Source organism: Dryobates pubescens, chromosome 19 (assembly GCF_014839835.1).
Source record: "Dryobates pubescens isolate bDryPub1 chromosome 19, bDryPub1.pri, whole genome shotgun sequence".
NCBI classification, from domain to species: Eukaryota; Metazoa; Chordata; class Aves; order Piciformes; family Picidae; genus Dryobates; species Dryobates pubescens.
This window is the reverse complement of record NC_071630.1, coordinates 22119181-22238543: the sequence shown is the minus strand read 5'-3', so window position 1 is coordinate 22238543 and position 119363 is coordinate 22119181. Positions and strand designations below refer to the sequence as shown.

General features: G+C 40.6%; 2 protein-coding genes across 3 annotated transcripts in view; both read right to left on the bottom strand.

The window, feature by feature from the left end:
- Positions 1-12823: 12823 nt before the first annotated feature.
- Positions 12824-80090, bottom strand: NFATC3 (nuclear factor of activated T cells 3). Of its 2 annotated transcripts, XM_054169897.1 has the most exons (11): positions 79793-80090; positions 60143-61274; positions 49211-49373; positions 36221-36420; positions 34949-35121; positions 34078-34218; positions 33206-33261; positions 32489-32615; positions 30800-31849; positions 22547-22648; positions 12824-14381 (listed from the first exon to the last, which is right to left on the bottom strand). In XM_054169897.1, the coding sequence occupies exons 1-11, from the start codon at positions 79890-79892 to the stop codon at positions 14254-14256; spliced, it is 3372 nt and encodes a 1123-aa protein (XP_054025872.1). In that variant the 5' UTR covers positions 79893-80090; the 3' UTR covers positions 12824-14253. The 2 variants fall into 2 exon arrangements, with proteins under 2 accessions (XP_054025872.1, XP_054025873.1); XM_054169898.1 differs by lacking the exon at positions 22547-22648.
- Positions 80091-110544: 30454 nt separating this feature from the next.
- Positions 110545-119363, bottom strand: part of DUS2 (dihydrouridine synthase 2) — a 17768-nt gene continuing 8949 nt past the window's right edge. Inside the window, exons 9-15 of the mRNA XM_009899137.2 lie at positions 117910-117996; positions 116055-116223; positions 115012-115133; positions 113920-114063; positions 112678-112765; positions 112026-112099; positions 110545-110787 (exon numbers count right to left, since the gene is read on the bottom strand). Of these exons, the coding sequence (XP_009897439.2) occupies positions 110550-110787; positions 112026-112099; positions 112678-112765; positions 113920-114063; positions 115012-115133; positions 116055-116223; positions 117910-117996 (922 nt within the window). The 3' untranslated portion in view covers positions 110545-110549. The remainder of the gene's footprint in view (positions 110788-112025; positions 112100-112677; positions 112766-113919; positions 114064-115011; positions 115134-116054; positions 116224-117909; positions 117997-119363) is intronic.

The window sequence follows — 119363 nt, the reverse complement described above, 5'->3', positions numbered from 1 at the left end:
TTATTTTTCTTATTTTCATGTGTGTATTTATTCCTCGTGATTGCTTTTTATTTTTTGACCATGCTGTTTTGCAGAAGTCTAAATAAAGTGGTTGCTGTCTTTACATGCAATTGGTTTAGTGGTAGAAGAAAACTAAATACCAAAGATGCTGAGCACTAACTTTTACATAAAAGAAATGAAATTTTGGAAAGAGCTGTGATTTGATTGTTGTTAGGGAAGGGTCTTCAGACTATTATCAGCTACAAACTTTGTTCCTCAAGAAGCTTATTCTGTGCTGACAGTCAGCAATGTACCTTACCTGCACTCATATTGTTTATTGTGTAACTGAAGAACAGACTTGGTGTCATCTGTATTGTGTTTCCTAGTTTTGTGCTTCTGATACACTTAATTTGGAGATGATACCTTTACTCATGTATTGCTGTTCTCATTGTCTTGATACTAATAACTTTATCTAAGAATTAGTCATATTGTGGTTTATGCTACATGGGGTATTTCCTGTTTAGAGACAAGAGCTTCTTACTTTTGAGATGGAGTGTGGTGGGAGAGTTTGAAAAGGTCCTTGTCTGGTTTAATAGCTACAGCTGTGCTTCCAGATCAGGTGTTTTGGGTTGGAATTTAATCTGCTGAGCGGACTTGCCCTAGAAGGGCTTGAAGTTTTGCTTGTTTGTGAGCTAAGACATTTTCAAGAAACTCCTATTAGTGAAGCTCAATCTCTGAGGTGTTTTGGGTTTGTTGGTGTTTTTTTGTTTTTTTTTTTTTTTTTTTTTTAAAAATAAAGCATTTCAACATCTTTATCTTTTAAAGAATGTTTATTTAGTTTCAGTCAGTTGATCTTGCTGTTTTAACTGCTTGCATCCTGTTTTGTATAGATCTGTATTGAGCAAAGTCCATGGTAATGAATTTTGAGTCTACCACTTACAGTATCTTTGAGATTCTGACTGCATCTGAAGATAACCTGAGATACCATACTCCTGCTATCTGCCACTGTAATCAGTTCAAAACGCTGCCTTTTTAGATTTACTGGATATATGGGTTTTTAAAAAGCAAACTCAAAAGAAATGTGAGGCCTGGAGGGCTGGCTTCTTTCCTTTTTTTATTTTTGGTTGCTGTTCTTATACAATCAGGTGAGAGCCACTATGTTAATTATTTGAACATACAAATGTTGAAATAAAGATGATGGGATGTCAGTCTGGATACCCATTTCTTACCATATCCTAGAGTGGTTTGGAAGATCATCTAATTCTAAGTCTCTGCTATAGGCAGGAACACTATCCACCAGACCAGGTTGCTCAGGGCCCATTCAGCTTGACCTTGAACAATTCCAGAGTCAGAGCCTCCACAACATCTCTGCACAACCTGTTCCAGTGTCTCACTACCCTCATGGTGAAGAATTTCCCTCTGATGTCTGTTCTTATTTTGGTGTCTTGTTACATACCTTTTTCATTTTACTTTTTCATGTGATCATTTAAAAAAAATAAAAATCTGGCTTGCTGATGTTGGTTTCTGTGTGCTTGCTGAAAAAGAGCAGAGCTGAAAGAGTTCTTTGTGTAAGCACTGTTACAATTTAATGTTAGTTGGGTCTTTGAGATAATGTCGTTTGCTACGGGGTGTGTTTTTTCTGTGGGCTTTGCTTTGGTTAAAGTAATCTTTATTTAGAGGTGGGAGTAGGAGTTGTAGATTTATTAGAAGCATCGGTGGCTTTTTAGTTCAGCGTTGTAATTTTGTTTGGAGTTTCCTGCCTGCACTAATCTGTGCTAACGGCAGATGTCCCCTTTCGATCAGGATTTACAGGTAGCATACTTGAAATACAACTGCTTAGGGACCTGTGGGTTTCGTTGTTAGCAGCGGCAGTAGGAGCTTCTGCTTACAAATGTCAGTAAATAGTCTGGTGCCTGTTAGTCTTAACGTGGGAGGTCATTATGTTTGCAGTTGATTTAATTTATTTTTACTTTGTTCTTGCTTTTCTGTTTTGAATGTTTTCCATGTGAAGTGGTATAGTCATTGATACTGGCTAAAGTTGCTTTGAAATGTAAAAATGTATTTGAAATTGTGAGCATTACAGTAATGTGATTCTAGTTGGAAAACCAAACTTCTTAAAAATGCACTACAAAAAGAAGTCTTTAACATCTCTAACAGAAATTCAGTAGAAATGGTTGGACCACAAGAGCCCTTTAAATGTGACCCAGTTGTGAGCCTAAGATGTTTGAACATCAGAAACTAAGGGACCGAGAAATGAAAGCAAAATGACTCTTTAATCTCCTGGCTTGAGGAAAGTAAAAATAAGTTATACCAATAGCATAAGAATTTAAGACAGACTGAATTTGGTGGAAAAATACATGGCTGCAGCCTAAGCTGGACATGTGTGTGATTGTGCTGGCCCTACAGCTGGTAGAGCTGTGTGGTGTTTATTCTTTGCTGACTGATTTACTTGCCGTTGGCCTTGTGGCTGGTTCTTGGTTTCCTTGTGCGGTGTGATGGCCTCAGTATTGGCAGGATTTCTCTCAAAGAAGTGGTGACTTTCTCAAGCTGCTCGTTCAGCTTTTCATTGCTGGGTGTTGTAAACCACTGTTGGCAAATTTGCTGTGCTTGTTTTCAATCCTGTTTCCAGCCAACTGCAGATCCACAGCTGCTGGGTATCCTAGCACGGTGGTCAGATACACAGGGATACCGTACTTTCCCTCCTCCTGATGCTGCCTTTGCAGAGCAGGCTGTGCATGTGGCTCAAGAGATGTTTGAGCTAGGCATCAGAGGAACCACACTTGACCTTTTGTTTCCATCTGACCACTCTGTTATGAATCACCCTGTGTGTGTTAATTTCCCTTTGTAAAGCAAAAGCTAAATTGATGATGTGGGCTTGGTTTTTTGGTCTTGGACTTAGTGCCATCTCTCAGGTAACTTTTCTTTGCTCATGGTGAGCACCATGAACTTAAGAAATTGCCTTCGTAGAGGATGTCTTTCATGTTAAATGCTTGAGCTATAGTGTGTACGTAGTACAGAATGAAGTTCCCTAAAAATGGGATTTTTAATGTTTGTTATTTGATAGTCTTGTGTTGTAGTACTTGCCACATTTTGCTACTGCCTCATTTGTTCGAGAGAGAGTTCTGTGACATTAGGTGTGATTGGGAGGGTGGAGTTGTGTATCTGTACTTCAGCTATTAAATTAACCAAATTCTCTCTTCTACAACCCTTAATCTTCAAACACTTTGTAGACTTTTTTTGTTGCTTTGAAGCATTCCCTTGTATTGAGTTTCATGATGATTTCCACACAGGTCATGTGTAAATGGAGTATTTTTAAGTAATTTAAAATGTAAATGTAACAATAGAAAAATCATTAGCTCTTGAAGTGAGGTATTTGAGATGTGTTTCGTTAGAGAAGAGTCTACAAGACTGCAGGAAGCTCATTTGCAAGGTATATTTTTAAGTCAAAATAGATAAATCCAAGTTACTAATTTTTTTGACATGACAAATTCTGGTATTAAAATCCTGCAGTATTTCTGATTTTCTCTTTTGTCTTCCCCTCCCCATAAGCACAGTGAGTATTTTAGTCAGACTTCTGACCCTGTACTAAGAATGTCAAGGTAGCAGAAAGTGCTAAGAAATTATTAGAAACAAGGGGGATTATAGAGAAAAGCTAACAAGACTGAGCTAATACCAATAGAATAAAAGATCTACTCTTATGAGAATGCAACCCACATTGTGTCAGAAACTTAGGAATTTCCTCAGATGTTTTCTGGTGTTTTGCTGTTGGGAGGATCTGCCTTTGATATGGATGGCAGATACACGAAGACCTGCTGTGGGAGCAAAGGGAAGGTGTGCTGTAGCTGAAGAGCAGAAAGACAGGTGACCAATAGATGCTGCCTTGACTCTAGTTAGGACAGGAGAGGTGAAGTGATGCAAGGACAATCTGAATCTCCTTGAGTTTAACATGCATTGCTACAACAAAACCATATTTGAGCTGGGGAGTTCCATGCTGCCAGGAACGCATCCATGGCATCATGGAGTGTAGTTACAGCAAAAAGCTGGACAGTGCAGTTAACAACACAGAGGTCTTTCCGCTTATGTTGTTAATCCCATGAACTGTAGTCACAAATGATTATAAAATGGACTGTAGATTTTTGGAGACAATTAAGATAAACCGAAGTGGGGGAAAGGTTGCATGCCTGTCACTTAGCATAAATGAAAGTTTAGCCTCAAGATATAGAGTAGGAAATTGGATTTGAAATGAGAAGGAAGAGCCAAGGAACAGCTTTTCTTGTGCCAGCAGTCTTCATCCCTGTAAAACAAGGCTGACTTAGGAAGAAGCAACGTGTACTGTTTGTGTTGATACCACTGTAAAAAGCACATAACTTTGAGGTATAATTATGTAGCTGGTAGCGAACCCTTGAATTTGTAACTCTAGCGTTTGAGACGGAAGTTTGTCAGAAAAGGTCTTACTGAATTAACTTCTGAATTGTATTTAGCAGGCACACTATCTCGTGTGTTGTTATTGATTTCAGGAATAGTTTCATGTTAGCTATAGATGCAAAATTTTTGAGGTATACAAGAAAAATATGGTTGCTGTTTAACAGGCTCTGCCACTCAAACTTGAACTCTCTAAACTCCTTGTGTAAGAGGACTCACATTTTTTCCTGAATGCACAAAACCACTGCCCTCCCCACCCCCACTTGAATGTTTTTCTCTATTGTTCAGTGTACCCTGGAAAAATAAGAATCTGTGGTTTATAAGTTTTATTTTTTTTTTACCCACATAAACCACAGGGTGTTTTTTGAGTTTCCTTATTGAAAACACTCCATCCTTTGTTCTTTAAATCAACAGTGTTCCACTGATACCTAAGAGAGTAGTTGTCCAGTATTTTTCTTGATGCAAGAAACGGTGCTTTGCAGATACACGTTGGTTATGTGGCATTGTGAGTGAATAGCTGTGCTGTGCAGAGTGGTAACTGGTGCTTCACTGGAAGACAAAATGTTGCAGAGAATACCACCTAGCCCCTCTTCTCTCTTACAAGAGTTCTGCTGATGTGCTTTTGGAATTTCATAGTACAGTTTCGTGCTTGCTGCTCTTCGCTCCGAATTTCACAGATTTGTAACACGTTGGGGGTGTGTTTGTGTGTGTGTTGGGGTTTTTTGCCTTTTTTGTGTGTGTGAATGACTATTAAGTATCTAAGATCTGACTCTCAACCACTTCTTCACCAATAGCAGGGTTTGCAAACAGGTAACTATGGGTAATAAGGAAAATAATCCAAAGTGCTCCCTGTCACTCCAGTGGCTTTGCAGTTCTAGGAAATATGAAAGTGGTAATTTACACCAAGGGTTGTATAATAAAATTAGTGTGACAGGAAAGCTTTTGTCCAAAGTTTTGATGCTCATGAGTAGCTCCTCTGATTGTGCTTTCAGAACATCTAGATGGTTTCACATTTAAGAGTTTGGCATTCCTGTGGCCTGTTTTTTGTATAGTCCCCCCTCAGAACATACCCTGCTTCTGTATGATGGGCAGATTGTAACCTCTGCTTCATGAACCTTTTATATGTGATTTTTCTTGAACCTTTTTCAGAATGAATTGCACAAGTAGCATATGCAAGCAGTCTGCCCAAAGCAGCAGCCACCCCTGTCCAGGCTCTCTGATGATTGCTAGTTCTAGACTTCATTTCTGAAAGGAGCTTATCTAATGTTGGTTATATTTGGGTACATTTAAAGCATGATGGGAATGTCTAGCTTAAATTTGCTTTTGTTTCCCACATAGTATCTCAACAGTGAATATGATCAGTAACTTAGGATATGTATACCCCCAAAGTGTTCAGACTGTCATTTAGAAGCACAAAGAGCTTTTTAAAGAAATGTGATTTTGTAGGTGGATACAGTAAATGCAGTCCATTTTAGACCAGTAGTCAAACCACACATACAGCCTTTTGACTCCTGTACTGAAGGTAATGTTCTCTTGATAGTGCTTTGTGATGGGAAAGCATTCTTCGCTTTCAAAATCTGCCTTTGCATTTCTCCTGCTGCAGCATTCCCTGAAAGATTGCTAATGTAGAGCTTTATAGAAAATCCTTTCTGCACTGCTGCAACAGTAATTTAATGGATGTTTCTGGGAGGACATGCTGGTGGGGAGATATTTATAGGAAGTTTCAAGGGGAGCCTGACAAACTGAGGTGCATGATTTGGCTTTTGAGTCAGAGCTCAGAGCAGTGAGGAGGCTAGTGGTGAGCAGTTGGCTGCTGTGCAGTGTGAGCACACTTTGTGCCTACTGTTCCCAGCCCACCCATCATGTTCTGAGAAGAGCTCAGCTCTTCAACTGTTGTAAACATTGCTCCAGCTGTGTGAAGCCAGTGGAGTGGCTGCAGTAGTTGCTAGAAGGCCAACCAAGGCCAGCCTTAAGGATGCAGAATTTTTAGAGAAAATAATTTAAATGTCTCCAAAGCTGAGCAAACAAAGACTTTCTCTTAACCCTACTCTAGCAGGAAGCTCTCTTTCGAGAGAACAAGCTTTTTCCTTGCAGAATAGCTTCTCTTCATGTGAGCTGTCACCTATTCATTAATCGATTCTGGCTGTGTCTCTGAATCCATTTCCCTTTGCCAAGTTTCCTCTTTCTTGGAAAGGGAGATTTCTCCATGCAAAATTCTGCACTACTCTGGAGACACATAAGGCTGTAGAGGGTGGGGGTTTAATCTCCCTTTTTTTTGTGTGTGTGTGTGACATGCACTGCAATAGATTTTTTTGGGATAGCAAGAATGTGCTGTGCAAGGTCTAATGCCATCTTTCATAAATACACCTTCCTGTGTCCTCTTCTTGAGCTGTGCAATTTTTTGTGTGGAAAAAAGACAGTTGTGAAACACTGTATTTCAGGTAGTATCTTCTGTGGCAGGGGGAGAGTGAAGACTTTTGAGCAGTTGTTTAGCATGACTAGTGTCTGAGGTAATTTTCATGTGGTTTGGGTTGTTCTGTATTGTTGTAGGAATGAGGGATGTTGGATTGTTTATCTATAAATTATTTATTTCTCAGTTTTAATAATTCAAAAGCAGAAAATACATGTTGAAGATTTCTAGGCTTCATCAAATGCCATCTGTTACTTCAGTGAATTTGATGTTGGGGCATAAATAAGACATTAGGTGAGCCTGAATATCTTTTAGTAATGGAGTTTTAGAGTTGAAAAGCAGGGTTGTAAATATGAAATAATAGCAACAGAATGGAGTGAGATAAGCCTTTGTAACCAAAGAGCTGACAGGAGGCCCTGGTGCCATTGCAGAAGTAGGTTGTAGATACAAGTACTTGAGTAGCATTGTCCTAGCCACCCCTTCACACATTTGCTGCTTAGCAGCTTGGTTCCTTCCCAAGGATGGCAAGAACTGGGGAGCTATCGTGAGTGCACCATCTGTGTAGCTCTGGCTTCTGAATTAGGGTTCCTAAATAGGAGGATCTGTCTCACTGGTACTTTTGTTCTACCAAGCAGAATCTGATATGGATTTGCTGAGTAGTATGTAGGGGGAAAGAAGCCATTGTCCTTCCAATAACACTTGAAATTTCCTCTGGTTTGGAACTGTCTGTAAAGGGTAAATGTGTGGGGGTAGGGAGGGAAATTGATAAAGCTGTGAATAGTTGAATTGTTTGAGTTACAGGAAAGATAAGTGAGGGAATAACTCATGATCAATATGTGGTATGCTGACACATAGACTAAAAGGTACACGTAAGTGGTAATATAAGGACTCTAAAATGCTATACATACATGACCCTGAAACATCAACTAAAATGTATATTGAGGTCTGGAAATCACAGTACTTAATAGTGCTTTGATGTGAACTCTGCGGAAGAGTGAAAAAACTTTCTGGAATTCAAATTCAAACATTTATCTACTGGTCTGCTTGAACACTGATAATTATACAACATCAGCTTGAAACTCATTTGTAGTACAACTTCCTGTGATGTTTCTTAATGTAGTTATATGTAGCTTACTACTGGCTCCTGAGGGAGACTAGGCACTATCCTGCACTCAAGTATTTGAGTTTTCAATATGCAGTCAAGCTAAGAGGGGCATGAACAAAATCTCTACTCTGGACTTCCAGGGGGCAGACTTCAGGTTACTTAAGGAACTAACATAGAAGGTACCTTGGGAAACAGCCCTTAAAAACAAAAGGGTCCAGGAGGGATGGACCTACTTCAAGAAAGAATTCTCGAAGGTGCAGGAACAGGCTGTGCCAATGTGCTGGAAGATGAGCTGCCAGGGCAGATGGCCAGCTTGGCTGAGCAAATTAAGGGGAAAAAAGAGGGTGTATCGTCTTTGGAAGGAAGGAGAGGTAACCCATAAAATGTTTAAGCAAGTTGCTAGGTCATGCAGGAAAAAAATTAGAGAGGCAAAAGCCCATTCAGAGCTTAGACTGGCCACTGCTGGGAAGGACAACAAAAATGCTTTTACAAACATATTAATGGCAAAAGGAGGGGCAAGGACAACCTCCCCTCCTTAGTGGACATGGAGGGGAATAGTGTAACTACAGATGAGGAAAAGGCAGGGGTACTTAACACCTTCTTTGCCTCAAATTTTAATAGCAGGATAGGCTGTCTTCCAGATGACTGGCCTCCTGAGCTGGCAGATGGAGCCAGGGAGCAGTATAGTTCCCCTGTAGTCCAGGAGGAAGCAGAGACCTGCTTAGCCACTTGGATCCCTACAAGTCCATGGGATCCATCCTAGGGAGCTGGCAGATGAGCTGGCCAAGCTGCTCTCCATCATTTTTCAACAGTCCTGGCTCACCAGAGAGGTCCCAGAGGACTGCAAGATGGCCAACGTGATGCCCATCCACAAGAAGGGACAGGAGGAACCAGGGAATTACAGGCCTGTCAGCCTGACCTCAGTGCCAGGCAAGATTATGGAACAGGTCATCTTGAGTGCAGTCACACAGCACTTACAGGATGGCCAAGGGATCAGGCTTAGCCAGCAGGGATTTAGGAAGGGCAGATCCTGCCTGACCAATCTGATCTGCTTCTATGATCAGGTGACCCACCTGGTGGATGTGAGGAAGGCTGTGGATGTAGTCTACCTGGACTTCAGCAAGGCCTTTGACACCATCCCCCACAGCAACCTCCTGGCCAAGCTGTCAGCCCATGGCTTGGACCCCAGCATTCTGCGCTTGGTTAGGAACTGGCTGGAGGGCTGAGCGCAGAGAGTGGTGGTGAATGGTGCCACATCCAGCTGGCAGCAGGCACTAGTGGTGGCCCCCAGGGATCAGTGCTGGGCCCCATCCTGTTCAATATCTTTACTGATGATCTGGACGAGGGGATTGAGTCCATCATCAGTAAATGTGCAGATGACACCAAGCTGGGGGCAGGAGTTGATCTGTTAGCAGGTAGGGGAGCTCTGCAGAGGGAACTGGGCAGAGCCCAAGGGCATGAGATTTAACACCTCTATGTGCTGGGTTCTACACTGGCCACAACAACCCCTTGCAGTGCTACAGGCTAGGATCAGTGGCTGGTGAGCGGCCAGGCAGAGAGGGACCTGGGGGTACTGGTTGACAGCAGCTGAACATGAGCCAGCAGTGTGCCCAGGTGGCCAAGAAGGCTAATGGTATCCTGGCCTGTGTCAGGAAGACTGTGGCCAGCAGGAGCAGGGAAGTCATTACGCCCCTGTACTCAGCCCTGCTTAGGTCCCACCTTGAGTCCTGTGTCCAGTTTGGGGCCCCTCAGTTTAGGAAAGATGTTGAGATGCTGGAAGGTGTCCAGAGAAGGGCAAGAAAGCTGGGGAGGGGTCTGGAGCACAGCCCTGGGAGGAGAGGCTGAGGGAGCTGGGGTTGCTTAGCCTGCAGAAGAGGAGGCTCAGGGGAGACCACCTTGCTGTCTACAACTATCTGAAGGGAGGTTGTAGCCAGGTGGGGGTTGGTCTCTTCTCCCAGGCAACCACCAACAGAACAAGAGGACAGAGTCTCAAGCTGTGCTAGGGGAAGTTTAGGCTGGATGTTAGGACGAAGTTCTTCACAGAAAGAATGATTTGCCATTGGAATGGGCTGCCTAGGGAGGTTGTGGAGTCCCCATCCCTGGAGGTGTTTAGGAAGAGGCTGCATGGGGCATTTGGTGCCATGGTTTAGTCGATTAGATGGTGTTGGGTGATAGGTTGGACTCAATCATCTCGAAGGTCTTTTCCAAGCTGGTTAAGTCAATTCAAATCTATTATATTCAAGGGTAGTAGATTTCCTACATTTTTCCCTTCATAGGCTTCCTAGCATTTTGTCTGTCACAAAGCCAGTCTCAACTAGATCCTTGTGCATTCTGCTCAGCCCTGAGGTGAAGTATCTGTGTGACTGCTGTATTAGCAGTGGTAGCAGAAATAGGGACTTCAGCTTCTGCTGGCGGCAGTCTGTCTTGGTTGTCTGTCATTTTGTTAGTGGCTTCTGGGCCAGGCTATTTTCTATCGGTGTTTATGGTTAGGAAAATACATAAGCTAGTCCACTCCTTAGTTAGAAATAGAAGCAGCACTGGCTTCACTGCAGCTTGATGCAGAGGAAGTGTAGAAGTTGTGAATCTTCTTACCACCTGTTTTGTTCAGTGCAGGTAGGACAAAACTCTCTTCCTCTGACCTGTCTGCATGTGAGATTTCATGTATTATTCTTGCTTGCTGATGTTTATTTTGTGGGTGTTGTAGTGAGAATAAAGTAACTCGAGTATATAAAGGGGAAGAAGTAATTTCAAACTCTGTCATCCTAAACCTCCCTGTTGGTTGGAAATAATGAGTAAAAGTGAAGTATCATGAATTTCTCAGTTTATGGCAAATGTCTGCATCTTTGGGAGGCTCTCAAAGTCTCAGCTGTATGCCTTTCAAGGAAGAAACAGGAAAAGAAAAGGGAAGATCCAGGCTGCGAAGTCAGATACAGCTTCAGCATTACATTGTGAGTGGCGCCATCTCCCAACTCTGCAGTATGAGCACATAGTAATGCATTTCCGTTCCTCTCCTTTATTTGAACACTAAGATTTCTGAGCCTAAATGCAAGTTTTTCCCTTTATTTCTGCAAGTAGCACTGCAATCATAACTTACAAAACTGTTTAAAATACAAAATGTACATGAAATTACAATACAAGGCTCTGTAAACATCTAGAACTTATTCTTTATTGTCCCACATTTTTAAATATAAAACTTCAATTTGAACAGTTTCCAAAGCTCAAGGAATGACATCCATTATGAGTATCAAAAATAGAGTTTCAAAGCTCTGTTTTTCTATCAGAACAAATCTGTCGGGTTCTTTTCATTCTTTGGTTTCAAAAGGATGGCAGTTCCCCTGATAACAGAACAGGTTTTCTACAGAAATTCTGATTGCCATGTTCTAGTACTTTCAGAAATCACCCCACCCCACCTCCCCCTTGCATTAATACACTGCCACTTAATTTCTTGCTTTTACCCTTGATCTTTGTCTCTCCTTATAGTAAGTTACATCATCGTTAAGGCTTTCCTTCAGGATAATATACATTATTACACAGTTTTGGAAAACTACTTCAGGGAGAAGAAAGGACTTAAGGGCAAGGAAGTGGATGCCAACAAAATATCACATATCTGTTGTAGAATTCAATTTGCATAGTCCAATAGAGATTGTGTGCTTTTTATATCACTAATGTTACACAAGATTAACAGTCTTTACCTACATTATCACACAAGCTACAATAAAATTAAGACCCTTGTATTAAAGCTTTTACAAGGCAAATACAAAACTGCTTTAGTATCCAAAGCTATATTTTTAAATTTTATTTTTAAATAGGAAAGCATCTCTATCTCTACAGGCATCAAGGTATTTAAAGGCATCAGAAAATTTAGTGCATAGCAATTCTGGATTGTTTGGGCTCCTATACTTTAGGTACAGTGTAAATTCCAGCTACTTGGAGAACTTGCCAGGAGAAGTCTGTACCGGTAGGATAAAGGAGCAGAAATCCCATAGAGTATGAAAAGCTTTTCAGTTCGAATCCTTCTATGAACAATGGTTAATGCAAAAGACCCAATACATGAATGAAAACTGGAACATGCCTGGCCAACACCACTCACTCAAGACAATTGCATGTTTTACAGAGTGCTGTCTGGTTTGGGGGTTTTGTTTGTAGTTTTTAAAGAAGTGTTAAAAGATTTACTATTTCTGAGCACGTGAATCCTTTTCTTGGATCTTTAATGTCAGTGAGTAGAGGACAAAGTAAAGCACCATTGCTATGGGGCAACTACAGTATCACGCTTTTTACCACGTGCATTTAAAGATCTGCACCACTGACCAATACATTCACAAAAAATGATGCTTCAGATTCCCAGCATGCACGTGGTGGCCTTGCATTCACTTGTTTGCAGTAGTTGTGAAATATCAAGATGATGATACTCTCAGGTTCCACTCACAAAAGGAGAAGTACATGATACAGAGTTCTCACTGCAACTGTTTCATTTAGAGCATCTTTCAAAGTCCATGATTCAGCTGTTGCTAACATGTGATTGTGGCTACTGTAATGGTATGGCTTGGATGCTGACTTCCATTTACCTACGAAAGGCTCAATGGAAAATTTCCCCCATAACTGTCTGCAAAAACACATCAGCACAATCTGTGTTCAGTCCTACAGGTATTAATGCAATAAGCCATGGTGAGCCTCTTTAAGACCACTTTGCTGGACTTTTCAGAGTCTGTAGTAATTGCCTACAGAAAGAGGCCTGTGCTCCTATCTTGGTTTCACAGTCTACCTTCCACGTGAAGCCTTAGACCACTGAAATGCCTAAAATTGACTGAATTAATTCCAGTGAAAAGACACTGTGTATTTCACAATTTGAGCGTATTTGCTCTTAATTTTCATTGGAGCATCACAGCTCACCCAAATGAGGAAACTAAAAGTAACATCTTCAGTGTTTGGAGTGAACTTCTGATCCTCCTCTGCCGTTACTGTTGTACTCTGTGTGCTCCACACCAGGTGGCTTTATAAATGACCGTGTCTTCTCAGGGAGGAACATGTTTCTGGCCCAAGCAAGCAGTTTCAGATCCTCTCCTAGGTTTCTAATTATAGAGGCCTGACATTATAGCCCTGTATAGAGGCTGTTTCAAATGTATCAGATTATGTGGGTAAGAGAAATGCATCCTTTGAGTACATCTTGTGTGTTTCTTTGGTAGCTTCTGCTTTGCACCTTTACAGTTAAACATGAGCACCATATTCCACCCTCACCACTAATTCACAGCCAATTCCTTTTTAGCCAACTGATGTTTATGAAAAGCTTAAGTTTCAGGAACTGTAATTGTCTTCTCCTCAGGACCTCCAAGTGGCATGGTCAGGCATACAGCATATAAAAGAGAAGTGATCAAATGAGTTATTGCATGGAAAACTTGATTGCCACTGAACTGATGATTTCAGAAGTGTATTCTGCAGGGATAACAGGAACATTTAGATCCTTAGCAAATACCGCAATTTCTCCTGTATCTAACATGGCTTTGATGTTGCTGTTCTTTAATCTAAAAGCCTATGGCTCAAATTGGATTACAAATGTAACTTCCTAAGAAAAAGCTATTTCAAGAAGGAGCCTGTGCTAAGAAAGTACAGGAAGATTATCCACAAAGTTATAAAAGTTAAATTTTTGGAATGTCATTTCTATCCCAACACTTTCATGATGGAATGGTCTTTTTGCAGCCTATCAAGTAACATTTTTCAGTTTATAAACGAGTGCAGCTCTACATTTGGCTTTGCTTCCTATGAATCTAAGAAAACACTACAGTATTTGTATACACAACAGCTTCCATGGCATTGGCTTCAGATGACAAGCATGATTTGCCACTGGAAGATCATATTAAAAAAGGATTAAACAACAGAAGCTTTAAAGGCTTTCCAAAATGACCAAAAGGTGTTACAAACTATCTCTAAGGGAAAACAGGACACTGAAGTTGTGTATTAAATCTTTTCCCACATTCAGTACTGTGAATATTATAAGAGCAAACTAACATCTCCACACATCTGAAGCACTTACAATATAAAAGGATTCTATTTAAATGCAAAAAAGCAAAGCTTGTTTGTAACTTCAAAACAGTTAAAATATCTGGTGTAGATTCTGTGTCCATTTCAAGAAGTCTCTTTACAGCATCTGAGGAACTAGAATTAAAATGCTCTGTCTCTACATCAAAAATGTAACCCACTAAAAGGGCTTTGCAAGGATCCACTGTTCCAGTTCATAAAGGCCACAGAGTTGGAAGCACAGGAAGTCTAAAGAGGAAGAGGATGAAGAAATACTCAGAGAAACTGTTACATGTACATGGATGTTCAGTTGTAAGCTTATCCCTTACTGGATTCCACCATCAGATATTCTTGTTTCCAGAGATCCAGGACATGTATGTGCAGACTGGCTGGCCACTGCCATTCCATGTGACACTGAGATCTGTGACATATCTCTTCCTATGATCTCATTCACTGCAAGAAAGAGGAAAAAAAAACCACAAACACACAAAATTACAAAAAAAATCTAAAAGTGACTCTGCTTTCCAAAAGGCAGAACTCAGTAGTGTATCCCTTTTAAAAAGAACTATTTCTATGCTAAGACTTGAAACAGTGACGTTTCAGAGGATGAATGAGGAGCCTAATTTCAGTAACACTTGAGCAAGGCAACTAAAATATAATCCTAATTTCTCTTAATGTTGCATTTTGTACTTACCATAATCCATGCTGGAGAATCCCAAACACACTTGAAGAAAATAAGGCACATACATATTCCTGACAATCAGGTAACTGAAAAGCACAGCATAGGTCAGATTCCTCCACAGAACTCTTTCTCATAAGAGTGTTATTGGCACAACAATTCAAACAACTCTTTAAATCTACTTGAAGAAGAACTTGGATTTGGGGTAATAGAATATTCTTTTTAATAGTATGTATCTATTTAATTGGCCAGTTCTCTGGATACTTGCATTGCTAAAAATTCACTAGCAAGAGCTTCCTTTAACTTTTCTAGAGTGAAGAATGAAGATCACATCAGTTTGTGTCTGTCACATTCAGCAAAAAATAGTTAACTGTGGAGATGAAAAATACCACATTGAATAGCAATGGTAAATGCTAGAGAAATATTCTAACTAAACTATAAATTATTTAATAGAGGTGGCAGGCAGGCATGTTGTTGTCCATGACTGCCTGGCAGGAGGTATACAGCATCTTTTTCATCAAGACTTTGAATATGCTGAATTACAGTAACAAAAGAAAAGCCTCTGGCATGAATTTATTTAGACCTTCTATAAACAGGCATTTAATGGGGTACTTTTGTTGAGTGAGGACCATTCCTAGACTCTTTTGTTTTGCTGGTAAGCTGCCTCTACTGAAAATCTTAACAGATTTGGAACCTAGGCTTTCACTCTTGTTCTCCATTGGGTAACTTCACAGAACAATACTGATGTACTTCACCACTTTTCTTAATGCTTTCTTAATTTTCCATAGCAGGATTTAGCTTCCTATGAACCATTTCTGTCTAATAGAAGCATAACAAAATCAGTCTACAGGTAGCATAATTTGCTGTCTGTTTATGGAGTGCCTGCAGCAGAGCATAAGTGAGTTTGAAAGACAACGCAGTACTACTGTGAATGTATACAAAATTCAAACAAGTTTTGTCTCTTTGTTTACTTTGGAAATCTTTAAATTGCTCTTCTGTCATACACTCACATGTAACCATGGAGGACACCTGTCTTATCTAACAGTCCATCACTGGCAATGCGTCTGTCTTGCATGAATGCAAGGACAGCCTGTTAAGAATACATATTAATAAAGCCCAGAGGGTCAAACTGTTCAGATGAGCTATGTCACAACCAACTCCCTCCGGCATCACAAGACTTGCAATTTACTGGGCTTCAAAAACCTCTTTACTGCAATGAACTTAACTGGCACTATGACACTGAAAGTGGCATGACTGCAGGTAGGATACTTTTTCAAGTATGTTTACTCTCCCAACACAATGCAAAAGTAAACAGCTGTTCAAAAGCAAGACCTTTTTTTAAAACCAAAACCAACCACAATTTAGCTAGTGAAGAACTTTGTTCTGTCAGGGCACTTACTAGCTTGCTATAACCCCAGGACCTCTGTTATCTATTGTATGCTACCCAGCAGTTGCTTCATGCAAATCAAGTATTGCTGATCTTCAGTACTACTGACACTTTGCTGAGAGGTATAATAAAAAGTAACACAGCTAAATACCTTCTGTATTTCAGAATTGTTATTACTTCAAGTTCTGACACATCTATGTCTGTACTGGCAACATCAGAACAAACTGCTCTGCACTGCTGCAATGTTTTGCAGGTCCCACAGGCAAAGGTGCTTAACTGACAGCATGTACCCATGTGGCATTACATGTCACGCTGCACTGTGAACACAACAGCTGGTCATGGCAGGGTTATTTGCTGAAGTTATGCATCATTTATTACATAAAATATTGAAGTTATAGGTAAGTATGTGGTGTGCTTGTTTATATTTCCCCAGTAATGACTGATTAGTTTACAGGGAGTTGTTTCATAGCTAAGTGCAACAGCTCTGTCACACCTTTCATTTTGCTGTTGAAGAACTCTTTTGGCAGTACTGTTCACATGTGTCTAATACACATCTACCGTGTTTAAAGGAAATGCAAACTTTACTGGAGTCATTTTACTTGCCACAGTGACTTTGTTAGGATTGCTAATTCTTAAAATCCAACCACTCTTCAAGTGTACCCTTTTAAAAAATTATTATTGTCAGCCTCCACCCTACCCCCCAGTATCTATAGCAGTGTTTTGTTAGAGCGCCAAGCAGGCCTATATAATAGTCCATAATCCTTGTTCCTACTGTGTCTGGCAAAAGTGGTGTCACTTCTTTGCATACCACAGCTTTGTGACTAACTCATCTTCCTATCTGGTATTTGCCAAGAGTGCCCATTTCAGCTGTCTGGAAATCTTTAAGCAACCGAGGGAGGGGGGAAGCCTGCAGACTCCAGAAAACATACATTGGTTTAGATTACGTAGAGATAGTGATAAAAACACTTCAAAGAAAGCAGGGGCTGCAGAAACCTGCAGCTGAGATCAGTGTTCTATCCTGTGGTGCAACAGTCAGGCTGCCAGGTTTGAGACCACGGGGTAGGGTGGTACTTGGAATGACTGGGTAACAGGCTCAGTGAGGCATGGGCCTGCTGACTGCCCAGCACGCTTACGAGCCATGTAAGGGACGAATGGGGATAGTACCCTTCTAGGATGCAAGCTAGAAGGAACAAATGAGCACATTTAAACCGGGAAAACAACTTTTCTACAGAAGGCTGGTCTCTTAAAACCTGGGAAAAAAAAAGGTAAAAGAACCATGTTGAGTATTTCCCGAAGTTAGGCTGTGCAGAAGTCCCTTGGAACAGCTCACTGCAGCTACATACAGCTTGGTTTTAAGGCATCAAATAGTGAGATGCCTACATATATCTAAATTGACATTTATCAGCATTATTGCATCTTTTTGACAGTGGAGTTGTATAAGATAAAGTCTAAAGGGTAAATCATAAAGTAATTTTTAAAAGTGTTTAAAATCCTGTATAGAAATGTACAGGGCTGAAGGTGAAATCATATGGGTTTTCCTTTTTTGTAGTTGTTTGTGGTGGAGAAAAACATATTAGTTGAAAGACTACAACAGAAATCCAAAGGTTACTGTTTGAATGCATATCACCACCTTCCACACAGGACCACTCACAGAACATTCAGTGGTCTGTAATCAGAACAGAAACTTAATTCATGAGCATAAACACAGGTTTTCTATGTTGTCTAGCAAAATCCATGTTCTTAAGTGACAGATGGAGAGAGGAAGTCAGTGTGAACAGTCCTGAGAGGATGAGCTCAGGCTACACTGAAATGCTTTACAAACAAACAAAGATTCTTTTCTCTACTTCCAGTGAACCTTTTATTCCACCTTTGTTTTCAACTATGGGGTAATGTGACTAAGCTCTCCTAGAAATACAGCTTGAAAGATTTTGCATGCCCTTAAGCTTAACCTTGAAAGCCACCCAGTTAACTAGATAGTGGGAAGTTAAGATGCATGGCATTATATAACATATCTTTTCTTCCTTCAGCACAAGTTTCTAGAGAAGGCTGCAGATCTTGTTCAGGATTCAGTAATTCAGATCTCAAGTATGTTTAATGGCTGTCTGGTTTGTGTGCCAGGTTCATTTGTGTTGTAACAGTTTATGCTTCTGTTACCTCTTTGAAAAGAGAACGTTTCTTGAGACTTAACTTGGGAAACTTAAGAACAGTTATGTGAGTAGGACTACAACTGTTCCAACCTATTACCACCTTCTTTGCCCCTTCTACCCCCCAGATTAAATCTGTGCCTGTTTGGTATATCTGGTGCCATGTTCTGATTACTAATTCCATACCCTGGACGTTTATTGTCAAGAGGTGAACCAGAAATAGCTTACATAATAATTAGAGGCCTACATGATATTTAGTACCCACTGATCACCTACAATTGTTTTGGATGATAAAAAGTGTTACCAAATGGTTTATGTACCAACATTCCAGGTAGCTAATGTCAACATCATAACTGGATCAGATGAAAAGAGGGGGTGGCACACAGGGCACCTCATAGAAATGGGGCCAGTTCCTCCACTACAGAAGCACTAACTGCCTTTGGACACCTTGGTTGTCAGATACAGCATGGATCACAACGCAATACAGGTGTGTTTATTGTGGATTTTTTAGTCTGCAAATTGGGCTCTCAAGTGGAAATTATTTAAACAACTTTCCTGTGTCTATTTGATTTCTTTGGCACCTATCCCTGACTTAAAAATTTCACCTGTTACTTCATTTGCAATAGTTCACCTTTTCAATCCCTAATATTTATACAGTGTAAACTGGCTGATAACTGTATACCGATAGTTAAATTCCCTTCTGCGCAGTCTGTTTTCAACATGGTGGGGAGAGAACTTTCTGCTACAGCTAGACTAGATTGGACCCATCAGTTTGGGTGGTACTGTAGTTTTGTATAGCAATGGTTTTTGTGGTGGTGTTTCATTGGTGGTGGTGGTTGGTTGGTTTTATGGTGTTTAGGTTTTTTGTTTTTCTTCATCCCCATCTGTGCTGTATTTAAAAAGCACTGCAAGCAATCTGGAGGCTCAAGTCAATATATAAAATCAAGTAGCATACTAAAGTTACTGTTCCAGCTGTCTGCCACATGAGCAGATAAGACGTTCATGAAGATCTAAAACTGTTGCAGTTTACAATCCGAAGTTTTAAGTTAAACTCAAATGAGGGTGAGCAGCTCAGCCATTTGTACAGTGAGTGACACAGAACCAAGGGCACTAATTAGTTTTATGAGCTGTCCCAGTGGAGATGTGTCCTCTGAGTACTGCTGGCCAACTCCTCAGGAGACATTCTTACGTACAGAAAGGTAACCATGGTAGCCAACTGAACAGAACAAAGCTCTTGTTATGAAGCATGACATCATCATGAAAACTGCTGCTTTTAATAAGTTGCTGAGTGGTTTGGATAATTTTCTTTAAATGACTGATTTAGAGTAACAAGTTGATAGAAAAGGAACTGGTGCTTTGATACTCTACTCTGCCCTGGTGAGACCACACCTGGAGTACTGTATCCAGTTTGGGGCTCCCCAGTTTGAGAGATGGGGATCTCCTGGATAGTGTCCAATGGAGAGCTCTGAGGGAGATGAAGGGCCTTGAACACCTCTCCTATGTAAAAAGACAGAGAGCTAGGGCTTTTTAGTCATGGTCTCTTCTCCCAAGGGGAGGTTCAGATGCAGGCTGCCCTGGGTGATCCTGCTTCAGCAGGCAGTTTGGACTTCATCTCTGGAGGTCCCTTCCAGCCCCTAACATTCTGTGATTCTGTATGATACATTTGTAAGATCACTGCTTTTTTTCACCACTGGTTTAATCAGGTCTCCAAGATCACCTTAACGTAGTCTCTCAGGGTGAGGCCACCAATAATTTATCAATCTGTACATCTCTGCCACCATTTTATTATAGGTAGCATGTTCTACTCATTCATTTTTCTGGCTGGAGAGTCCTACCTGATTCAGCATGACTTCATTCCGAGTCTTTGGTCATGTTAGTTCTCTTGAACCAAAACGCTCTCCTCCAGTTAAGATGTGGGCACATAACAATCTATACAGTACCATTTGTTCCTTCTCTGCTCATTTACTAAATATTCCTAGCACTTATTCACCTGTTTAAGACTACTTTTAAACAGTACTGAGCAAGTCTTCATACAACTGTTCATTTTCAATTCAAGAGGACTCTACATGAAACAGGGCAGAGCTTGTCACTGTATATATGGAATTAATGCATGATTCTTTTCCTTCCTGTACTGTAATTTCTGCTTCTTTAACTGATTTTCTTTAATCATAAGGCCTTCCTGTAGAGGTTTCCAGACAGTTTTTATCACTGCTCTGAATATCTGAGCAGTTACAGCCTCACACCACCTTCCAGTCCCCTGGCTCCAAATCAGTCTTGAGCAACAGGTTATACATTACAGTTAATAGTTCATCTGTTGCTTACTCTTTCTGAGCTGTTCTCTGGCACAATATCTAGTTGAGGTGAATTGTCACTGTCTGCTTCTCTGTCTGTTCTGAAACCATTTAACTGACACTTCAACTTGCGACCAGTCTTGCAACATCTCCCTTTTCCAAAGGACTGTGGCATAACTCTCTAGTTCCTCAACTGTAAACATCAACACAAAAACCCTTTCAAAGTTCACTTATTTTAATTGAACTCCTAATTTGCTGTCTGTTGGCTGGGTTTCACATTTCACCTAATCATTTTCATGTTCTTTTGTTTTCTGTATTTGGAAGCAGCTTGTATTCTGTCTGACTACAGGGTGGCTGTACACTTCATCTGAACCTTCATTGTTTGCAGACTGCGTGCAACTATTTTACTCTTTTGGCTACCTATTTTTTCTTAAATGTTGTTATTTTTCCATAGGTTTCCCTTTGAAATTTTTTTGGAAGCAGTTCCTTTAGACCAAATAGAGAGATGTTTCCCCTTGTGGGTTCTTTCCACGACTTGGTGCTCCATAAAGAAGTCACTACCCTTACACTCCTGTAAAGGATGGCTGCAGTATTCCATTAGTGTACTTCCTGCCTTTGCACACTGTGGCTCTCCTGTTTAGTAGTACAATTTAGAAGCTGTGCTCTAATGTAAGCCTGGCAGTTCAGTCTGTAAGCATGCAGTGCTACATTAGCATGTTTTCCTGTGTAAACATAGCCAGGTACTAATGTAAGAGCAATCTTTCTTATACCAAATACCCAAAATGCCCATTTTAAATTAAAAAAAAACCAAAGGTAATATTTCTCAGTTGTGTTGCTCTGATGCTAGCAGTTGTGTGTAAACATTTCTGTCTGGACCTGGGTTTCTGTTTGTGTGCCTTTTAAAAAGGCTGCTGGTGTAAGTTCTGTAATTTCAACTGTGGTGGTTAGTTGATAATAGTGGTATTTGGGAGTTATTTCAGTATTACAACTGAGTTTTCAGCTTTCAAGAACTCTTTCAACAATTATTCAGTATCTACCAGATTGAGTTACGCAGTTTAGAACGCAGAAGTAGTCTAAGCTATAGCTGGGATTTTACCAATTGATTTACTGTTTCAAGATCCAGAAACACCAGTTCAGTGTGAAGTCCTTTGCCTAGTTTTGCCATTCTAAGTAGTACCTACTTGCTTATCCAAATGTTATTACTAAGGTAAGGAAAGCAGAATGGAGTCAAATTTTTTGACCAATATTGTGATTTCTTTGTTTCATGGGCAAAATGAAGATCAGTTTATGCTATACTATAGGGGCTATACACAGAACTTGATTTCTTTACTGTCAACAATCACTTGTAGCTATTTCCCTTTAAAGAAACTACAGGGAAAGCAAAATGTGTTATATATGTAGACACACATATATAAATACATACTGGGGAAAACAGTGGGAGACACAGTATAGTGTTCTGACATTTTAGGCACGTTTGCAAATACAGAGAAAAACAAAAGAATGACTATAAACACAAACAGGACCAATATACCGTGTGTCAGTTTCTCATATCCTGGCTATTTGACATAGTCATAATGCATAGTTAGCTTGCTTATATCTGACATACAGAAGCTGAAAGCATCTTAAAATCCAGATCATCTTTCCCAATTAGTGCACATTGAACTACAAATGGGTTTATGATTCCATATTGCTAGTACTTAGACTGGCAGTGCACATCACTGTATACAGCTGGTTAAACTTGCACTGTTCCATCTCTTTAGAAAAGGAGAAACATTTGGAATTTCTCAGTGTTACCTGAACTGGTCACTCTACAGCTTTGCCCCTCTTTGCTTTAAGATTTTAATGCAGTCTTCTGTTGTTGTCACTAGATCCTACAGCACTCAAAGTTCAGTGGCAGCTCTATATGCTTTACATGGAGGTCTTTACTGAGTGAGTGCACATCTGGTTCCCCACTTCTGAGCTTACAGCTATTCCAGAACAAGCAGGTGTCTAGTTACAGCAACACTGAGCTTTTACATAGCACCTTTCACTTGCAGTTGTTAAGACTATTCAAACAGTTTCCCCTTTGCTTCATGCTCCAATTTCAAACATTGAAGCATTTCAGTAAGCAGACTCACCCTCTAGATTTTCCACATAGGAGTTGGACATGAGTGCTGAATGTTGAGTCCATTTCTCTGTTGAACCTGATGGCTGGTATTCCAGGTCAGAGATAAAACTGTCTGTGTCAGAGAAGAAGACAGACATAACTACTGACTGGACTAAACCAAGAAGTTACAGTTCACTCAACCAGGAAGTGACTTTTAGTTGTCTTTTAATAGCACTAACTTCAAATACCCAGTTTCATTCACAGCTACTACATATGTTGACATAAGTAACTATTTATAGATTATCAGAGCAACTATTAAAAACAATTTCTCTTATCCTGTATATTTAGTTACTTTGCAGCTAGTAGCCAGAGTCATAAAGGTACTTTTTGGATGTCTGCCCTGTTGTATCATCATGGATGCTATACAACATAAATCTCACTTTAGTATTTGCATTTGTTTAGAACATTCCTCCTGCCCTTCTCAATCCACTTACTGTGGTCAAATTAAGTCTTGTGCTCCTTGAGAGCACCTCTACTGAACGAGGTAGGCAAAAGAGTACTAATAAATAAACCTTTATTTTTATTTCTCTTTTAAACACGGGAAACTCTTGCTGTAAACAGCTGTTGGCTTCCCCTTGTCAGGTTATCTGTAATTTGCCCAAGGTAATGAACTGCAGTCAGGCCACACACAGTGTGAAGCATTGGAACACAAAGTATTCTCTTGGTAGGGGTCACGCCATCAGACAAAGACAACGTGACACATCACAAGAAGGTGCAGAGCAGTATTCCACTGAGCCATTTTTTCTGCAGGAAAAATGAATGTGGAATATTGTAATTCATACTTGAACCAGCAAGGGCCTGTTTGTCCAGTTGTGAATGGTAACTATGCAAAGCTTACAAGGCTATACTAGGTTGGGTTTGGTGAATTCCTCCCCCCACCAAGACAGAGTTTAGTAAACTGGACTTTAATACAATTAACAAAATTTCTCTGGAAACTGGCTAATTTCTGCCTTCTGGCTAGAGCCACACATTTCCTTTGCCAGCATGGTTTCTAAGCCCTGCTTGGAGATGACTCCTGGGAGAATGAAACAGTCTCTTCTTACTTCCTCCTGAAATTCAAGCAGTTCAAATGACTACTTTGGATGACTTCTTACACTTGGTTGTATAAAGCACAATGTTGCATGGATTTCAGCAGGAAGGGAAAACATCATTTGGCTTTTACTGAAAATGTTCACTGCCATTTTGAAGGAAAGGAGTAGATGAACAACAAGTTCTTGTGAAATAATAGGAGATTAAGGAAAGGATATGTATTTTATCCCCCAAACTGTAATAGAACCAGAAAAAAGTGACATTTAAATAAAGATATAATGAATCCAGGGCAGAAAACAACCTAGGGATGAAACACATTAGCTTTTACTGGCAATCCTTTTTAAAGCTCAGGCTTTCAAAGGAGCAGACAACAAACACACTGACAAAAAGGCCTCCAGAGAGCACTGGCATTAATTAACTCTTTTAAGCAAGTCTCTGCGCCATAAAGTCTGCATAGTTTATACAGTAAGGATTCTCTGTCACTTCAGCAGGGAAATACAATTCTGAGCTATTACTCTAACGTATGTCATACAGAGGGATTCTGAAGTTCTTGCATGCCCTAACAAAGCTGCTGCCAGGACTGAGGGTTTGCTTTTATAAATCCCTGATAAGGTATGTCATGCATAGAACATACAATGTGGCTCCAGCCAGCACCTTCTGGAATGAAGCACGCAGTTGCTTTGGGCACACAGTACTTGTTACTTGTGAAACATGGCAGATAAAGCAACAGCCTTGAAAAAGTGTAGTTTAGCATGAAGGCTTTGTTCAGTGCACACTGGAGTTAAATAGAACTTGGGCACCAGCGAAACGTATATTAAAAATGCCTTTCTACCTCAATTTCATAAACATGTGAGAGAGGTTTTTCCTTCCTTAAGCAATTCAACACCCATTTTAGTACCCAAAGAATACGAAGCTAAGTTTGAAACTATTAAACTGGAGTAAAAAACCAGCACTTACATCCTACAGATCTGTTTAATGGATCAAAATTTTACACTTTCAGGAACCACCTCTTTGTCCTGGCTGCTTTAAATAAAGCTTAAGAAAAACTTTAAGCCCTTAATTATCTGCACCAGATGTAGGTCAAAGCAGCAAGTCAACTTCAAATGGGAGTTCTCCTATGGATACAGGTGGAGCAAAAAGCTACTGGAGTTGTGCCACTTGGTTTTTAGGATCTCTTCCCACAAGGAGTCAGGCGATATTTTTTTATTTTTTCATGGTGCTCTATCCAACTAAAAGTTCATTCTGTGTATCCTGTACTACTCTATTGGACTGAAATAGGATGTGGGGGCAACAGCTCTTAAACTAGAGGATGTACTGGGTTTAGAACAGGAGGTCCCCAAAATATTCTAGAATGCAAGAGTGTTTATGGTGGCCCTGGAGTACTTGGCACACAGGGAAGTTTTGGAACAGCTTCTGCGGGGAGAAGTTTGCTGTAGTTGTACAGGAGATGATAGGAGCTGTCTGGATTGGGTAGGACTGCACCATCCACCTCTTAATTTCCATGTTTCACAGGACAGATGAGTGAACTACTGTATTTACAGAGGTGATGAGAATCAGTAAACCTCAAAGAATGTTATGGAAATACTGCAGTTCCTCAGGTGCAGGCTTTCTGTCAACTCCAGGTAGACTTACCAGCTGCATTCATTGTGAAGAATCCCTGCAGCTATATCCCATTGGTTAGTTCAGTATATTTAGCCTGGTTTTGACTCCACATGACCAGCAAGTAGCACAGTGTCAACTTTCCCTGAAAAAAAAAGCTGCCAGGCTATAATTAAGCCTCAGTCTTCTCTGGTGTGGAGCAGCCAGCTGATTCTGTTGGTTTGTGATCAAAACCAGTCATATGGCAGGCCGTATCTGCAATGGCAAACTATCAAGGACATGGTGGGCTGCCTTGCAAGGTACCATTTCAAGCTGTAGGACAGGTGTTGCACGGTGGAAAGCAGCGTAAAGCACCTGTGTATTTTTGCCAGTGTCACAAGGGCATGCCTAACTCCTTCCAGCTCCACTACTGTTGCCAGTGCCTGCACTGTAGATGTGCCACTTGCATTCAGAGTCAGTTCCTAACCTGTTTAGTTCTTACATGGGAATCTTTTTGTGCAACTAGCTGAGCTTACTTTGAAGTAGTTACAAGGTGTTCTGTGGCTCTCAGAAGAGCGCAGGGAGTTTCACACATTAGCTGGTCATAGGTACCTGGGGATCTATCTTTAGTTCTTTACACCCCAGCAGTCTAACTTGTCTTTTCTCAATAGATGCTTGCCTTGTTGGCTGACACAGATTCTATGAACACAGTGATTGAATCCTCTGGAAGATCATCCTTTTCCTGTTGACCACCCCAGCTGAATAACATTCTCTTCACCTTTTTCACTGTTCCAGGCTTTTCCTTTCCAGCAATTGCTCACTCTGGCTTTCTCTCTTCTTCAGAATACCCATTTCTACAAGTAGACGCCCGTTCTCTTTCAATGTATCTAAGGTTCTGCCTTATCTCCTTACTCAACTTCAAAAATCTCATTGCAGGAGCCCATAAGCTTATGAGAAAAATCTGGAATTGTAAACTGCTTTATTATCTCCATACTGCTTGACAATATAACCTTAATCCACAGAGTATTAGATAAGAGTTGGAATGCAACCTTATGAGACCATTTATACTAAGAATTTTCAAAATGGGAATATTCTGAGAGTTCCATGTACAAGGCATTCTTGTCACACAAATTCACACTGGACATGCTGCAAGATGCACTATTTTGTTCTGTGCTTGGAAGACAGTAAAAAACCTGAGTTTGGGATCTACATCTCAGGTGCAACTCAAGTTTGAGTTGCACCAGCAAGAAGAGTTTTTTTTACTGCTCTCCTGCACACTAAGATGAACCATAGCATTCAGTATTTTTGGTGTTTGTACGCTTATGGATGTTTATGGATGCTGTTTGGCAGGACTCTGCCTCAACTCAGAATGACCCAAATGGTAAATATATCAAGAAACACAAAATGCAGTCATTCTTCAGTACTTTCTTACTAGTTTCTACTGTGATTCTCCAGAATTTAAGCTGAAGCTACAGTAAAGAGCTACCTGTAAGGACATACACGCTTGCTAGCTAAGATCAGAATAATCTCTGAGCTTCCCAGCAAGACAACGTATCAACTACAGAGTTATCACAGAACTGTTAAGATGAATGAATGGAAATGGCTTGGAATTCTCCATGGAACGTGTCTGACAAAGCAGACTTACTGCTTTATGTACACAAAGTGGTTAGAAGATTTCAGTTATGATTTATAGTAAATCCACATACTGGATTTTCTGATCTCCAGCTTTATGTAATGGAGATGCAATGAGTAATAAAGTGTAAGAGGATTAGTAGAAGGTCATCCCAATTTGCTGAACAGCCTATCATAATACCTTAAAAATGGTTAAACACATGTTTGTTAGAAGCCTCATTGCTGGAGAAAGCCATGAAATCCAAGGCAAACTTGCTCCTAAACTGCAAATCTCAAGAGATTAAATTCTCCATCAACAGTATTAGAATAGTTTTAAATCTAACACTTGACCACCACGCATGGGGCACTTCTTAAAAACAGTGTGTGGCAATCACCAAGGCCTCAGCATATAAATAGATTGAGTCTACCTTTGGCTAGCTTGGTTTCCAAGTGGGGTAGAAAGGGGAGCTTTATTTGAAGAGTATAAAATAGACTGCCAAGATAGGGGAAAGCATGCAAATGACCCCCTGCCAGTTTCTTGTCATTCAACTCTTTGGTTTACATCTACTTACAGCCTTAAACTTTCCACTGTCTAAACAGGAAAACATTAGCTTGAAGAGTTAAGCTGACTTGCTGAAGGATGCTAGGGGGAAAAACAAAGTTGAAAAGACCTAGGGAATAGGAGGAAAAGCAGAGGGGACAGAGACCAAGAGCTGCTTTTCTGTAGTTCTAGTCCAAAAGTTTACCAGTTTATGTAGACTGACAGTGCAAAGCTCTAAGCAGCAGAAGTAGTGTTTTTCAGAACACCTAAGCCGTGCACACAGTACACATCACTTGGAAATTGTCTTATGTTTGAAATGTTTTCTGTAGTATCATTGGCATTTCATACCTAGGTGTCCTTCTGCATTTTTGGTCCTTTGTTTCTAAAAGTGGATTAGGAAGTATTTTCTGTAGGAAGCAAGGATGAGAACAGGGGAAGACAAACGAAAGAGCAAAATCTAGGTAGAGATTAGAAAAGGACATCAATCAGCCTATTGAATAAATGAGAAAATGAAGAGCCACACAAGCTTCATTGGAGGTTGGGAAGTCTACTTTATGTAGACAGACAGGGGGTCTGGCTTTACATTATGTAACCCTCTGACTCTGAGCAGAGCCCAGCTTGCTCTGACTGGTACAGAGCAAAGGAACACACCGTTATTTTAGCCCGTGCTCCATTCTGGCCACTGGTGAGTGTACTGGTGAATCCATGTGTGTTGCAGCCTCAGGAGGTGCCAGAGTGAGACTAGTACAGATGCTCTTGGCTGTGTAGTTCTGAGTTAAGTACTGTACTGGGGGGGATTTAGTCTTGCTTAAAGGAATATATGTAACAGCTGTCTGGACAGCCACTTTGCTAGGTGGGATGGGGTTTTTTGGTTTGTTTATTTTAGTTGTTGTGTTTGGGGGGGGGGGGGGGGTTGTTTTGGGATGGTTGGTTGCTTGCTTGAAAAAAACCTTAATTGATATTGTCTGAAGTGAAACACCTTAGTAATTCTAGGACTACTTCTGTCATGAGGTAGGCACTTCTGTATTACACTCAAATCTTGTTAAAATTGCTTAAAACTTTATTTTTGTGGCAAAGATGATATCTACCATGCTAATCTTGAAATAGTTACTGAGAAGAAGGAAGATTAGTTACGCTGTCAGGATTTTTTGAGGTTTACTTCTTTTAAGACTACTGACTTAGTAATCCAGACATGATTTGGAAAATTTTCAGTTGTCTTTACTCCAGTGTTTTATTTGGAGATCTTCAATTGCCTTCTTAATTGGAAAATGTGTTTCTAAGAGTTACCAACTAAATAGTCTCTGGGAGAACATCCTTTATCCACATTCATTTGTATATGCAATTGTGTTAGGATATTTCTCCTTTATTGTTACAACATCAGAATAACTGATTTGATATTTATGTCTAGCTCCTTTTGTACAGGAGCTAAAATTGAATTATACACAATAGAGAAATTGAAATAATTTCTTAAAGCAGAGTAATATTGTAGACACAAAAAATATTTCTGTCTAAGCATGCTGGTTTTATTATTATTTAAAGCTGATTAAGCAGAGGAATTATCTACTCACGTTGAGAGACCTCAGCTGCTTCAAGATTTCTGTAACAGCATGTTTCAGACTAGACATCCAATTTGGTTTTGCAGATTGGACACCAAGAAAACACTGAACTCAAGCCCTCAAGCAACTGTCAAATGGCAGCAATATGAAACCAAGCTGAAGGTAATGTCTGTGCTTGCAAATGGATTGTTGCTGCTATTCTCCATAGAGGAAGTGTCTACAGTTTACCAGCTAGCAGAGCTGCTTTAGATTTCTATGGCAAGCTTTATTTAAAAAGGAAATTAATAAAGCTGTGGCCATTTGCCTTGTCCACATTGATTATGCTCCTCTAAACTACTGGCAAGTGGGTACACTTTAAATGTGGATCTTGCAGCTTTCCCAGCAATTCCATGTCTTTGTCAGCACAGAAACAACTCGGTAGTTTCACTGTATTAAGTAACAGAAATAATTTCTTAAAGCTACCACTACTTGTGATATGGAGGGAAAAAGTTGCTTTCCTTCTACTGTGCATTCATTTGAATTTCTGAACAAGCATATACAAACTGCCAGGATGCTCAGAAACACTCAACACTTTAACCAAATAACAGGGGAAAAGTTTTACTGGTTTCCTCATTTCTACATCTCTTTTGTGAGTGTGGAGGGAAGGAAGATGAGGAAAAAGTAGGTTATGATAGCTACTGAAAGAGTTGTTTGATTTCTCACTCCATTAGTACAGCTGAGGAAAATGCTATTTTTTGGTTGTATTCTGTTTCATAAAGCCCTGCTCTTCTCTCACCAAGTTCTTGATAGCATCAGCCTCTTCCTCTCTTTCTAAATAAAGTTAAGTTGATGGATAAGCAGTGTTTCTAAAAAGAGAGTTTTGTTTAATGACAGAGTGGCCATTTGACTGGAAGCCCAACTCTATGATCAGTTTCTCTTATGTTCTTCCTAGTATGCTATGTTTTTAGAGGTGTTTCTTACTACATCTTTTTACTGCTGCCTGGAGGGAACAATAGCAAAGCTCCCTGACTGACATGGACATTTAACAGATGGCCTACACTTAAGTCTTTACACTACTGCAGATGCAATTAAAGAATTGCTAGAGATGAGTTTTTTAAAAAGTAAACTGCAACAGTTAAGGCTGTGGAAAAGAGAGAGATTTCCATCACCAATACCAAACACCCTCTGCACACCTTTTAAGAACAGGCACCCTGTCCTTAAAATCTCATTAACATGACAAGTTTACTTTGCTTTGCATCTATCCTCATATAGCCCAAGTTTAGGGTCTGGGAGATCTTTCTTTTCACTAAGTTGGACAGGTTTTGTAAATTAACATGAAGTATTTCAAGTAGAGAATTTTATGGCCTGGTATTTAGCAGCAGAATGTCCTTATTCCGTTCATCTTATAAACAAGTGAATTTCTCAAAGCTAGCCAGAGGGGCAAGGAGAAAGCAAACAGCTACTGTGAGCAGAGGTGCTGAATGATGACAGCATGGTCTACAGGACATGTGTGAAGCGACTGAGACAGTGAATGTGTTTTCAAAAAAAACTATCCTGCCCTTCAAAAGTGGGACAGCCCCAAGAGACAAGGCTCCAGACTACGTTTTATGCAACTCTAGATCTATTACCATGACTTTCGCTGAAATATACTAACAAGACAATCAGAAAGACTTAAAGTTAATTCCTTGTATATAAAGGTGCCCTATTTTATGACAAAAACAAAGGTCTATGGGAAATGAGACTGAACTTTATATCTACAAACTGCAGCTGATATAGTTTTAAATAAGTCATTGCTTTGGCCACCAAAATATGACTTTGTTTCAATGATTTACAGACTTACTTCTGTGAAGCGTGTTCTGAACAAAGCAACCCTCCCAAACCTACTCTGTAGTTAAAAGTACATTATATCCCAGTATTAAAATCCACTTACCATCATCTAGTGTGATGTCCTGCAGTCCTATTGTTTGGAAATTCAATTCTCTATCTTCAGGTTCTGGTTTGATGCTAACAGCTGCCCCATCTGGTGAGAAGGGAGATGAGTCGCACACGGTGTGGTGCATGAGGGCCGGTGCAGTGGTGAGAGGTGCCAGCACTGGGCTGTGTGCCTGAGGGGAGTGCTGGCCCGAGTGACTGGCTGTGGCTGGTGGTGGCGATGAGGCAGGTCCTGAGCTAGACTGGTAAGGCATGGGCTGAAGCTGTGGTGAGGAAGGCCCAGACAGTGGTGAATGGACCAAAGGGTGGGAGGCTGTTGGGGATGGGGATGAAGCAGATGCTGGATTGGTAGAATGGTATGGGACCTGCTGCAGCTGGGGAGAAGACTGCCCAAGGGATCGACTCATTGCAGGGGAAATGGAGCCCTGCCCAGTGCTTGGGCAGTGGTATCCCATTGATGGCAGGTGAGAAGATGACTGTCCTGAATGAGCTGGCTGTGCCAGTGGGTGCCCTGCTGTACTTGATGTCGACACAGAACTTGGATTAGAAGAATGAAACTGCATTGGTGGTAGAGCTTGGCAGCTAAGGTTTATCAAATGAGGTACAGCCGTGTCTTGCTGAAATGAAATAGCATCAAACCCTTGGCTGGAGGCAGAGTTCATAGGAAGACAAGACTGTCCGTTGTACACATCATTAGACTGCATAGGCTGGTAGGAAGGCCTCACAGGAGGTGTTGATGTTACCTGAAAAGACTGAACCACAGCAGGAGGCAAAACATGACACTCTTCACTTGGACTAAGGTTTCTACCTTGCATATGTGGCATGTGGGACACTGCTGAGGTCACCATTGCTGTGTATGGTGGCTGAACTGGACACACAAGGCTCCTGGGTGATGTAGATAGTAAATTGTCATGTGGATGCCCTTGCTCTGGTGAAGGCAGTTGAGGTCGGATAGAATGCAGGCCCTGGACGTTGCTTGTGTGAGGCAGGGCCAAGGAAGGTACAGCAGACAAATCCACCTCATCTCTGTGCTCTTGCTTCATTATAACTAGAAAAAGTAAAATGCTGCATTACAATCCCAACCCCTTTGTATCCTGTGATAAATACACACCATGCTTTCCTGAAAGAAATCAGTAGCAGGCAAAGGAGGGGGCATTGCAGATCTTGCAGTGACCACTGCTCCACACAAAAAGGATTGGATTCTGCTGGTTTAACTACATGTGAAGTCAACATGGAGAGATTTCACTTCTGGCACTGCTGCAAAATGTTCTCTCTCAAATCATCAGTCCCTCTGGACACATTGCAGTGTATTTTTTTTTTTTTAAGTTCTCCTTGCATCTAAATGTGGAGATTTCTTTGACGTTGGGGGACAGGAGGGGGAATGCCTAAAACCTGTTCTTACATGATCTTGCTATCCTCTGTCATCACCAGGGTTATTTAGCAGTGCACCTTCTGAGAATCACCATCATTCTCAAAGAAGAATGCAGAATTACTCCACAGAAACTGTATTTTTACCACTGCAGCTTATTACTCTACATTTCAGCTTTAAGCAAGGGTAAAGGAAGCTGTTACACAAACAATTCAAAGCTAGTCCTATACACTTGTCGAAAATGCAAGACGTTAATTTTCACTGGCTACTTAAAAAACCCCAGAATAAAATTTTACTTTTAGATTTTGCATTCAGTACCTGGTGTGTAAGTAAAACGTTGAGACTGACTTTTTTTCCTCTTGCCATTGCAGAGATAAAACTGCACCTGAACTGCAGCTGTAATGGTTTTGTTATGGTATGGAGGAACTTCAAGTATGATGTTTGCCTATATGAGAGTTGAAACAAAAGTGTTTAAAATCTCAAATGCAAATGAAACTTAATTACATAAAAGCTAAACACTTACTGCAAAACTAAAGAAACTAATACTCTGAAATTGGGAAACATCAAGTTTCTGCATATTAGATAGTAAGAAAGTATTATAAGCAAAATTATTTGGAGACCTTGTGCTTCATTAAAACATAGGTGTTCCGAAGGAAATGCTTTTAAAGATGCATCATCTAAAAGAATGCTTTGTTGATCTGCCAGAACATTGAAGAAAACCACTACAGAGGGTTTTTAATTAGCTTAATGATGCAAAAATAAATAAGGCACTTGAAATTGTCATCTTAGCAAAATTCTTTTCAGTTTTCTTTTCCCATTTGCAGTGATAAAAGAACTCACAGCAAGCAGTATTTCCAGTTCCTTCAAACCATCATCTTAATGGCTGCTCTATACTACTAAACCAATATTAGAAGTCTCCAGTCTTCTGAATCAGAACCTGATCTGCTTTACTCAAGTCTAAATTTCAGAACAAAAATGTCTACCTTGCTTTAGAAAGCCTTCTGGTTTAAATAAGAAAAAAAAAGTGTTTCTCACCCCTTGACACTTCTCTCTAATGATTTTCCCTTCTACCTCCCACTGAGGCCGTCCATCTGTGGAGAGAAATTCAGACATAATTCAAGAAAAATATATATTTCTAAAACACTTAGTAAGAATTTCTAAGATGAAGTCAAAGAGGCCATTCACTGTAAAGTACAGAGCTGCCTGGGGAGTTTCAACACTACAGAGGTTTTCCATAAGCAGCACTTTGTACATTAACAGAAGCTGCTGCTGCCACATCATTACATCAAGAGGCAGCCTCCGCTCTAAGGCTACTGATGGAAACGCAGGGAAACAAACAATCCAAACCCCATTTTTGACAGGTAATTCAATTAGGACTCAAACTTCTGACTATTCAAACAGGCTCATGACTTCATCTGTAAATCACCATGTGAGAGATAACACAGGCCATATCTTCATGCACATACCCACAGGTTATACATTGAAAACAAACACCCTCCCATGAACCAAGAGACTCTGTTCAACTACAGGGCAGGCTGTGTGTGTTGTGAGGGAAATCAGTCACCTCGGCGAACCTCTCTTTGCTCTGACCTAGCATAACCCATTATCCTTAACCTAACTCTCAGCTCTCCGTTGCTGAGCTTTGTTCAGGTTATCATTGTGTGGCTAGCACACTTCTCATGGCAATGAAACACTCAACTGGTGTGTCAGGCCACCACCTCTGTCACACTTGTAAGAAAGGTGGCTGCATTTGCACTGCAGCTTGTTGCCAGTTATCTGACCCGCATGTGCTCCTACCTGGTCACAGATACAAAGGGGGCACAGACATGGCTGCAGCAAACACCGCACACCAAACCTGAGCCACATCTTAGGACTAAAAAAAATACATCCCATAATGTAGTATTTACCTTGTCCTTTTTCAAAAAATATAATCTTGGATTCTGGAAGAAAATTGGATCCAGTCACCACCATTTCATGGCCTCCATTTACTGAGCAACTACTGATGCTGTACTTCTCAATCTGAGGAAGTTCTTGAGCAGATCGCTGAGCTTTAAAAACACACACACACCACAAATAATGTACTATTTTAATCATAGTGATATTTCTTGCATGATCCTAACTTTAAGAATCAGGAGTTAAACTAGCACAAGCAGCTTTCACATACATAGATCGTATTTGTGTCAGATTCCTTTGTTTTTGAAGTTATGTCAAAATTAATGTCATTAGAGAAAGGAAACACCAGAAATGCGTGAATCCCAAAGAGCACAAAATAGAGCACCTTAGTTCAGGAATACTGCTTTAAAAGTTACTATGGCATTTACAGACAAAATAAATTATAGAAGAAATTCAGATTGTTTCAGGTCATGTTTTAATTCCTTACTGCTAGCATTTAATAATTGAAGTCTCTAGCAGCTCATCTGTTCATTAGACAACACTGTATACAGACAAGTAACTGTATAGACTCATGTAAATTAAATGGGGTATTAGATCTTCCTCAAAGGAATTTTATTTTCCCTGAGATCTATCAGCTGCCTCTGCTGACAACACAAGCTACTGCAGCTGTGTGACTGCAGTATTAGGTTTAAAGCCTAACGCATTGTTTGTCCTCCAATCCTTCAGGCAGCCACTTGCCAAGTACCATCTTTATTTAAAGATGATTTGGGCAGTGTACATCCTTACATACAATGCTTTTACACATGCAATCAATATGGTCAGAATGACCACACTGCTGACACACGCACAAGTATAAATTAGGTATACTAGTTAAAGCAATCTTACAGCATTCCACAGGTATGGAAGCAGTCTGCAGAGATAAGACTTTTCCACTGGGCTGTGGGATGTGCACACGAAACACCAGCCGCACTCTGGTGTTCTTTCTTCCGATATCGGTCTCTCCTTTGCGGAGCTCTATGTCTGAATTGCGAAGCTTCAAAATACCTGCACAATCAATACTGCAGACAGGAGGATGGACAGATTAGAAGTGGAACAAAGTTGATCAGACTATGGCCAAAGTATACTCTGTCAGCCTTTCTTTTGTGAAGGAATGAAGAGCCTTCTATTTTTTCACATTAGGCTCTTTTAAATGTTGTTTTAAATTCCTGCTGCTTTAAAGACCTGTTAGTGTAACAAATGGCAGCAAGTACTCTTGAAACATTCTGTCCTCTAAGTGTCTAGCTGCTGCTTGTTTGAACCTTCCAAAGATTGTTACTGCACGTTGTTTAACCTTCAATGGCAGTTATTAAACATAGTAAACATAAGTTATGAGGAGCAAGAGACCTGTATTTAGTTCTGCCTTAGGGAAGACGAGAGAATGACAAAAGTGTGGTCATCAATCCCAGCTACCCTTCAACAGAGTTATCCATTATTCATATCAGACACGCATACTTTAATCAGGTAACACATATACAACACCACCTTGTGAGGAGTGCTGTCTTGCACATCATCATGGATCCAGTGTCCAACAGAACTAGCACGAAGTCCGCAACTAGGAAAATTTAAGCTTTCAGAAGTCTGTGTAAGAAATAAATGTGCTATGTATGTAAACAATTGTGCTCTGTTCACTGACACTCCAGCTAGAGCAGAGCAGTTTAATTGTTGCTATAACTAACCATTATACTATTATTTAGTATGTTCTATCTGGCAAGACCTGAAACTCAGAATAATGCAACTGCTAAAAGTCATAATAAAAAAAGGAAATATGGAAAACATTTACCAAGATACCTGGAGCTAAACCACCACATTTGATTAAGAAACAACCAACAGAAGCTTATGACTTATGACTAACCCACATGCGATTCTACAGCTGTGGAGTCCCATCTCTGTATGGGCAAGCACAATCCAAGAAGCATTTACCGACCTCCTCATCAGTCTTGTGAGCTGCCCTGCTCTCCACTCTTTTACTCCTGCCTGCCTGAACACTGGCATGTTTAAAGAGCTATGTCTCACTCAGAAGCCTTGCTTGTGGGAAATGTGCTTTCTACACAGTTTTTCTTTCACCTTCACACAAGCAAAAAGACAGCAACTTAGCAGTTACTTGAAGGTGTGCTGTACCTGGCTGACATGTTGTTTTCAGGAAGAAGTGGTATTTCCAGAACCTTTGTGCTGGCAATGATTATCTCTTGACTAGCTGTCGCAACCGTTTTTCCAGTGATTCGGTGCACCTGGTAGAACGCGTGAGGTCTCAAGTAGCGATCATCTGCCGTCCCGATGAACATCTGTAAGTTTACTGGCTTCTCACTGTAGCCCAGGAGCTGATGGAAACAGTAGATGTAACATGAAAATTAGTTGACTTTTACTGCGTTTGTGTGTGCATAGTAAAAAGTCACAACCAGGAGAAAGATACAAGAGTCACAGAGTATTACCCAGTAACAAGCTTCTTCCCTCTCCTCAGAAACCAGGAAGCTGAGTAAGGGTATCTGCCTCCCAATACAAGTAGGAGCAAACACATTTACCGGAACACAGGGATGTCAAAATAGCTTTATTACTTTTGAATGTCTCAGAGAGGAAAGAATCCTTTTAGCTACAGTATTGCTACATCATAGCTATGGTATAGCAGAGGTGCATTTTTGATAGCATTTTTAAGCAAGGCCAAGTTGCCAGTTTCACTAAGATACTCCTAGTAAACCTAGGAATAATAACAATCGTTTTTTCTACTATAGAATGCAGTGGTGAGTTTTAATAACCTTCAGGGAACTTATGAATCTCTTCTGTCAGGACAAAGAAAATTTAATTCAGAGCTAGAAAAGTTAAATACAGTTTATTTTTGGCAAAGGAGGTTTTAAAAACTGAAATTTGAAAAATGTTAATCCATGTATCTTTCCTTAGATACAGCTCACCACCACCAGCCACACAACCACCTCTTACTTACCTAACAGCAGTAATTCTATGCACAAAACACATCAAAAAACCCCAACCAAGCAAGCCCCACTCTAAAAGAACAGGCTGGGTTTGCCAGAGGACACTGGTAACATACTATCCAAAATATTTAATGAAACAAATTTAATCTGCAGGTTTCCTTTAGCCACTGCCATTCTAAATTCAAAGCCTACAAAAGTATGTTTTAAGTCCATGAAGTTCACTTCACCTTCCTGCACCTGGCAGACTGAGGCACACCGCAAGTGAGGTAACATCTGAGCAGCAATACAGCAGATTTACGTGCCATCCATCCGGATGCCAACTTCCGCTCAAACCGGAGGGAGGGCCAGACCACCTTTACTCTTGGCTACTGGTGAGTTGATCGTGGAGCATGAACACATAGTTCCTTTTTATATGTGATTTTTTTTTCCCAATACCAGAATAAGGTTTTCATATTTTCTATGAGTCTGAATTATTTTAAGAGTTCTAAAAGAAAACGTATGCACATGTGTGTGTTGAGCATTTACAGCAGCCATCTTGTCCCACGTTCTCAACACTGACTCCATCATCTATTTTCCTCAGAGTTAAAATTAAATCTTAACACAATGGAATACAGCCTAAATGTGACATTGGTTGCATGTGCTCACTCTCATACTGCAAATTATATAAATTACAAGCCAGACCTATTCAAAAACTTGAGTAAGTTCCAAATGGGGTCACTGTGACAAAAGCCAATTTCCAATTAAAGCTATCCTCCCCTTCCTTAACAATGGCCATGTACACAACAGTTCTGGAGATCCTGGTGATAAGAGGGGTGCAGGAGGGAGGCATACTCAGAAAACTATGCTGGTCTGCCAGTGGTCAGTGGAGATAGTCCTCTACAGAAGCCCATACAAAGCAAGAGCTTAACTTAGTGAAGCAAAAACCCCCATGCCAGCAGTTGCAGCGGTACTGCCTGTGAGATGCTGGCCATACACTACATTAGAATGGCTCAAAGCCAAGTCTGACACCAGGTTTTGCCTCCATTATTCTTGAGCAAAGTTCACACTTTATGCACACCCAGATATGGGCCTGGTTTCTGCCATGCATGTTGTGGGAGGGGAATGGAGTGGGACCATCCAGTATAAAACACCCATCCTATTAGAGAAGTTGGATATCCATGAGCTGTCATAAGCTCATGTGCTTGTCAACTGGCTCACATGGCTGCAGTGCACAAGCCATACCAACGTGGAAATGTCAAACTATGGTACTACAGCTTCAGAAGAAATAATAGAAGTCCCACAACAAGACCCCACAGCGTACTATCACCTTTAGTCACTTCCTCTCTGGTTCATATGTTGAATTAAAATGAGAAATGCAGTGCCCCAAGGAAACTACTATAATGCAACAGAATAGTTCTAAATTCCATATAGTAATTTAGAAGAAATCTCTGCATGGTGCAATCATATAAATAAAGCATCTCATAATTAAAAATGGTCTGCAATAACATCAGACAAACCCCTGAAAGGTTCACACGTATCTAAAAGCCACGTAGCACAAACCAGTTTCAAAGCAAACAAGCCAACAAGCTGCCCCCTCTGCCGCCCAACTGTGTCATTTAGCTGCTTACCCTATAGCTTTGTCTCAAATGAACTGCTGCATAGGATCTGCAATGAAGTCCTGTTCAAGGTACGGGAATATGTATTTGTGCGGCAAGGTAACAGAGACCTCATGAACTTATACTTTGAAAAAAGGCAATAACAGATGTTCTGCAAAGTAAAATCAACTGAGAACAGCATAGAACAAAACCAATGTCAAACTACAAAGATAGCCAATGTGTGCAAGCAAGTGTGGCAGTGAAGTAAGCTGGAAGGTGAGACAGAAAACAATAAACCCGTCTCCCAGGTGACAGGGTGCAACGCTGGGCCTGAGCGCCGCAACAGGCACACATGAAGGAAACAAGAGACTTAGGCAAGCCCTGAGAAGGCTGCACAGAGTCCTTGTGCTTCCAACAGCCACACACAGCAAAAAAAAGACAGCAAGCTTCATAGGCAATGGATGCTGACAAGACAGTCTTAGGCGCTAGCAAAAACTGGGAGGCAGGTGGACAGATTGTCAAAAACATGGGAACTAAAAAACCCCCAACCAACCAAAAGCCCCCAAGCTTTATTACACAAATTTGTGCCTTAAGGGGAGAATGCCAATTCTAAATCTTGCCTGCCTGAATGAGCTGACAGCTCCAGGCATGACATGGATTCTGCAAGAGTGAAACAGAAAATTTACAGCATGTCTGCAATCAAAGAGAGGAGTCTGTGCAGGCCAGTGAGCCAAGGGGCAGGTAGAAAACTATCCAGTAGCCTGTGGCAAGGATGCCTGCGCACTCCCTGTCGTTTCTATTACATAAGCATTTACGCCTTTAGTGAAACCCACATGCTGTACCTAGCACCACATTATTAAAGACAGCCTATGTCTCACCATTCCTGAGAACCAGGGACAGTGCTAGACCACTGTTAGCTTTCCTGCTGGTACTCCTACCTTATCTAACTGCAGGTGCAGTCTGCAGTTTGCTGAAGAGTCAGGAACAATTCTGAATCCATTGTGTGGCTAATCCTGCTAACAGGAAGCTTTGGTATTTCTCCCTACACTACACCTTTACAGATTCACAGATTGCATTGGGTTGGAAGAGACTCTCAAAGGTCATATTGTCCAGCCCCCCTGCAGTAAGCAGGGATACCTCCAACTACATCAGGCTGCCCAGGGCCACACTGAGCCTGATCTTGAATGATCTTAGTCCAAAATAAAAACTGTACTGACATGTGTTTTGAGTGTGATCTTTTCCTTCTATATTGGGACTTTGAGCTAGACCTGGATTCTGAACAAGAATGGGAACTTGATCGACCGCTTTTTCTTCCACTGTTCCTTCCCACTAGCTCAGCAGAACTTCCTGCCCATCACACTTGGTCCCCATCAAGAGCCAGAATCATCAGGAAATCTGCACTACCTTCATCTCCTAGGAAACACTGATATTTAGAGCCTGAATTGTCATTATTGATGCAACACCTGTCCTGACAATAATGAAGGAGACTTAACTGTTCCAAATAACTCCAATCAAGAAGAATTACATATCTTAGAATGTGAAATGCATTACAGAATCACAGAATGTTACAGGTTGGAAGCGACCTCCAGCGACCCCCTTGACAGAGCAGGATCACCTAGGGCAGGTCACACAGGAACACATCCAGGTGGGTTTTGAAAGTCTTCAGAGAAAGAGACTCTACAACCTTTTAAACTTTTGTTCTCATTAAAAAGTCAATTGTTCTTAAGTCTTCTTGACAGCAGGAAGACACTTGCTTATTCCCTTCTCTGCTTTACACACTATTTTTTATGTTGAACAGTCCAAGCACTTAAGTCAGTATAAAAAAACCTCCTGATTGTTTTTCAATGAAGATACCTACATAATTATCTTGAATGAAAGACGTTCTGCTCCAGTACCTCAGGAAGCCGTGGTACCTGTACCTTGAGTTCACCTTAGTAAAGCATACAAATAACAACAGTGTCTCTATACAGGCCTAAAGTATTTAACACAAATTTAACAGCCTGCTGGTATGTGCTGCAGAGTCACCGTGATGAAGACAGGTTATAAATTGCCACAATATCAGCCTGCCCAAGATTCAGTCACAGGTCATTTACACGAAGACAGTAACTTAAGCTGATGGTTGAGCACCAGGTGTACTTGGAAATACTCCTTCCAACATTTACTCTGTGTGCAACCATAGAGCTGCACACTATGAAAAAAGTTACTAATTTGACTTTAAAAAAAATAGAACCACCACTTTCCCAGGAGCAGCCAACAGTGTGCTGCAGACAACTAGTAAGTTATTGTAGGCTGTCACTACTGACCTCTAGCAACCCTCCTCTGTAACAGAATACTGATACACCACCCACTGCTTTGCAGGAAACTCAGCCAAGTTGTTTTTGTGTTTCTATATCGTTTCCATAGCAAAGGTCAGTGCATGCGTAAGTTAAACTAAAGCTGGAAGGCTAAAGACTGAAGGTCACTACAGGATAAGCCACAAGGGCTCCCTGCCAAAGCACTTCCAGCCCTGTTACTATACTGCAGGCAGTAAACTCATGCATGCATGTCAATACCTAGTTTATAATTTTGCCCAAGTAACTACAAAGACATTAAGTTAATGAGAGAATTTTTGGATCATCAAGAAGTTGTATTCTACATTGGAAAACAACATTCATATGTTCTTAATACACATATGGAAAATCCTTTAAAAAAGTGGAACATTAGAGACTATGTAGATTAATTTGATCACTGAGGACAGCAGCATTTAAACTTGCAATTTTGTGCGAGTTGTGAGAACCTTTTTCTTGCTGAGGAAAGCAAACGAGTCCACATAAACAGGCATCAACTGGGAAAAAAAGAAGTTGTATTTCTCCAGATTACCTGCAGATTACAGCAGGACTGCATCTGGCTCACATGTCATCTGGTCCATGCTCTGATCTAAAGGAAAGCTTTCCGCACTCAGTCTTGTGAGAAGACTTTTTTTAGTCTCTAATATTTACAAGTCTTACCTCCCCACCTCTTTCAAACAAGTAGGCTCTGTCTCTTCCATTTATTGAGGCTGCCCAAATATGACAAATTTCTGTTCATTGAAATGTAAATGTTACTTGTCCACCAGATGTGATTTCTTAAAACCTGTAACAAGACTTGAGGGAACTACCCAACAGCAAATACACACAGTACCACAGTAAAGAGGGACTCAGACAACAGTAGCATACTTTGAAAGAGTCTGGCTTTGTGAACCAAAGTCCCCTTTGGTTATTTGCAAAAAACCCCAATACCTAATAGTGTCACTCACTCCAGAAGTGATGGCAGGATTCCACATGCCTACTCTTTCTGACTGAAAACTAAAAGGAAAAAAACAAACAAAACTTTAAATTCCAATAGAAATAAAACTTGGAGGGGAAGGTAGAAAACTGATTTCATTAGCTAAGTTTACGCTCAGCAGTCAAGCACTACTACGATACCAGTGACATTCAGACACTGCCAAAACTCATTTGATTGTATTTTTAAAGCAATTACCCTGCAAAACTTTCCAGCATTTATTAGGAAATTGCCATGTTTAACCAAACTTTCACTGGACATTCACACTCATGTTTTAAGTTTCATGTGCCTTTGCTTGCTAATTGAAGATGAAGAGTCCATCAACACTTCAATGCCCCTTCATCTTTGCACAATTAAATGGCTCATGGGATCACTGGATCTGTAAAGCAGACTTGATGAGAATAAATCCTCTGACATACAGAGAGGCCTCCCTAAAAATATGGCAGAGTCTTGAAATACAAGACATGTGTGGGTAAACATCTGGGATAACTTCAGTGAACAGACAACTGGATTAACACCTTTATCTTCACCAAACACACCAGTATCCATGTAAAAATCCCCAGTTCAAACATGAAGAAGGGGAAGGAAACAGCTGTGTGAAGAACTATGAGCACTTACTAAGCATTTCCTTCAGAGGGAGATTTCCTAGGTTTTTCAATGCCTAGGAAGCAGGTTGTAACTAGTTATTTCCTCCTCGACAGTCCCATGGCAACTGGATACATTTCAATGACTTCTGTAGGCTTAGAACACCCCCTAAAGTTACAAGGTAAGGAGAGCAAAAGAGGAAAATGGAGGTCCCATGATATGCAGGTGAAAGACCACGATGTTCTCTTGAATCAGGTCTTTTACTCTGGAAGACTGTAGATGTATACACAGTAAATCTAAATCACCAGGAAATCTAAACAGTCCTAAACAGAAAAGAACTTTTGCTGGTCTCCATTTTAGTAATTTCCAAAGTAAAATATTTTTAATTTACAAGTTTCCTTTAAAGGAAGAAAGCACACCTGTGACATGCTTTGCCCTCTAAGACAGAGATGTGATCCACAAGCCTGGAATGTCTGGACAGCAGTATCAAAGAGTCATGGGTGCATGGCTCTGAAGAGCCAAACATTGTATTTCAGCCATTTCTCCACAGGAATTTCAAATTTGAGTGGTGCACAGTGATTGTAAAGAACTGTAAGGCCTGGTGCTTTAAACATTGAAGGGCTGCTCTGCTGGCTTGCAGGGCACGCCTATTAGCAGCAACCCAGCAGTAACAGCAAGGGATGACAAAGACCCAGAGCCATGAAGACAAACGTCATTTGAAATAAAAGGCACACAATGACTAACACCAGCAGCACAGTTTATCACCAACTGATCAACAGCTGCACTCTGAAAACCTTGAAACAATCCATATATATAAACCCAAGAAACTAGAATTCAGGGAAGTTGCTGAAAACCAGAGTGACCACAGCCGTCCACTGTGGCCTCGCAAAGGTACAGCAAGTGCTGACCTATAATCTTCAATGGAGAAATTCATAGAAGAAAACCCCATTCAGCTCTGTCAGGCAATACTGCTGCCACTGGTTTGGAAAAATCTTAACAGCACATGGAACTTTTTTTAATTATTTCATTCTGATTCTACAGGGGCTGTAATGGTACCAAAAGTGAAAGGTCTGCTTTTACAATTAAATATGTTAGACCAAAGCAAGATCTACTTCCCCTTCCTGAAGTGCAGCATTATTTTCTGTCACTTGATTATTTGATGTACCTTTCCTTTAACTGAGAAGGAAGAGCATGCACATCCAGTAAACATCTTCCTTCATCCTTAGCTAAATAAGCTTATCAAGTAGAGTGACTTGAAGTCTTGAAGTAACAGTACAGGCCTTTGTAAGTCCCAAAAAACCATAGTGAAACACAAAAGCAGCAGACTTCAATAAACTATTAGGTAGTGGCACAAATCCAAATGAAAAAAACATTCTAAAGGTCATCCCAAAGACAAGTGGGTGCTGGTCCTGCACAGGACTAAAGCAAACAGTAATGGCAAATATTATCAGTGCTTTCTTGGCCATGATACTGTAAACGTAGGGCATACAGAACATCCCTTCAGGTTTTAAAAACCTGAATTTGTTTCTGAAATCTCACACTTCCACATAGTCACTGACTGCTTGCAGACAGAATTTCAGTGTTTGAAATACTCATTTCGGGCATATTTTGAAGCATGTTTTAGCTCAGAGTCCTGTCCCATTCTACACTACCCAAAAAAGGATATCAATTCATAGTTCAAGTACTGTCAGACTAACAGAATCATAGAATCAATAAGGTTGGAAGAGACCTCAAAGATCATCAAGTCCAACCTGTCACCCAAGACCTCATGGCTACTAAACCATGGCACCAAGTGCCACATCCAATCCCCTCTTGAACACCTCCAGAGATGGTGACTCTACCACGTCCCTGGGCAGCCCATTCCAACAGCTAACAACTCTGTCTGTGAAGAACTTCCTCCTCACCTCGAGCCTAAACTTCCCCCGGTGCAGTTGGAGACTGTGTCTTCTTGTTCTGGTGCTGGTTGCCTGGGAGAAGAGACAAACCCCCTCCTGGCTACAACCACCCTTCAGGTAGCTGTAGACAGCAATAAGGTCTCTCCTGAGCCTCCTCTTCTGCAGGCTAAATAGTACCACTTCACACTGCAGAACTGCAAGTCACATCTAATTAACCATCACAATACACAATCCTTCTGAGAAAGGCGTGCTATTCCTGACATCCCAACTCCCAGTGTGACATTATGCTAGGGACAGGTTTTGGACAAGGATGTCCAGGCTAGGTTATTCCCACACAACAATTTATTTTACTTTTGAAAAAAATTACTCCTTTCCCACATCTGAGCAACCTGGTCCAGTGTGAGGTGTCCCTGGCCATGGCAGCCCCATGGAACTAGATGATCCTTGAGGCCCCTTCCAACCCTAACAATCCTATGGTTCTAGGATTCGCCTTTAATGAACATATGATACCAAAAGCAGAGCAGACTGCTGTGTTGGCCAGTGTACCCTTTTCGGTATGTTGTGTGTTAATTTCTGCATTTTCTAGACTGAGTATTTGAATGTATGTTAGCTCTGTCAGCATTGCTTTTACTCTCTGTTTTGGGGATTTTGTAGAAGAAAATGCCTAAATAGGCAAACTCTTCTTGCAAGATTGGTAGTGTTAGAATCTCATCCAAACTCAATGTTTCTCCCAATACAGTCCACTACATGGTTCACACAAGCTGCCTTGTAGAGTTGTTTGGGGGGTTTGTCACCAAACAACAGGAGGCAGATAGATCTGTGACACAGTTTGCCTTGTGCTGATGTACAAAATAAGGAGGAATTCAAGACAAAAATACAAATTCATAGAATGGTTCGGGTTGGAAGTGACCACTGAAAGTCATCTAATCCAACCCCCTCTGCAGTAAGCAGGGGCATCCTCAACTAGATCAGATTGCCCAGGGCCTTGTTGAGCCTCATGAGGATATATCCAGGAAGGTGGCCTCAACTACCTCCATGGGCAACTTGTTCCAGTGTTCCACTACCCTCATGGTAAAGAAATTGGTCCTAACATCCAATCTAAATCTACTTTTTTCTAGTTTGAAATCACTGTCCTTTGTCCTATTACTACAGACCTTTGTAAACAGTCTTTCTCCATCCTTCTTCTAGGCCCCCTTCAGGTACTGCAAAGTCATTATTAGGTCTCCCCAGAGCCTTCTCTTGAAATGTCAAAGATAGGAAGAATGGGAAGGGTCATGAAACAGAAAATATGCTGTATGTTTGGCTTAGAGAACAGGAAGAACTCTGACATACACCTGTTACAGTGAGTAGTTACATGAATTGTGATGTAGAAGACCTGAGGCGAAGGTGACAGCCACAGAGTAGCAGGCCAGCAAACACACACACATTGAGACAATCCTTCATTAGTTTGTTTTTATCAGGCACTACTCAGAAGCTCTCTTGTAGGTTATAGTTTCTTCCACCAGAACTCAGGCAGAGTTTGACAGGCTTTTTGAGAACACATTCCCATTTCAGAATTTTCAAAGCAGTTCAAATTTTGTTTACTTTAGCTCAGTTATTTACTTCCCCCCCCGGCAGCTCTTCAGTCATGACTTCAAGATCAGTGGTCACTTTAAACAGAGCTGACATTCAGTCCCTCTTTCACAGTTCCCCACTAAAATTCACACAGGAAGTTACTGTTTGCTTAGTGGAAGCAAACAGTTTGTAGAAGTGTATAACTATTTAAATAAACTAGGTTATATTTAATATTCCTTTAATTTTTGATCTTACTGCTGAGTTGTTCATACAGATCATGCAATACTTCCCCATCTCTGCTACTGCAGAAGCAACCACGGTAAGAATTTTGCCTGCCTATGGAATTTAGTACCAAAATATTTCACTAAAATTAAAGTAGTTAAGAAAAGATAGAAAACTGCAGAAGCTGACTTAAAAAGCAGAAACACAGTATACAAAACAAGTCAGTTTGTTTCAAAAAAGGAAGTTACTTTCTATCAGATAGCTAAAATAAAAGTAAAACCCCCACATATTCCTAAGAAATCCTCATCGCATGCCCAACTGCTCTTAACACTCTTGTGGTTTTGATCACAAAAGTGTTAACCAAGTGAAGGCTCATGAACAACCCTAACCATTTTGGTTAGCAGTAAAAATTCAGCTAGCAAATGTTAAGTGTAAATTTTATTATATTATGTACAATTTGACCTATGGGAAGGGTGAGACATCCAAGCAACGGTGATCATTGATTTAGAGTCAGATGAAATGTGGCAGCTAGCTGTTTATAAGGTTTCACAGATGGGTAAAGTAAGTACTCTAGCCTAAAAGGCAGACTGTCAACTGACAACACAATTTACAAGTAATGTGCATAACAAAAGCTCAACCTACCACCTTTCCCCTTGCCAACCCTTCCACCAAGATACTGTTATCTTGCAGATTCTCTACCAAGGCAAAAGAAACTGTTCCAGATGACACCGATTAGCTGGCATACACTCCAAGAAAGCAAGAGATTAAAATTACAGGTATCTGGTATTTAGAACCATCTGATGGGGAAAAAAATAAGCTGAAAACAAGAATTTCATTACAGAATTTCCTTCCTTAAAGTCAATGAACCTGCAAAGCAAAGCATGATGCTCTGCTCACTTCATTTCCTCACATTTGGAAGTAAGCTGATTAAACATAAGCACAAGAGATGATGCCAAATTTGTCAGAAGCTTAGTCTCCTAGCAACAGGTATGGCACAGTATTAGTAATAGATTAATGACAGGCACTAATAGATTAATGCCTTCAAGCTATGTGCTTTCATTTTAAATAATACATCAACTGCAGATGGAGAACTACAGAGGTTTCAGTTTGGAAATTAAGTATTCTAGCTTTGTATAAAATAGCATTAAGGAGCAAAACAAGTTCTATAGGAAGCAGAAGCTCACAGGCCTTCAGGCATCCAAAGATGTGGCAGCTGGGCTTCATGTTCAAGGTAGGCCCCTTCCAAATGAAATATTCTGTTCGCCCACATCCCTTCTTGTCTCTGACATTGGTTAACATGCAGTTATTTCACACAAGAAAACACTGAGTACTCCATTGCAATGAACACACACATAGAAGTGACTGGTATAAAGCCAAGAGCATCAGAAAGGAAAGTCAGAAACAAATAGCAATGCAGATCATGAACATGATTTGCATAATAAGCTTCCAGATATGCTGGAAAATATTTCACTTTTTTGTATTTAAATAAATTCATTCTAATCTGTTCACAGCTATTAAGTATTTACCTTTTAAACTTAGCCCTTAGCATACTGTTTCACCCAGCAGTGAGTAAAAAGTTAATACAAATTGATGTTTTGTTTCATAACAACTTCCTCTCTTCCATCAAGCACAACAATTAATTTCTAATCCAGCTGGAAGAGACCAAACTGCAAAGCAGAATATTGATTTGTATTCACTGTGATAGTGAATAGAATAATCCATCTGTTTTAAGTATGAAAGTGTCAGACACAAATACTACCCCCATTTTTGAAATGGCATTCTCATCACAGCAAGGTATTCCACAGTCCTAGTGCACATAGCTTTAAAATTCATTGTTGTAAGTCACATAAGATCACAGATCTGATTTTAATAACTTGCATTTAGCACTGTAAGCAGAAGAAATCCTACATATATTTGTCAAATCTTATAAACAGCAGCAAAACAAGTTCTCTTAGTGAAAGTATTAGTGCAAGACACAAGTACCCAGGTTAAAAACAAAGAAAATAATTTAAATGCAGTACACAAAACCTTAGCAGAGACTTTTGTCAGCTAAAAATCGCTCGAGTCTCTGACCTCATTAATGATGTGTTAAATTCCACGGCCAGCACCTTGGCATGTGAAAGTTGAGTCTTCTTGTTCTGCACTATAGCAACACAACGCTCCCTGGGAAGCAATGCGCCCAGCTAACTTTCAGATTCCAGCCTACTCCAGGCATCCTCAGTTTTCTCTAGTGTGCAGCACAGACTTGACCCTTGCCTCTGTGTGCTGAGAAATCTAGCATGTCTGACAGTAGCTGCTGTCAGTGTCATCACCCTTTGTCAGCCAGCAGAGGCCTGCTGCCTTCACTGCTGTTGTAAGAGAAAGTTTGTGTGATTCTCTTAAGACAATGGAAATCATGCCAGAAAAAAGCAAGCAAGAAACAAGTCTTACTTGCCCTTACAGATAACCTGTCAAATTCTAATGAAACTAGGTGATGCCTTACTTTAAGGAGATAGCTACAACTAAACTGTGAATGATAAACTTTGGTCCATGCTGAAGAAAGAAATCAGGTTTAAATATACTTCAAACATTTAAATGAAAATTACCAGAATTTGCGGGTACAATTTCACAGAAACAACCTAATACAAACACAAGTAAGAGGCATTTGTAGTGTTCAGAAAGCTGTCTCAACACCAAAAGAAAGATGACTTCCAATTCAAATGGATCTATACTGTATTGCAGTATATAGATACTGTATTTCAGTGTAGGTCCACGTAACCTGCTATTGTGACTTTCCTTACCTGCCCCCATGCACACACTGTCCTCCTCAGAGTTCATGTTGGATAAGCTCAATTATACACTAGTGTACTGTGAATCACAAACATGCACTGTTACTGTAGCAAACTGTAAATCTTTAAACATTTTAAACCAGATTTTGTATTGAATAAATTAGATTTAAGGGAGAAAACCGTACCTAGGAAGGAGTGTAAGCTTCACACGAGGAAACAATTCACATTACTATAAACACCAATAACTCTAGTTTTAAATTATCTTCAAAAAAGCCAGACTTCCTACCTTCACTACAGGGTGTCCTCCAGTAGATGCTTTTACAGCTCCTCTGCTTCCTTCTGTTTCGTAGTGAGCTCTGTGATGAGTTTTAGGCTGGACTTCTATTTTCAATTCACACTGTCCGTAATGACTTGGTAAAGGCCAGTCAAGAGGCGGCAATGAAGATGTGCTGGAATCAAAATAAGCACACCATGGTTACATAAACTATGCAGTTTGGCTACAACACAAAGAAGCTTCACTCTTAAATATAATTATGCCACTTTCCTGACAAATGACCACCAAATAGCTAGTAGCCTAAAAGTGTTACTTGGAAATGCCAACATTTTACTCATCTATTAAAATCTTCAATTCAGTGTTTCTTTTTTCGTTGAGGGGAATTTCTTCCTTCCAATACCAGATTATTGTGCAAGTCCCCCCAGCCCCACATTACCAGTGCTGTTCTATAATGCCTTTATGCTAATAATTTATCCTCAAGGATATCAGCAAACAAGTTCAAGCATTGTTTAGAAGGAACAGACTAAATTCACTAAGTCATTAAATGTTAACTCTCTGCATTATCTTACAGCTTGTTTGGTTTTTCTAAACTGCTAAGTACTGCACTTTGCTAACCATCATTAAAATGAACACTCTATGCTGATCTAAAATTTTAAAGCTAGTTGTCTAAGCATAAAGACTTACTGCAACAGACACCTCGAGTACACACTCATCTTCCCCACCAATTATAGATACCCTTACGCACAGCAGTAAAGTTACTTCAGGGAAGGACAACAAAATGCAGTAATAGAAGTAATATGGAAGAGCCTCAAAGGGAAGCAAGCCACATGGTATCACCAGTGTTTTCATACCTACCCTTTTACCTGCACAGATTTATAGGCTTACAAGTCTAGTAAGATGAACAGCCAGATTCAAATCAGAAACTACCCAGCAGCGCAAATTAGTTTACGAACACGTAAAAGTCAATGTTTATAGCATCATGTACCAAACAATAACACTTACATAGAAGTAAGCTTCTGTTAAAATATTTTTGTACTACCTTACTTCGACCAACAAGGAAAGCAAATTGGGTTTTAGAGAGACAAATTGTGCTGTCATGATCTGAGAAAGCTTGACTCCATTTCTTTCCACTTTACAGCAAATCCCACCACCAATCCAAAGCCACGCAGAATTCCACAAACATGAATAACCACAGGTCCCAGGAAGACAAACTGTATCTTCTGGAGAATTTGGCTAAGACCTCTGAAACATATCCACTGTTGAGAAAGGTGATAATGTCTGGACTGAACAAAAAAGAAAAGGAAATTCTGTCTTTAGCAAGTACCTGGATGGACTTGGGCTCAGCCTGCAGCACCATACATCTACTCTTTACTGTAAAAATCACCATCACTAAGCATGGGAAAGTTGAAGAAAGGGCACCGCTGGCTGACCTCCTCATACAGGAGAACAACCTACAAGCCTGCTGACTTACTGCTTCATGAAGTGCCTCTTATTGTGCACTCCAGGAGAAAGCTCATGTTGTAACACCATGTTAACTTAAGCCTTATCTCCTGAAGTACCATTCTGAGAGCAGTGGGAGGAACAACAGTATTTCCACCCAAAAAATCCAAAACCACACACCACCAAACAAACAAACCCCAGAAAGCTTCCATAACACATTTCTTCAAACACAGTCTTCGAGGCTGTGCTGCATCAAACTTTTGTTTTCTAGGTGTAGCAGACTAGAGAGTTATAGCTGCTGCCCTTTGGAGTTGGATGTTAGATACCCAAACCCTTGTTTCTTTTCAAGGATTTTTCTTGCCATCTTCATCGTCCTCTACTTAGCAGCAGTCATGCACCTTCCTGCCCTTTGAGGATGTCAAGTTTAATGTATCTCTGCTTCTGCATTGCCCTTTCACTTTTGAGACAAATGCTGTTGAGATACACATTGAATTGGATCAGAGGTCTAACTTCATTATATTCTGAAAGGTAAATTTTTGAATCCTGCTAATTTAGCAAGCCCCAACTGTCTATACAGCTTCTTCAAAGAGAACTAGTGGGAGAAAAGCACAATGGGAACTTCCTAGCCAGAAATGCCACCTTCTCTGAGTCACATGGACCTACAAGCTTGGACGCCAAACAGATTTTAGAAAACAGCAGAATACAGCTGACAAACTCTTGGGGTTTTAAAATACTCTTTAGAAATCAGTATCAAACCAGAAGATTCAAAACAGTATTTGGGAAGCAAGAGCTAACAAGCGTGCGTGTATTTTGAACACTTTATAACATGAACCAACATTTGTTTCGTGCCAGATGTTGGCTGTGGGACAGTAAAGCTGAAGCTGATGGCTTTACTGCATTTAAGGATCTGTTCTCGAGAGAATTTTGTTCAGTCAATGTTGTTACATGAGGATGAGTGGTAAAACTGGTAGACTTTTAACTGGGTAGCTTGCAACAGTCTTTTACAGAAGTTTCTCTAATCCTTTGTTTTCTTTAAATGAGTTAAAACCTTATTAACAAAGTGAAGCACCACATCACATGTCAGGAAATGGAAATAATGACTGTCATTCTAAAGCTTTCATTAAATCAAATCTTAGCGTGTTGTTGAAACAGTACCAATCTGTAAACCTACAAATGTACTTCCAGTAATACCAAGAGTCTTATAATCTGATTAATGCAAGCCTCCAAGAGCAAATACTGCTATCACATCAAGATTAAAGGCTTCAGAGTACAGCAGCTATGAAAGGAAACTTGGAGGTAAAGAAGGAGAAGCAGAAGCCACTGCATTTAAAATTACCACTTCAGTGGTGATAATTTTATTAACTGATTCGTTCCTCCTCTGCAATCATTATCTCTACAACAGAACTGATTCAGGCTGCACAAGCTGATGAGGAAGTATCTGATGTACAGCATAGGGACAGCCAAATGTGTCCATATGGCCTTCAGTATCCAGAACTGTAGACACCGGCCCAGCTCATAGGCTGACTGTACCTCTCACACAGCAAGAAACAAGCCCCAGGAACAAGACTGCTTATTTGCATTTGACTGTGGCCCTGCTACAGTACATGTGGGACAGAAGGAAGAATAATGCCTATGACAGCCACTAAAAATAATCCAGTTAAAAACCTAAACCATTTACCTTCCATCTGTAGCACTCTTGCTGGGTCATTCCTTGGACAAATAGTTGGGGCTCTGTGCAAACAAACTGCTAATGCTGGTGCCTCAGCTGAAGCACATGTGTGATTGATTAGCTTAGGTGCAGTGTAATATGCTCCTGGACTCCTGGTTAGAAAGTTTCTGAACACAGATGGAACTGACCCAAGAACTTGATTTAGCCACTCTGTATGAACAGGTTCCCCCCCTCTGTAATCACCAATTCTAGTAACAGCTTTAGAGGTATCCACTAGAACATCAAATGCTTGTGAAAGTTCTTACTTCCCTCATTGGTTGAGATTCACAGATCACCTAGAACAACTGTTCTATTATTTCTTAGTTGCAGGAAAAATAACATTTTCCACTTACAGCTCCTCCCACCACATCAAAAGGGAAAAAGCTGACTGACCACACAATGGATATTTCACATCTTTTCCTCATCCCAAGTTTTTGCAGATATTAACTAACAGCATAGCCTGTGACCAAGGCAATGTTACAACACAGCAAACCTCTGAGAATCCGCAGTCATAACTGACCCAACACTACAGTCCTTCTCAAGAATGCTTGTAGAGTGAGAATACTGCTTTGCTCTCCACCACCTAGAACAAAGCAATTTTTTTTTTTGCCCTCAGGGAGTGATTTTGTAGTTAAAAATTTTGAGTCCGTTCCAGTTGCCACAGTGGCTTATCAACAGACTTTAAAAATAGCATTTACATTCAAAGTATTACTGTTCTACTACTAGCAGACCCACATTTAACTATGTTTTCAGAGTACTGATGCAGGATACTGCCAAATAAAATGCATGTTCTGTCATTTCAGACCAAAGGAGCTGATTCACATGGTACAGCACAAAGGCTACATATCAAACACTACCTGAATTTCTCTGATTCATTAATGGTGTGTAAACTAGGCTATTGCTGTAATGGTTATTAAAATCCAAGGAGGTTCAAAGTTCTCTTTGCCTGTCTCACCTAAGTGCATCCTTATCTTCAAACTCATTGATTTGCAAATATCTTCACTTTAAAGTTTTGCTGACGTAGCATAGCTGGTGTTATTTCTGTTTATCAAGATAAGTGCTTAGCAGACCAGGTTTGCCTGTGGGCTGCTCACTTTGAAATACATATTCTTAAGACCAAAGTCACAATATTTATATTAGAACATAAATCTGTTCTTCACTAATCCCCAGACTTTCAAGAGAAGCAGTCAGGCAAGAGAAGTAATTTCTCAAACATTTGTCCATCTACTACTATATTTGAAATACTTTTTGGTTTTTTTCCCCCCTCCTGAGAGAGAAAGCAAAACTGTCAGCAATTCTAGTTTCCAATGGTAACTGCAGGTAAAATTGTCTCAAGTTGCCATTAAATATTCATCACTACAGAGATTCCTGAGCTGTAAATACATCTGTCAAAGCCGTTCAGTTCATCACCATTGGAACAAAGGAACCACTTGATATCCCATCACTTCTCAGTGCTCTAGATTAAATTTGTGACAGTAGCAGGAAGACAGTATCAGTTTATATAGTAGTTTTCACTTCAGTGTCTAAAAATTCCATGAGGGAAGACACAGTAAAAGAAACTAGGTTTTGTTTCAAGACTTCTTCTCATTAATAAGTATTTGCTTGGTTATCTACCAGACACAAAATACACCAGATGTTCCCACCAAATACTTCAGGGATTAAAGAAATAATAAATGACTATTTAAGTTTATTACCCTTTCAAGTACCTATCTACTTGAGAAACAAACTAGATTCTCAAGATCAGCTTTACAGAACATAAACTGTATTGTCCCACCAGCCATTCATGTTAAAAATCAGGAGCTTAGAGGGAAAAAACCAACCAACCAACCAACAAACCACCCCCCAAACCTAAAAGGCAAACTAACAGAACCTTCATGATTTCAATTGCACTGACCAATTTTCTAACAAAATGCCCCATGTTGCCTGTATTGGTGCTGGTCACTTCTGTGATGGTTGTTATCTACAGAACACCATAACCATGGTTGTTAACACCATAAACGTTGCTGATCTCTTACCAATTGTACTTTGAGTGACAAATCCTCACTGAAGGCATTATATTAATTAAGTGCTTGACAGAGGTTTCTGGGTCATCCCTGTGTTCTTTATTCCCCTTGATCAGGATCAAAATAGTATTGTAAAAAAACCAAAACCAAACAAACACACCCCCAAACATTTTCATTATTTGTTTTGCTCTTCCTTTCAGGGGAGATGGATGGGACATAAAAAAAGCTACATATATTATGGAAATCATGTTCTGAGTTACAATGTATTTATCACTTCAAAATACTACTTGCTACTCCTCTTCCTAATACAGCAGCATTGTACTAGAAGAGGCCAACTGGAATCTACACAAGCATCAGTGTTGGAAGAGCCTCCCACTATTACATGGTTTCACAGAGAAAGGAGTGAAAGAAAAAGAATTCAGTTAATAAAATCTGAAATAAATTTTATGCAAAAGCCTAGAAATCAGTATTTTAAAGACATTTAGTGGAAGGGGGGGGGGGGGGGGAAGAAAACAACAAAAACCCAAACAGAAATAAACAAACACCAAAAACTGTTGCACTGTTTCTATCCAGTGTCACTTGTCTAGAGTTAGGATTGACAAGGAAACACAAACGTGACTCAGGGCACGTAACACACATACAATTTTTGTACACAGATTATGTTTTCCTGTGACTAAATAAACTATCATCTAGGAACATTGTTTGGATGGCATCTGAAACGCAAGGGAAATGCTCAAAAGCATGTTACATGCTTTTGAATTTTGCTTATTGCTGCACACTTAGTGAACAGAGAAGAAAGAAGGAAAACACAGTTAGGAGTAGATTTCCAAAATTCCAGATGCATTCAAAGCAGAAAGTGCTATTTGCACACTGCACACCATGTCACAGGCGAGGCGAGTTACTCCTACCAGGGCTCAGCTTACTGTGGGCGTACTGTGCATGCTGCTCACAGTCACTTCAGATGCACTTCAGATGCACCACTTTGTACTTGACAATATCATTAAGACATTTAAAAAGCCGATCAGTTGTAAAATGTTGTAATTTATATTATAATTAATATATTTCTATATATAAAATATAATAAACTGCAATTACTATCCAACACTTCATGACAAATGAGGTGTTCACTTTTGGTCGCTGTCCTGAACTATTTAAGAAGCAGTGGATCTTCCTGCCTTTAATTTCTAATCAGAAAGCACAGAAGTTAGCTCCCCTACTTTTATAATAAAACACCAAAATAGGCAGAACTCTGTATTTTAACATACTTAAGATGCACTGTCCCACAGCACCCACAGAGCAGGCTGTAACTGTTAAGTAATTCGGCATGTTTTATCTACTTTACATGCAAATAGGTGTAGTCTACTTTTTAATGAAAGGAGTAAATTTGATTTTTCTTCAGTTCTGTTCAGTTCTCCTCACTACAAGAGGAAGCAGGTTTATCTGAATATTTACTCTTGGTCATCCCACAAAAGCACCATAGATCTACCATGCCTCTCTATTCATGTGCTTTTACCCTTCAGTAGTGCTCACCTGTCATGAACTATGTTAGCCTGCAAGCTAACAAAAGAGCCAAGTTTGGTCCGCTGAGTATCACACAAATACAATTCCAAAACACACATCTAGGTAAAAATAGTTATTGTTTTAGCTAGAATGAAAAGATTCCAGTAATAGACTGAGGATCTTTTGGAACCAGACAAGCAGACTGGAACAGAAGAAACCCCCAACACTTCAAGCCAGTTAAGTTATCTATCAACACAGTGGTTTCAGATCTGGTAACAGATTTTCCCAGCTAGCAGGTTTGTATCTTTCCTGTTAAACTTCCCATTCATAAACAGCTATCTGGAAGCTATACAGATTTCTGAGTAGAAGAGAAACTAAAATCTGTGTTTATACAGTTATGCAGAAATGACCACATGGCTAAATAAACACTGTTTAAATACATTCAGACATTAACAATCTAAGGAGGTTAACAACTTCTGAAGAAATTTTAAACCTGTGCTGCATATAAATTACAGAAGTTTTGTATTAATGTGCCTTCTGTGGGACACTGATCTAGAAACCAACACACTGCAGTAAAACAGAAAAGTTCACTGTTATAACAAAGCCAGCATGGCTTTACTAGGGGCAAATCCTGTCCAACCAACCTAGTGGCTCTCTATGACAAAGTGACTATGTCAGTGGATAAGAGGCAACCTATGGATATGATCTGTTTGGATTTCTGCAAAGCTTCCATCATAACATCCTACTTATGGAGTTGGAGAGATATGGATTTGATGGGTGGATAAGGAACTGGCTGGCTGGTCACATCCAGAGGATAGTGCTCAATAGCTTGAAGTCCAGAAGGAGAGCAGTGACAAGTGGTGTCCCTCAGGGGTCTGTACTGTTTAATATTTTTATCAATGATATGGGCAGTGGGATCAAGTGCATCATCAGCAAGTTTGCAAATGACACCACGCTAAGCAGTGCTGTAGATATGCCAGAGGGACAGGGTGTCATCCACAGAGACCTGGACAGCCTGAAGAGGTAGGCCCAAGGTAAACCTCATGAGGTTCAACAGGAACAAGTGCAGGGCTTTGCACCTGGGCCAGAACAATCCTATCAATAGAGTGGGGGATGAGGTCATAGGAAGCAGCCCTGCAGAAAAGGACTTGCGGTGCTGATGGAAAAGAAGATGGACATGAGCAGACAATGTGCACATGTAGCCCAGAAGGCCAGTTGCATCCCAGGCTACATCAAAAGATGTATGGCCAGCAGATTGAATGAGGTCATTCTGCCACTTTGCCCTGACCTGGGGTACTGCATCCACGTCTGGAACCCTCAATACAGGAAGGACATGGATCTGATGGAGCAGGTCCAGAAGAGGGCCATGAAAATTATCAGGGGGTTGGAGTACCTCTGCTGCAAAGACAGGCTGAAGGAGCTGGGGTTGTCCAGCCTAGAGAAGAGGAGGCTGTAGGGAGCCCTAATAACAACCTTCCAATCCCTGAAGGGGGCCTACAAGAAGGATGGAGAGAGACTGTTTACAAAGGCATGCAGTGATAGGATGAGGGCCAATGGCTTCAAACTACAGAAATAAAAATTTAGACTGGATGTTAGGAACAAGTTCTTTACCAGGAGGGTAGTGGAACATTGGAACAAGTTGCCCACGGAGATTGTTGGGGCTCATTCTTGTTGATATTCAAGGTGAGGCTTGACAGGGCTCTGGGCAACCTGATCTCATTGAGGATGCCCCAGTTTATTGCGTAGAAGGTTGGACTAGATGCCCTTTGGATATCTGTTCCAACCCAGACCATTCTATGATTACTCTAATGAACACTGAAGTCTATCTGAAAGCACCCATTAGAAGCAACTCTTCAGGAAGCTCTTAACATTATGATTCACTTCCATTTGTTTCAAGGCTGTTTCACTGTACCATAAAAGCATTGCTTTATATTTCACCCATTTATATGTATAACTTTCTTTGTAGGTGCTCAGCAGTAAAAGTTACAGCTGTTCTGTGTTTTAACACGTGGAAAGGGTCAGCAATACCAATCTTTAAATGACTGAGTACTCCTGTATTCCACAAGTTGGACGCTCCCGAGCACATCCATGTCCCGAGAAGAGAGTCAGTATTCTAACACATGTTTTCAACAGGCTCGTTCAACTGGTAAGTCAAGAAGAATTAATAAATCAAGATGTTAAAACGATAGAAGAATGACATGTGAATTTGGAAAGAACCACCAGAAATGGGGGATTATACCAAAACTACCATGCTGCCATGAAAGGCAGCATCCAGCTTTCAACAAGAAGGTCCCTAAAAGAATACTTCTTCAGTAAGCTTGGCTTGCTGGACAATAGTTCTGCTATTTTGCCGTTACTAAATTCTTCTGCTAAGAATTTCATACTCTGACAGCCAGGGAAATAAAAAGCCTCCTATAGTGGATCTCTGTCTGAAGTTTGGTCAGAAACATTTCTTTCCTTTTTTTTTTTTTTTTTTAATTCTTCAAAATTTTTATTTGCTTCACTTACTTTGGGGGAGGAAGTGGTAGTGGGGACAAAAATGTTAAAGCCATTAATATTTTCTAAGTCATTCTTTCTAAAATTAAAAAACAGAGTGTGAAAACAAGAAGTCCTTTGCAAAGGCAGCTCTGCACCGAGAGGAACAACATGTTTTGCCATTAACTTTTAGGCCTTAAGCTTTGCCTTTTTTCAAAATAAAACAAATATGTAGAGAACCCAACCCTATCTTCCTCCCTGTAACAAAGAAGAGTTGCTTCACCCACTACATCCTTAAAGAGCAAATCCTAAGCACTGCCAGTGGACAGAATGATACTATTTTAATCAAAGTTATTTTCAAATCAATGCAGAGTAGTATGGAAACACTGACATGTCCAGTTCTGGGCCCCTCAGTTTAGGAAAGATGTTGACTTGCTGGAACGAGTCCAGAGAAGAGCAACAAAGTTGGTGAGGGGTTTGGAACATAAGCCCTACGAGGAGAGGCTGAGGGAGCTGGGGTTGCTTAGCCGGGAGAAGAGGAGACTCAGGGGTGACCTTATTACTCTCTACAACTACCTGAAGGGAGGTTGTAGACAGACGGATGTTGGTCTCTTCTCCCAGGCAGCCAGTACCAGAACAAGAGGACACAGTCTCAGGCTGCGCCAGGGGAGGTTCAGGCTAGATGTTAGGAAAAAGTTCTATACAGAAAGAGTGATTGCACATTGGAATGGGCTGCCTGGGGAGGTGGTGGAGTCACCATCACTGGAGGTTTTCAGGAGGAGACTTGATGGGGTGCTTGGTGCCGTGGGTTAGTTGTTTGGGTGGTGTTTGATTGGTTGATGGGTTGGACGTGATGATCTTGAAGGTCTCTTCCAACCTGGTTTATTCTATGTATTCTATGTATTTAAATCTGTAATGTGACATTCATATGGATAATTGTGCTTTACAGACACTAATCTAAATGTACTTTTCTTACAAAATGTCCACACAAAACAATGTTCTTCCTCCTAGTACCTTCCTACCCCTTGTTTTTAAAACCTAGTAAATCAAGTAAAAAGTTTAGGAATCAAAGGGTAACTTGAGCTGATAAACACCATATCCATCCAGTAGCAATGCTGCACCCACTGCATGGTACTGGCAAAGTGATTCCAGTAGCTACACAGTTGGAAAGATCACAGAAATGCTCTGATCTAAAAAGCAACAGGAGAGAAAGGAAGGTGAATTTTTACCCCAGGCAAACTAGCTCCCTCTTCGGAGCCTTCACAAATCATCCTGTTAGGAAAAGCATGAATTAATGCAGTACCACAATGCTGGAAATACCTTTGGTATTCTGGCTCAGAAATCAGTCCCTTCAGTGCAGCATGCAATTATTTTTAAAAATTCTGTTTCTAGAATGCTATCAGCTCAAAGCAGCAAGTAAAACCAAAAGCACAAGCTCCCCACCTCTTTTGTGGTCTCAGTTTTATGAAAATATGTAAGTCAGGTTTCTTTAGCTACATTAAAACATTAACTGGTCAGATTAGATGGAACTGCAAGACATGAACAAAATCTGCACACATTTGATTCAGCTGGACTCTGTGCATGTATGCACACAAAGTAATTCAAATTAATCCTATGTCACAACTCTGTTGTGCATCTATTGTATTTTTAAAAGATGACTGTTTGGTGCATCTACTTAGTTTTTCCTAACTTTATCATCTCCCTGTCTGTAAGTTTCATTTTAAAAGTCTTAAAGCATCACTGAGATAAGCACGTCCACATGTTTATTTAAGATGCATAGGAGGGGAATAACGAGAGGGAGAGTTCCTAATGGCTTACCGGAATATGGGAGTGTGACCAGGTTTTGGTTTGTTCCAAGTAAAGTGCGAAGGAACAGAAAGAAATTGGTCTCCAGGCAAATCTTTTTTCAAGGTGTGCTGAGATCCAGAGCAGTCATCCACTGCAGCTTCGAGGGGTGCTGATAAGTTACCCTGATCTTCAGGACAGAGATCTAGTTTTCCAGATAAAGTGGCAGTCTGATCATCTGAGGTCTTTCTCGTTTTTAGAGGAATATCAGTCTCTGTACAACACTGAAATGGTGAAAGGCCCGAATTAAGGCCTTGTACATTATGGATGGAAGTGTTTAGCCATGTGTCTTCTGTTATGCTTCCTCTGGGAGAATGGCCAGGTGATGGAGTTGGAGAATGGTGAGGAGAAAGAGAACCAGCATAGCAAATTTCAGCACTGGAGTGTCGTCGTTTCCCACAGGGGGATGTAGGTCTTGACGAGGGTCTTGATGTTGGTCTAGGGCTTAGCCAATTTTCATCTGTAATGCTAGTTCTAGGAGAATGACAGGGAGACTGTCTAGGTGACAAGGTATGCCCAAATGCATAAGGCTGCTGCCAAGATTCATCGCTGGGACCTCTCGGAGAACCACCAGGAGATGCCAAAGGAGAGCCAAGGGTAAATCGAGCAGCTGCTTCGTTTAACTCTGAGTCTACATCATCATAAACATGGGAAATGGATTCACAAGAGGAAGCATCTGAAAACCAGCTTCTGGACGAAATGCTGCTGGCAGGGCTAGGACTAAGGGATGATTCCCTGTATGACGGCTCAAGAGGAAGATAGAGATGGTCCCGGGAAGGCCTTTCCATATACTCATTTTCTGTGCCATTTGTGTGCAATTCATCTTCACTGGCTTCAATCCCGTGGTGACAGTTAGGTGAAATTGATGTGATTTGAATACTAGGGCACTCAAAGGGTTTGGGTCCACCTAGTGGACTGTATTTGGATTCTGGTACCTCACAAGTTCCTTCATAGTTCTTATGACTCTGAAGTCTCGTAGGTGGTGACAGAGGAGAGGAGTGAGACTGAAGTCCATGGCGAGGAATACAAATTGGCTGATTTACAGAGGATGATGGTTGGTCTACATTAAAGATGTATATGGATGCACAATCATCTGACTCAAGATCTGAGAACAGAATGAAAAAGAGGAACAGAGTCAGAATGCAATACTTGAAAAATGCCATAAACAATTTTCCAGGTATGGCCTCTTTACAACACCCCAGACATTCGTCATTATGCTAGCCACAGCTGATTCTTATTTTCCTCAGACATATTTACAGCTAAATGGGACTACAGCATAGTGTTCTGTCATAAATTGTTTTTAATCAGATTCCACAGTTTGTATGTAATACACAGAAAAATGAGTTTAAAATCTTGACAGTATCTAAGATAGAAGACTCAATTCAACACCTTATCTTTCAGAGCTACAATCTCTTCATAATTAAGCATTTTAAAAATCATAATCCATTACAAATTCATCTTTTTTACATTAATAGGACTGTGACACTTTCTGCAAGCCCACTAATCATTAATTACAAACATCAGAACAAGTCATACGTAGTATTTATCATCTTTAACAATAGGAAACATCTTACAGTGACTTAAACTTCAATGAAGATTATAAACAACTCAAAACATTCAAGAGAGGCCCAACAAGAGAAAATTGAAGATATTATGAAGACTCTTACTCCAAAGATCATTTCTGATAGCTTAGAAAACTCTTAAGTGCCCACCTCACAGAAGAGCATTTTTCAAGGGCAGTCTCACAAAGTTTAAGCACAAGTTGTTCAGTATAAAAAAGGCAAACCAAAATATTCTCAGATCTCTCTAATTTATCCAAAACACAGGAAGTATTCCAAAGAAAAACAAGCAGTTGAGAGGGAGTCCAGTTCACAAAATCAGCAATTTTGTCTGACAGACCTGAAGCAGACTTTCTTGCCCTGCTTCTCAATACTGAATTAACTGTCCACCTGAGACATTCCTCTGAAGCAAAAGTAGGTACCACAGCTATTTTGGCATTTTGTAACCCCTGTGCTTCTGGTCCAATTTATTTCTTCTTGTGAAATAGAGCCTTCTATCACAGAAAGGAGGTATATAGGAGACCTCAGGTAGTTCAATAATCTATTATCTCTTAACAGATGAAATTAAATGTATTTGGAACATACCCACTAAACACTGAAACTAATCTCACAATCGTTAACAATATTGCTTCTACAACCTGAGTTATTTGTCTGAATGCTGAATCTTGAATATCAGTAGACTATTAATGCATGTTTTGAAATAAATCTACTCTCTCTCACGAGCTGATAAAATACACAGACAGGAAACCATGTATTTTGGGCCTTTCCGTGATGGAAAAAAATCATCAGTATGTTGAGTAGTCATTCTATTATCAGTTTGAATAATAGCCATCACCTTAAAATTAACTAACCCAGAAACAAACCGAAAAAGCATCTCTTCAGAGACAACAAGCAAACATTGGCAAGTGGAGAGAAAGTGAAACATTACCAAGCAAGGGGCCATGTTTCTCAGATTTAAAAAAATATATGGCTGAAGATTCACAGGCAGAGAGCAGCTCTATTAGTAATCTATCTATTAAAGAATGTACAAAAATCACATTTAAGACTAGTCCTAAGGAGTTTTGTAAGCACTGTTTGATTTTATATACACATGTGCTTTCAACACAGGAAATGCAGAGAGCGGTTAGTTTTCCACATCTATCAGCATATTCATATGCAAGATCAGATACCTACATTTCCTAGCTCATTATTAGTATCAGAAATGGAACTCAAGAAAGATAAAAAAGGCAGTCCTAAAACCTCTGCAATTATCCAGCTACTGAAAACTTAGAAATAAAACAGCTGCAGATACAGAAATTGAAATAATAAAAACTTCACAGGAAAGCAATGGTTGGAAATTTTATGTCCTGTGCATTCACCACCATTAATGGCTTTAGGAACACTATTTGTGCCAAAAACCCTATTGCAAAAGCCTTATTTCAAGATTTTATTATTGCTGCAAGAGAAATATTTAAGACACTGTTCAATTTCAGTATCATCGTAAAAAACACATGTAAATTCAGTATTTAAGTTTCATGCAAAGATCAGACTAGCATAGAAAAGACAGCTGGAAAGAAAAAGGGAAGAGATAGACAAGGCAGGAGAACCTTCTTACTCAGGTCTCTTTTGCCCTTCTCCATGACAAACAACTTCTAATGAGTTTGGCACCCTACTCTCATTACCCCTCCCCAGTGCACACTCAAAAACCAGGATGCTAGAAACCCAGAGTAAGAACTATACATCTAATGAATACCAAATCCCAAAAGTATGCTTTAATACTGTGGAAGCAATATATTGTAAAGTCTAAATCACCCAAACCATTTTCAGACACAATCAATAAGCAGTTAGATCTATTTCAGTTTGCACACAAACCCCTCCCCCTTATATTCATGTGATAAAATAACCCATTAGTTGCTCATGAAAAGGACAACCCTAACTACTAAGACCTTTATGAATTGTGTCATTAGTTCTACTAGGCTCTTTGTCAGTGATTATTTGTGCCCTATTAAGGACTATATAGAATACAGTCTGGAAGAGCCCTCTAATTTGAAGGCACTAGTAAATATACAAAATGAATATAACTTGGGTGAAAGAAGCAGGGAAAAACACCACAAAGAAACAAAACCAAACCCCAACTAACAATTCTTAAGATAGAAAGAGGTGAGAATAGCTAAAAAACCAAAACCCAAACAAAAGAAAACCACAGGGCTTCATGAAAGCAGAGGGTAAACAAACTCAGGGAAGTCTCACAAAAGGGAAGTGCAAGGCAAAAAAAAGAGAAAAAAGGTTATGGAGAACCCCAAGACAAAAAAAAGGAGTTATGGAAATGTGGTTACTTAATAAGAGAGCTATTGCATTCAAACAATCCTTTTGGGGGAGGAAAGACAGTGAAGTGAGAATGAGGCTGGCCAAGCCATGAGGCCTTCATTAACCATAAAATATAAGAAAGAAGCATTCAATACGCAAACAAATTAGGTCAGATTACTAAGATAGAGCATGAAAACTACCACAAGTACAGAGGGGCGTGATGCTAGATAGGATAGAGACAGCAAAATAAAAAGACTACGAGAAACAGAGCCCTTCACATCAAAAGCCTGCCATGCCCCTGAAAAGGCAGGTGTGCTAAACACTTTTTCTTTAGGAAAAATTCCACTGAGTAAATCGCTACCAAACCAACAGCAATGCAAAGAAAACTAGGTTAAACAAAGGGTTAAAAAGCACTAGAAGAATCACGGTCCAGCAAGTTCAACTTCAATTTTAGAAGTAGCATTAGCAGTTTATTTGTTCCAGTAAGCATTTAAAAGGAGACAGAGAAACAAAACAAAAAGTTAGTGTTTGCTGAGAACAAAACTGCGTCAGACAAGTTTTGTTTTACTATCAAGGGAGGTGTTCTGGACAACTAGTAAAGAAATAAACTCAGCTTTGGTTTAACTTATTGTGGCTTTTAGCACTACCAGGCATAGAGAAGTCACTCAATCATTATGGAGAAGCCAATCAACTGTTTAGAAATTTAGTGAAGCTGCCTTCCCCACCCCAGGGAGATGAGATTGACTACTGGGGGATCACAGATCTAGATGCTCTATTGTCATGTAGTGCATACAAGTTATGTAAAGCTGGAGGCTTCCGATGCAATCTTACATCAGACCTCTGTGTCATCCTTTACCAATGAGATTCAGAAGGTCTGTCATTTTTTAATGTGCCTTTGCTACTGTCTGGAAACAGACTGGATTACAGAAGCTCTTTTATTAAAACAATGCTGGTTCATCCCATACTCAACTGCTAAGAACACTTCCACATAAGATAACTGGGGAATAAAAGTAATTAACATCTAGAACAAATACTCCTAAGATACATTTTGCTTGCTCTTTGCCTTATCAGACTGCACATTCAGGACTAGTAATGCTTTCCCACTCCTCAGCCATATCCTGGCACATGCACATGTGCAGCTGTACAGAGAGACAGATTTCTCCACAGAAGGAAGGTCAATTACTATCAAATGTCTGAACACAAGCCCTGTGCCAAAATTATCCAAACCACTTTTTTATTCTAGATTTGTAAGCACATAAACAGGCTCTGACAATAGAAGTTGTTATAAGGTAAGTAAGAAAGTGCAACATGACCTAGGTCTTATAAAAATACTACTGTGAAAAAAGGATCAGTAATCAAGTCCTTTAAATAGCATGAGGAAAGACTTGAGCATTGCCACAGAGATCATGTGTGTTCTCAGGCAAGTCATATAATCTGTCTCCACTCCTAAACTTTAAAAAGAACAACAGCCTCTTCTGTTTCTCGGTTCTGCCGTGACAGTTCCCATTATCTCTTTCTGAACAACAGGTATCATAAGGAACAGCATAGAAATGGCTGAAAATAGGAACAAAAAGCATATGCAGATTAATTAAAAAATTTCATTACCCCACTAATTTGCAGCAATTCATATAGTTCTTGGGGTCAAAAAGGAGTCTTAATCTTCACAAAAGCCAAAATATGCAATAGTCAGTCTTTTTTGTACACTCATTGATCAGAGTTCTTGTTGATACACTACCACACTAAAGCTCTACAACTGGTCATTTAACTCTAGTTTTCCACTGAAAGCTCTAAGTTCTCCAGAGACATTTTCTGCAAGCTTAAACACCAACAACCCCCAAAAAATCCTAAAAAATACAGCAATGCATTAGGAGCATAATTGACTAGTAAACCACTGAGTATGGCACTAAGTAGAACTTGTCATAACAATTAAGGTAGCAGGGGAAAGACATCCTTACAGACCGAAACAAAAAGCAGTAGTGCAAGTTAAACTTCCCCCAAAAAAAAGATGATTTGCAGCAACTGTCGCTTTATGAAGCAGTTCTCCCTCTTCAGTGATTTTGTGCTGGTTGATTGTCATATCAGATTACTCAAAATGGATAAAAATTACTTTTTCTTGTCAGTCAAGTATGCTAGAGGCAGCTTTGTCATGCCAATCAGAATTTCACTCCTCTCGTGTTAAGTGAAAATATTGAGAATATACAACAAAAACAATCTTCTCAATAGCAGGAGCTCCTCTGCAGACCTTCTCAAATTCTGGACCAGATGAGAATTAAACATTGTAATAATTAAGTAGAAATGCAGAAAAATAATGGAAGTTGCACTAGTTTAATCAAGAAAATAATACAACATATCAAATGTTTACAGCTGACATGGAATAAAATAAGCACATGCTGTTTCTCAGGGTGTAACTACATGTTATGTTTTTTTGAGCAGCAACTACCCTCCTTAACCTCCCACACACACTCACTCACCGAGGGGGGAAGGGAAATGAGGTATTTTTAACCCAGATGATTTTGGCAATCAGCTTTGCAGTGCACTAACGCAAACACCTGTGTGTGTGCATATATAAAAACCTGACAGGATGGCAAGCTTTAGGACAGGGGAGAAACCAGCAACCAGGTCACAAACTGCAGGTGTTCTCACTACAAATGTAATATGCAACTAAACCTTTAGGCCACAGGCTGGGATGCACTGTAATGGCTGTCTTAGCTACCCAGCTTCACGCTGACGTAACAGAATTAGCTTTCAAATAGGGAAATAATAACGATGAAATTTTATTTGACTTGTAAGAAAACCAGCCTACATAGACATGAAAATCAAATACATCTGCTTCAGCCATAAGCACATCTCAGAAAATTATGCACTTCTGTTGCAACAAATAGTGAGTATCAGTTGAGGTTTTTCCTCCCCTTTATTCCCCCCCCAAAAAAAAACTCATTTCTGATAATCTTTCCTAGTAGAGTGCTTTGAGATATGCTGATCAAAAGTCATATACAAATCAGGTAAAGAATCCAGCTTGGAACTAAGGTTCAACAAGAATTAAGTCATTCCAAGTTCAGTTACAATAGAGGGAAAAAACAAAGGGGGCAGGGGGGGAGCAGACAGAAGCACCATGCAGTGTCTGTACCTGTGCCTTCTCCAGCTCTCTTGGCATTTCTGGTCAATTATGAACCATGTCCTTAACTGAAAACTTTATGAGTATGTGATTCAGTATTGAAGAATTATCAATTAATACTCATAGCAGGTTAAAGAAAAAGATTTGCTTTTTGTTTTAAAAATCTCTAAAATGTAGAGGTTTCTCCTTGCTTCCTTTTTCTCTCTGTGGGTACGTCATTCAAGGGCCCATGGTATTTTATTGCACAATGCCCTGCTAGACAAAACAGAAGCTGTTGCCCTCCAGTCTGATGAAAGCTTCATTTGTCATTCAGTGTTAGAAATCCAGCTTAACACTACCCAATAGTTCAGAGAAATTAAAAAAACCCAACACACTGTGGCCTTTAGGAAGATTCTTAAAATGACCCAATATACATCCATGGAGCAGTGTACTAGCACGTAGTACCTACAGCCTGTCACAGGTGTTCTGATGATGAAGCACATCACTCCAGATGATTATTCCTTAGGATTTGTGATGGATCTGTAGTCCTGCAATCCCAGAGCATCCGGCATGTGCAGGCATGGGAGCTGAGAGAAGACTGAGCGCTCCAGAATGGGTGTGATGTGTCTGACACACCACAGGAAGACTGATTGTAAAGAAAAGTGAGGAAATTATGCAAATACTGATTGACTAGAATAAGTGAATTGCATACTTTAGTCCCCAGCCAAAGGCTTTTCTAAATCCTTGGTACTCGGGCCAGTTTATTATCCACAACCTAACTCTTCCTTTGTGAGGGAAAAACTAATGGACTCATAGAATACATAGAATAAACCAGGTTGGAAGAGACCTTCAAGATCATCGCATCCAACCCATCAAACAATCCAACACCACCCAAACAACTAACCCACAGCACCAAGCACCCCATCAAGTCTTCTCCTGAAAACCTCCAGTGATGGCGACTCCACCACCTCCCCAGGCAGCCCATTCCAATGTGCAATCACTCTTTCTGTATAAAACTTTTTCCTAACATCTAGCCTGAACCTCCCCTGGCGCAGCCTGAGACTGTGTCCTCTTGTTCTGGTACTGGCCGCCTGGGAGAAGAGACCAACATCAAAGTTCTGATTTATGCTGTACTTATAAACTGAAATCCTCACCTATCCACATGGATGCCTTTACCACTGATCAACTTTAACACCAACGTGATTGCTGCTTTATACAGACACCTCCAGGTTTACAGTTGTCTCCAGTCCTGAACCCATCACTGAGCAGAACCCAAGTTCCCAAGATCAGAATGATTAAGTAGGGCCACAGCAAATAAAGCAAGACAGGAGCATGCAAGAAAATGTGTATTTTAGTTTATAGGAGGGTATGGTGACAAAGGTCTTTGAGAAGATTGTTAGAAAAGGAATGCAACAAACTAAGGCAAGAAGTTAAGAGTGGGGAAAGGTTACACAGTAAGGAAGAGCGAGCAAAATGGGGACATCTCTGGTGTTTATTAAACAGAATATGGCCCAGAGGCCGAGAACCGGTATTGATAGCATCTGAACAAACTAGTTTGGGAACTCTTCACACCTTAGCAAAGTTACACTGTATTTCTGCAGCTGACCTGTAACATGACAGAGGGCAAACCATGCCACAGAACACCATAGAGGTAACTCAGTATTGTTAACATTACAGGTTTTCACCAATGTATTTTATAATACAGCTTTAATGTAGACTTCAGGTGCACAAAACTCAAATGCTCTGTACATCTAAGGTCTGAAATGAGGCAGAACGACAATCGGAAACTTTCCTGTTTTTCCAGCTGTTCACATGAACCTAGAATCAGAAACACCTTGAATTCACTTTGCTGATTGACACAGTAAGCAAACCAAGCAGAAATAGTAATCAAACAGCCAAATGAGAAAGGAGAGCCTGAAGCTGAGCACAAATGCCATTTGTTCAGCAGCTTTCAGAATGATCCCCCATAACACAAGGGAGCCCATATTTCAGCATGCTTCAAAACTGCTACGTGCAAGCCCTGAAACCTGCATCCCTTCAGAGTCCTGAACAGCTTGCATTTAATCCAGCAGGAGTGGATGTTTCACTGCACACTGTACCTAATCAGCCTAACCGCCTACCCACAACCAAACAAGCTAGGCAGTTTCACAGACATTAGAATTTGCTCTCAAAAGCCTAATTTTGACAAATTACACTGATGAAATACAGAGACACAGAGCAAGTTTAAAGAAGCTATGAGAAACAAAATGTCGACAGATTTTCTTGGTGGTTCTTTGGACTACACCACACACTCTCTTGTGGCCCTGTCACTCAAGTACAGTTATCCTAAACAACACTGTTAAAACCTTCAGTAACCATAGAATCATTTAGGTTGAGTCAAGACCTTTAACATCATTGAGTCCCACCATGCAGTTACTCCAGCTCCTCATCACCTTTGTGTTCCTGGTTTAGGAAACAACTACTAGAAAGCATCCAAGGTACATGAGTAGCTATAAATCATTGTAGACATTGTTATAGCCCATTATGTAGCCATCAAAAGCAGTGAATCACTGTCACTAATGGTTAATAAAGGCACTGTGACCATGTTATCTTTACAGCATGTTTGTATTTTGGGTTACTCTGTAAAACAGCTTTAGTTAGAAGGTAACAGTTTGTGTCCAGTGACAATTCCACTGAGTTTTGGAGTAGTCTTCTCTTTTGTTCTATTTACCAAAACTATTACAAATAAAACAAAGTAAAATCTGGGGTTAAAAAAGAGCATTTATCCCAGCATTCATTCCTAAAAGGCAGAGTGAGCAGCCACTAAATTGTGAAGACTCTCTTTAAGCAGTGAATTCAAAGTTACTTGCCTCTTGCACTCTTGGATAACCTCATACATAAGAAAACTGAAAGGTCTCTGTTTGGCAGGACCTAAGTCCAAAGAGGAATATTTACAGGATTTTGAAAGTAGCCCTCTCCACCAGCCTGTTAAACCAACAAAATGCGCCCCCACCCCAAACAAAGCAACAAACACCAAAATACACTCAAATCCACCTAGTAATTTTGCTATATTAAAAATATCTTATTTTTAGAAGTGATGACTAATCAATAAAATGCAGCCTGAGAAGCCATTAAAAAAATTCTTATTTGCTATTACTAATGAATGATTCCACATTTCTAGGAGTAATAAATTAGCAATAAGTACCTCTTCATGTCTCTAACTACTAATGTCTTTTATCCAGCCTTAAATGAAGCTTTTGTTTCTGCTTTGAAGAAATGCCAAAAGTGCAAAACACAAATTCAAACCAAACCTAGAGTTCTATTTATATTCATGTGTTGATAAAAGATCATGGGTTTCTAGGCAGATCCCTAGAAAATTTATTATTCTCTCCTTACCTCAGGTACATAAAAATGAGTTCTGAGCCTCCAAAAGAAAACAGACAAAAGTATCTTCTCGTCTACCAACACCTATCATCCTTTGTCTAATAAGTAACCATAAGCATTCAGTGACATTTAATCAGAAGTGTCACATAAATGCTGAGGTTCAGCTGTTTGGTTAACTCACAAGACATGCAGGCCACAGGACAGCCCCAGAGAGGCTGCTTATGAACCAGTGGTACAGGTCTTCAGATTTAAGCTCACCTCCCTGCATGACTTCGAACAGCTCCATTTCTTTAATGCTGTATTTCACCAGTATTTCAGACAAACACTCACAGATGGGCATACTAAAGGCAGAGGAGAATGTTGGCTTGTTCATAAGCCCGTTCCTATCTTGCAATTTTACTTAGCCTTACTGATAGTTTCACTCATCTTAAATTCCACTGACATCCGAACCCCACATGGCATGCCTGGACAAATGCAAGGACTTGGATGTTGTTTTACAGGCTGGGCTGTCTGCCAAGTCTGCTCCATGCACTTCCCTGGCCCACTAAGGCAGCTTTAGGCAAAAACTCCCATATTTATGAACAGCCACACTGCTGCTTACTAGTGACTCAGGCCTAATCTGCCTCATTTTCACTCATTCACAGCCATGTCACTTATTTCGCTACACTTCAGGTGGGATACAATGAACTGCTTAAAGTTGTACAAAAGGAAGAAGATGGTCATGTTTTAAGCAGAGGACTACTTTTAAGAAAGAGCTCATTTCCAATTTTCAGAGATATGAAGGATAAAAGCATTAGCACAAATGCATTTGTACCTTGCCCATCTCCCACATCCTAGCTCTCAGGATTTGTTTTCATTTGTGCTGTGCCCACAATTAAATGGGAGGGAAGGGGACCAAACATGAGGTGCTACCATGAATTCACACACACACAAAGCGACATTTTCTCAAATGGGATCTTTCTCAAATCCTTGCACTACACAGTGACTCACTACATAGTGATTTTCAATGCACTATGTAGTGATCCAAGAACCATAGGCCAAACCATAAAAGTTACAGAATTGTCCCAGGTGTAGCTACAACTGCTTCACAACAGCACATGAGATGGTTTGGTATTTTTTGAAGTAGTCTCATCCTGGTCAATTTTATCCATATCTGCTGGGAACTTAACACAGCAGAGAGGAGGCAGTCTAGAAGGTTCTTAGAGTGTATGAAGGACAGCTTCTTATCTCAGCTGCTGTGTGAGCCTACCAGGGGGAAGACTTTACTTACCTTCTTTTTACAAACAGAGAAGGGCTGGTGGGAGACATGGTGGTTGGAGACTGTCTGGGGTCCAGTGACCATGAAACAATTGAGTTTTCAATATGCAGTCAAGCTAAGAGGGGCATCAACAAAACCTCCACTCTGGACTTCCAGAGGGCAGACTTCAGATTACTTAAGGAACTAACACAGAAGGTACCTTGGGAAACAACCCTTAAAAACAAAGGGGTCCAGGAGAGCTGGACCTACTTCAAGAAAGTAATCTTGAAGGCGCAGGAACAGGCTGTGCCAATGTGCTGGAAGATGAGCTGCCAGGGCAGATGGCCTGGATGGGCAATGAACTTCTGAGCAAATTAAGGGGAAAAAAAGAGGGTGTATCGTCTTTGGAAGGAAGGAGAGGTAACTGATGAAATGTTTAAGCAAGTTGCTAGGTCATGCAGGAAAAAAATTAGAGAGGCAAAAGCCCATTCAGAGCTTAGACTGGCCACTGCTGGGAAGGACAACAAAAATGCTTTTACAAACATATTAATGGCAAGAGGAGGGGCAAGGACAACCTCCCCTCCTTAGTGGACATGGAGGGGAATAGTGTAACTACAGATGAGGAAAAGGCAGGGGTACTTAACACCTTCTTTGCCTCAAATTTTAATAGCAGGATAGGCTGTCTTCCAGATGACTGGCCTCCTGAGCTGGCAGATGGAGCCAGGGAGCAGTATAGTTCGCCTGTAGTCTAGGAGGAAGCAGTCAGAGACCTGCTTAGCCCCTTGGATCCCTACAAGTCCATGGGATCAGATGGGATCCATCCTATGGTGCTGAGAGAGCTGGCAGATGAGCTGGCCAAGCCACTCTCCATCAGTTTTCAACAGTCCTGGCTCACCAGAGAGGTCCCAGATGACTGGAAGATGGCCAACGTGATGCCCATCCACAAGAAGGGACAGGAGGAACCAGGGAATTACAGGCCTGTCAGCCTGACCTCAGTGCCAGGCAAGATTATGGAACAGGTCATCTTGAGTGCAATCATACAACACTTACAGGATGGCCAAGGGATCAGGCTTAGCCAGCAGGGATTTAGGAAGGGCAGGTCCTGCCTGACCAATCTGATCTGCTTCTATGATCAGGTGACTGCCTGGTGGATGTGGGGAAGGCTGTGGATGTAGTCTGCCTGGACTTCAGCAAGGCCTTTGACACCATCCCCCACAGCAAACTCCTGGCCAATGAATGGTGCCACATCCAGCTGGCAGCCAGTCACTCGTGGTGTCCCCCAGGGATCAGTGCTGGGCCCCATCCTGTTCAATATCTTTACTGATGATCTGGACAAGGGGATTGAGTCCATCATCAGTAAATTTGCAGATGACACCAAGCTGGGGGCAGGAGTTGATCTGTTAGCAGGTAGGGGAGCTCTGCAGAGGGACTTTGACAGGCTGAACAGATGGGCAGAGTCCAACGGCACAAGATTTAACAGACCCAAGTGCCAGGTTCTACACACTGCCCACAACAACTCCATGCAGTGCTACAGACTGGGGTCAGAGTGGCTGGAGAGTAGCTGGAGAGCAGCCAGGCAGATAAGGACCTGGGGATAGTAGGCTGAACATGAGCCAGCAGTGTGCCCAGGTGGCCAAGAAGGCCAAGGGCATCCTGGCCTGTGTCAGGAATAGTGTGGCCAGCAGGAGCAGGGAAATCATTGTGCCCCTGTACTCAGCACTGGTTAGACCACACCTTGAGTCCTGTGTCCAGTTCTGGGCCCCCAGTTTAAGAAGGACATTGAGACTCTTCACTGTGTCCAGAGAGGGGCAACAAGGCTGGTGAGAGGCCTTGAGCACAAGCCCTTTGAGGAAAGGCTGAGGGAACAGGGGTTGCTAAGCCTGGAGAAGATGAGGCTCAGGGGAGACCTTCTTGCCATCTACAACTATCTGAAAGGAGGTTGTAGCCAGGTGGGGGTTGGTCTCTTCTCCCAGGCAACCACCAACAGAACAAGAGGACACAGTCTCAAACTGCACCATGGGAAGTTTAGGCTCGAGGTGAGGAGAAAGTTCTTCACAGAAAGAGTGATTGGTCATTGGAATGGGCTGCCCAGGGAGGTGGTGGAGTCACCATCCCAGGAAGTGTTTAGGAAGAGATTGGATGAGGCACTTGGTGCCATGGTTTAGTTGATTAGATGGTGTTGGGCAAGAGGTTGGACTTGATGATCTCGAAGGTCTTTTCCAACCGGGTTAATTCTATTCTAAAAGGGCAAGACTTCATTTAGCCAGCACACCGTGACAAACCACAACACACTCAAATGTGCCAGCCTCCCAGGATTAAGAGATTAATCTGTTACTCTGAATGACCATGCAGCTCTGACTCCACTGATACCAGATTTGACTTCAATACACATTTTTCTTTGGTTCTTCCTCTATGTCTCTCTAAGCTATTATGAAGTCACAAGGTTCTTATCACAGACCCTCTATTTTTGGTCAGATGCAGCTGTTTAGTTTTCTCTCCTCCCCTGCATCAGAAGATTATATAACCACAGTTTATGACTGATTTGCATTGTGTCCCTGCTTGTCAATCTTTTACATGCACAGATACCACCTTGTAAAATAAAATGATAGTAACTGAGTTTCTGTTAAGTGGCGATTCCTACCACAATCCATTTAATGCTAAATAACTAATAATTAAACAGTTCTGTTAAAAAGCATCCTTCATGTCTAAGGGAAAAATGAAAAATAAATGGAGTCAAGCAACTTGTCCATTCATTCCTTAAAGTTGCACCAGTTGACCCTGCTCTTAATCCACATGAGTACTATTTTGTATAGCAAATGGTTACAAACCAGCAGAGACAGCTGGTTTATACGGATGGCTCAAATTATACACAATAACCATAGGGCTACCATCTTGTGCAAGACTTTCACTCCTATCAATTTCTACAGGCAACTAAATCTAAACAGAATTAAAAAGGTTTCAAAATAAATAGATTTTCAGGTGAAGCATTCAGGTACACAAGGTAGTCTGTTAAAGAGACTTTATAAGATCATGTGTTATGAGTTTCTCTTATTCAGCTAAGGAAAACAAACGTCATGTCAGTTCTGGATCAGAAGTATGTGATGACAAAAAAGAATTTAACCAACAGCAACCCTCAATCAGCTCACACCTCAAGTTTGAAATTATTGCCAGCATCCTTATTTTCCACTCAATCTAATTATGAGACTACTCTTTCCTACCACAACTCAACTGCTTAATCACCATCTTAGGGAAAAGAGCAAGAAGTTTGAGCACACTGCAAACTCCTCTAAGGAGCTTTGGCAGTTTCCTGCTCTCTACCAACAATTCCTGACAGCAATACCTGTCACAAATAAACACCAGGACGTGAAAATGAATGCTTTGCATATCAATGATCAAGGTAAAGCCATAAAGACTAGTGCTACGGTAGTGTTTCAGCACAAATCGTTGGTTACAAGACTTTCACTAAGTTAAATCACACATATATAGTGCCAGTCTTTTCTACAGAGAACCCAGCCTAGCTACCCAGGAAAAACTCAGTGCCTGCCATGACTTCAGAGCACTCAACCCACAGACAGGGGGTAGCTGCTGAGCAGCCAGACATTGAAACCTTCAAAAGAAAAGGTCAGGTGTTACTTTGACAGTCACAATGGCAAAATGTGTTTCAGCCATGATATTTAGTAAGAGCCTCAAACCAATAAGCTAATAGCTCTAAGTTAGGGGGAAACAACTCACAAGGAGAACGAGAGTATAGAGGCTTTCAAACAAACTAAAGACTCAATTCCAGATACACTGTCCTCATCCAGAGTGAGGCTCCAACTGACAAAGATGTTTTGAAATTCACTGAATTCATCACAGAACTGAGACATTTTTTCACACTTTTCATAACACACTTTTCAGGAGTGAAGTAAGAGAAATTGTGAGATGTATCTGTAAAAAGATTACTCAATAGCATTACTTAACCAAATATGAAGTGAAAGGAAATATGGAGAACCTCTTTTCATATTGTTCCATAGTTTCCAAGAATCCAAAACAGATACTAAAAATTAATGATCCAAGGAGGATACTTTTACCAGTATTTTTAGATCAGCCTTTTTTTCCCCTTTTATCTCTTTTTGTCTAACCCTAACCCAGCCCCACTCACCCCTCTTTGGGGGTGGGGGGATAAAACAAACCAAGGATGATCATTAATATTGGGAGATAATATGAATGATGACTTTTTCCTCATCTACTTTACAACCCAAGAAAACAAGGGAGATGTTAGGATGAAATTCCACATATTATTGTGTTTTAATGGGTAACAAAACCTTAACCCTTCTTTTGTTTTAAAAAAGACTTTATCAGAAATAACAGGAACATTTTAGACAGGACTCTGAACAACCATATCAATAATTCATCTGCCAGAATTTCATAAGTAACTGGATAAGTAATTTTCTAGATATTTAAGTTTGCAGCCTCTACTTTCAGGCATCCCTATCTGACATATCAACAAGAGATCATTTTATTACAGAACCAAAAAAGATGCAGAATTCACAGCTTAGCACTACATACACCAAGATCTTTAAAAGCTCTTACCTTGTAAAAACTCATTCCTTAAAACAGAAGGTGAACTCAAAATAAAAGTTCAGCTAAAGAAGCAATCATAGCAACTTGTCTTTGCTCCCCTTTTGCAGCCTGGCAGTATACTGCATCCTCAGCAGTTTTTAACAGCGGTGAGGAGACCTTAATGCAGCTTATTTGTTTAATGCTTAAGAAGTTCTAGGCAACTTCCCAACACTGAATAGTATTACAAAACTGGAGGGGGGGGAAGACAACGAGGGCATCATCAGGAAAGTATTAAAGTTAAATTCAATTATTCAAGTGCTGCACATTATATCTCAAAAATATCTTCATTAAGAAGACCAAACATGATGGCATCTCAAAGTAACTGACAGAATTAGTTATAGGATAATCCATTTTGGAAGATGTACAGGACCTGAAGGATACTGCAATTCAAATGCCTACTTAAGCATTTCAAATGCAACTGATACAAGGTGGCAAGATGCAATCAGATGCTACTGCAACTAACGAAACAGTTCCGCAAGAAAGAGTACACCAAAGAGATTTGGTTCGCTTCAGAGTGCTCTATACCATGATCTTCGGGCACCGGAGCCCCTAATTATATTGCCAGAAAAGGTACAGCTTTTTAGTACCTAGCACTGTACCACCCATTTTGAGTGCTGAATGTTGTAAGATCAAAGAGATTATTTCTTTCTTCTTTGAGACACCAAACTACCACCAAAAAGGATTTTTGCAGAAGGTGTTTGATACCCAACTTCCACTTAAAAGCAGATGAAGATGAACTTCAGTTCACAGGTTATATGAAATGGGCTATCCCTTGGATTAAGTGAAGTATGTTGCAAAGACTGTAGTGTTCATCTAGAGGCTTTTAAGCATCTTTAAATCATCTTTCATACATTTCCCTCTGTGGCAGAAACTACAACTTTCCCATCAAGCATGCAAGCACTACTGTAGAACGTTTAGTCTCCATTCCTGCCCCTTAGCACACAACTATGTTAGTTCTACTGTCCTGCATGCCACCGAAATGTTTCTGTTTAATAACTCAGAATTCCTGCTGATTTAATTTCTCCTACTGTCTTTTTAATGTCATAAAAAAGGTAACCTACTGCCTGGGACTAGCATTTTCTTAGTTGTTCAGGAATGAAAAGTTTACAGGAAATTAAAAAGTGGCTCACCTTTTCTTGCCTTTGATTAGCAATACAATTTGAGCTAAAATGGGTAAATACATACACTTATAGAAGCACCTATAGGAAATAATAAAATCTTCATACCACTACAGTAGTGTCAACATAAGAGAAAACATGAATGTGCATTGCCATGTTCTTTACACAAGAACTTAGTACTGGACACATCTTTCACAAGGACGCTAATCCCAAACTTCTAAAGCTAGGGCATGAAGTGTGAGAATGTATTTTCAAGCGTTCTCCGTCTGCCCAGAAAACTTAGTAATTTGGATATTATTTATTTCAAATTAAGCAACTCCCTGTGACCTACATGCTTTATTATTAGCATAAACTAGAAAATAAAATACCTTTAACACTTGCTTTGATGCACTTTGCAGTGACATCACTGAAAGAAATTATAAAATATATGCTGTAGGGAGAGCTAGTAATTTTTGTTCAACTATCTCATATACTTGGACAAGGGGGGAGGGAAAAAATGTAAGATTTCCAATATGGGTCCTGTATTCTATGAAATCCAGCTGTTCTTCCTGTATAGAATACATGGACAGAACTAATGGCCAAACTCTGGTGCAACCCTTTTAATAGATTACTTGAAGGCAGAGACCTATTCAAACCCTTTCCCTGAAGGCCACATCTGTGCACAGCAGGCAAGCTCACCTCCAGTATTTTCCAAAATAAGCAAATTACTGAGCTACAAATGCAAGATTCCTTATTGAAAGCTACAGCAAACAAGTTCATGGTCTGAATATCAGTTTTAAATCTGCCTTAAAAATATCAAGCATGAAAACTATCTATATTCAGAGTAATATCTGAACTGCTTCTTAAGGAATGCTGCCAGAGTACAAATATTACAAAAGTGAATTGAACACCACTAGCATTTCCAGTTTTACAAGCAACTTGTTACCTCCTCTTCAATGACAGAGGAGCAGGGTTTAGACTACCAGTTTTATGTGAAAAGAACAGAAACAAAGATGTCAATTATTTTGGTTGTACTCAACATTCTCCACTGTTTTCGTATGGGACGGTAATGCATTTATTTGGCCAACGGAACTTAGGCTCCTTTCCCAAAAGCACCATCTGCTATTCTACTAAGTTGGGAAATAAGCAAAGACAATCTTCTTTTACCTGAAGAAATCTCTAAAGTGAATCTCAGCATCCATATAGTTAGAAATGAATAAACTAATCCTAAGTGTCCACAAGGGATGATATACAGACTACATCAAACTTTTTATTTCTGATCAACTTATACAGACAACCCAAGTCACAGAATAAAACAACATGGCTGCATCATTTAGCCTGGATCCAGTCGTGTTTCAGGGTTATCTTATCATCTACCCAGTTAGACTTAAGACAGTGTATTACCAACTAGTGCTTGTTTCAAGTAGGTCAGAAAAAAAGGCATGCAGCTATCGAACTCTGGTACAGCCACACTGCACAGCTGGCTCTTATTGATTCCCCACATCACCATTTACAGGGAACACTGTATTTTCTGCAGTTTAAAGAAATACGAGGGGTTCTTAAAGCGACTTTTCAAACTGAAAATATTCCAAAACTGAATAAAATGGAAGCACTCCGAGACGTGTGTATACGTCCGTACAGACGGACCAAAAGAGCCGTCAGGTCTCAACACAGAGCGTTTTGCCCATCCAGACGCACGTATACAAAGTTTATAGGCACACACTGAAGTAACGATTATGCTTACATACGGGGAACAGTTAGGTTGAAACTTTTCATGGCAGGAGCCCCAGCCAAGCAGCCCCATCAGTATTCTGTTGCTCGCTGCCCCGTGCCGAATTTGGCGGCTCGCTGTACCTCGCCGGGACACCCCAGCCGATCAGCCTCCCCGCAGCGAAGGCGATCGCGATCGCAGCCGCGCCCCTGCCTGCGCTACCTGCGCCAGAAGCGACAGCGGAATGTCCGCGGACCAGGGAGAAGACCAGGCCCACCAGATCCCAACCGCCCCCCGCCTCGGCAAGAGCCGGGGCCTTTCCCCCTCGAGCCACCGCGCCCTGGGGAAGGCTCCTCCCGCACGACGCGAGTTCTTGGATTTCTTTTCCCAAAGAAAGTTGTAACGGCGGCGAGAGGCCCAATGAGTCCCGGCCCGGCCCTGCTAGCGGCATCATCCCCCTCAGATCCCACGTCCCGCGACCGAGGGGAGGGGAGCTGAGCCCTGAAGGGGCCTGAGGGAGGAGAGTCGGTGCCACTTCCCGCCCCAGTCTTCCACCTCCCGCAGCTGCGGGTCAGGCGGCAGCAGCCCCCCTCCCCGCCTTACTCGGAGGAAAACAGGAAGCCGACACCCCCGTCCCGGCCCCGGCGCGGCGAGAAAGCAACGGAGGAGCGCACCTGCAGGCCCCAGCGGCGGCCCGGGGCCGGGCTGCCCGTCCTCCCCGAATATCAGCCTGAAGTCGAACTCGTCGGTGGCGCCGCAGTTTGCCGTAGTCATGGGTTTGGCCGGCGAAGCAAAGGGAGACCCCGTCACCCTGCCGGGCCGCGCCGGACTCCTGCCGGGCTGCGCTCCCCGCCACCGCTGCCCCTCAGGGCCGCCTCATAACACCGAATGGCGCCTGGAAGAGAGCGGGAGAGAGGACGAGCGAAGAAGGGGAGCGCGCGGGCAGGCGGCAGCGAGAGCAGCTGCTCCTGCCCCAGCGCGAGCTCCCGTACCCGGGCGCCTTCTGTCAGTAGGGGGGAGGCGGGGGGGGGAGGGGGAGGGCGCCTACTACGGGCCGCGGCTAGCCCCGCCCCAGCTCGCGCGCCTAACGGCCCTACCCCCTGCGCCGTGCCCCCGGGCAGAGCCGCCCACTCGCCCTGCCCCTCGCCGGCGTTTCCCACAGTTGGTCTCTCCCTGACGCCGTGACGTCGGTGGTACCGACAGCGCCTCGTGACCCACACCAGCGCTGCTCGGAGAGGAGGGACGCCGCGCGGCAGGTCACGTGGCGCCAAGCGTCTGCCTCCCGCCGCTCCTTTTTTCCCATCCTCACCCCCCACCCCCCTACCCCTCCTCATCGCGGTCGCGCCGCGCGGCCTGCCGGGGGTTGTAGTTGGTCGGCCGTGCTGGAGCGGGCGCCCAATCCGGGGGAGCCAGCTGAGCGGAACGGGGTGGGGTGGCTTCGCGCTGCCACGTGTCGCCCCCGCCGCCTAGCAGCAGCTGCGGAGTGGTGTGGTAAGCTGCGCTTGCTCTCGGCGAGGCCGCGGGACTCCGCGGCTGAGCCTTTCTACAAGGCGCGGACTGTCGCGTTTGGGAGCAGAGTCCCCCTGAGGATGCAGATTCTGCGGTAGAGACTTCAGAAACCTCGCCTGTAGATAGGTGCTGTTCTTGATTGGGTAGGTTGATATAAACTGAGGAATGTGGCCTGGGTAACGAATGTCGGCTGAAGGACTCCGAGCTGTTAGCCATTTACCTTCCAGGCTACTTGGAAACAGTAGCGATGAAGCAACTGTAAGGAACCCAATTAAAATACTTTCACCAATGTATGCCATCAATCAAGGGAGCCAAGTAGTCATTAGGAAGAGCACAGAAGTTTCAGAATGCTCTGCCTGCACAGTAACATACCGTCAGTTACTGTTCTGCCTCGCATTAAGGTTGAAACACAAATAAAAGGGGTGGGGGGGAGGAAAGAAAAATTTTAAGTTGCTTTTGCAGCAGAAGCCTGATTGCAGCAGAAGCCTGATCCCAGCAGTGGATGGCAGTGTAGAAACTAGCGTGATGTGTCTGGAATTTGAGTCTTAAGAAATCCTGGAACTTAATGAAACTGTCACTGGGTGCTGTGGAGTTAGTAAAAGATTAATTCTCAGCAGATGTGATCTAGGGAGATTTTAGGTTTGTGCTGAAATGGCCATTGATGGGAACTAAGGCTACTTGACTGTAGCTTGTTACGGGACATTTTCAGTTTTCTTGATCTTATGTACTGTGAAACTATTATTAGCCAGACATACCATGGTTATGCCTTTTAAACACTAAAGGACCAGGTTTCATTACTTGAAAAAATTACTGAATGTTAGTGTATCATGACTCCATGGCCATGAGTTTATCTGTTAATACTGTTAGATTCACAGATTGCATTGGGTTGGAAAGGACCCTCAAGGGTCATCTTGTCCAACCCCCCTGCAGTCAGCAGGGGCACCTCCAACTAGATCAGGTTCCCCAGGGCCACATCGAGTCTGATCTTCAATGTCTCCAATTTATGGGGCCTCAACCACATCCCTGGACAACTCGTTCCAGTATTGTACCACTCCCATTGTGAAGAACTTCCTCTTTATGTCCAAACTAAATGTACCCTGCTCCAGTTTCAAACCATTGCCCCTCATCCTATTGCTGCAAGTTCTTCTAAAGTTCTTCCCTAGCCTTTCTGTAGGTCCCCTTCAGATATTGAAATGTAGCTAGAAGTTCTCCCTGGAGCCTTCTCCAGGCTGAACAGCCCCAACTGCCTCAGCCTGTCTTCACAGGAGCGGTGCTCCAGCCTCACACCTTATTTTGGTGGCCTCTCTCTGGACACGCTCCAGCAGGTCCATGTCTTTCCTGGGGGGCCTAGAGCTGGACACTCTGGGTGAGGCCTCAACAGAGGAGAGTGGTGGAACCACCTCTCTCGACCTGCTGGCCATGCTTCTTTTTATAAATAACCAATCCAAATAGTTTCTCTACATAGGATTGTGTTTGTTTGTTGCTGTTTGTCCAAGCAGACATATCATACCCTACCCACTGGTATCTAAACGTTCCCTTTACAGACTATGAATGAAAGTGAGAACAAGGCAGCTAACCTGAAGGGAACTGGCTACAGTCCAGCAGGCTGTTGTTACAAGAGTTCACTTAATTCTGTCTGTGCTCTCATAAGGAAGATGAGAAATCTATGCTGAAGAAGGCATGCCTAGTGAAAAGCTACTTTGTCACCCTACAATTCTAGTGCAAACAGGCAGCATCATATAAAAAAATCCTACGTAGAACTTGGGACAGGAGTTTGCCCAAGTAAAAAGGGGAAGCAGCTGTGTGTTCATCTTGCAGTTGATCTTCTAACACACTGTCCTTTCTATTGTCACTTCCCACACCCTCCCTATTTCTTTACCTAAAATGTATGAGCAACTACAGCTACTGTTTCCACAACACTTAAACCAAAGGTTGATGCTCCTGTTAGGGTAGCCAGTCCCCTCTTCATAAGGAAGCCCAAACCTTTATAAGAAGCTCAAACCCAGTTGCCCTGTAGCCTCTTTTTACCTCTAAATCCAGGCTCACGTAGCAAGACAAGAAAAGAATGTATAATTGGATTAACCATGGTTAAGAAAAACCTTTGTGTGTTCTTGAATGAAAACAGGTCTATGATAAACAGTTCAGTAAAATATACTATAAAATGGATCTTAGCAGCTAATTTTATCTGAAAACCTCTGAGTAGTCTCACATTTTCAGAGCAGATACATAAGAATTTGTCTTACTGTTAAATAATGGTTGTGTCAGGTTACAGCACGTGAAGTAACCATAGCAGTTTCCTTTTCTGCTACACCAGTAGATTATTCATTATGCATGTCCCTGGAGAAAAATACAACCAAACTTCCCATAAGGGGAAATTAGACCAGCAACAAGTATTTGATATGTGTTCTTTGATAAGATGCTCACAGTGCATTTCTAATGAGTAGGCTAAATTAAAATATGTATGTATGTATGTTCCATTCCTTTACTGTAAACCAAATATTTTGTCCCCTGTTTGAGACAGTATGCATTCATCAACCATAAAATATGCAGGTCATTAGGCAGTGCTTTTAGTCCTACCTACAGCTGCCAACTAAAAAGGACTATATATCCTAAAATAAAATATGCTAATTGCTTGTGTCATCTACCTAACAAGAATTTACAGGATATGTAGAAGGTAAGGTGGCAGAGTAAGCAGTTTGGTTTTTTGCAGTAATCTTCACAAAGCTTTTTACATAAAAATCAGATATCTCTGAATTTGAGTTCAGATCTTCCATCTCTTGACAGCAATATCCTTTGTTTTTGGCTTCTCTTCACTGTATTTTTCATTTTGCTGTCCCTCTCCTACTGCACCAAAATGTGCATCCTTTCTGAACTCGAATTTGCAAAAAGAAAAACACCTTCAAGCCCTTTCTATACAGCTAAAGAGTAATTGGGGCGTGACTGAGAGTGAGTTGGCAGAAGCCCTAAAACGACTGACGTGGGCTTACATCAATTTCCAGGGACCTATGTCAGCCTCTGTGCTTGAGGTCCACAGCATGGATGGCTGATTTGCCTTTTGCTTGCTATTGAGAGATGAAACAGTGGCAGTAACAAGGCCAACTTTATTTCACTTGTGGTTTTGTGAGAAGGGGGTGCTTTTATTTATTGATTCATTTAGTATGCATAGGTGGTTTCTGTCCTTATTGCTTTTAGGCTGTGTTATTGCATCCAGATGGGGATATACCTTGATCTGGTCAGAAGCTGGAGTTATTGCATGTGCCTTGAGAAGGAAGGAACACGCTTCCTGTGGTATTTGAATCCTTTCCAAACTGGGACTATTTTCTAGGCGTGTTGTGACTTTCAGCTCCAAAAACCTGAGGGCTACATTGTGCTGTGTTTTATTTTCCACACATCATCCGATGCTGGATAGCTAGGAATTCTGGATCTGCAGCCACATCCCAGATCTGTATTTGTGTTGGAGAAATAGGGATTCCTCCCCCCTTCCTATGGGCAGCAAATCAAACCCAGCTGTGCAGTTGTAGCCAGAGCAGGCTTTGGAAGAAGCAGGGCCAGGCATTCGTTCCGCATGATTCAATAAACCAAACAGCCTCGAATTAAGAGTATAACGCATAAGGTTGTATTTCATGTGCTTGATCTCGTTCCCGCTTGCGGTTGAATCTGGACCTGTTTAGAAGCCATACACACCAGCATGGTACAGAAAGGGCAGATGAGAATGCACAGAGAAAGACTCCTGGAATCAGCAGATAGCATTTCTTGACTGCATCTGTGGTTATTCCTTTTACAGCTGCAATTGGAAAAACCACGAGGACAAGAAGGGTGATTTTTGGACCAGCGTGAAGGCGCAGTTATACATTTAAAAGTTATTTGCAAATGGCATACAAACAAAATTATCACAGCCTTTGTGTCTCTTACAGCTAACAAGGCACATCCATTTTTTAAGCATGCAGAATGCTGTTATGCAGGAGAAGGATACCATTTCAGCAGAGAGGCTATGTTCAAGGAAGTCAAATTCGGCAGTCATATAGGGAAGGGGCTTTCACTCTGCACACAAGGCTATAGGTTGTTTATATTGAGTGTGTTGCATCTGGCATTTAAAATAATTTCCATGGGTAATTACCAGTGCCTGGGTGAAACATGAAACTTCAGCCATCAGGGAATTAAAAGGAAAACAAAACCTAAAGTGGCATAGCATTGGGAAATTTTGGAGGAAAATTAGGACTTGTCTTCATTCAGGCATTAGAATACGTGGTAAAGGAAGACAGAGTAAAAGGGACTCATTTGAATGAACTTGGATAAACTTTAAGATTTCCATGAAACTTTGCCACCATCCTTTCAAGACCCCCTATGATTGTTCATTACATCACTCCTATCTAGATCTTGTACTCAGCCCTTGATCAATGGGGCATTTGTAACAGCAAGATTACAAAGGTTAAAACAAAATAAATAATGCTTACAAACACACCTCCATAAAGCCTGAATGAGCTCAGTCTCATTCCACCATTTTACAATTTTCCCCAAGAAGTTTCACCGCTCTCCTAAACTTACTGCAGCCACATTAGTACACTTCAATTTTTTTCTTCAATATATTTTTACATTGAACAATCATTGCTATGCTTTCTTGTTTGTTTAACATCCTGCAATGTAAAGCAGACATTGCTTCATGAAGTTTGCTGCTACTATACATTTCTATAGTTTTATGGAGCAGTTTGGAATCCTCCCATTTGGAAGTTACAATCAGGTGTGTTAAAAGGACTAGAAGGTCTGGAAACCTGGCACTTAACTGCATGGCTCTCTTCACAGACTTTAGATCCACAGTAATTTGCTCTCAGATCATCACGTGGAAGCAAAGGAAAATTATTGGCCGCACTGTTACTGATATCAATATAAAAGGACACTCCAGGCGTGGGTATTTGCTTCTGAAATGATTGCTTTTACAGATACCGTATTACAAAGTCTAAAGTGGTTTGTGAGTGAAATCAGATGGCAACTGAGATTGATACAAGAACAAGAACAAACTCCTTTAATGCACAGCGATGTTTGCATAAGATAAATATTTGCAGAAAATCAAATGATGCTTCATAAAAGCTCTCAGGTTTGATACAAAGTAGTCTGGTGGCATTTTACTTATTTTTCCATAGTTTCGACTGTTCATTACCCAGCAGTCCTCTTGTACAGGACTGGGATATACAAAACAACAGTTCTGTCCCAAGCTTCCAGTTTCTTGTAGTTTAATTTTCAGACTTTTTCAAAGTGGCACAAATAACTTGCTATTTATGTAGACACAAAACACAGACTTAGTTTCCCTCTAAAGTGAGGACAACACCACTTCTGTTGTTCCACTTTCCACTTAGATTGCAAATGCCTCTAATTAACAACTCTAAAGTCTGGAATATTTCTTATACATAGTGTTTGAACAGTAGAGCAGCCTGGGTAGAAGATTTGGGCTGATATTTCTCTTTCTACTGCAAAAGGAGACATATTAAACAACTGTTGTAGCAAATTGGAACTCCTGTGTCTCAGCCTTTAGCTGTTCTATTCTGGGATGTATATGTACCATGATACTCATATGATATGGTTCTATTTTGCTGAGCTGTAATGCATGTGTAGTGTAAGGTGTGCCAGGTTTTTTGTATTCTGTATGTGTATTTGCTGTCTTTTGATTAACTGAGATAAAACCACAGTGTGCTTCAGTCATTCCTCCTCATATACTATAATTTCACAAATGACACATAGCCTTTGCTTCTCAGTGAATTAAGGTTTCTTTATCAGTATATTACTTGTCTTTAAGGGTTGCAAAAGAATATTTTCCCTCATTACAGATGTTCACCATAACTCATAATAATCAACCAGATTAAAAGTATTACTAATCTTTTCTTGACATGTATATTCCCAGGCTTCTGCATGAAGTCTGATGGGCTTACTCTTTGTGAGGACTGCTGGCCTTGAGCACATCATCCTTTTTTCTTTGACTTGGATCAGACTAAGCCGACACTAAACAATAGGTTCCAATGCTGTGGAAATCTTTAAAGGCTGCCTGGTAGTTTGCATCTTGGACTTCTACCTTTTGTGCTGTGGAACTGGACCGATTCTGCAGTCCTCAGACCACATGTGCTTACACAGCTTGCTTCATCTGTGTCTAACGAGCTTTCTGACGCAACATCTCAATTTAGATTCCTTTCAGCTGAAGCCTGCTTTAACAGGTGTTGAACATGATTGCCATCCCAGCTGTGGCAGGTGCCTCTGTGCCTTTCTTGCTGTGATCCATTCCAGTATAAAGTCAAACAGTCCAGCCAGGTGGTTTACAGTTATTTTTTCCCTTTGCATTGGAATGGAGGCAGTAGTTTTTATGAGCAGCACTTGCCTTTCAGGTTTTCAGTTGACTGTGTTTCTGCCTGGCTTGCTGTCCAGATTGCATGTAAGAGGGTTGATTCTTCTTTGACAGAGCAAGAGCTGGGAGGTTCATTTATTTGATTTGGTCACAGAATCAATTTTCACTACAGTCAGTCATCTGATATTGTGCTGCTGGTCCAAATCCTTATCTTTCTACTCTAATCCTTTCCCCAGGAATAGCCTTAGCTGCATCCTCTGGCTCCTTGTATGTCAAATTGGATTGGGATAAAGGTACTGCTGTTAATTACACATATATGGAAAGCAAAACCAACAAAACACAGAAATAAATTAACTGGTTAAATACTATCTCAGTGTTGTTTTAAGCTGAAGAATGAGCTGTTCAATCAATGAAGTGATCTCAGCTCTGGAAAAATATTACTCAGTAAAGGCTCACCCATTTACACAAATTTATTTTTGTTGTATTTGCATATCCTATATATTAATTCACCAGATATGTATAAAGAATCATTTAGCTGTTGATTTATATTGAACAAAACACTAGTTTCAATGAATGCTCACATAAAATGGTTTTTTAACATGTATTCAAACTAGCAATCTTATCACAAGGATTCATGTCATCAGTCCTTTATCAAAATGCCACAGGTGTCTGAATATGCACAAATCCTCTGTCTGCAAATGCAAAATAAAAGCCTGACCTGCTGCTTACTTCTTTGGAAACCAGGGCATAGTGCTCCCATATGTTAAGAAGAAATAATACCAATAAGCTGTAAGAAGGTAACTAGCAATAAGCTGAAAAAAAATATTTTCAGATTAAGAAAACAGGTGAGACAAAAGGCTAAACTTGTTAAGTTCAACATTATGATGTTATTTGATCAGTAAATAATTCTGTGAGGTCCTTACCACAGTTAAATAGATTATCTTCCCATTAAAAATGAAATTTGTCTGAAACAATTGTATAAACCATGAGATGAATGGTGATTCATGTTAAAATAAAGAATGCATCCATTCTGTAGGATCATACAGACTTCTGAGTGGTCAGAGTGTTTTCCCATGTACTCCATTGCATAATGTCCTTTTGTAATATCAAAATTGCTTGGGTTTGATAGATGGAAGATATGATTATGTGTACAAGAGGTTATGTACCTTTACCACCTTTAAATGCAAACTAGGTAAAATTGTAGGTGTTCAAGACAGCAATGGTTAGTGGTTAAAAAAAAAAATCCAACAACTATTCATTTTTATTCTTATTTGGTTAGAGAGAGCATTTGCTGATACCAAAATTCACAACATATTGATTCATCAGAAAGCAGCCAGCAATTGCAAGATGTGCCGTTAGAGAATTGCTCAGCACGAAGGCTACTCTGTTTTCTCATTTACATCTGCCTCCTGTCCTTTTTATGACAAATGTCGTAGTCATTCCATCCACCATGGTAGTAACAACTGGGAGGCAAAGAATATTAGATAATGGAAACTGGTCACCTCCATGATAAAGGGGATTGGTAACAAGTAAGTGAATATCCATAAATCAAAAGCACTATTAGAGAGAAAGTAAAATGGAAAACAAAATACGTATTGGAAAACCTCTCTATTCTATGCATAAGTATAACCCACAAAGTAGCAGAAACACAGTGTTTTGTCCTTGAAAAATTAAGTTCCTTAAACAGAACCAAGAGGGAGGCAAGGTTTGTAAAAGATGTTGACAACACCAAAGAAAAGTGGTAAGTACAAAACCCAGTTTAGGTAGCAAATTCTAAACAAACCAGTGCCTCACACAGTGAAGTCCAATGAAGACACTTCCGAGATCTCTCCATAGCAGGAACACTGGCACTGGCCATAATGATTCCAGAGATGGAGGTGTCTATTGATACCTGCAGACTAACACTGCTAAAGAATTGGTTAGAAACAGATTCTGCTCAGAACTGATTTGGTAACAGCTTCAACCAATATTCTGAAGATTAAAAGTTGCCATATATTTCTGCAAACTACTTTAAGGCCTTCTGCACAGATGGAAGACTAAAGCAAACCAGAGTTTTAGCAATGACTGCTATGAAACAACTATCTGGATGTTAAAATGCAAAACTCCCGAAGGTCTACAAAAATCAGAACTAATACTGCTCAGGGGAGTTGTGGAATCTCCTTATCTGGAGACTTTCAAAACCTGCTTGGATGCATTCCTGTGCAGACTACCCTAGGTGATCCTGCTTTTGGCAGGGGGCTTGGACTCGATCTCTGAAGGTCCTTTGCAACCTCTAACGTTCTGTGATCTGTGAATGCATGGCACAAAGTGTTTTGTTAGAGACCTAATGAGGTTTTAAAGATACATTTTTGATAAAGAGAATACAACAGAGAAAAATTCACCAAAAGAGAAAGTTTGATGACCGTCTGAGAATGGAAAAATAACCATGAAAACAGGGAGAAAGATATTCCAACTAGGAATTTCCCCAACTACAAGGAAGGAAAACTTGAAGACTATTGTTTTGTCTCTTCAGTTTCCCTTCACCCTATTTTTATAGACTAAAAGCCAAATAAAACATTATCAGAAAGATGGGTAATTTTTCCAGGTAAAATATCCACTGCTCATATGGCATCTTACTTTTATGCTATTATAAACAAAGAAAATAAGCAAACTGTATGAGAGTTTTAATGTAAACATCTAGAAAAGGAAGATGTTATAACAGGGAATACTGTAGAGATGAGTCAACATAGGCACCACTGAGAGTGCCCTCCACAGAACCACAACAAACAAACCAGTGTAAATAGGTGCCACATGTACGGACTCCTAGTCAGCCATTAGCAGGACTAGAAGGTAGCAGACTGAAATCCAAGTAGGACAACAAAGGACAGACTTTGCAAACGATTGCCATAGTGTCGTGGCTGGCTGGGATAGAGTTAACGCTTTTCCTAGTAGCTGGTATAGTGCTGTGGTTTGGATTGTGGGTGAGAATAATGTTGATAACACCCTGATGTTTTAGCTGTTGCTAAGCAGTGTTTACACTAAGTCAAGGACTCTTCAGCTTCTCATACCACCCCACCAGCAAGTAGGCTGGGGGACACAAGAAGATGAGAGAGGATGTAGCCAGGGCAGCTGACCCAAACTGGCCAAAAGGATATTCTATACCTTATGATGTCACTCCCAGTACATAAAGTAGGGGGAAAGTTGGCCCTGGGCTGCTGCTCATGAACTGACTGGGCAGTGGTTGACAAGCAGTATGACTGAAACACTGTCATTGTAAATGTATATTCATGGCACACTAGCTGGTGATAATAGATACCAACCTATTTCCCATTTAAATCAAACCAAACCTGCCTCTTTTCCAAGTCTTGGTCAGTCTGAAACTGAATAGTCCAAGATGTCTTCTGAAACATGTAAAGAAGAGTACTTTAATCAGGGTGAGGATCCTGAGTAATAACCCATGTTTTAGCAACAGTGTGCACAGCACTAACGTGCATTGGGTTAAGTTCCTCTTAGAGCAGGAAGTTATGGGTTGAAGCAGTTTGAAGGGAAAATACCTCATAAATACAGTTGAAAAAAAGGAATTAATTAATCCATAAACCCACCAAAATGACAGGTTTCGAAATAAAAGGATGGAACTACGTGTTTGTTTGGTTTGGTTTTTTTAATATTGAAATATTGATAAATAAGACAAAATTATAAAATATAGGGAAGCCCTAGTACTTTCATTAAAATGTCTCCATTACCTTAATAAACCCTTTTGCTGAAACAAATACACTCACAGACAAGAAAAGGCAAGGCCTCTGGACTCAGCTACTTGGTTTCCATTTGAATTAAAACATATACATCTTTTCCAGTTTTGCTCAATTGAAAAAGAAGAAACAATCAATCAGCCATGTAGTGGTTTCTGCTGGGCAGGGATTCAGCAGGAAGTAGTCAGCAGGACTGTATGTACCCACAATCACTATAATGCATGACTTTTTTAGTAGGTAGTAGCATTAAGCTGTCCTGATGGCTTTGACATGCTTTTTGCTCAGCAAAAATACGCTGAAGAGAACAACAGCTGCCCTTCTGGGTGCTCTCCTACAGGCAGACTCTAATCCTCTGGGTTTGTACAGTTGTTCAAGAAACACTAAAAGGAAAAGCCTTCTAAAGTGCCAGAGGCACCAAATGGGAAGTTACTTGATCTCAGTTTTAGCTATATTAAGAAAAAGTGTATTTTAGGCTTTTAGCATTTTTGCAGTAGCACCTTCCAAGCCCAGTCCATGTATTACAGATCCCTATCACAGAACGCTATTTCGGATTTGTTATCATAAAGGGAGGGGTACGTCTGCTCCAGTATGGCCATAAACTGGAAATTAATCTCTTCCAGTCAAGACAGTACATGAAAGCTATTAGTCTAGCAGCTTCCAAAGTTGTAAACCCAGTTCAACTGGCTACCAGGCTCTGACTGTGCTTGGTACAAAACAATTGCTATGTACCAGTGAATCAGACAAAAGACCAAACTAAAAATAGTTTAGCCACCAGTATTTATATACCTTCAGAGGATTAAAAACAGCCTTACTGGATTTCTTGGGCTCTTTCTCATTGGGAATGCCTTAACAAATTACACTGAGGCTGTTATAAAATTGGTTGTAAAGTTTAAAATTAAGCTTTAAAATTAGAAAACAATTGCAAGCCAAGAAATGTTAAGAGTAAAACTTGAATGAAATCCAAACTTGCTACGGCGTAGAACTTCATATAGTATATCTGAGCAAAGTTAACTCTTTCCTGTAACAGTCCTTTAGCTGGAAAAGAAATTTGATCCATCTTTTAATATGATTTTAATCTGGGATTACAATCTCTTATAACAGTAAATGATGTGAAGCATTTGATATTAATGTACAGTAATGTACAGTGTTCCTGGGGTCAGTAACTTTGTGAAACATCTAAAACTTTTCTATTAATTAAGTGTAACAGCAATTCACTGTGTGAGGCTTCATGTTAGGAAATAGTAGCTATATGTGGTTTATATTGCTAAGAATCACAAATAAGAAAAGATCCTAAAAGGAAAGGAATGGTTGCCAGTAAATTGTACAAGACCAAAGGTTAAGTTACTCTCAGAACATGAGGTTATGGGTCGAAGTACTTAAGGGGAGAATATCCCAGAAATACATTTCAGAAAATGAACTAATTAACCCATGAAGTCACCAGAATGACAGGTATTTAAACAAAAGGCTAGGAATAATTCCTTTTTGGGAAATCTGCTTCAATATTTGTAACATAACTGGCCCAAATATGACTCTAAATTAAAAATTAAAATTACAATTGTGTAGGATTTAAATTCCTTTGCACTTAATATCTGCATTTTTCAGCAGTGGCTAGATTGCTCAAGAAGAACAGTATTCCTCAAGGGAAGCTTTTATACTTTTTGTGCTTCAGTTTAGGGTGTATTTCTCTAACACCTTAAGTCAACCTAATTTACAGTTGCTATAGCCTGGCCCTCCACCTACCCTCAGTTGCTTAGTGATTTTTGATGATGTGAGCACTGTGCAGCAAGTCAGCTCAGGGATTTGAGCCAGTTAAAAACAAGCTCTCCAAAGAAAGCAACTTTTTGTCTCAGTTCCTTGAACTGGCTCATTGAATGATAGCATGAGTGGCACAAGGGTTGGACCTTAGCTAGCTCAGTTTCATGCACATTTGATAGAAGGTCCTAGAGAACCCCTGGGACCATTGGCTGTCCAACAGTCAGTGGCTAACTATCTTGTTATGAGCCCCAAAGTTCATAGTCTAAGTAGTGACTTAAAATTATAATTAGCTTTAGGTTCCACTAATACAAGAGCTAGTAAATGAAATGGATGGAACTTCACTAGATCTGACAATAGAAGAGTAACATCTTTCAGCAGAATGCCACAAATCATCCAGCGTGGCTAATTATAAATGGTTAGCTAGAATCGACTCAACAGAAGTGCAATGCGATAGCTGCACTGGTCTGATACCTCCCTGTTAGGGAAAGGAGGGTTTCTCCGTGTCTTCTCTCATGTCACCCTCAGAGAACTGACTGAACTCACTAAACCAGATGGAAACATCTCACTCACTTTTGCTGTGGTAATTCTCTGCCTGGGGCAGTATCAAGTGGGAATGGACTTACTTTCATTTGGAAGCAGCAGGTTGTTTCATCTCTGCTCAGCTCGGCTTGCTGCCTTTGCCTCCAAGGCTATGGATGCATGTCCCGGTCTGAGTGCTGCTGGGTTCCATGAAGAGGTTACCTCTCCTAACCACCTACACAGCTCACCCAGCAAAGCAGTGAACACTCCTACTTCAGTTACAGTTAAAATAAGCCACATAGCCCACACAGCTTAAACAGCAGATCTATCTTCCTTAACTGCCTTTGAAAATCGTCGTGGCACCTGTATCCTGGTAATAACCTTAGTTTTCTTCACAAGCAACCCACCTGCCCATGCCCCAGAGAGTTCTTCAAGGTATCTTATGGGTGTGTACCAGAGCGCTCCCATTATGCACCTATTTTGCAAGCAGGACACAACAATAGTGAGAAAGACAGAGCTTTGCATATAGCCCTTTCCTGTTCCTCTGTTGTTGTGCCTTCTGCAAAAGAAAAGGAAAAAAAAGAGTTTGTACCAACTGACCTACCCAGTTTCAAAACAATAAGGTACCGATAAGGATGAAGCTGCTGCTTCAGCATAACTTGTCAATTGCTTGCCTTGTGCCAAACTGGAGAGAGAGGGAGGGAAAAAAAGAAAAGAAAATTTAAAAAAACCCAACCTTAAACCCAGGTTGGATCAAAGAACAATCTGTGGAGAATGAATACAAGGCAACAAACACACAACTGCAGGTTTCTGACCTACAAGACTGGCAGGAAAAGCCAGCCCCAGTCAGGTATGGTGCAGAAATCACTGGAATCAGTTCAATTTGACTGAACGCCAGAGCACGCTCTCATCCAGGGAACAGAGCCAGACCTGACCCCATTTGCAGGACCTTTGTTGCTGTTTTAAACATGTATCGTTGGTGTGCCAGATAACAAACCAAAGATGATATTAACTTAGCAATTAAAGAATAATTAGCAAAAGAAGCAATGCTTTGAGCCACACAAGTTAGCCAGCCATTAATGCTGACTGGGTATATTAAATATAGATCTTGCTCTAACAATATTTTAATCAACTGGAATAAATAAATTAGCTTAGGCTACACAATAAATTAGAGCAGCTAAGTCTCAAAATCCTCTCCTTTACTCACTTTTACTTAAACCCAGCAACCTAGCCACTCAGGTAAATTACAGTCATAACAAGAAGTACTGGGGAATAAATTTAATATTTACATCTGTTTGTACTTTGAGACTAATAAGAATATAGTGTTAGGCAATACCAGCTTAATGTTTTCTTCCCTCCCTCTGCACTGCAGAAGCATGCCAGCTGCTCAGCTGTTTTGGCACAGCCAGTTGTGAGACCACCCTGTGAGCCAGAGCAAGGAAACTGACCAAGCTTAATTCTTTTTTTGGGGGGAGTGGGGGAGGATTGTTCAAGTCAGATAAGTTCCCTGATCTGATCCACAATGGGGCCCCACAAAAAAGCTGTGTCAGCACAAATGTTCAGGGACAGTGTGGTGGCGGCGGTAAGCAACGCAGAGCAAGGATATCCTAAGTTAGTAATGCTGCCAAATGCTTTGTGTCATGAGACAAAAGGGCAGGAACAGTACTAGTCACTGAGCATGCCTGCAAGGGGCAATGGCTCTGGAGAAACACTAATGCAGTGCCATCATATTGATGTTCTTTACAAATGCCAGTGAAAAACCTGTAAACAAGCACATAAATGAACAGATGGCATCTAAGGATAGATGTTGTGATTACACTGCTGCAGAGTCACTTTAGAAGAAAACCTGTGATGAGACTGATCAATTCATAGTGGAACTTGCAGAAAGTGAGTCTGAAAAGTAAACAATTAAGTTTAATGCAATGATAACTGAAGGGTTAACAAGGGCTACTGAATTATTTACTTTAGGATTTTCTCTTGTTCACCTTAGTTTTACATATGCATTTTGCATTCAGGATCGATACTTCAAGGAATCATTGTCAGAAATAAGTGATACACAGTAGTGAACTATCAGGAAAAATGGACTGAAACTTCAAGTAAGAGAAAATCTTTAAAGCAGTTAGACAACAATTCATTAAATCATGCTTCTCCCCACAATTCATACCAGTACCTGAGAACAAACAATCTATTCCCTAGTGATGATTGTTGTTCTAAGCCATGGCTCTAGTGAATATAGTTTTCAGTCTCAGATATAAATAAAAGCTACAAAAGGTTAAAAAATGTGGGTATAGTTCAGATAAATGTCTAAGAGTGTGGAAAATCATCTGAATGCTTTCTGTCAGAAAAAAATGTGCTGTAAGTCTCATGAGAAAAAGGCTTATTTGTGATGTTGCTGGCACTTTTATTTCTGTTCTCAGCTGGAATATGATGAGAGTAGTCAACTTCTCACATGGTGTTTTGTCTTCAAGAGTTGTGGGGGAAAAGTTCATTTCTAAAATTAGAAAGTCAGGGTGAGACTCTTCTCCTATGCAAACTGACTTTTGCTCTTGTTACTAAAAGAGACAAAGGGATGGTAAAATTTTGGTGAAAACAGAAAACTTGCATGCACTTAAAGAAGAAATTATTGTTTTCATTTTACAAGGTAAAAAAGGCCCCACATATTCCAACCTGAAAGACAACTTCTGATTTTTAGTTACATAGCACTAAAATCAAAAATGCCTCTGTTAATTAACTTGAAAAATAACTCTGACAACCACCAAGTTTCTTCCAGCAGTGCCTCGAGATGAAGCTGGGCTACACACAGCAGTAGGAGTAGGGTCTTAGTTATGGATGGAATAAATTGACCACAGTAGGTAAGTTACTTCTAAAAACTGAATTTCATTTCCAAAATGCCTTAGAAATTTATCAGTCAGTTTATTAGTTCTAAAAATGGTACTTAAACTTTGAAATTACTGACACTTGTTGAAATTTCTTTACCACCAGCTTTGATTGACAAACACACCTACTCGTAGGGCCAGGCTATGGTGCACACCTGTACACAAAATTGTCATGCTGCAGCTCCAGCAGAGCTCTGCCTCACCAAGGGCAGTTACTGAAACAGCACATCACTTCCATGAGAGCAATTCTCCTTTTTGATAGGTATTTTTTCATTGGCACAAATTGGTATGGTTTATACTTCCTTGGACTAGATCTACTGAAAATTCTTAACAGATTTCTGATGTCACAGACATCCATGACAAAGAGGTAGCTAATATCTACAGTCTGACACATACTGCTTTTGTCAGCAGTGCTGACTTAAACCATCCTCCCTTGAGGCTCTTTGTTCCCCTCCTTTTATTTCTCCCTTGTTGCTCCCAAACAAGTTTGGAAGCCTAGTGAAAGGGGTCTGGAGAAGAGGTTGTTTTTAACCTATATCCATTCCCTACTCTGTTTTACCACAAAATTCCATTAACAATTTTACTGCAACAACAGAGACATTGATAAAGATGTGGGGAACGAACACTTGGGGATTGAGGAGCACTGACACAAAAATAGGTGTTCATTAAACTACAGCAGCCATCCTGTCTGATGCTTCTACTTACCCAGGCAGCCAATTAAGGGAGAATTCTTGGAAAGCAGAAAGGTGTCAGTTAAACATGGCAACAAAACTTGTCACTTAAGTAATAAAACTTTGAAACTGAAACCATCGGGGTGCCATTTAAATAGTCTGAGCTGAATTCAGCGACTTCCTTGCATATCTGCACTTCTAGCTGCTGCTTTGCAATTCCATATTCGAGCACACTTACAAAATATGCAAACCTGGGCTTGTTTACACAGGGCCTGTGTGGCAGAAACTGTTCTTAGCAAATTGTAAAATTGTTACAGGGCCATATTGCTCAATGTTTCGTAGCTCAGCTGGCATTTTGTCTGTGCACAAACTACATGACATAGCCCTTTTCTTCCCCCAAAAAAGAACATCTACCTATAATTCACACTCATGTTGTAAGATAGCCGCTTAAGAAGGGTCACACACAGTCAAGATCCCATTGTAAGAGACTCCCTCTGCTTAGTCTTCGAGGGGGGCTCTCACCGCAGACACCGTTGCAGCTGCATATTGCCTTTGTATGAACAAGCTTCTTGTTACTGACTCTTGCCATTTATTGGAAAATTAAAAATTAAAATATGCAGACTATTTTACAACCACACATAAATCTACAAACTTCTAAGGTCCAGTATGCTTGCCTATTCCCAAACCAGATTGCACAATACAGGCGTTTGTAGGGAAAAATTCATAGACAGATTTTTAAAGGCTTTATAACACTCAGAAAAGAACTGTTAAGCAGCTGCTTTTATGAATCCAGGGCTGAGTTATTACTCCCTATAATACTGTACTTGTTTTGGCATAAGGTAGGAGGTAATCCCTAATGCTTAGTCTGTTTACAGGTCATATCTGCCTTCTCAGTGATACTGCTGGAGCCTGGTCAATTTTCTGAAGGGCTGTGGGACTAGACTGTGTACCCTTCACATACTGACCAGTGTATATGCTCTCTTCATAGAGATTCCAAAGAATATGCTTTTGTTTTAGGGAACAGAGAGACATTTTCATTTTGCTCCTCTCCTCTCAAATCTTTCCCTATGGAAATGATTCTTGGTAATCCTGCTTGTTTGGGGGTCTTTAATCTATAGACAAAAATATGGAGCCAGGAGTATCAATCTTTTTAAAGGAACTTCTATCCTACCTAAGCTTATACAGATGTAGCAGGAACATGGAGACTGGAGCCAGTCGTACTAGTTTTGCCAATCTGCCTTAAAGTTCAACAGTGAATAATGTCAAAAAGTTTATATGCTTTTGCAGATATTATATGGTTCACAGATAACAATGTCTCGTTTGTCTGTCACCTGTCTCAGCAGCTGTAAGAAGTACCTGGACCCATCAGGAAGACATCTCGTAGAAAATGTCATCACCTCATTCGTTTAGAAAAGCACAGATTTCCAGAAGCAGCATCAAAGAGTATTGAAAAAGGATTAGTGTGGATCCTGGAACAAGTTTTATTTCAATTATTTCCTCTGACCTTGGCTTTCTCCTTATATTTTTCCATGCCTTATTCTCTTTGGGACCAGCCCAGTATGGAGAATCTCTCTGCAAACCTTGGCTTCTGTTACTCTAGGGACTGGACAAGGTTCTCACTGACAGTTGGTTACCATGGCTATTAATACCCCGAAACAAAGTGAATGAATGCCATGATTTAGAAAAAAGGAGTAAAATCTCATTAAGAACCCCTAGGACTATCATAGCAGTAGGCAACAGTATAGCAGTTTCTTTAAAGAGAGAAACTGATGACCATCTGGAAAAAAAAAAAGTATATATTTTAATGATCTGCAAAGTTTAGCCTCTGGCAGTTCTATTAAAATAAAAAAAGAGACAAAATCCTTTTCCAATTAAAACTAGTTAACTCAGAAACTGCTGTGAGATGAAATATATTTGATCTCTAGTCCACATTTTGAATTGCTGTAGACTCACCCCCCTCCAAATATTAAATGCTGTTATTTTGTATGCATACAGAAGAAGCATCTGTTACCCAGTCAAGAAACAACTCTGATTGCCTTGCTGCCAGGAAGGACAACTCACTTTGTGTAAGAATGCTGTTTGTCTGTTAGCCATGCAAGAATCCACTTAGCTTCCATTTCAGCTCATTTGTAGTTGCCAGTATCTACTCTTTAAATACTTACAGCTGCCACTCCTGTGTTGAAAAAGAGAGATCTATTTCCATCTTTCATTTAGGAGTGAGACACTGTCCAAAGCATCTGGTAATGTGAACTGTGGGGCCCTGCATAGCCCAGGAACTATCTAGCCTGGTTCAAAGTCATCCTAGAGCATTTCATGAGCAGTTCTTCTGGCAGCAGTAGCCTTGCTTATATGACTATATTGTCCTGCTCTGGCAAGGGGGTTGGACTCGAAGATCTCCAGAGGTCCCTTCCAACCCCTACCATGCTGTGATCCTGGTTATCAAAACATTCTACCCAACAAAACCACTCTGTTTTGCTGGTTTGTTTTTTACCCCAGTCTAGTTAGCCCAGTGGTTGCACACACATAGTTGCACTTGCAGAACTTAGAGGGAAATGCAAGGGCAGGAAGGAATGTCCAGATTACTCTTCTAGAACTCACTTCACAATATATGCATGTAAAACTGACTCGACCAGTGTCCAAACCATATGCAGAGGACTTCAGCCTATACAGACACTAATCCAAACCTTTTTGAAAGCACTAATTCTCTAGACAAACATACAGAAATGTGCTGTGGATCCAATAATTATTTCAAAATATTCCTCATCTTCAAGAAACAGTAATGGGAGGTCAAAAGAGATAAACTAAGGCATTCAGTTTTAAATTCTAGATTAGTCTGAATTTTTTATCGGTTGCCACGATCCCTATTATGAACTAGCAAGCTGCTGCAAAATACCTAGGGCTTAACAGTATGGTCTTCCCTAAAATCACAGTCTATGCTCAGAGATGGAGATTCCATCACAAGCTTGCATTGCTGCCATATGCATCAAAACCAATGGGCAGTCCATCAGAATCACAACTATTTTACCATTAACGCAGGTCCAAGCCTACCAACTTCTCCCATTGTGACTGAGAATGCATGAACACCGGAGACGTTCTTAGAGCTACTGCTTGTGCAGGCACAGCCAGCCTGGCCATAAAGCAGCTGCGTGAGCTGTTGCTAACAGAACTCCTGCAGCACAGATTTCATTGCAAAGGTGCATGATGTTCTATAAAACTGAATAAATACTTGAGAAGTTTAGGCAGCGTTGAGATCTGTTTTGTTCAGGCTGTTCTACCAGCAGCCAGTCATTTTACCTGGTATTTTAACAATACAACTTCAATCACATGGCAATAACATTTGTCTTAGCTGCTCTCAGGAACTGCAGGAACTTGCATACCCAACTGTTTCCCAGAGTCCAGTGTTCTTATTCAGGAGGGCTAATTTGAGGGATAATTTGATGCCAAAAAATTACAACTCCCATCTGACTAATATGAACCCTGTTGATAAACAGGGCTCACAAATGCAAAGGTTAGGCTGCCAGGAGGTGTTTCCCTGGGCCTGATGTTAATGGCTACACTAGCCTCTCCCAGGTGAAGAATACTTCAGCAGTCCCCATTTGCCCTCCTTAGGCACTCTCCATTCCCAGGCACCCTTTGTTGCCTAGGTGCCATCCTTGCTGTTGTGCCACCACTAATACTTGTGTAGTTCCAGAGTGAATCAGATCAGGGAACTGATTCACCTGAAAAATAAAAGCAACCATAAGCAAGTGTCTGTGCTGGCACAGCAAAAGAGGCAGTAAGTGATAGAGGCTGCAATAAGAAGCAGGAGGCAAACACTTGATAACTTCGTTTGAACCATAGCCTGGATAACCTAAAATGTCTCTATGCTAACAGAGGAACTGGAACTGCAAAGGGATAAAATTACTGAATAGCTCAACAAAAGAGCTCAGAACAGATGTCAAGTCAGCTTTCACAGCCCCTGAACTTAGATACATCTCCATACTTCCCAAGAAAGAAAGTGTTTAATGTGTTTCAATTTAATGCTGCAGCAATTTATTTAGAAGCTTTAAGTACCTGCAAGATTTGTGTATTGTTTCAGGAACAGTCCCAAGAGTATATTGGCAACACAGTTCAAACACAGGATTCTAATACGCTGTGAGATTCAAGGATAGGTAACACATTCATTAATTGATGGTCAGTCAATACCCCTTTCTGCCATTCTTCAGTTGACCTCCCATCTCAGTAAAATAAAATACATTCCACAAGAAATCTCATGCAGTCCCCATGAAGTACTGGATACCAGATCCTTCTTTTAAAGCTGACAATTGAAAAGTTTCAAAGAGAAGAGGGCTTGAGGCAAAATTCCTTGCCTAAACAGCTTTTAAGTTTGTGAGAACTTAGAACTAAAATATGTTGCTTTAATCCATCTAATTTAGCCAGCATTTCATCCTTTATAAGCAGTTCAGGCTCAAGTTTTATAGTTAACTAGTGAAAACTTGAAATAATGCTAATCTCCACTGTAAATAATCTCCTGTCAAGAACCACACATGAGAAAGTATGTCACTGCTTCCCATATTTGTCATGGGTTGATCTGAATTCAGGACATTACCCAGCATCTCAGAACCATATCTAAATCACCAATAAAAGCACTTAGGAAAACAGTAAATCATTTTACTCTGACATTGATATGACTTCATGTAACCCCAGTTCCAGATCGCTGACTATTTAAACTTTCCTCTCACTGCTTTGTCCAACAACACATTCTTTAAGCTGCTTTATATTTTAAGGTCTTGGTTATGACATGAGCCTAATCTGAGTCCCTTGCCTTCCTGCTCCTTTACCACATCCATCGCTGTGACAGCACAAAAAGCATGAAAAGATGTACTCCAACTTCTCTTGTACAAAATGGGTCAGTCAGCTTTGTACTCCTCCCTACCTTCCACCCTTTGCACACAGTTATATCCTGTCTGCCCTACCTTTAATGTCTGTTGCCCTTAGATGGTAAATTCTTCATAGCAGATGCTCCATGTACTCCTAACTCTTGGCCTGGTTTGGATGTTGCCATAATATATACAATCAAACTATATTCCACACGGACTTGAACTTCATCTCACCACAAAAAAAAATCCAAGCCTGGTGCATAAATCGTTAATGTTTTTAAGTCACAAAAGTAATGCTGGGATCTATTTTTAGACATTGTGTTAAGATTCACTCTCTTTCGACAATCTGCATTTTCATTTTGTGGCGTTCTGTTTGGTTTATAGTTCAGAAATTGCATGTTAGATCTCACATGATGACCTTTAAAGTAAACCGAGCTTAACATCTTGATATCCACAGCGGCGTGGGAGTCTAAAGATGTGGTTGAAGATACTTGTTTCTCGTTAGGAGGAAACTAATGACAGATCATGCCACTTCCTCACTTATCAAGGAAGATCCTCTTGGTGCTAGTTTTATGTTAAACTACTGCAGTACATGGTGCATTCTGGGTATATTTATAATATATATATACACATGTTGTTGACAGAGCTCAGTACTGTGCACTGTTAATTGACTAATATATACAAATTAGCAGAACAAATTTTATAGCTTTTTATCTGCCGCACAAAGGTCATGAACATGGCCACACAATGCTGAGCAGTCAAGAGATGGTAAAGATCCTGGACAGAAATACACCAGATAATTTCCATTTCTTGAATCACAAAGAAGCAGATCAGACACCTGCACATCCATGCACATCCAGTTGGTCTCTATCTTCTCATGGCACAAATTTCTGTGCCAATTTGCATAGAAGTGCCAAAGAATGAAAAAGATAGTATGCTTTTAGGAGATCAGCTACATCAGTCAGTAACAGTACAAACTCCACAGAAGCCTGTATCACTGACCCTGAGTCTTGATCTGGAGGTACTGTACTTGAAAGGACTGAAAAATATTTGAATTGCCCTTTTCTTTTTCTGCTACTGATGTTTGTGCTGAGGTTGTCAACAGGATGTTTCATACGGAATTGAGCTGTAACCAGCAGCTCATTCCACTTTAGTTAAACCATCCTTACTGCCTGCATTGGTATTATCATGAGTGCAGGTTGCTAGAGCAACAGGCTCCCTATCCAGGAGTGTTTGCCATCTTCATAACTCATCTGAGGTAGTCTCACTACACTGCTGTTCTACCCAGTCTTTACATATCAAGCAAGGCACTTGAGGTGACTGACTTGTGGTGGCAGATTTTGTTTAGGCCACTATCAACTGTCTGTTCTGCCTCTGTACTAGATGCCTACGCTGAGGGGATACATGCCTGCTCTTGAAGGTCCCAGTGACAGCACAAGGAAGTAACATAATGAAAGCCAACACCAACATCAGTTGAATGCTATCAGCTGTGCACTACTCAAGTCAAGGAAGAAGTATTTTTGCTGTTTAAGGTCCTCTACCTACAGAAGCAATCATTGCCAAGCAAAGGTAGGAAGACAACAGAAATACTTGTCATCCCTTCCTTCTTGAATGGTAGTCAACACCTGCAAAATACTGTCCTAGTAACTCAGATGTAACAGCTGCATCACCCAGAGATGCAAAAAGGCTTGCAATGGAAATGCTTGCATTAGCACAGTAATTTAGTTCAGATAAAAAGATTGGTCACCTTGACATGCCTACTGTAAATATTGAGGTGTAAGCAAAGAATGACATTTACAAAAGCTAACTTTAGCTTAGTGAGGCTAAGAAAACAACTGAGCAGAAACCATTCTGGACTACCGTTTGAAACCCCACCCACACTGACCTGAGTGAAGAGCAACCTCAGTAAACTAAGATTAGCTCTTGCCAGTATCCCATAATCTGTTAAAGTTACAGGCAACTTCTCTAAAGGCCAAGCTCCATTTTGTGAAAATCTGCTTGTCACAGTTACAGAAAGGCCAACCAAACTTACTGATGCTGCTTTCTGGGAATCCGGCACCAAGGACAATAACAAATAAAATAAGAAAGCATATCACACTAAACTAAACTGTTTCTGATAGGCACTTTTATCTTTGCAACCAGAAGGAATTAACTAGAGGCCTAGGTGAGAATTCTAGCCTTGGAACAGAAACATTTTCTGTTGGCCCCAGGTAGTCAGTTTCTAAGAATATAATTAGAGGATTAAAATATCCTAAACCAAGACAGCTACTATGTTACCTCCCTCATTTTCCCAGAGGGGAAGTTTTCATGGCTTGAGGATCAGGTTCAGCTTCCATAAATCTGTCACATTTGTAAAGGGGAGGGTTCACTTTTGTATATGCATTCAGACAGAAACATCATCATTGTTGTTTTGTTGGGCCCTACAGAACGTCAGCACTATGCCAGCATACATGTGAGGCTCTAAAGCACAGGGGAAGTGAGAAGAGTGAACCGTGTGGGCGAAACGTTCTCTGCGACCGGGTGATCCGGTGAATTCATGGGCTGTGCCGAGGGGCAGATGGTACCCATAATGTCAGTCTAGCAGTGATACGTGAAGATGTGAGATGTGTTTTAACAGGATGAGGTTAGCTCTTCCTTTCATGGAAATACATCAGCCCTTTCTGGAGAATCTCCTTTTCATCTCAATTACCTTTTTTTTTTTTTTTTTAATTAGGATGTATTAAAAAAAATAACAAGGTGGGGGTGGAACAAATCTGTTTGTCTTCAGTGTGTTTGCCCACAAGAAGAAATGAAATGGAAACTCTGTCCTCCATCATACTTGAGCTGCACCTGCTTGCATAATGCAGCAGCATAGGGCATCATTTCAAATAAATGCTGTATTATCTTCTTTGTTAGAACCAAAGTGTAGAGAATCCCTCTACTGTGGACTCACAAGAGTCTAAACACTTGATACAAACATGAGGAAAATGCTGACTCTGTGGGTAAATATTGAACTGGTACTACTGTACAGAAAGATTGCAGTGTCTAGTTGTCCTTTTTTTTCTCCCCTTTCTCTCTTCATCCTATAATGGCAGTGATGCTGAGGTGGAAGGATACCTACACCTCTTGGCTCACTCTGCATAGTCTTGCAGGTTAGCTACACTAGTGAGTGACTTCCCACTGACTTTACAATCTACATTGCAACATTTGGCATGCTGATGAATATCAGTGGGAGAGAAGATGATTTAATCAATCTCTATTCATTCAGTATTCATAATGAAGTATTTATACAGCCTAAGAGCTATAAACATTGTAAGTTCTACAAACTTTTCCATGCTAAAGCAGAGCAAAACGAGAAAGCTGGTATTAGTTGTAACAGGCCACTGAGACAGTAAATGAGAATTACCATGTCACTGATAAGTGACAGGTAGGCATCGTAGTCTAATTGTATATGATTGATCCTGTAGTCTCAATGTTCCAGCTTTCTGAAACCATACCATTCTGATACCCCTGCACACATTCCCTCTGCCCTTCCCTCTCACCTAAGGGTCTGAATACTGAATGTTCAATTAACTTCGACAAAACCCCCACAAAAACAGCAGCATTGTATGCCGTACAGGGAAATAAATGAACATTTCTGCTGAAGAGAAACTGTCCCAGACTGTTTTTAACACTCTTAAGATCTCATGGGTTTTGTGGTTCACATAGGTACCTCTACCCAGACATGTTTACTTGTGCTCTGTCTGATGTCCAGGATTTGGCTCTGTGTCAGCACAGTGAGAAGAAAACACTTGCAATGGTTTCAGCTTTTAAATAGTTTGTTGCCTCAAACTTAGAAAAATATGCAACTAAAGCAGATACAAGCATGGCCAGGAAATTCTCTTGACATTTTATAACAATTTAGAGAGCTATGAAACAGTGAAGTACTGAATAGCATTCATGTCTTTGCTGCCTGAGAAGCTTTAAAGATAACTGCAGTAGTTAATTTCTGAAGTCAATAAGCGTGCACTGAATCAAACCAGGTAAATCACTGAGAAGCTTCCCAATTAACTTTGATTAGAGACTATTTTTTTTTCTAACTCAAAAGAAGAATGTTGCTTGAAATTAATTAAAAAGCACTAGCCTTTAGGTTAGTATCTTTTAAAATCTTGCTTTTCTCAGACCACAATGAAGGAAACCATTTTACTAGTTTCTCATCAACAAGTTTCACACAAAGACCTATGATCAAATGCTAACAGTCCTTGCTAACACCTGTGCACAGAACAGAGCGTGGCAAGGACAGAGGCATGCATGGCACATGCAGCATCCCAACACTGAATAGATCATTTGACAGATCAACAACAACAAAAAAATAATCTTAGGACAGGTAAAATGTTTATACAGTTTTAAACCAGCTAAAGAAGTACAGATTGGAGATCTGTATTCAAATCTAGTTTTGTGGAACAGAATACTACTTCCATGTCTACAATTATAGATAGATTATAACCATTTCAGTTACAATCACCAAGCAGTGAGTTTTTAAAGGCAGTTTAACGGGAAGTTCATGTTTCATATCAAACACCATGACACTCTGAAGCATTGACAAACATATGGAGACCATCAAGGAAAGGTAAAATGAGTAGTGTCCCACCTGTACTGCAGTGCATTGTGAACTCTTATGAGAGGGTATTTTGCAGACAGTAACTCCCTAAAAATGGAGAATAGACTCTCCTGCCATACCAGGGCAAGGGATTAATATTTATTCATCTGATAGTTAACAGACAGATTCACATTAACTTCTGTAACACAATTTAATTTGGGAGTTATACCATAAAACTCTATTTTTTAAGCCTGCTCTCATAAAAACACTGAGACGAATGCTCCTTTCAGTAAGGAGAAATGGATTAGACTCCCTCTGGAGCTCATCAATTCACCTCCTTAACTAACCTAGCAACTGTTGTTTAACACTACATGAGGCATTCCCTCTCCACCAAAAGGTTTGCATCTTGCTTTTACTATTTTTTTATCAGCTTTGCCGTCAGAAACTCTCAAGAGAAGCCTCAAACATCAAGCCTCTGGCACTGTGGTACGGAAGGAAACTTAAGCCTTACAGGCTCATCAACAGAGCTTCTTGACTTGAAGTCCAAACAGAAGCAGACTTCTGTTTAATAAGGCAACATCTCTGAAGTACGTAGAGCTTCCAGATTTGATTAAAGAAGCAATGATAAAACGCTTCTGTGAATGTAAACTTCCCTCTAGCTAACACCTGTTTGGTACCTCTTGCAGTCTTGCCTGTTTGTGTCTTTGGAAAGCATGCCCTTCTGCAGGTCAGAAGGGGTAAGTGAAAAACAAACCAAAACAAAACCCATGCTACCTCCCCCTCCTGCCCAGCAACCCAAGGCGTGCTTACTACTTTGAATGGGAGAGCAGCTGAGCCGACATGTGGTTCAGTGGCCAGCTTTCTGAAATTGCAGGAGTGGGGAACTCTAGGATTTTGATACTCAGACTCTGTATTTGCATCGCCAACATTTCACCTCGCATTCCAGGGCGGGGCTGGGCTCACAGCCCGGGACATTCCAAAAAGCATTCCAGCCAGCAAGGCCCTGGAGGTAGCCCCACAGTGAGCACATCTATGCTAGAAGGCTAGTAAAAATATCTTTGCATTCCCATTCACGTTTCTAACAAGGACAGCACATGCAGGCAACAGGGGAAGACAAGTTACAGCTCTCCCCAACCCCATGGATCACACTTTGGCAGCTATTAGTACAGTTTCTGCAGCATTGGTATCAAGAAACAAAACACAACTGTTTTTTTGTTTGCTTGCTGTAGCCTTGTGACAGAGTTCCATGGGATTAACAGTGAGACGTTTTCACTAGGCAAACACTTAAAATAGAGCACAGCTTTGGTCAGTATGGACCAAGTATCAGATGCTTGCCCAGTAAAATTAAAAAACCCCACAAGATTTCCGAACAGTGACGCTGAACACGCTCCAACACAACTCTGGGCTCAATTGCCACCCTATGCAAGAATGCAAAAGAGCCATGGCTGAATCATTAAATACTGCAGAAGTCAGCAATTTTTCTGGAAGAAGGAAAAAAAACCCCAAAAGCAAACAAAAATCTGCCACCTTCTGTTTAAGAAAGGTACAGCAGCAAAGAGAAGCACGGGAGGAACTCCTACAGCCATCACCAGTGCAGTTTGCGCTGTAAAGCCTGTGTGAAAAACGCTGGTCACTGAAATACTTCAAAGCCAGCACTGGTAAATACAATCATCCTAGCTGCAGAACTGCTTAAGGATGAATCCTACGATCAAAGTAGGATAGTAAGTCACACATGAGTTGTGACAGAGTTAAGAGGAAGGAAAGCATGTAACAGTCATTAAACACTCTTGACATGCACACACCTATGTATCTCAGTATCACTAAGGTTGGACAGTTACAACTCTTTCTAGTTCATTTTGGAACTGATGAAGGGCATCAAACACGTTATGCTTTCTAGCCATCTGCCAGAATTTATAGCCCTTCTATACTTAGCATTGATGTCCATTCCAACAGAATGACTCCTCACTCTCCTTTTCACTTGCTGTCTATGCCTGGCTGTGGCCACCCATAATTACAGCACAGACAATCACATTAATGTATGCAACTATTGCAAGGAATTAAGACAACTAAGCTAAGTAATGGTGACCAGAGAATAATTTCAGTAAAGCTTTGAAAATGAGCACTTAGGAAAGAACAGAAACACATCCCCCAAAACTTTTATCACCCATCTGATTTAATATCAATTCAAAACGTATCCTTTGAAGACTGGTGGTGACATGGTATTTGTTTCAGCTGATCAAGAAAGTATTAACCACTCCCCATCCACCAAAGGCACATACACTGTGACTAGTGCCAGGGTATTCCCACAGCCTCTCTTAAGGTGCCTATCTTCAGCTACAGTTCCGTGTGAATTTTTGACAGCATGCTGCAGAAATCTGCTCATCTGCTCAACAGAAAACCAAATTTCACATGTTCTCCATTGCCATTGGAGTCACTCATCTCTCACCACAACCATATGCTCTGAACTGCACTTAAGTCAATTGCTGGAAGGAAAAATGTGAAAAGTCTGCACAGTCTACCTCACTAAGGAGGCAGAAAGATGCATGGGTTCGCATCGCTTAACAACATACTGTTATGAAGATCTTGGCTCCTACAATGAACAATCTTATTTAGGCATCATTTCCTATAACAACTGGGGCTTATCCAAAGAGTCAATTTCAGGTTTTGCCATCAATGCTGACAAGAAATGAAGCCAGGTTCTTCTAAGCTGTGGGATGAGACAATAGGCACAAACTGAAATACAGGCTATTTCATGTAGACACACGAGGAACAGAAAGTCACTTTTTTCCTTCTTTTTTTGTACCATAAGGGTGATCAAACACTGGAGCAGGTTGCCACAAAGAGTTGTGGGTGAGTCTCAATCCCTGTCAGTAAGCAAAACCCAGATAGGCACAGCCATGGGAAACTTGTCTAGTTGACTTTGCTTTGAGCAGGGGGGCTAGACCAGATGACCTCCAAATATTCTATGAACCTCTAACATTCTCTACTTACATGGTATCATATCTTGCAAGCCCACTTCTAGCAGGACCTCAAATGGCTTTTTCTCTAGTATTCTAGGGTGGCTCCAAATAGTCCTGAGAAAGACAAGATATCCAGGGAGCACTCACAACAGGAAAATGGCTTCTTCTGAAATTTCTGACTAATACAGCAAATTCTTTCGCTGCTCCAGAGTGAAATTCTACCACTGAAGTTGTATCAGATCTATTTAACTGCAATTACTACAATATACAAAGTGAATAAGAAAACCTTCCTTCTCAGACAGCAGAGATGTACTACAAATTACTCTGATTTAAAGAGAAGGTATTTTAAATATGAATACCCCTGTATTTAATTCACAAGTCTGAATGTTATCTGGTGAGATACTGTTCTTCTGTTGTAATAGAATAGTTCAAGACTGGCACTATTACCTGAGGAAAAAGATGCAAACTGTTGAACAGGAAGATTAATTATTAATTACATTAAAATGATTAATATTCTGTATGGTTTTTATACCTAAAGGTCATGGGATGATATCCCTGTCCTGTTGTTTTCAGACCAGAACTGAAAATCTGAAGATCCCTCGCACAGTTGAGGGAAATTAAACCAGCATTTCAATAAATGATTAATAACTGAAATCCCTGACTTCCCTTAATCTATTAGGATATTCTTTGGGGCATTTTACTAACTCAAAGCAGACAAGCTCAGCTAGATTTCCATGAAATCAGACTGGGTCTGTATATTCTCCTGGCATGTAACATCTACTTGTAGTTTACTTTTAATGGGAAGTTATGATGATGGCAAATTAAGGAGAGAAGATTATGTGCCTTTGATTAAGGCCACCAGTATCACCAACAGCTAAATACTGAGGCAAACTGGGTCAGCATTTCAAGAACAAACACATAAAGCCATATATGGATGTCCATCACTGCAAGTAATGTACATGCAGACCTTTACTAGAAGTTCCAGTTCCAACAGTACAAAAATCTCCAAGTGCCTTCATTCAACAAATTCATGGCTACCAGACTTCACTCCACAATTTCTTACTGGAAAGGCACAAATGTAACACCTAAGAGCTGGAAACAATGGTTAAACCTCCTGTCATATTTCTGGAGGTTAAAATGTTGTAGAAATTATGAAACAATCTTATTTTCATGCTTAGTGTTATAATTTCTACGTCCTCTCTGTAAAACCTTTTTCTTGCTATAAGGTGGATGTAAATAAAGTCTGCAAGATATGAATAAAACTCTTCTGACAAAACTATGTCTACTTGGCTACTACATTAATTTTTGTGATTAACTACAGAGTTCTCTAATGAATTCATCTGCTTATGGATGACATCTTCAAACATCTCATGTCTTAAAAAATAAGAAACAAGTAATAAAACCAATGACAAAATTGCTTTGAAAATAGCTGATATTAAAAAAAACCACAATTATTATTTGGGATAACCTTCTCAGTGTTCTTTAAAATCAGGCTGCTAAGCCATCCTGTCTGAAAGGCACCAAAGGGACACTGGTGAACAGTAAACATCTCGTTGCCATTTTTCACAGCTGGGGCATTTATCCGTCTCCAAGAGAATCCAAATGAAATGTGAACAGCAAGATATACAAATAGAAGCTAATTTGTAGCTGCCTAGGTGTGAAACCATGCTATCGTGGCATCTTAGGCAATTTCATGTCAGAAGTTTCTTCAATGAAATTAGCTTTTTTCTGGGAAGGTTCAGCAGGATCTTCTCCGTGGTCTCTGTTATTCAAGTGCTCCTGGGCTTCCCTCTTGCGTTTGTTAATCAGTTGATTTTCTCCCTCACACAGCTTTCCCTCAGGGACACCCAATGTTCTCAGACACACAATAGCTGCAGACTGTTCTGCTAGTTTCTTTGACTTGTCCCTGAAGAGCAAGCAGACAGAGCACAGGTGAAAGTAGAAAGTCAAACCTCTACACTGCCAAGAGACAACACTTTCCTGCCTCTGATGCAACATCATGAAATAAGGAGCATTTGTAGTCTTCTCACAGCAGGACAAAGTCAGCCAGTTCCGGAAACTATCTCAGTTGCTAAGTGTTGACGTTGATGCATCACTCCTGATGTGAGAGTCCTAGAAAGTCTGTTTCTGTCAGGTCTTAGATCTCAGACACTCTTCATTTCTAAGGTATGAAGTCAACATGTTTGGCCCAAGTGGCTGCAATTCTCTGGAAGTTAGCTTTTACAAATATGATCACAGAACTAAACTAATGGAGTTCTGAAGGCTCACTTTTCTTGCAAGGCAGCAGGCCTGTATATAATCTCTAGAGGGCTTACAAGGTCATTGTCACTGATAAAAGGAGGAATATTCCATAATGGTAAGTTAAAAAACTAATATGAAAATCTGTCACTTCTGAGGGGGATTGCAGACCTACTTGCTTGTGAAATTCCATATCTGAAAACACTTTCTTCTCAGTTTCATCCTAGCTGAGCTTAACTTTCTGAAGTCTCTGAACAGGAATGCTGCAAACACCAGAAACTGTTGTGTGCATTTGTCCTCTTTAAAGCGTTCAATGCTGAGCTCTAGCTTTGCTGTTATCAGCTCAGGTGCAAATGCCTGAAATCAACTCAAGTATTAATAGATAATCACACACAAGATGCCACAAAACTTCAGAGCCACTCTGGATGCAACTGTTGATTAAGTATGATTCCTGAGAACCCACCAAACAGTCCTCTGCTTCGTTGTATGTAGACACTTAATCCTGACTTGTTACTGAGAATGAATCAGTTGCAGTGGCAGAAGACATTACCTGTCCTGAGGTTCCCCTCTGCCTCTCTTGGTTAGCTTCTGAACTCTTCACAGACAAAATTCAATCTGATCACCTATATGCTCTCCTTCCAATACAATTTGTGGACTAGTGTACTAAGTGAATTAAAACCTGTAATGGGTTACTTGATTATGCTACAGCTTACTTCCTCTTGTCACATTCAATTCTCAGAAGTTTTTCATCCTTCTCTCTCTCAGAGGGAGCTTTAAAGAGAATCTTTTAGTTGACTTTTATTGAGGTCAACTGGAATAAACTAAAGCACCCTTTAACTGCTAGTTTTAAGCAACATTTCAGAAACAGTTACAACACAGCTGCAGAAAACATTAAGGATAGCTTACCACAGTGTTGATCTGTATTTTTGCTCAGCTACTGTCACTACTGAACAGAATAATCTATCCAGTGGTCTTTGAACCTGGAAGACAAAAAATAATTAAAAGGGAAAGGGTGTCAAAACCCAGTGATGTCATTTACAGAACACCACCACTGGCAAGCTTCCTTCATAGTTGTCATTATGCCACAATCAAGTGATACTTTTAAAATTACAGTAATTCACACCTCAAATATAACCTTGTATATTTGAGCTTCAAAAATAGGAAGAAATCGTCCAAAGACCAAGTATTTCTTCATGAGCAAAAAGCCAATCAAATAGTGTTCCTCTCCAGTACAGTTCCTAAATGTACAGTGTGGAACAAGAGAGAAAACATTCTGAACCCAAATCCTTTACTTCAAAGTCATGGACTCCTACGTCATGACCTGTTGTGACAAAAACTTCTTTCACATGTGAATCAAAACCAGACTGAAGGCCTGACTTTAAATTTTCATTTCTAATAAAATAAGCTGCTATTTTCATACATATGTGTATTGTCATTTCTGAAACTGCTTAGTCAAGAGCCTGGGAAGCAGAATTTCCCACTACCCTGAGTCTTAAATCACTTAATTTCATAGAAAAGGCAGAGGAAGTGGTTTGAAAGGGTTTCTCCTTTAACTCACAGTTTCATAAGCAGGCTGAGGATGCTTTTCTTTCCTACACCATTCCAGAAGACACATTTTTGGAGTAATCTGTGGTGGATATTCTCGCCTAGACAGAAAAATTTCTGGTCAACAACTGTGTGCAGAGCTCTATTTTAACATTGCTTATTATATTACTACCAGTGATTCTCTGTGGTTTAATTTTACAGCTCTAAGAAAAATGCTGCTTCCTTATAATCTGAGTCATGTGTCTGACAACATCTAAAATTAAATCTAAACTTTCTATTAATTCTTCCCAAACATTCACATCCTGTAGTAATACAACTAGAGAAGATACTAACCAGAAAGAAGAGTCTAACTAAATGTATGGCACAGAATAGAGATACAGTTGGGCACTGCTTATTATAAGCAACAATACAAGATTAAACACTAGAAGCAAGAAAGAAGAAGGTGCTTCTGTCCTGAAACAGTGGAATTATCAAATGAACAAGGGTGGGAAAGGTAGGCATTGATTCATTTACTGGCAGAATCACAGCCTCTTGTATTTTACAAAAAAATAGTGGTATTGTAAAACCACTGTATTCAGTCCTTGGAGGGCTAGCTAATAGAGCCTGCAAATATTCATAGAATCATAGAACTAGTAAGGTTGGAAAAGACCTCAAGGATCATCAAGTGCAACCTATCACCCAACACCTCATGTCTACTAAACCATGGCAACAAGTGCCACGTCCAATCCCCTCTTGAACACCTCCAGGGATAGTGACTCAACCACCTCCCTAGGCAGCCCATTCCAACAGCTAACAACTCTGTCTGTGAAGAACTTCCTCCTCACCTTGAGCCTAAACCTCCCCTGGTGCAGCTTGAGACTGTGTCCTCTTGTTCTGGTGCTGACTGCCTGGGAGAAGAGACCAACCCCTTCCTGGCTACAACCTCCCTTCAGGTAGTTGTAGACAGGAATAAGGTCTCCCCTGGGCCTCCTCTTCTCCAGGCTAAACAATCCCAGCTCCCATGTCGGGTGCTGCACTTTGGCCACAACAACCCCATGCAGTGCTACAGGCTGGGGGCAGAGTGGCTGGAGAGCAGCCAGACAGAAAGGGACCTAGGGGTACTGGTTGACAGCCAGCTGAACATGAGCCAGCAGTGTGCCCAGGTGGCCAAATGCTGTTATGCAAATTGTTGTTTTCAGAAAGGTGTAAGGCACTGTCAAATTCACATTTTCATTTACAGATTCAGGGCAGTGAAAACCATAATTTATATGCTTACTTGTCAAATCTAACAGCCATTTTTATTACACCTGGATCTTCCATTTGGTCATCTTCATCCTGTGACTCAGTTTCTAAAGATGTTTTCTTTGCTTCAAAAATAGCTGTTGTTTCTTCATAGAAGTCAGCCATTTCAAAGGCTTCACTGTTCCAAAAGAATTACTTTGTGTTAAAGATCAGATTATGAATTCTTAGAGAAGACTAAATATGGAAATCAATTGTGTTTAAATAGAGTATGTAACTACAAAGGAATCATGTGAAAGTGCAGCTATATTCTGCACAGCAACACATTGTTTCTCCCTCAAGTCATATCAGACACTGTGGAGCTACAAAGAGGAAAAAAAGAGGTTTTATTTGCAGCATTATCTATTCAATTTGCAACCCGGAATCAACACTTAAGCTATTGGCTTAATTAATAACCTACAGGTGGATGAATCAGCAAAGAAAATGACTCCTGGGGCATCAGTTCCACAAGAATATGAGTGGGGAAAAATCCCAAAACAGTGACCAAAAAGCAGGAAATACAATTCTTCTCATTTTAGTTTTAGAAATACTTCTAAGCAATAAACACTGCAATATCCCAATAGCTCACAGAGGTTACCTTCACACATGGGTCTGAGTTTATCTGCTGTAGGTGTCTATTTATCTGTAAGTGTTCATTTAAAACAAACAGCTTGTCACAAATATTCCAGTAACACTGAAAACCCCAGATGCAAAAGGGATAGTTTAAATAAATAAATATCTCTGGAAGAAGACATGCTCCCCAGTATTAACTTCCAGACTAACATCAGAGAGTGCTAAAACTCTTTTCATTATCCAAATAATGGATAAACGCCTGTCACTCAGTGAAGCACCACTCAGATTAGTATGCTGAATATATAGACAGCTTTAGGATTAAAGCTTTAATACCTGAGCATGCAAGATGCCTGGAAAGGCTTAGTGCATTATTTCACATCCCACTAACTGGATTGGGTTTTATTTTGTTTTGTTTATTTTGGGGTTTTTTGTAACTTCTGAAATTAAATGCCAGGCAGTGCTGCAAACAGCAAAGTGGTTTGCAAGTACAACTTGTGCTTCTAAAGCAGATGCTTACCAGATCTCCTGTGTGGACTGTGCAGCATGCAGCTTCTTACCCTGAGTAGTTTCCAACTGCTCTCTTAACATCTGACACAAACAATATTTTGTGTTGGTATAGTGGTTATCATACCTCACTGCCTGAAGGAGAGAAGCAAAGTATATAAGACCACAAACCCCAAATGTTACCTTACAAAATACTCAAGTTTCTTCATTAATTTCAAAATCATTTTTGAAAGGCAAACCACTATGCACCATTTCCTCAATAACATTTTCAAGACTACTCATGAATGTGAGTATAATCTGATTATTTTGGCATGCCTTTGTGAACAGAATTCCATTTACTCATATACTTATGAAGAAAGAGTTAACCAGCTGACAGAACTAACTGGCAATGCTGTGATATTTTAGTTAGCAACTCGTTAATGACAGTTCAAATTTTCAAAACCCAAAGAATCTTGAATTGATGTAATGAAACCCACAGATTTCTGATTAATTGCCTATTGTGTCATTAAAATGGTGTATTTTGAATCATAGAGAACACTTTATATAATGGATGACTCATCTAATTAAGCTCCAGTGCCACAACGCAGGATTACTTTATTGGCAAATCGTTGCCCTTGCCTCCCTGCTGTTAGAAAACCTTGACAGTATTTGTGAAAAGCAAGTACTTTCTAAAATTGAATCTAGCAGCAACCAAGTGCTTAATATTCCTTCGTTTTTCTGTTTCAACATTATTTGTAGCATCAAGAGTTGGCCAACACACCATTAACTTCAAATTCCTAGACGTTTTTAGATAGCCTTGTGAAACTCATAATGTTCCCAAGAAACTACGGCTGCAGAGCATGTTGCATGAGAAAAAGAATGATCAGAATATAGATGTCTGAACAAAACAACACAGAGGAAGCAGGGTTGATTTGCAAGACTAGTGGCATGTACAGTAAGTTAAAATAGCCCTGGAGCCTAAACCTTTGAAATGAAGAGGAGTTAAAACACCTAGTAATGCTTGGCTAGCCATTCCAAACAATGTTAACGACAAGCAGGATCTTCTTAAAAACATACATATTTGATGTAATTTTGCATGACTTCCTTCAAGGGGAAGAAGCCCTCTTTTCTGAAGATAGATGGGTTCCACATGGCAGCACGAGCTATCATTACTGATGAGGCAGCTGTTGCTTTCTGGAAGGTCTCAATGTCTGTATATTCTTTGATGAAGTCATGAGATCCTCCACTAAAAATGAACATCAGCGTTATAATCACAGCGTGCATGTTTGCTGTCAGTTCAACACAGCCTTGCATTTTCAATGTGATACTGCATGACTCATAGTGGCAGTCTAGGATACTATCTCACAATTAAGAAAATAACTATATCTAAGAGTTTTATTAGCAATGGCTCATCAGAACACTGATTATATACAACATTTTTCATTAACTGCACATTTCTTTTTCAAACAGAAAATTGGTTTTATGAAGGAAGAATGCAGTTTGAGTTTTACACAAACTATGTGTTTTCACACAGCTGTTAAGTCACACAAAGAGTCTTCTCAAACAACTTCCATGTTGTTTGAAAAAGGATACTTAGTAATTGCCAGTCTGTAACCTTCACACTACCAGAGTACCACAGTACAGGAGGGGCTGGAAAGGACCTCTGGAGATCCCTTCGACTGCACACTAATTGTGTTGGCATAAATGATACTGAAAACAAGTTAAATATGGACAGCATCATCTCACTTTGGCACTAACCTACAGGAAGTACAGGTAGTACTTCTGGATCAGTCACAAAGCACTTTAAAGTTAAAAGAAAGTTGCACTGCTTCTCTTGTACTGTCTGCTTCCAATTTAGCAAGCCAGACATGTAAATAAACAAAAGCAACACTGAAACCATCTTTTTTCTTAAAAATTTCCCTTCACAGTATCTTTGAAATGTAAAACAGAAGTTGGACTTTTAAATTATGGCAATCACAGTGTGAATTTTGCTTGGTTTTTTTTTTTTTTTTCATTCTGTTTTATTAAAAAAAAATATTCTGAAAACTATAAAGGAGATGAACTGCTGAAGAGTGGATCAACATTGATTATGAACACAGAATATTTCCCTTGTTCAGTACAGGAACAAGTCTTCTAAGAGGAAAAACTGATTTTCACTGTATTTCTACACAGACATGTGAGCAGAAAAAGTTCTCAAATTCCTGATGCAAGTATATGGCTTGCTGAGATACAACTTTTCCATGAAACTCAAGATCAGCAAAGAATGAACTTCATTTAATGACCCTGCTTCTCTGGCCAAGGGCATTCTACTGCCATTTATAAAGAGGTGAAACATCTAAAGATGTTGGGCAGGCAGACTAGATACAATTCAGGATAGTTTAATACCTCTGCTTCCAAAATTGCTCTTAAAGCTCACCTGTTTGTAGCTAAAATTAATTCTAAGAGCGAGTTCCTTATTTTACTATCCCAGAGTTACTGAAGGATCTGTCAATACAAGCAGATTCACTGGGATCATGTCCTTACTAGAGAGCACTAAGGAAAATCTGAGGCCATAGAATACAACAATGCCTTTGAGAAGCAGGACAGATCATTTCTCATGTGCCCAAGATAAACAGTGGTAGGGTTATAACCTGTCACTGCACAGGGCTTAAATGCATAGAGAATTCAACTGCTGGATGCAAACAGAAACAACTTGCATGGGATAGACTGTGACACACAAAAGCAGTGTTTTTGGAAAACACACAGAATTTTTAAACTAAACACTAAGGTGTGAAGATACTTCACAAGGCTGCTCTCTGTCACTGCTGCCTCCATTCAGATTTGATCTTTGTAATGTTGTATTTGCCCTACCCGAAGAGCCTCTCTCATGCACTCGCAAAGTTTAAGTGAAGTACAGGCATCTGCCAATAACCAGCTAATTAGGCCAACTTACTTTGCTATTACTGGAATGGAGACTGCTTCAGATATGGCTTTGATCACATCACAGTGGACAGGGTGCTGAGGCCTCTCCTCCTTCTTTCTTTCCAACAAACAAAAAAAAGAGACAAGACCAAAGATTTCCTATGGCGCTTTTAGCTACCCGAATCACAGCAGACATGACTTAAGGATTATTGGGACATACTTATCTCTACTTCTTTATTTTATGTATTTGATGTCATTTCCCTTTTCCATATTGTAATCACAGGAGAATCCTTTTATATTGAATACCTTTTCAAACCTTGTTACTGTCATTTGATATGCAGACAAGCAGCATTCTTTAGACACAGAGCACTCAAGATTATTTTTAGTTTTATTCTGTCTCCCAGACAAAAGTTTTAGAAAAATAGCAGCAAGAGGTTCAGATCCCCAGTTACTGAACTTTAGAATGGTGGTGGATAGAAGGGGCCTCTGGAGATCATCTAGTCCAACCTCCCTGCTAACTCAGATTTGCCTAGCTCAGGTTACACAGAAACACATCAGGCACGTTTTGAAAGCCTCCAGGGAAGAAGACTCCACAACACTTCCGGGCAGCCTGGGGCAGTGCTCCAGCACTCTTCAAAGTAAAGAAGTTTCTCCTTAAGTTCAAGTGAAACCTCCTGTCTTGTAGTTTGTACCTGTCCTGTCACTGGCCATCATGAAGAAGAGCCCAGGCCCAAATTCATGACCTCCACTCTTTAGATATTTATATGCTTTTATAAGATCCCCTATTACCTGCTCTTCCAGGCTGAAGAGCCCCAGGTCTCTCAGCCTCTCCTCATAAAACAGAGGCTCCAGTCCCCTAAATAATCTTTGTGGCCATCTGTTGGACTCTCTCCAATAGTTCCCTATCCTCTTGAACTGGGAAGCCCAGAACTGGACACAATACTCCAAGTGTGGCCTCACTAGGGCAGAGTAGAAGGGGAGGAGAACCACCCTTGACCTGCTGGCCACACTTCTTAATGCATTCCAGAAAACTACTGATCTTGTTGGCTACAAGGGCAGGGCACATTGCTGGCTCATTGTGAATTTGTTGTCCACCAGCACTCCCAGGTCCTTCTCTGCAGAGCACTTTTCCAGAAGGTCAACCCTTAACGTGTACTGCTGCAGAGGGTTATTGCTCTCCAGGTGCAGGACCCCACACTTTCCCTCGCTGAACTTCATGAGGTTCACTACTGCCCAGCCCTGCAGCCTGTTCAGGTCTCACTGAATAGCAGCACAGTCTGACTGGAGGAATCAGGCACACCTCCCAGTTTTACATCATCAGCAAACTTGCTGAGAGTACACTCTGTTCCTTCATACCAATCACTGAGTGTGTTGAACAAGACTGGACCCACTATTGACCCCTGGGAAACACCACTAGCCACAGGCCTCCAACTAGACCCTGCAGTGTTGATCACAACCCTCTGTGCTGTGTTCTTCAGACAGTTC

Coding starts and splice junctions, on each gene's coding strand:
- NFATC3 (XM_054169897.1), bottom strand. CDS start 79,892: ATGACTACGGCAAACTGCGGCGCCACCGACGAGTTCGACTTCAGGCTG. Junction 49,374..60,142: donor GGTCACACTCCCATATTCCG/GTAAGCCATTAG, acceptor TTTTGATTCCAG/CACATCTTCATTGCCGCCTC. Junction 14,382..22,546: donor CTATGTGGAAAATCTAGAGG/GTGAGTCTGCTT, acceptor TCTTTCTTGCAG/TGAATGAGATCATAGGAAGA.